Source organism: Lagopus muta, chromosome 3 (assembly GCF_023343835.1).
Source record: "Lagopus muta isolate bLagMut1 chromosome 3, bLagMut1 primary, whole genome shotgun sequence".
NCBI lineage: Eukaryota > Metazoa > Chordata > Aves > Galliformes > Phasianidae > Lagopus > Lagopus muta.
In genome coordinates this window covers 90,209,140-90,326,592 of record NC_064435.1, presented here as the reverse complement: position 1 = coordinate 90,326,592, position 117,453 = coordinate 90,209,140, and the positions used below count along the sequence as shown (strand labels likewise).

At 43.3% G+C, this 117,453-nt stretch overlaps 1 protein-coding gene across 7 annotated transcripts; it reads right to left on the bottom strand.

Moving 5' to 3' along the window:
* Positions 1–2,524: 2,524 nt before the first annotated feature.
* NFATC1 (nuclear factor of activated T cells 1) lies at positions 2,525–117,136 on the bottom strand. Of its 7 annotated transcripts, XM_048939062.1 has the most exons (11): positions 116,979–117,136; positions 107,897–108,995; positions 99,550–99,709; positions 72,280–72,482; positions 69,297–69,469; positions 67,258–67,398; positions 51,541–51,596; positions 49,957–50,089; positions 33,718–34,097; positions 33,411–33,606; positions 2,525–5,063 (listed from the first exon to the last, which is right to left on the bottom strand). In XM_048939062.1, the coding sequence occupies exons 1-11, from the start codon at positions 117,112–117,114 to the stop codon at positions 5,014–5,016; spliced, it is 2,727 nt and encodes a 908-aa protein (XP_048795019.1). In that variant the 5' UTR covers positions 117,115–117,136; the 3' UTR covers positions 2,525–5,013. The 7 variants fall into 7 exon arrangements, with proteins under 7 accessions (XP_048795019.1, XP_048795017.1, XP_048795022.1 ...); XM_048939060.1 differs by having other exon boundaries at positions 33,411–34,097; XM_048939065.1 differs by lacking the exon at positions 33,411–33,606.
* Positions 117,137–117,453: the final 317 nt, after the last annotated feature.

Genomic DNA, 117,453 nt, shown 5'->3' with positions numbered 1-117,453 from the left:
ATCTTTTCTGGTGAGGCACAGAGAACTCTACTGTCCCTCGGTACCATGAAACCAGTGTGATTGGGATGTCCCCTGGCTGGACAAGGCCAACACTGTGCTGAGTTCCAGGACTCCACCATGGGCATCCTTTGGTGGGTGAGGTTTCACACTCAGCGCTCAGCCTTTGGCACCATGGGCCAGCTGCCCCAGCACCATATGTAGAGTCATAGAATCACAGAACCATAGGGGGTGGAAGGGACTTGTAGAGATCATCGAGTTCAACCCCTCTGCTAAATCAACCTCCTTATAGTAGGTTGCACAGGAAAGCATCCAGGCAGACATGTAGGACATTCACAGCTGGGCAGACTGAACGACAGCCCTTGGGTTGGCTCAGTCTGAATGCCCTGGAACAGGGCTTGGATGGCTCTATCTCTGGCACTGCTCCCAGCCTGACTTTACGTTATTTCCAGCCCAGAGGCCCTGGGCCAGTGGTGCTGGAAGGAGGCTGGGTACAGGAGCTGTGGGTGTGAGATCAGTTCAGAAGAAGCACTGGAAACTGATGCTGACGGCGTTTTTGAAAACTTTTTCCCTGCATTATTAAAAAAAAAAAAAAGGATATCCTAAAATGACTGAAAATGAATTTGCCACATCTGCAAATAATGGCTCGTGGGTTGCCTGTATCTGCAAGCTGGTAGGAATAGCTACAGTCAGCAACTTTCTGGTTTAAATGACAAAAGCCCATGTGCCCACAGGCTGTGGTAAGTGCCAGGTATACCGCCAGTCCCCTTAAATCCCAAATGCTCAACCATTGAATTGTTTAAGCTCTGGGAGCTTGCACTCTCTTTGGCCAAAAAAGAGTTGTTTTTGGAACTGAGAATGGTTTGTAATTAAAGCCAACAGTATGAGAATCTGTAACTGATCTGCACTGAACAAATTATTTGGCTACCTGAAGAAAATCAAAACCTTCTAATTTTTTTGGAAAGAGGCTCAAAAGATTGAATAAGAAAAATATTAACTTGCTGAGAAAGAGGACACAATGCAGGCAAATTAAAGAAGGAAAATGGCTAAGTGTGTGCAAAAGTGGGGAAAATAGGACTAGCTTCAGTTTGATAAAAAGTCCATTCAGTGATCATGGCATAAAATTAGACCATTGTTAAAAGAAGCAGTTATAGATACTAAGATCTTATGCTGTTGACCTTGACACTCCACAGTCACATGCTTGATGAGAGAGATTTTGTTTTATTTTTACTGAAACAAATTTCACAGATTTACAGTGATGACTGCAATTAAAATACACACATGGTGAAGGAGAGCTCAGGCAATGCTTCAAGGCAGTGCAGTTCTTTCCAAGAAATTTAACTCCTTGAAATTTACCATTTTCAGCTGTAAAGAAAATGTCAGAGGCATGACTCCAGGAAGGGTATTTAGTCAAACAGTACCAGATGGGTGTGTGGGATTCACCTTATGCTTTGGTTATGAATGAAAGGAGTCAGCAAGGGGTTTGCTATAGGCTCTTTTCGCTTGAAGACCTCTGGGCAAGATGTGGTTAATGCAGCAGTGCTTGGGCCTGCTGTGTTTTGACGAGGAGATTTGTTGAAATGAGAGGAAGCTCACAGGAAGCCAGGTAGCACAATGACTGAAGTATGTTGCTCAAATGAATTCAGCATGTGACCAGACATTTTTGCTCTGGTATAAAGGATGCCACTGTCTCTGGAAGATATAAAGAATGTGTGACAGCATTTTCAGTATTTTCCTTTTTCCAGGAACCTCATCAACAACAAGGCTTATGCTGTCCACATGAGGAGTAATATCAGTATTTCCAACCCGCAAACAGGGAAGCAGAGAATTCTGACTGATGTCTAAGGAGTTGGGCTGTGTCTGGGTTCAAAGAGGTTTGGAGCATATGTCTCTCCTTGAGGGAGGAGGGATTCAGCAGTGGACTCACTGAAGCCTGGTGTGATAGTGAGCAACGTGTCACCCGATACAGGAAAACAAATGCAAGGCAGAGGATGGTCCTTGTTCATCAAAGACTTACATACACATCTGTGCCTACTCTCATGGTGTGGAAGGGAATTCAAGGAGTGTCACCCATCACGCTTGTCACACGCACCTCTAAACAAGTCATCCCTCTCTGCCTCTCTGTGAGCAGCCCTCCCTCCAGCCTAACCAAAATGTCTCTTGAATGTGCTGAATTGAAGAATGCAGACCCAAAGCCTACCCTTAGCAACCCACACATTTCAGAAATAGTTCAAGGGAGAGCAAAGGAAATTATTGTACAAGCAGTCTACATAGATGCAAGTAATTTGCTGCATAAGGTAGCTTGTTTTAACACTTAAAATTCAACCAGAGCGCTCTGTTTAATAGTCAGAATTATCCATGGCAAAAGCCTTTTTGAACATGACCGTAAGGGCTGTGCTTATATTCAAAGCGTTGTGGCTTTCTGGTTTTGCTTTGTTTTTGAAAGGGGTCAGTGAAAAGTGTTTTCATAAATTGAGAGCAACAACCATAACACACGTTTGAAAACAAGATAGTCTCATACAGGAAATATTTTTGCTTTCATTTTATTTTATGAATACATATACAAGAGATGCATAATCTTCCATTATCCAGGCTTAAAGGTAACAGGTTTTTTTGTTTTGTTTTGTTTCTTTATATAGGTTAAAGAGGAAAATAAAAATAAGGGTGAAGGAGGTGCAACATATCCAAACCATACAATTGAAAACCTTGCTAAAATTACTGCTGAAATGCAAACATGACGGAGGATGTGTCTGTGTGTTGGCCTGTACCAAAAAAGCCTCACCCACGGTATTTATGCACGTGAAAAAAAAATGCTTTGGCATAGCCAGAGATTCCTCCATGCACACTTTGTCGACAACTTTGAAACACTGAGATAATAAAATCTGATAATTATATCGTATATCGATTTCTTTCCTTGGCAGCAATGTCTTTAAGTGCAGGGGGGAATAAAGAAGAGTCTGTTGACAAGAGACTTTTCTTCCGTACTAAGAGGACTATATTAGCAGGATGCAGAAGGATGCTTCACATAGAAGAGATGGAGTTATATGTTCATATATATGTGTATAACGTAAAAATGCATATTTTATATGAGAAAGGAAGATTTGTCAAGATAACGTAAAATGAACCACTCTAAGACTAGCTTCCAGCAAAACATTTTGCTTTATTGGATCTATTTTCTAGCTACAAGTCAAGCTGACGTCTGTCAAGCTTTTTACTTTTCGTATGGCAGTCTATAAGAAATGTTTCATGCAACGTCTACAGTGGTAAATACAGGGTAAATAACTGGGATTAAACAGGTGAGCAATAACAGACTATTATAAGGACCAATAACAGCATATTATGTACATATAGCCATATTATATTCTCATGTCTTCACAGTAATGTGCAAATATGACAAATATGGCTTTCGTTGTTTGTTTTTTTTTTTAATAAAGAAAGTAAGACATAATTATGCAGAATAATGTTTTAAAATGCTTAATAGGGTTTCACCTTTTTGTGAAACCTGTTCCATCTTTACTGTGTCACGGTTAATGAGCCACCTCAGCACGGAGGTGTAGTTCAGGCCGAGTTCCGGAAGGGGGCACAGATTCCTAAGGCACAATATTCATGTTAAACATTTTTAATTTAAGTCATGCTATTTTATTTACTTTTACTTTTTGGTTATACGCAAGAATAGGTTGTTGCTATTCATATAATAAGCAGCTGATTGTAAAAAATACAATGTTGAAGGCTACACTACATGCCTACCTGTAGCTTCAGGAACATTAGCTAATCTGAAAACACACTATACAGCGCTGCATATTAAACCCTTGTGGTTTTTTGGTAGTATTCTTTTTCGTACATGTAGCAGAGAATTATAAGGCTTCTGCGGAATAATAACATTATAACTGAACAAATATTTTACACTCTTCCGTACTGCTATTTACAGTTACTTTAACTCATAATTTGCCATTTGGTAAATAACACGTGTTTTGTATGCATCCTCCTTGCCTATGTAAAGTGCTTGCTTAACTGCATGAGGAAAGAAAATGCATACCTGCTTTAGGTTCAACAAACCCTCAAAAGAAGGAGCGGAAATATTTGTTGTGGATCTGAAATGCATTATCAGAAATTGAAATTATTGCTAAACTCAGTGCCCTGACCAGGCAATCATCTATATTATCTGTCATATATAAATATATGCATATATACCAGTATGTATGTACATGCATACACATTCATCTATCATGTAATAGATAGATTTCAATTTTTTGTCCATCAACCTTTTTTATTTTGTGCTATTCAACTTGTGCTACGACTGAAGCCAGATTAAAATTAAAACCTTAACATGCTACTACTAACAATCCTATGATTCATTAGCACATAAAGACAATATGCTAAAGAAAGCTGAGATGATGACAAATGAAGAGAATTTGAAATGCACTGAGAATAAGGCAATAAGATATACATTACAACAAAGAAAAGGCAAAGAAATTCTGGAATTCATAACCACATCTTGCTGGACAGGGATTTCGCTCCCTACTTTGCTGCACAGTCCTAAGCGTCTTTACAATGTCACTCTCCAGAATGCAAGCTCTACATCTCTACACCTACCAACACTTTTAATGGTAGTAAATTCAAAGCTTATTTCAAATGCCCCGATGCCACAACCTGGTAAAATAAGGCACTTCCAGGGCTCTATTCCAGTGGAGCCATGCTGAAAAGATCAGCACTGGGAAGAAGCACTCAAGGGTTTGCTGAGTTTTCTAGTTTTGTCCCGTGAAACCAGCAGTCTTGGAGTATACTCCCTCCTTTTTCTTTTGAGATGATTTTCTTTAAAGCTATTTCATCAGTTGAAGTTGAGGAACTACTTCTTTGCAAGCAAGAGGTAAATCTTCAGTTCCTGACATTCAGTAACGTGGAAGATCAGAGTGCTACCAGGTTAACATCTTCAGTATTTTCCGAGTCTCTGCACTCGAGCTGACATGCCAGCTAAGTCAAAAGTGTGTGGATTTCATAGTAGGCCCGTATGGAAAGCTATGAATGGACATTGGTGCTGGAAAGGTCATTCCTTATAATTTCATTTACTGCAAAGAAAGAACACAGGAAAAAAATGACTCAATTAGCATCACGATGCTGCAGGAGCAGAACTGCCCTGCAAACCTGCATCCATTTGATAGTTTCAGTGCAGTTCTGAACATTAAGCAAAACATCACGAGATAGCTAGTAAAGGCTGATCACAGTGCAAAACAGCAAGATTAACCACGGTTATTGACATGCTAAATATTCAGTAACACCAGACATCACAAGAACAGCAGCATCCTAGACCCTCGATTGCATCAAACATATTTAACATTTTCAATCACTTACATTTCCTCTAGAATTGGCTCTGAAAAAATAAAGAGAACCACAGGAAATCACAGAATCATAAGAGCCCTTTGGAACTTAGTCATTGTATGTGCTAATGGTACAAAGCTGCCAGCTGAACTGGGCATTTGAGCAGCAATGCTTAGGTAGGATACGATTTCACGTGCTGATTTCTTTTTTTTTTTACTGTAGGCCAGCATTAAAAAAAGAGAGAAAAGAAACTCATGCTGCCCCATTCCCCATAGCTGATAACATGTGTAAATGCTCCTTCCATAGTGCCCAGCGCACATGGACATACAGTCCTTGCTCCCATCTGCACAGACAGGTAGCAGGAGCGAGCACAGTAAAGCCCTTGGCAAGAGTTAGAGAAGAGATTAAACAAGGTCCACTATCACAGCATCAGACAGTCAAACTGCATCTCTGATAAAGTGATGTTTTCTTTATTCACGAGCCTTCTTTCATTCTTTTCTCCCTCCCCTGTTGTCATCAAGCAATACAGTTTCCCACACTCGCATTATTTCCATTTATCAGCTTGTGATTTTTGGCAGATGGACAGGAAATGACAGAACCTGGCAAAGGTCGTCTACAGTGGACTACACAACATCCCTTTCATTTCCACCCCACCTCCCTGCAGCGACTGCCACCACCTGATTTACATGAAGATAGACCAAATGCCATCAGCTATGCTATCACCGCTTCTGAGTGAGAGATGCTGGGAGTGGGAAACACATGCTCACGTCATGGAAGTGCCACGGAAAAGCCCAAGTTTCCCTTTGCCTGTGGGCTGCTGTTCACAGCCATCCAGATAACTCCATGTGTTTACTGGAAAAGACCAAACCCGCCTAAAACCAACTTCCTGAAACGGATGGTTGGCTTTTATTTTTTATATGCATATGCTTTTTTTTTTTTTTCTTTAGACCTATTGCCTGTTTTGTAATTTCAGCACATGAATCAATCAGGATTAATGTCACAGGTCCTGGCCAATGCAACCACTTCTGCCACTGCCATACTTAAGAAAGAAATATCAGTTGCATTTGTAACTAACTACATATTTATGGCAGCAGACTAAGCAGCATGGAAATGAGATGTGAAGGCAAAGCAGCTCAGGAGAGTGTTGCAGTTTATCTTTAGTATTGCTGAACAGGGGAAGCAAATTTAAGCAACCAGCCATTTTCTGTGACAAAGACTGCCCTGCCATCTGAACACAGCAAGAAATGCTACTCCATTTATGTGCTGCAAGGCGCTGGACAACTTCCTGAACTGAATCTCTACCTTGAATGCAAACAGTGCACATTTTCTGTGGGACAATTCTTCCATGATGCTTTTGCAAAGATAGATTCTTTGATAAAGTTCTCAAACTAGCACTGGGTACAGAGCAAAACTCACAGTGATATCTTTGTGCCGAGTGCAATGATGAAAACAAATCCTCATATGGGTCAGTCAATATTACATTTTTTCCTAACTTTGCACCAAGTTTCTGATTTTGTTTCCACGAAATAAAATTAGAACACTATTCAGGGCAATTATCAGATGTTAGATAGCAAATCTTCACAATGTTTCTATACAGTGTGAAAGTAAGCATCACAACTGTGAGGACAGGGAGGTGGAGAAACAGAGGTGATCACCACCAGAGTGTTTGCATTCAGGTATCTCAAATCTCAGGCTAAATGCTTGGACATAAGCTGAGGTGCTCTATATTTGTTCAATAAAATTCTCACATATAATACCCCCCAGCCCAACAGCACAAGATTCTCCCCATTAAAGTGTTTAGAAAAAGTATTTTGGAAGCAACTTGGTGACACAAACACCTAAGAGCTAGAAGTCCATCACCAAAACCAGCTTAGGCCCTTAGAGGCAGCCTTTCCAGCCCTCCGATGAATCATCTGTCACTCAAGCCCTGTAGACATGACTTACTCTAGAGGTGACATGACTTTTCATTTGGGAGCCCACCTGCTTTGGTTCGTTGCTCATGCTCTCTTCAGCTCTCAGCAACCAGATAAAGCTGTCACCAACTCGTAATTTGGTCATTGACCTCAACAGGATACAGACTGGATCTTTGGCTTTATCGTGCATTTTTATTATATACTTCCTAACAGGTAAATTTTTGCTATCTTGGTGAGTAAGTCAAGTTTGGTATTCTTCACATAACAACATCTGACAACTTTTCAACATCAGTCACTAAAAAATGACAGTGTTGAACTGAAGTGTAGCCATTGCCACCAAATCTCACAGAGTCAAATTAGCTATGAGTATGCTCAACATCAGCTTCATCCACGTTGGCTCACAGACAGCAGGGCTGTCAACAGGTCAACAGGTCACTGCTGTTTCTTCCCCTTTACCCACCATTGCGCTTAAGAGGCAAAAATTCCCGATAGTGAAATGGAAACAAAGTCACAGAGATAGACAAGGTGCAAGCCCCAAGTGGGGGAACAGGTAACTCAGCAAAGCAGCTGATAGCATAGAGGCAGACTGCTCACAGAGAGGGCTGAACACAAGAGCTGAAAGGGGAAGTGTGCCTAGAGCGGGCTTCCCCAAGCTGCCCACCAAGGCACCTGAACTAGAAGGAAATGCCTCCAGAGATGAGGAGCCTACAGAACAGGCAGCAGGCACGCGTGGGCTGTGCACTGGGTGAAGCTCGCTGGGCTCAGCTTGAGACACGAAACCTGTCTCCTCCAGCATTCACATGAAGATGCTCCACTCTCACTCCAGGTCTGACGGACAGAAGATGGGCTGAAAATGCAGTTTAGTCAAAATAACATGCAAATTTGGATTGCATTCCTCAAATGGTTTCCGTTCAGACATAGAAGTGTCTTCAACATTTTTTAATTTTGAATTTCTGGAAAATTTGCTTCCTTTATAGTCCAAATTTTATTAACCCTGCTGGATGTTCAGGAAAATATTTTATTTGGAAATTCTGTTATTGAAAGACTGATTTTTTGAAACATCCTGTATGTCCATCTGGTCTGTATTTGACAACTGCCAGAAGTCCATTATTCTGCAAGAAAGAGCACAGGAACCAGGCATGTCTCCAGTGATTCTTTCTTTAACACCCTTATGCCTCCTGACTGCTGGAGGGCTTCAGGAGCAAGAGGAGCTCTTGGTCCTTGTTTCTTGGGAACCTACATGGACTTTCTTCCATGAAATCCTCTAATAGTCTTCCAAAGCTGTCCTGGCCTTCATGGTTTCCTGCAGCAATGGGTTCAGTGGGTTCCTGCTGAAGGATGTGTTGATGGAAAAAGTACTTCCTCTTGTTTTAAATTTGCTTCTTGATAGTATCATTCATATGCCATCTGAACAAGATGGTCACTTCGTGTTAGGCAGTGCCTTTGCCATCCATCACTTCCCTTCCCATAGTATCCTCAGGGCTCTGCTTGGTCCTGTGGGACCAGGAACTAAGAAAGGTAAAGTATGCTGTTGGTGCAGAGAAAACAATTTATATTTTTCTCTGTGCTCCCGCATTACCAGCAAAATATTTATTAAAAAAATGAAAGGGAGTCTGCTGCTTTGAATGATCTAGTTTTGGCTTACAGACCTGTTACTACAACAGGATTGTGTGTAAGACACAGAACAGCAGCATTCAGTGCAAGCAACGTTTTGGCCTGGGTTTGAGTTTCTTTTCTAAAACAAGTGCCAGTCTTTGATTCAGCAGCTGCTTGGATACATTCATATCTGTAGTACCATTCCAAGAGTAGTTGTGTTTTTCAACAAGCGTAACATTTTTCAAAAAAAAAAAGGTAGCAAAGGTTTTACACTCATTTTTCAAACACAAACTGAGTATTCATAATCCTCAGTGTTATTCTCGGGGGAGAGAATGGGTATTGTTGCTTTTGTCACTACAACCTACAGTTCCCCACAGTGCCTTCCCTCGACTGGTATTTTCCATCATCATGTTCAGCTTTTCCACTGATACGAACTCAAGAAGTAATAGTGCTGAGAAATGCAGGTAACATGTGACCTCTCTACCTGTCAAGCCGTCTGAAAGCGGAACCTTTCCTTTTCTAAACAGCAGATGCCACAGTAGCAGGATGTGGTGAGCTGTTACACCACATTTTAATTTAATAGCGAGGATTTTTTTCTCTTGTGTTTAATTTCTCTTTAGAATGCCCTTGCAATGGAAACTTTTGCTTCACTAGTTAGCAAAATCAGTGCCTTACTGGTGCAACAGTTTGGGTTTCTGCACTAAACAGGACGACCAGATATATCTAAACTTGGATTCTATCAACTAGAGAAACTGCAAATTTCTAGCGACTTCTGCTCTCCTTCTATCTTATGACTAATTTGCCTATAGGTAGCATTATGGCTTTGTGTTTTAGTAACTGCTCCTTTGAGACCCAGTTCTGCCTTCTGTCTCAGATATTGATCCCACTGAAAGCAAAGAAGTTACAAGGTCAGAGGGGCAAGAAGTGGAGAGAAGCTACAACTGGTGAGCTCTTTGGGGGTACACAAAGATGAGAGTCTGGAAGACTTAGCCATGTGTCATTTAATGCTCCTAAAGGTAAATGTTCCCAGGAGTCTGAAAAAAAAATGAAAGGTGAGCTGAGAGACAGGATTGATACCACAATTATAAAGAAATGAACCTCCAGTTTTGGGAGGGAATGTTGGCACTCTGAAAACATATCCTATCTCTGCCCACATTGCTAATGATGATAATGCCCATGGCTGTACTCGTGAGCTTCTGCACTGTGAAGTTACCAATATTCTTACATGGAAATGGATCTACTAGGCAAACACCAGTGAGTGGGCCATGGCACAGTGAGTGGCCCATGCTTTGGAGGACAGCGTGGCAGCACTGGCCTCTGCACAGTCCTGAGTCGTGGTCTACGCTCCAGTCTGACCTTCCTGCAGCTCCTATCTTGCCAGGCAGATTAAAGCCAAATTTAAACAAGAAGCAGGTCCTTTGTTAACTGTTTGAAATACAAATGTGCTCTCTATTCACAGAAGCTTTTCTTGCAAAACCAAAAACCAACCAAACAAAAAAAGTGCACCTTTTAAGTAATCTTGAGAGCCTTCTGAAAGAGAAACTCTGATGCTATTATGGAGCTTCCACTTTCACCCATTATTTTTCTCTCCTTTCTTAATTAAGGCTCTGATGTGTGGTCAGCAGAAGCCTCATACTGCTCACACATCACACCCCAAAGACTCTGGAAATCAGTGACCATCTTTTTGTTAACTTCAGTCCACTTCTGCAATATCCCAGAGAGGTTTGGACAATGAGTATGGGGTAATTGGTGCTGACGCTGTAAATGCACAGAGTTCTTTGCTTTGGGCAAGAAGCATTTTTTTTTCTTTTCAGTGACATCAGTGCACAAGTATAAATTAATGACTGGGATGCAATACAACAAACTAAATGGAGTCCTGGGGTTTTCTTTTGTCTGCTGCAAAAGGAGACACAGACTGATAATTTTAATACAGTCCTGTGTGAAGACACAGCCAGGTTGACTCCTCTCCCGTGGGTATGCAGCACTGCACAGGTGTGAATGTTTCAAGTTGCTGGCATTGCTGCAGGCCATCCTCATGTCTGCCTCCTGCCCGTACTGCACAGGACTCATCCAAACCATTCCCCCTTGTCCTATCACTATCTACCAATTATAGTTTCTCGTTGGGAACAGCCAAGGCACCTCCACAACTGACAGACCAACTTTTCCTTGTTACTTCTTTCCCACCTGTGACCACCTGTGACCACCATCTCCATGATGGTGCAGAACTGAAGCAAAAGGTTCAGAATAATGTAATGCTCTCCCACCAAAAAGGAACAAAAAGTGACCTGCTCTGCTCTGACTGGTGCACTTGTCATGGAAAATACAAATAATACCAGCTGCATCTTTCAAGATACATGTGTGAAAAGCCTGTGTGAATAATACTCTTCACTGCTCAAGTGGGCAGAACTAAGCAGCCAATGCACTGCCATGTTTGAACTCCACGGCCTGGCTCTGATCAAACTGCACATCTATGTCTCACTTTTGAACAATCTTCAGAAAAGAGGTGCAGTCCAGGTAGCAAAACTGTCTAATTTTTGCCTTTCAACAGAATCTATCACTGTTAGTCAAGCCTAACAACTACAGAGGCTCTCAGGCCAGTGATATCTTCATGTACTGCTTTTCACAGTGCAAACACACTCCAAAGTGCTTTGCCTGCAATGGTTCATTGGCCACAAGCATCCTGGAGAAAAAACCTTGTTTTCCTGTCCATTAAGCACAGCTCTGAACATGCCGTCACTGTGCAGCATATGAACGGTGATACAGTGACACAACTCTGGAGGGAGTTTAGGAGTTTGACATTAACATCATGCTACCTGTAGCATAGTATGACATTCACTTTGATGTCTTCAATTACTGCTCTCAGATTTTTCCACAAATGATGACACACCTTGCTTCATCAGGCTTCTGTGCTTCTGCAAGCCCTTTATTTCAGACCAAATGCCAAATATTAGCATCACTCAAGATGAATTCAAATTCACTAAAGAATCCAGATCACATGAGTAAAATCCTGGTTTTTATCTGGGTCCCTACTTTCCCTCTACTAATAAACCTCTCTGATGCACAAAAGTTGCAACAGAGAATACAGACTTATTACTTAAGTCATTGAAAAGAAGCAAGTTGTCTTAGATAATTAATATTTTCAAATCTACTATTATGCTAAGAATTAAAGAAAATTTCAGAAAGGACAAATTCCGAAGACACCAGTTTGAAATGCAAACCTATAGATCGTGTTGAAGCTTACTGAATTAAAAATGAAACAAAACAAGTCCTGTGAAGCTATGGAAAATATAACTTCACACGTTCCATAAGAAGTCAGATCTTGTATTATCTCAGGTGTCCTGGATGTGTTAAAACCATAAACTTATTTTTATCTGTTTAATCATAATAAACTATCACCACAAGCCATGCTATTTTTGGAGACTGAGAATGGGACAGTGGAGCAAGTGAGTGACAACAAGTAGCACGTTTTTTATAAAACATGATCCTCCATACAAATGTAGGCTTGACAGGATGCAGGGTTTTGTGCTTAACAGCCAATAACATGGAGCCATTATCCTACCTGCTCTGTCCTTTGCCTTGTTTATCTCAGTACCTCCAATCTCCCTTAGCTACTATTCTGTAGGGGTAAGGATCCTCACTGCAGTGTGGTGACAGCACTGTGTGGCAGCAGTCTGACTGTGGCTCTTGATTGTGGCTCAGACTAAACGAATCTCATCACACTGCACACTGGGCATGGATTATCCATCCCTCCCATAAGCAACCCTGCCAATGTCCTGCACCTCCTGCTCTGCATACACTCAGGGCTGAATCCCTGGCTGCTGGTAATGTAACACAGGAATCAGCAGAGAGGAAGTGATTCTCAGAACAGTGGGTTCCAAACCTTATATTGTTTTTAAGGCAGTGCTCACCGTTTAGCATTTAAGCCAAAGAATCTGAGTCCACGGGGAATTTTTCAGTAGCTCTCACTGAGGCTATCCTCAACTGGAGCTGCTGGGGTTCGGGCTGCACAGGGGTGCAGGACTAGCCCTGCTATGGTACAAGCCACATTTGACACACACATGTATGTATGAGGGAAGGGCTGGGCAACAGACCGCATTTTAACCAAAATTATGTGTTTACGTTCCTAAAAGCATCTGTAAGGGAAACAAAGCAGACGTGTTTTACATTTCATGCAAAATTTCCACACGACAGAAGAACTATGCAAATACTACCTAAGACAGCCAAAACCTGAGGTCAGTATTGTGGAAGCTTTGTGGATACGAGAGGGGAAGAAGTAAGGAAGAGCAGACACTGTTTTGCTAGAAACAACAGAAATTTGCCCCTCTTGTGTGAAACACAATAATACCAACTCACTGTTATGATCAGTGTTGCTTTCCAGGTTAGTCCCCAGCAGTAAAATAATCCTGTCAGATGCTGGTGCTCAAAACTCACCAATCACGCCCTGAAGCATGACAAGAGTGTATACAAAATCGACTGAAATTGAAAGCAATTCTTCATTTGCCTGTTCTTAGCCTCCAGTCATCTCAGGCAGCATTTGTCAAGCTTCAGACACAGCAAAAGGAAACTTCCTTTTCTTTTTCCTCTCCTATTTCTGATCCCATCCCATGATGGTACCACCCAACTGGCAGACAACTGAGCTGAGGGCAGCACTCAAGACCGTGCAATCAGAGCATACCAGGGCTGGAAGAACAAGGCTGAATCCACCTGGTGGTCCCAGAGATGGCAAATGGAGAGGGGGCAGCAGGTCAGGAGCAAGGCTGTGAAGCCCTGAGCCTGGCGCAGGAGTTGTCTACCAGGGAAGCTCCTTCCAACATGCGTGGATCAGCCCTCAGTGCTGGGCCTGGAACACACTGCTGTGAGTTGCACATGAAGCTTGTGCCACTGGACTTGAGAGGAACAATGAGGCTGCTGATGTACTCAGGCACCTCACTCACCATTTCTGGATCGATTTATCATTTCTAGCATTTCCGTTTTACATCTAAGTTATGCACTGGGAAAAATACTTTCAGTCTAGTTTACAGAGCTTATCAAGAAATCTCCTACCTCAGTGCTACAAAGACAGCTGAGGGCAGTTATGCTAAGAAAAGAATTGATCTTTATTTCTAGGTTTCAGTAGGAAGGGTTTTCTCCAAATTTAGAAGAAATGACAGATTAGCTTTAGAAAAAAAATCTGGAGGTACAGTAGGGCAATGGGGAGCAAAAGAGAATCCAAAATCTCATTTCAGAGTTTTAAAAAGCCAAATAAGACTGAATTTCCATATTGATTATACAATTATAAATCTTTATAGAAGCTTTCCAGCATTGCACATGAGCAATTCATCAAAGCATATTAGGTGCCAGAAAAGCTGCATTCAATATAAAGGGGTCATTAAGTTTCTTGTAATTGCACATTACTGAAACTTTCATTAGTTCTAAATCAAATAAATGGCATTAGCACATATGCTCCTAAATTGACTTCATAGAATAATACTGTGGACCTCTGTGATCATTTGGAATCTTCCAAAGCAAGTCACTTTGCACTACTGTTTGCAAAAGAATCCCCAGCTCATGTTCAAATAAAGCAAAGAAATAAGAACTGGAGGGAAGAATGACACCTTGGGGTTGTGCACGGGCACTTGCTGAGCACCCCTTTCTTTCCACAGCAGAGAATCACCAAAGGAGTCAGTTCTTTTTCCACTGAATCAGCCTCCAAGTCTGATGGACATCAGATGGTGGGAGAAGCATTGAGCCTCAATAGTGGAAATGTCCTGGCAATAGGTTAAAAGATACAGCATAGTCTATCTGGTCTGATTCTGAGTAAGGAGAGTATTGGGTTTGTCAGGAACTGGACTCATCCCATTATCATCACTGTCATCAGGACCTTTTTCCTTTCTAACCCTTTTCATCAGCAAACCTCAAGATGCACGCGGAACAGAGAAGATCAATGTGAAGATGAAAGACCAATGTCAGTATCATTTTTTTTACCTGTTAGCAAGCGGGTACCAATGTAGGGACAATGCTAGGATGCTCTACGATCTGTGATGTGCCTGTGTGCTTCTTTGGGGGCAATGAGAAATGTTATGAGCCCAGACTGGGTCATGTTCCCACGCAGGCCTGCTATAATGGCTGAGCTTTGTTTTATAAGCCCAAGCTCACAGGGCTTTGTGCTCAGAAGATACAATGATGTGATGTGGCTCGCTGAGCAGCCACACTCTGCTGATGGGAGATGAAGGCTGCGTGGGGCTGACAACATTTTTAAGACCCAGATGTGTCTGTCAGCTTTACACCTCACTAGCTACACTAGGAGAAGACCTTTTCTTCATAAATTTTCTAGTTTATCAGGGAGGGTTTGAGCCAACAGTTGATTCCACAGATCTATACTTGAGGTCCTTTGATGCAAGCAGAGCCAAAGAGCAAAACTAAACATTCCTGAGCTGCAGTGGGTAACCACCAGCAAGGTGTTATGAGGTGTTCTGCCCAGCACAGGAGGCACAGCAATGAAAACCACCACATTTAGGCAGCTGCTAAACTCTCATACTGCTTGGATACTAATGCTGCCTATAGCAAGCAGCTTAAATTAGAGCAGCTGGAAGAATACTCTTGTTTACACGTGGTCCCAGTGTGACAGAGCTGCAAATATGGCAAAACATATTTTCTACTCATCCTCTCTCCCACACACTGTGTTAAGCTACAGAATTGTTCTTCAGAATGGATCGACAGAGCAAGGTCAACAGGCAACACCAGGCACAGCTGCAGGAGTCCACTAAGAATCACAGGTGCATTCCCAGGGAAGGAGAAGTTCTTCCCCCTTGCAGCTTGATTCGTGCCACAAAAGCTGCGCTGAGCTCAGTGCTCACCACTAGAGAGGACCTCGGCACTCAGCTGTGGGCCTGCAGATGTGTAATATTTGGCTAAGCATTCAGACACAATGTTGTGACAGGACCCTGCAAGGACACCCTTCAGTCTCCGGGCTTAGGCTGGTGGCCTCACACAGTAAAGGGCACCTGACTGATGTAACCAAAGGAAAACAGTTAACTGCAACAAAGGTTTGGATGAAAGGCTGTGCAAGCTGATTGCTGTTCATTCTGCACAGCAGCCTTTCCAACGCACCACACCTTTTGTAAAACAGTTACATGAAACAAATGATTATCTCCAGTAGCTTCCATCCACACACATTTCTGAAATACTTTCATTCCAAACTGTTTTGAGAGGAAACATTATAAAGAATGGAAACCTGGCATTCAATCGGATGGAAACCTCTGTTTCCATTTTACAGAATAGGAAAAAAACAAAAAAAAACAAAAAAAAAAAACTATAGAAAGAATACCTAACATTAACTGCTAAGTAGGGAGATAAAAGATAACTGGAGGCTGGTGTCGGGGAGCACTCCGAGGCTGCATGCACATACCTGCATTTGGATGAGCTTCTGAAGGGTGGGTCAGAGCTGTGTTTGCCACATAAACTTCTGGTTAGAAGCTGGAGTTTGACAGACAAAAATTCTGTTTTCTTAAAAACTCACAAAATAAATACTTTTTTTTTTTCTTTTTTTCCCCCAAAGCATGGATGAAAGGCTTCTCTGGTCAAGACACAGAGCAAATATTTACAGGTACTGGGGAGACACCATTTCCTCCCTTTAGGCTTCAGCCTAGTGTCTGCCACATAATTTCATCCATTCAATGATTTTTTCTTTCCAGCCATCTGCCAAGAGGAAATAACTTTGCTGTATTGGGAGTCTGGGAATCCTAGAAAACAATCTTAAATCCATAAAATAATAGAAGTGCAGTTTTACTGAGCTGTTCAATTCTATTCTGATTTTTATTACAATGTCAACAAGAGTTTAATTTGTTTTAAAGTTTAGGTTCTTAAATCTGAGTGATATACAGTAGTTTACGGCTTGCTGGCAACAGCTACTGTGGAAAAAAAAAAAAAAAGGAAAGTGCATATAAAGGCAGTTCTAAGTTTGACATTGTGAAAGCAGGGAGCAGTGCCAAGAGCAGCAAACAGCATGGCTTTCCCAATCCTGGCTGGCTTTAGGGACTGCTTGCTATTGACATCAGTCGCTATGGGATACATTTCCCTGCTCTAACAAATTTCATCTGGAGACTGTAATTAAAAAAGAAATGTCTCAAAGTGTAATTTCTTCCCCTAAAACATTTACAGATGTTAACTAGATTGCTAATGGTGTGAGATGTCTGTGGGCAGAAATCTTCCTCCTTATCTGCTGTGTCAGAGAAGCTTTCTTTATTAAAACCAGTCGTGAAGGTAGCGTTGTATCTGTGTGTGTCACTGTGGGTGGGGTGGTGGTGGTACTGGTGGTCGTTTTTTTAAGCCCCCTTCTGAACTGAAAGCTTGGGAGGTGTTTTTTCTTTATCATTTCTTCTTCTTTTTTATGATTTGGAAGGCATTTCCAACGTTAGCCTGATGGAAAAGTGAAGGTACTGAAAGTGGCTAGCCTAGGAGCCGTCTTTGCCTAGCAGTTAAGAATTATCCTATCTGAGCTTTACAATTATAATAATAATAGTAGCTGTAACAATAATAATAGTAGGTGACGTAAGTTTTTCTTGCTCCAGTGACTTTTCATCAGTCCCTTTGGCTGGTGCTCCTTCCTAAGCACTGCTAAAAGCATTTATGGGAGCACAGCAGACAAAGGGGAAACCACAAGCAGGGGAACACAGGGGTGGCCGAGCAACAAGGATGCAGCTCCTTGAGAGCAAGAGGCTTCTCCAGCAGTGAAGGCAGGTGCTGCCCATGTATCAGCTGCACCCCTGTGCAGGCTGTGTGCCTGCTGGGCTGCTCGAGGGACTTGTCCCTCCCCAGCACCTCACAGAAGGTGATGGCTGATGGCTGGCACACGTAGCCCAGGCACGGCTGGTTGCTCAGGCCTTCCTCCTGCACTCCCCGCTTGTTTATTTATTTATTTCTGTAACTGGCTTTGATTGGAGCCAGAGCCTTGGGTAAATCAGAGGAATTTCTAGATTTTTCTGAGTGCTGTGAGCTCTTGCTGTTTTCCGGTACCTACTTCCTGCCATATCTAAAATAACAGCAGCTGCATGGGCCTGATAGAGAAGTGCTCCAGGGGACAAATTCTCACAAATGGGGTGGGAAAGAAAAAAAAAAAGAAAGAAAAAAAAAGAGAGAGAGACAGTTATTAGGGAGCTGATAACATGCACAGCCAGCATCAGATTCGTTGTTAAGAGTCGATAGTGCTGTAGGCTGTGGATGTTGCTGTCAGAACAAAACAATCCCTGTAAAATGGTCATGGGAATGATAAGTCTCCATGTTTACCGGGATAACAGAGGTAGCTTTACACCACTTGTCCTATTGTATGGAGTATCGGGCCTCGATTAGCTAATGTCTCCGAGGGCCAGATAAGCCAGGATGAATGTCCTGTGCTAGAAGCTTTCATGCTTTCTCTTTGTCATGGCTATCTATGGATAGCTGCTATAGAAAGCCTTGCACACATAAAGAAAGCCCCCACGTCAGAGACAAACATTACAGAAAACGGAAAACTGTTGAAATTATCCAGTTTTCCACAGAGAATGCATGGTGCAGCGCTGTCATTGCTTCATGACGGACTGCAGCATGAACAAGTGCAGCAAATCAGGAGACCTCCATCGTGGCACAAATTGACCTGTTCTACAATGCACGGAGCTAAAGAGGACGCCTGGCCTCAGCCACACAGCCAAAGCCTGGGCAGAACTTTGAGACCATCTGCCAGACATTGCTGTGAAACGATTGCTTAGTAACTGCTTACTCCAGGAGAGAAATGTCTCTTTCCTACTGGTATAAAGGGGGACAGAAACAGGTGTGGTGCATTCATCCCAAATATACCCTCTATTACACCCTGCTTAGCATGAGAGCACAGCTCTCTCTGAGATCCCTTCAGCTTAGGCCATGTAACCAACACAAACATTGCTTTAAATATTAGCACACCCAAATAACCAAGAAGAGCCCAGTGAGGGTTTCTGAAACCTCTGCAGGTCAGCCACATTACATACATGATACAAACAGCATTTCATATTGTTGTATCACTGTTAGCCTTTACATTTTAATGTAATAAAATCTTTTATAGTTGCTCTGTGAACTATAATTTGTGTCTGCAACAACTTCGGGGCCCTTACATTTTGACCCAGTGTTAGAATTTTTCATGTATATGTTGGTGGTTTTTTGTGTTGTTTTTTTTTCTTTCTACATAGGACTTTTTAAAGAGCATTCAATGATAGGTTATCTTGTCTGAAAATAGGAGTTTGATCCGAAAAGCACAGAAGAATTTCTACTGACTTAATCGTCTTTGCATCAAACCCTTACTAAACACAGGCAGACATGTGAAGTAGGTCTACAGAAATGCAGGGTACAGGTCTGAAGGCCTGGCAAGAAAGAATCACACACTGCAATGCAAATGTGCCATTTTGCTGATTATCCCTTAACCGTCACTTAAATCACAGAATGGTAGAACCACCAAGGTTGGAAAAGACCTCCAAGATCATCTACCCCTACTGTCCATCTACATTAAATAACTGTTCTCATGCTGATATGAAAAAAAAAAGAAAATAGATTAGTTCTCTTCCTTGTGCAGGAATTTTGAATCACATGCAATTTCTGATGTCAGGAGACCTACTTCTGATTCTCAAGAAGTACTTCTGATTTGCAAGAAGACAGCTTTTCTGTTGTTATTTCACTGTGTTGGCTTTAATGCTGGTGCACGCTGGTGCAATCATAGAGCCCTGCAGGTTCTAAATCATGTCCCTAGGCCTAAAAGTCTTTCTTCCACTTGCTTGAGTGCATAGTTCAACTACCAGTTTTTGTTAAAATAATGTTCTGCTAGGTAGTTCTCCCCTTCCCTACAAGAGGCTCCTTAAAACACAATCTCTGACTCATGTTTTGTTAGTAACAATTAGAATTACACAAAGAGGCCAAGTTTAGACTGAGCAGACAACTCTTTCTAGCCTGAACTCATAAAGCCTAAATCTATTACAAACATTTTTCTTCCAAAGAAACACAGTCAACAATGCAAGAAAGTGAATTTGCATTTCAAACGAAGTACAAGAAGTTAGAAATGATGAGGTTCTGCTCAATTCTGTTTTAAAAATATACATATATGTAGCAGACATGACATTATATATCTATATATATGAGTACATTAATGGCAAAGTTGTTAAGGAATTTGGGAAGAGGATTGACAAATTAGATTAGACTAGGTCACAAAAAGAGATGAATCAATCATGATTTTCAGCTTTTGTTCAAGAAAGGGCAACCACAGAGAAGGTCAGAGACAGACTCAAGAGCAGCACTACAATTATTTACTGACATGAGACTGGAAAGAACAACACATAGCTTCAAGTAATGCAACTTGGACTTCAGACACATAGGAAAGAATGGTTCATTTTATGCAACTGATCATAGCCAAATATTAAAATCTTTTGGAAAAGCCCTACCTTTTCTTATTCTACAAACCAGGAATTCGTTATTGGTATACCATGAAATATATGACATCCATTCATACAAATTAATTTCCTTTAGTGATTTCCAGTGGCATATGAGAAACAAATACAAGCCTGTAATGGAAAGAAAAAAGCTAGACAGAAAAGTCTGCTTGCACTTAGAAGTGAAGTAATCTCAAGTGTGCAGGTAGCTAGAACCATCTCTGCAGCTAGAACATTCCTTCTTAAATAAGTATTAGTTATGAAAGGTGGAAATCAGTGCAGATGCACTGCATCTCAATGAATAAATGCTGATTTACTGTAGTTGTCTCTATCAAGAATAACTTTCCCATGCTAAGAGTTTCACTTTCAGGAGCAATGTGCCATGCGGATATCTTTTCCATTTTCTGAGAACTATTCATACTTAGACAATTGGAAGAATTCTTGCAGTCATTTAAGGTGTGGGGTTTTTTACTTCTTGAGGTGCTTCTCCTCAGCAAGAGCTTTTCATACAAAATTTAATGTCTTTGAATAACTTTCTGGACACTGACAATTCAGAAAAGAGGCACAGGAAGGCAGTGACCAACACTGTTCAGGGGACAATGCACAACAGAAAGCATGATACAGCCTCATTTGAAGTCGTGTTGATCTGTCAGCTGCTCCCTGAAACGAGCTCTTAGCTGACAGCACAAAAATCACATTGATTGTTGCAGAAATTTGGATTTCTTTATCAGGGAAACCATAGATTTTGCCACTGAAACGTGTCCAGCTGGTGATGTCCACCTCCTAGCTGACTAGAAGTTGAGGTCACAGCTCCCAGGATTAGATAAAGACAGTCTTGTCTCTACCACTTTCCTGACTAAAATACAAGAAAGTACGTTTCTGTTTCAAATTTCAAAAGCAGACTTTTTTTTTCTTTTCTTCTGAATGTTCATTTAACAGCCAAACAAATGGTCCATCCATTTGAAGCTTTCTTAAAGGGGAATCCTGCAGCTCTATCAAAAGTCCATTTACTTGTCATACTCTATTTTGTGTTGAGTGCTCTATAGTAATAAAATCTGTCCTGCTACCTGGTCTGTTTTACATGGGCAGGCCCTGCTGCAGTAAACTGGCTGACGAGGACAGAAGGTGCATTTTGCAGCAGCCAGCAGGATGGGACCTCAGACACCAGACCTTAATAATAGACAGAAAACTTCCAGATCAACTGTTGGTTACTGCTCTGCTTTAAAATGGCGATGCTCCCCACAGTGCAACCCAATGGTAGGGATGAGGTGGGAGAGGAATTTTCTCTTTTAGTTGAGTAGATTATTATTATTATTACTTTTTTTTAAGTATACGAGTGATTTTGGTCTGGAAACACAATTTTTTGATGAGATGCCATTCAGTCCAGGTGTTTTTCCCAAGTTAATATTAAATATAGCTCTGGAAAATTCAGCAGATGTATCATTTTTTTTCTAGATCCAAACTTTTACTTTTTATTTTTTGCTACCACTTTGTCTTTATTTAAGTAGTTGACTCTAATTGATTCTTTAATGCAGTAATTCATAACGTGTTTTGAATCTCCTGTTAATTTACTTGCAACTTTGCTATTATTTCCCGTGATTTAACACATCCTGTTTTAGAACATCCATCAAAGTTGATGGAAAATTTTTTCATGGCATTTGGATCACATCCTGACTGTAATTTTAATGCCATCTTTCTGAAGTTCCAAAGTAAGGGGATTTCCTGTTTTATTCTTCAATCATATAACCTTGAAAATGAACTTCTAAAAATCCTTCCCTGCCTTGTCAAAGGCCAATCACTTCTACTCCTTCTAGCAATGTTATTTTCTCTACATAATTTCTATTGGGGAAGAGACAATAAAAAATTCTCTCTAATTTTTTTCTGATTTTTTCAAGAACGCCCTGTTATATTGTAAAGAAGTCTTAATATAAAAGATTCTCACTAAGTTCAGGTGGTGTGACTGTATTTAGTCAGAGTACTCACCATCCCCTCGTTTTTTAACATGTTTTTGAGGATCTGTGGGCTTCCTGCAGGAGCCCTCTCCATTCAGTGGTAATTCTGAAGCTGTCTCCCTGACAGGAAAGCGCAGAGAGAACTCCCATGGAAATGCCCCAGTGGAGCTGCCCCTGTGCAGTGCAATAACCTCACTGCAGATCAGTATCGACATCACACTGCTGCTTCATGAACGTTTTTTTAGGTCTCATTTAACCTGCTTAAGGTTAATGCTTATTTCATCATCTTTCATTTTTCTCTACTGGTAAATTATTTTGGGGCAAAATGGAGCATTCTTTAAATATACTTCCATATGGCACACAAATCCTGGGCTATTACTACTCATTTCTACTATTTCAGTTTTAGACAAACTTCTCTCACACCCACACTCACCATTTCTCCTCTTCTTCCAAAATCCATCTTTTCTCTTTTTTTTTTTCCCTTGAATGAGCATGCTGTATTCAACTTTCCTCTCATTTCTCTTTTTCTCAAGCCTTCTTTTGTTCTAGTTATGTCACCAAGTATTTTCGCAGACAGACTTTACGTCTGAAACTTTCAAATATGTGCTAACCATTTCACAGCATCATGAGAAAGCTTCCCTTTTTTGTGTGTGTTCCCCACGTAAATGTATATACGTTGCCTCTGTTGCAAAAGATGCTTTCACACGACCGTGTCCTTCCAAAACCTTATTCCTCAACATCATCACAGCTGGTTCATCATTAGTACTTTAGTTTACCACATTTGAGACTCTGAATACCACGAATCCAAAGACATACCTCTGTAAGGGGAAGCTGCCTGGACAAGTTGTTTAGGCTTATGCAGATGCATTGAGGTGAAAGCCCTCAAGCAACTAGCTGAGTCCAAGTGCAGCCTGGAATGTGGTGGAACACAGCTAGGACTGGAAAAAAGCCAACTAAGAGACAGGAGCTCATCTTGATCTGTTGCTGCAGTTTACAAAAAGAGTAGCTGAATAACAAACACTTAAATGCCTGAAAATCATTCCTCAATAATGACAACTACAGCTCAGAAGCTTGCAACAGCATGGAGGCAGATTTCAGAGCTGCAAAAGGCAACTTGGTTCAGAAACTGAGCACAATGGAAGTCCCATAGAATGGGCTTCTCCTCTTGACCTCATGTTTCTAAGAAGTCTTACTTGAGAGACACCTGCATGAGCCAACGTGGATCAGAAGGGCAAAAGCTCGCTTGATCTTGATTTTCAGTATGAATACAGACCGTGAAAGTGGGGCCTCACGATCCTTCTGACTTTCCTTATAGTTTAAAATATTAGTGGCTCACAGAACAGAAGCAAGGTGTGTTTATGGCTATTTCTGTGCTTCTGAGTTAAAAGTGGATGGCTACACATTGAAGAAGAGGAAACACTTTAGCTACACATGGATTTGGACAGTAGGTGAAGGGCCTTAACCCTAGTTGTAGTTGAGTTCCATTGACCTCGCCAACTCTTATGGACTCTCAGCCAATACACCTTAAAGTAGGCAAAAGAATTAGTGTACTATGTCTTATATCTCACTACATAACGCACATAGGTTGCTCCAAAAGTAATTTCTCCTATTTATTTCCATGGAAATTACAACAGATATAGGAAGCACAATAACACTATCAGATAGAGCAAACTCTCACCTATAACACACTTTTTCAACACAGTCACCACCATTAGCTACACATTTTCACCAGAGCCTGCATGCTGCACTTGTCAAAAACCTGCACCTGCAGAGGTGACCCACTGTAGCTGTCACCACTGCTGAAATGCACCACCCCCGAGATGGTGCTCATGTCTTCTGTTTGGTCTCCATAAACATTCAGAGGGCGTTGATGAGTGTCCATGGGGGCTATTTTTTCCAGATGGAGGAATTCAGTGACATATATTTGCTTCATACACACTTCCATGTCAGACGCCATTTTGTCAGACTGCCCCTCTGCTGTTGTTTGTCACACAGCAACAAACTGTAATGAAATACTGGCAGGAAGGTTCGACATCTCCTACCTCTCCTACACTGTGGGTCAACCTAAGAAAATAGCAGGCATTACTTTCAGAGAAGCCTGTTGTATATATGCACACACATATGCACATGTGCATACATATGTTTGTTTACAGATTTGCATACACAGGATAGAAATGAACGTTTAAATATTTTGCATTTTCGCATTTTTGGAGGCTTCACTCATGACCCCAAAAGGCTTTTTTTCTACTTCTTAAGTAGTCTGCACAAGAGTTTATTCACAAGATGGCAATGTAATACATATTTTCCCTGAAGCACTAGAAAAAGAGCTGACTGCTGCTCCCAGGATATCAAAATTAGTTAGTTATATCTATTGCAATATCTATTCTGGAACCACAAAGATATCACAGCAGGTATGAAATGGAATAAATCTTTAGCCTTAGCTCCTGCAGAGAGCTAACATCAAGAAAAATCTGGACAGCAAAGACATGAAGAGTAAATTCCCACATGAATGCAGAAGGCTAAAACTAAGTAGAAGAAAATAACATTTGGGCAAAGGAAGATGAGAGGAATGTTCTTCTACAAACATGATGCTTGGAAACACAAGTCATAACTACATAAAGATGAAAGAATTTAGTCCACTAAATGTGGACTTTAACGGTCTGTATAATTGCTTCCCAAGATCATTCACATGCACATATTCATGTGCTTAGGGCCAATACAGTCGAGGATTTTTTATGTACTTTCAGGACCATCTCACTTCCTGATACTTGTCTTGCAGCAAACTTGAAAGTATGGAAAATGTAGAAGGCCAAGCGACCAAGCCAAGCCAGCAGAACAGGGCTGGGCCAGCTTTCTGGTTTGCAGACAAACCCAACCAAACTGGTTAACAAGGAATAAGTCCATAGTTTCCTTATTTCTTACTTACCAATAGTTTCTGAATATTTTCAACATTTAGACTTCACAGGCCTTTTCAGTTACAGAGGAGGAGGAGGGGAACGTTTTGCGGGTCTGTTTTTTTTCATAAGCTTCCTCCCAGTCCAGTGATAAGCCTCATGTGGAAAGCACGTTCCCTCTTTGTTGCAATCAGCACTAGCCCCTCAGAGAGGAGAAAAGATCAGGAGCCAGGTTATCAAACAGCCCATTCTTAACAGTGATGGTCAAGCTATGTGCCCACAGTTGTCCAGCAGATGCAGATGACACAACTGACCATGCTGCACTTGAATCTCCTAGAAAAATTTCCTTCTCTGCATGTCTATCTGCGACCAGATTGCAATGAATGCAGCTATTATGCGTTTTAACTACCAGCCATATGCCTGGTCCTGTTCCCAATAAACCCAAAGGGAACAGTGTTATTGACTTAAGTGGGAGCAGAGGCAGGCCCTCTGCCACTCTGCAGTCTAGCAACATTACAGCTTGCTAACACTCAGCCAAGAGCACTGTACGTGAAGTCAGTGAGTTTGCTCATGAGAGCACTTCCTCTGACACGTATATGTTTTCTGGGCTAAGTAAGAGACTTGCTTCAGCCCAAGTCTTCTATTTGCAGCAGAGGTCTCTATGACACTCTCCACGCAGAAGAGGGATTTTAAAAAGCAACTTCCCCAGCAGTGTTTTGCCAGGAGGGATTCAAGACATGCGAGCACGGAGGCCATCACACAGCCACACAGCCACACCTGGCCAGCTAACACTGCACAGCTCAGCAGAAATGTTTCAAACAAACAACATATTCCTAAAATGAATTGCATTGGAACAAAGCTTTCTCAAGAAGCTTGTGCTTCTGCAAGCCACATATTTTCCTTGGCGCTCCTCCAGGCTTAAAAGCAGATGTAAATGTTACAAAGGCTCAGATACAGCAACTTCTTCTCCCCTGATCGCCAAGGAAAACTTGCAGAAAATAACCCACGAAACCTTTACCATTTGAAACAGCAATGCCAACAGCCATTACGATTGAAATAGGAGAATGAAACAGACATGGAAGTCGGGGGCAGTTTTTTCCCCAATTAATTGCACTATGACTACAAGTGTGAAGTTGGCATTCAGAGGCAGTGTAATGCTTCATGATCTGTACACTAAACAATATGAAACGCTTGATGTGAAGGTGTGCATGCAGATGCACATCAACCAGAGGCTGGCTGAACTTTGTGCACTACAAATCCTCTGGGGTATCAAAACAATGCAAAGCACAGCCTACGGATTTCTACAGCTTTCCCATCACTTTACCACCCTCCTGGTCCCAACTTCTGTGCCTCCTTAAGTGTCTACAATCACCGAATGAAGGTGGAGGCACTCAGGACTTCCCTGAAGAAGCTAGATCTGTCTTGAAAGCCCAAGAATCAAGGGCCTCCCTGGGTATCTAAGCGCTGGTGATAGAAGAAAAAGTTCAGTGGTAGATTGCACAGGTGCTGCAATTAGAGGCAGTCAGATCTGCTCTGAGAGCACCCACGCAGCCAGGGCTGGAGGGAATCAGGATGTGACACCTAGTCTGATCACCTGCTCCTCCGGGGACTTCCTTTTGGCGAGCCTCTAGGGAGACTCAATTCATTTAAACTCACTGGGGGCAGCGAAACTTCCTCCCTAGTCCAGGAGCGTGGTTTTGTGTAACAGAACACCCCTCAAATTCAGATGTGCAAGTCCAACAGAGACCTGACACTAACAAATTACTTCAGTCCTCCCTTACTCATCGCGCACAACCCAAGCCCCGAACGTTAACAACTCAGCATGTTTTATCACAGTAGCATGTACACTTTCAATCATCATTAGAAGTGAGGAGGGTCTTGGGGCAGGCACTGGGCCAGATTAAGTAAAACTTTCCATGAGGACAGCTATTTGTTTTTTTCCCAGAACTGCTACTCCAGGCCAAGAAGGAGGGAGGGAAAAGCTCACACAAGCCAGACTGAAGTGTAGACAGTGTTACTGGACTTTGCAGACTACCTGCATGTTGCTCTAATGACATCTGGACTACTGAAAATCACAGAGTGCGCTCAGGAGTTTTCAAAAGCATAATTGTGGCAGCAGCAGACTAAACTTAATGCCTTAAGAGCCAATCACTTTAATCATGACGCTGAGATGTATGAAAAAGGATACATTTCAGCAAAAGAATAATTCTGTCTGCTATAGTTCCTGTTCAAATAAACTATATCACCAAACCACGCGCATTTGAAGAATACAGAGGAATAATAAGGAAAAGAAAAAGAAGAACATATGGTCTAGAGGCAAAAAAATTTCATATATACAGTATAGGAGATATATGGACTTGTCAGACATCTAACAGTTCAACACTCTGTAAGCAATTCATGGGAATGACATTAGCAATAGCTCATATTACGTCCAGGAGTTACAGCTTTTACTGCAAAAGTTATTTTTAAAAGAGTCATGTTTAAAATGAAATGACTGGCAGGGCTGCAGCTTTCAGTAACACTTTACCTGTGGTTTTGCCACTTTTACATACTTATTGGGGGCTTAATGCTCCCAATTTACCTTTTCAGAGTAAAATAAAAGTTGCAATGAGTGCATTCATTGGCACAGCACTATAAAACTCACAGCTGTGCAAAGACAATCACAAGAACAAAAGCCTCCTTGTTTTAAAAAAGAGGATGATATGGTTTTGATACTTTCTGTTAGCCGTGTATATAAACATCAGATATCTTCGTTTATGGTTTATGTATATCCATCTATCTACATGAAGATTTATAGTTCAGATCAAGTGAAGATCAGGATAGCGACTGTTACGAATGTGTCTGTGTGGAGTGGAGGAGGCTGACTTAATAAACAAAACTTCAGACAAGCGATCTGTCTTTCAGATATTGTTATTCCAGCTCTGGCATTTACATGGGACCTGGGGCATTCTGGAAAAGAGTTTTTAAACTGAGAGTGAAATTCTGGTCCCAGTACAGTCAGTGGTAGCTTGCTGCTGCCTTCAAATGGCTGGGACTTCATCTCAAAATTGGGTAGAAGTTGAAGAAGCCGAGGCCTTCTTCAGCTTCTTAACTCAAATGTACCTTCATTAAAGAATCCTCCAGGTTGCTGTTTCACTTTTCATTAAAAATTGCCTTTGTAAAGTTTTATGCACTCATATAGCAAGTTCAGATCAAAGCACGTACCTTGATATCTGCTGAGAACATAAATAATACACCTTTTTCCTGTTGGTACCAATGTGTTTCCCACTAGCTTTTTAGAAATAGCTTCATTTTCATCTGTAATGAAAATGAATTTCTTTGATGTTTCTAATGGCAGGAAATAATTTCACAATTGAGTATCATTCTGCTGCAGGTAAAAATGCCATAGCTTTTGGGAGTGCCAGTTACAACCTGAAAAATGTTTCTTGGCATTAACATACCTAATTGAACTCTCCATCCTGGTGAAATAAAAAGATTTGGAGATTCTGTGTTACACCCAGACTACACTAGATCCAGGAAAGGGAAATGGGGATAAGGTAGATGATTTCAAGTCACCTTTAGCATCCCCTGTTGTGAGGCTGGCTGGTCCCCAAGCTGCCTGAACATCCTGAAAGCTGTGTGAACACAGCTCCACCACTTTTGGCTTGGAATTTCTTCTACCACTAAGAAAAGTAATCAAAATTTGGGAAAATTATTTGAGTTTCCCCAGACAACAGAAAAGAAGTAGTGTTATTTCAGAAACAGACTGTCACAGCTTTTGACCCAGGTCCCTGTTAGAGGGCTAGTGAGAGGAGCTACTCAAAAGTGAGATACAAATTAAGGTAAATCTTTAATATTTAAAGATACAAATTGAGATAATGATGGTTCCAGGGACTAGGGAGAGCTCTCATCAGCTCACACTTTCCCCAAACTGACTGTCTCTTTTGGCAGTGTGAATTCTGCTTTGTCCCTCCAAAGGCTGTACAGCACTTTAGACTCATTGATTCCCTCCCACCCAAAATGTTGAGTCTTAAAAGCAATTATCTGCATGTATCTGTACTGAAGATGTCCTGCAGGTAGACAAGTCTGACTGCCTGTCTGCCTAAGGATTTTCCATGGGCTCTACCACCCTACACACCCAGCACTGCTCCTGGGTTGGATTTGTAAGGGGAAAATCATGTAATCTGTGCTGCCTAGAGCAAGGACAACATAGGCACGTGGAGACAGTGTTAGCACTGGAGTGGTCTGCCAGGGTGCTGCAGTGTGCTGCAGGCTGCTGTGAGAACTCCTGGCAGGGAGGACAGGAGACAACATCTCTTCTATTGCAAAGAACCAGAAGAGGAACAGCACAAGGCATAAATGTCACATTTCAGCTCCTTCATCAGACCATGCTTTTAAACAGCACATCAAATCTTGCTGTGAATGCAGCAGCAGAAGTCAGCCATAATCTTTGTTTGGAGGTTGAACTCATAATTATTTGAAATGAGTGCTGGTATACAAGCCAGATAGTTTTCAATATCAAGAGCGTAGCCATAATATATCAGGTATCACTTTATGGGGTGAGTTTGAAATCTGTTATACATTTTGAATCATATATGCACATATTGAAATGGACAGCACATTTAATGAGTAACCCAGGTGGCTACTGTGGATTTTGATTTAAAACAAGATTGCCAAGACCAAAGCTTACTTGCCAAAATGGAAATCTCTTTGGGTGCTCCCTTTATATCAGTTCAGCTGCCCACCATTACAGAAGCAGAGAAGTGTTATGTACAGGATATATATTATACATATACTCACTGACTGCTTTTTTCCATCTTTACACTCCAGTATAGATGGTCTATATTTGGAGTTACTCCAGACCACAAAGAATGAGTATTGCTTTGATCCCATAAACTGAAACCAAAAAATTTCTGTTTATACCTGTTCCAAAATTGCTACATATATATTAGTTACATAAATTAAACCTCTCCAGATTTTTTTTTTCTAGGAAAACAAGCAACCAAAACTTTACCAAATATCACCTGGCATAGCCAGTTAGATTTCATTTGTCCAGTAGTCCCATAAGTATGTCAGATGTCTGTATCTCACACTTTTCATAAGTACCTTCAAGTAAAACTGGAGGTATGAAGTAGTTACAAGACACTACGAATGTTTATTTATTTATGGAATTAAGCTTTGCAAATTTAATTTTTAGTGTCACCTCAACACTGCATTACTTTTAACCTACCTTAAGGTTGAGGGAAAGAGTTGATAGAGTAATATGGAAGGAAAGGAAAGCAGTGAAGTACATCTGACATCGCTCTAGCTCTCATATTGACATCAGGTACAAATATTTAGAAAAACTAAAAGTAATTTAAATTAGGCTATGTAATTTAAAGATGAATACAATTGAACAACAAACAAATGGTGATGCTTTAAAAAAAAATCAGGCACATGTAAAATCCATTCTCCCTCTGAACAGTGCCTTATTCCACAATTAGTACCAGAGGTCTGAATGAGACAGCCCCAGGCACAAAGGCACTGCACACATGGGGTGCATATCTCACTGAACATCAGCTACTGGGACACCAAGTGCAATCACATAAGTTTCTAGGCAGTCCCCACAGTGGCCAAACTGAGACTGTGTCAGGAAGGCAAGACATCAGCCTTTCATAAGTAGGGGGTGAGCATGATATGGGGATTTTTTTGCTGAGACAGGATGAGCCGATTAGATAGATATTTGCTGGGGAAGATAAAATGACATCAGATGTGGCTGCAAGTCTTGCACACTCTAGACTACCACCCAGTCTGCCACCCAGTGTGGTCCTACTGCAAAAGGCTTCCTGCACATCTGATGGACTGCACCCACCAAACGCAGTTCAGTGAGCTGATCCAATGGAAAACTGTGTAGATTTTGCTATTCTTGTAGAGATAATTTTCTATTAGCCTGTTCTGCTGCTACATAATTAATTGATATTACTCAAAGGAAGCAGCAAGAGCATGTGGCCTAGATGGACTGATGCAACCCTGACCATGGAGAGCCTATAAGTTAATCACATCAATTGTAATGTGAAAACAGTATCTGCACAGGTTGTTCTTAGGTTGCCTCCATGAATGCATAGATGTAAACCGGCTTTGAGCCTGACATACAGTTTTGTGCTTCTGTGCTGTGTCTGAGGTATGTCAGTGTCCTGACCAGCACGTATCCCACAGGATGTGGTTCCAGCCTCCAGCTCCTCTGCTGCACAGTTCCTGTCTCAGACCCAATGATGAACAAGAAGACAGTAGTACTCTTTTCCTGACATCATCAAAGGCAAGGCACAGAGCAGATGGCCTTTTCTTTACGCAGTGAGATAGGGCACAGACGAGTAACAGTAAGCTCATGTGGACAAGGCTGCACTAATCTGTGACAGACCTAAACATCAGTTTAGTCACAGAAAAGGTAGGTCCTCTAGTTACCATTTCTGCTTACCCATAGAGCGAACTGCTGTTGCTTGATTTTTTGAAATAACATACATTATTCTACCTTCTATTATACATCGTTGCCCTGTTACATCTACACATTATTTTCTTGGCTTACAGTTCTTGTGGTCAGCCATGGAATGATTTTGGTAACCTGATGGATGCCAAAGGGCAGTGTATCTGAATTTAGTGAGCTGAATAGATCCTCAAAGCCAGCTTTAAGTATCAGTGCAGATGTGCATGGTGGTTTCTACAATTACTTCTGTCTGTCAGATGACTGGTATGCATGTGTGTCCGGAAGAGAGAACGGAACAGAAATGGGTAAAGATTAAGCCACTTATGCTTTGTCAGAAAGAACGAATGTTGCTAAAAAAATTAATGCTTCCATTCCAGATCAAAGCTCCTTGATCCTTCAGGAGAGACCTGAAGTAGATAGGGTTGATAAGCTCTGCTCTCCACATCTGAGCTGCAGTCCAGTTCCTCTGCAGAGATGAGACAAAGGCGGACTTGGTAATGCTGTGACAAAAGTGCTTGCTGGATTTTGGAGAGGTAAGGCAGAAAGACTATCCATTCTTTGTGCTCTTCTAGAAAGACAGCTGTAGACTAGCTTTACCGAAATAACTTCCAGTTTCTCTCAAAACCAAAATCTGGGCACGATTTTCTGTTCTGGTTTGTGTCCACTTCTTGTTTGGTTTGTTGAAAATTTTACTCCTCACTGTGCAGATATGTGGTGAAAAATGTACAGTACATGAAGATAACACTGTGTCAAATAAGTGTTGGGCAAAACTTCAGCGAACTGAATTCCTAATTAGGGAAATTCCTCACAGCTGTCTATCATGTAATCAATAACAACTTCTGTTGCAAAAAATGATTTTCCCAGAGTCAAAAATCAAAAGACTGCTCCTCAAGCTCCAAAACAATCATTTATAATCCTAATTCAGTGAGTATCATGCTGTTTAAAATAATTTTTTTTGTTTGTTTGTTTGCTTTTGCAATGAACTGTCTTTAAATTCTCCCTGAAAGACAGTTGCATTCAGAGGTTCCTTGGCACTAATTGGTTCCAATGCAGCCATTTCAAAGGCATTTCTTTTTCAAATAGCATGGCATGGCATGTTATATAAAGTTATATGGCTATTGGAAGGGAACTCACGTACTGCATTAAGGTGAGGGTTCAGAATACTTCTGGGATACTTAGCAGCATGTGCTAAATCACAGTTCAGTGAGGTCACATAATCAAATTCCAGATTACCCCTTTTATTATGCTCAGCTAATAAATCTTCGGAAGCTGGAGTCTGACAAGTTCATCGCAGCATTTTAATATTTCAGTGGTGCATGTAGAATATATATGCATAGAAAATCTTACAAGAAAAGAAAAAGGAAAAAGCAGCAGCAAGTCCTCAACAAGAATAAGAATGGAAGAAAAAGAAGTAATATCAGATGCCACCAGACTGAAAAGTTATGCTGAAAGATGTGTCACTATTTTTTATTTAAATTTTCACAACTGAAGGAGAGCAGTTTATCATTTAGTTCCAGTGAGAAGATTTGTGTATCAGAAATTTTACTTCATTATGGACAGAACAATGTTAAATATGTTTTCGCTGCAGTTTCATGAGTCACTGACATAGGCATAAGCCAAGACCATATAGTTAAGATTATTGCAGTGTAGCTGTTGGTCATGCAGCCAGCTCTATGGTAACTGATAGCATTAAAGGCTTAGATAATATGGTTTCATTATTACAAGTGAAACTGAGAACCTTTTTCCATATAGAAACAAACCGAGCAAACTCAGCATAATTCCACCAGGCTGTTAATTATACTTTTTTTTTCCACCCGAATTCAAAAGGAGGAGGAAGTTAAGGGAACTCACTGATAGAGCAACATGGTTGAATGCAAACCTCTACGCTCTGGAAGACTTACCATCATCCAGGTACATCTGGTCCAATTCCTCAGGTTCTCGCTTGATCGTTACAGGAATAGGGGCCAAATTATGATTACTTTCCTCATGCAACTCTGGCAATGACAGTGGTTGGGTTGTTGGAGACTCATTTCTGTGAACCTTCGGCAGTTGCTGCTGCTGTTGACCCATTATGGATGAGTGAGTTGGACTGCAGGACTGCAAATAGGTTGGCTCTTGGGTAACAGATGGAACTGGAGAAGAGGGACTGTTGGGATAGAGTGTTTGTTGATAACCAAGGGGACAGCTACTGCTCAGATGTTGACTCACCTGCGGCTGCAGCATGATGTGAGATGACTGCTCGGGGGAGCTTGGGTGCACAACTATAGACCTTGGCACTTCCTGTATGGTGGGGACACCTCCAGCGGGCTGCTGAAGTCCGAGGTGACTGTGGCCTGGGTTGGGGATGCACTTGTAAGGAGAGGATGAAAGGTCGTGCAGCTTGGGGCTTGCGCTGGGAGAGGGTGACATCACCGTGTTCCTCTGCTGACAGGAGGCGAAGCCAGCCATGAGGCACGAACCAGGATCAGGGGGCATCATGATCTGCTGGTTGTAGTATGGTTTAGAGAGAGGGCTTAAGCCTTGGTTCATTGGTCCACAGGTTTGAGCAGGCTCATAGTCATCTGTGGGTTCTGTTTTTATAATTGGAACTGTTAAAAGAAAAAAGTTTTAAATAAACATGAGCTGCATATTGGTATGATCAAGTTGGCTTGTGGCTAGGATACCCTTTGCAAAACAAACAACGTCTTGAATAAGACTCTGTGTGTCTTTTGCCTAGTTCTCCCACCCTATAAAAAAAAAATGAATGAGTCATCAGCACAAGAAAGTCACAGCTGGTTCTAATATTGAAAAGGACTATTTTCTTTGGACTCTCCTCCAGCACTAATGTGCTATAAAAATCTATTTGCAAATAGCTGTGCTTCAGTGGAAGCTTTGGACCCAAGGGCTCCATGTATTTGTAGTAATCAAAGCAAGAATTTTAACTTGGACATACTACTGCATTTCTACGGCTACCGATGGCCCATTTGACAAATGTCTGCCCATTTGGTAAACTGGTGCATAATAAGGTAGAAATGGAGCTTCAGAGTTTAGCAAAAGCAAAACTGCAAAGTTAAAAGACAAAGTACTACGTACAGTAAATTTTCAATTATAAAGATATTTTTGAAGGAGTAGAATTTGACTTGTTTAGTTTTTACACTATTGTACGCAATCTTGCTAAACAACAAATGAGTGTAAAATACTCAAGAAGTCACATCCAACTTTTTGTGATTCTAAGTTGGATCCAAGTCCCTAATGCCAGCTCCTAAAAGGTGTTAACTCAGTCTCTGGATACCAAGAAATACTGATTCCTGTTCTACATCTCTGCTTGCTCTATCTGCAGTCTCAAAAGAGGTCCTAATTGAGCTGTTAAACCACGTCTTGAAATGGCACCAGCTCATGGACAGAATGACTCAGTGAGTATCAATCCAGTCATGAAAAATACAGAGCTGCTTTCTCAAGTCAGAGGAAAGATCTTCCTTAAATCAACGTGCCTTTTTCACATCAGCTATCTGTCTCAAACCAGAGAGGTGCATTTCCTGCTTCTCCCATAACAGATGCAGTTCATAGGTAAAAGATGCCTACTTTCTCTGTCAGGAAAATTATAAACAATAGGGCCAAGTCAGTATGTAGATGCATTTCTTCTAGTCAGATGAAACTACAACTGACTTTGGATGCCTCATGGCATTTAATCTTCTTTCTCAAGAGATTCATGGAACAGCCATAGCTTAAGTGGATGTTGGAAATGTATGGTGACACCAGAGAATGTCTGTTAGAATACTAGGATAACAAACCTGTTGTGGCACAAAGTTACTAATGAAACATGTTTCTACACCTCAGCTCAGAGCACATGCTTGTCATGAGTGTTTCTGTGTCTTTATATGCATGTTTTTTACTAACATCCTTGTCCGTAGGTCACTCTGAAAGCAATGCCTCCTATTTATTTCCATGGATCTACAGCAGGTACAAAAAGCACAATAACAATATTTGATAGAGCAAATTCTCTGCTACAAAATGCTTTTTAAACATAGTCATCACTGTTAGCTGTGCATTTTCACTAGTCATAACACGATCCTGTGTGCTGTGCTCATAAAAATCTGCACCAGCAGAGGTGACCCACTGTTGCTGTCACCACTGCCGAAATGCATCACCCCCCACCTCATTGTTTTTGCATCTATTGCTTGGTCTCTATAAACATACAGCAAGTGTTGATGAACGTCAAAGGGTGCAAATTTTTTCCTCATGGAGGACTTCAGTGACACACCTTTGCTTCATGTGCACTTCCAGGTCAAATGCCATTTTGTCAGACCGACCCTCTGCTGCCATCTGTCACACGGCAACAAAATGCAATGGAATACTGTCAGGAAGGTTCACCCTGTGCTGCCATACCACCATCCACCTCTGACGTCATAAGCCAACCTAATAAAATAGGAGGCATTGCTTTCAGAGCCGCCCTTATATTCTCCAATCATTTGTTTCTGTATTCGTGTATTAGTCTTTTCAACCCATCAAAATGTATGTGTGAGCATGTGTACCTAAAATATCTTTTCTAACACTCACAAATTTTGCTGCTGGTGGATGCAGTTCACTACCCTTGTTTTACAGCCCCCCAGGCTCTTGTTAAGTTTTGTCCTTTTATGTTCTTTTATATACAAACGCTTGCAACAGTTGTTTCAAGATTTCCATCACCCCTAGTAAAAACATGTCTCTATATGTCTCAAATGCAAAGGTGCCACTCAGGATGAACGTACTAAGGATAATGGACTGTCATTGGATTCCTCATAATCTTGTTTTCATCTGCTTGCATGCTGTACACTGGCTAGCACCACTACTAATACACTTGGTTACAGAGAAGCAGAATCCAGGCTTGGAGACAGCTTTATGAAACCAGTATCACACCCTTTATGAAAACGCGAGACCAAAGAAACGCACCTAGATAAATATAGCAGCACAGATATTGTAAGAAAATACCTTTAACAAGTTCCTGAGCTAGCAAATATTCTCATATGTTTTATATTAGGTTCACTGTACTAGCACTAACCACAGCACAGCTGGAAATATGATGGTTGTTGAACACTGAATTTTCCCAATATATCACTGTTATAGAAACACCTGTGCTAAATAATTCCGAGCTCAACCACTGGCAATTCAACTGCAATAAACCCTGGTGCTGTCTGACTTGTTATAACCCAGGGAAGGATTATAGCCCTGGTGGCACACAGGGCTGGAGGGAGGAGGCTTTATGGTTCCTGATCTCAGGCTGGTTTTCGTTGTAGCCCTTCACATCTCTGGCACTTGGCTCACCAGACACTTTTTGTCACTGCACTTTTGGTATTTTTCTATATGAAAAACCAGTGCCATGGAGTCAAATGAATGATTGTGAACACCAAAATTCTGTACATCGTTTTCTTATCTCACTACTCTGAATACAGCTGCCACAAGCAATGGTCCACAACCGCTAAGTCCTACTCTGCACAAGGCAATTATGTGCAACAGGGGCTATTCCAGACCTATTAGTCCCCAAACTCCTGAAGGTGGTGACAGTAACCAAAAGTAAGTTGTGTAAGTTCAGAGGCAAAACAGAGACTGGCATTGATTACAGGCACTGGCCACAGTAAGTCACAATAGCTTGGTCTCTGACAGTACTTTGGTAGGGGGAACAAAGGGGAACATTTCATTTGACATCAGTTTACCTTGTCCTCTTGTATTGCTCTGAACAGATAATCTTGAACTCAGTTATTTCATGCACCTTGAAGTAAGTGTCTGTAAACAGATACTGCCTGCAGCTAGGCTTAGAGCAGTGTGAGCCAACTCAGTCAAACTGTCTCCATTACCCTTTTTTGTGTTTTTCAGGATTGGTTTCTTTTGCTAGACTAAGTACTGCTCTGAAAAACAACAACAACAAAAGTATTAATTCTGAAATGGCAAACGGGTTTGTATCTGGCTTTTCATTGCTTTGAAGTTTGTGTAGACAACACTTTAGAGTGAACGTAGGGATCATACCATGCTGGCACAGCAGCAACTCACTACGCTTCAGAAGAGTGCAAACGTCTTTATGAGGTACCAGTTAGCAAAAGAAGGCTCTGCAGGACATTTTTTCCCTGTAGAAACCATTACTAATGACACAGATGATCTGGAATCAAGCATTCAAAGCTGTGTACATTAGCAGAAATGTAAGATCCTAACACTTTCCCTTCTGAGCAGACTTTATCTACTGTATTTCACATGAATAACTATTACTTAACTTACGGGCAACAGAAATGCCACTGTTCCCCACCTCACTCCCTTTGTGGAGGCTGAGAACCTTAGCTGGGGGAATAGTTGGAGCAAATGTGGATACAGCCCTCACAAGTCCACCTGAGCTATCACAGCATCTTCCCCTAGGTGGAATTGGGTGGGTTCCTTCCAAGCAGGCAGGAACAATTACAGCCATCATTGGCTTAGCGTTACCACTTTCCTACTGACTCATGTTTGACTGACTGCACACCTTTACAGATCTGAGCTAGAAGTGTTTTCATTCTCAAACACATCCCTTTGGAAGCACAGTACACTAAGTGCCACAAAGCACATGTCACTCACATTTGCACTGTCACTCACCTGCAGAAGTGATGCACTTCACACATGATGTGATGTGATACACAGAGCACCATTAATTTTCTCAGAATTAATATGGAACAGACAACATTAGTAGCGTGACTAACATATAGCTCAAAGACTTCAAATTAGTCATCATCTTAAATGACTTGGTAAGAAACTGCCAGCTCAAAGAGCCGCTGTAGTCACACGGCAGGCCTGGGCTGGCACTTAAGTGAGAGCCCCACAGCTGCTCAGGATCTGCAAGCACTTTTAGAAGAAACTCAACTATTTCTACGATTCAGTAGAGCCATAACAAACGACCATAAGCTTTCTGTCTTAAAGCTATGCTGTGGTGCAGAGATAACACCCAGTTTCGCAGACTCTCAGCTGACTAGAATGAAGAATTGTGACTGAATTCGCCCGAGATTTGCCAATAATAAATTTCAGCGATGATGTCAGAATTGGTGAATATGCAAACAGAAGGACAATGCACAGTTTCTACATAAACTCATACTCAAAAGAATGCCATTCATTTCAGAGACCCAATTGAAGAATCAGGCCCTTGCTATAAACAGGAAAAATGTCTGTAAACTTGGCTGGTACAGTTAATTTTGAAATGCTTCTTACTTCATAATGCATAAGGTCAGATGACAGATGATTTTAAATTTTCCTCAATTTTGAATATTAAAATAAGACAGAGCTCAAAGTTCTAAATTAGTCTCATAAGCGACTTAATCTGTGCTAATTGGTTTTAAATGGTTCAATAATGCCTTCTTAGGCTCTGGACTTGTGTCATTATGTCATCTAATTTAATATGAAGTTCTAAGAACCGCGTGTTGGCAGCAGACCCAGCTATAAATCAAAGCTACCTCCAATTCTTACTCAGAGAGACCAGGGTTATGACATCATACCGGGGCACCAGGCTGAAGACAATGGCCCTCTGTTTGGGTCTGAATGTGAGAAAAATATTTCAGCCAGTTCTTCAAGCTCGTGTTTAAATGAAAGGCTTTTCTAGCAGGTAAAATGCTAATATATCAAGCCTCGAAGAAAAATAATAAATCATGGACATTCAGTAAATGGAGTCAGAAAGTGCTTGAATATAAATTACATATATTTTTGACAATTCTAACAAGCCCATTTGCTTTCATGCTTTGGCAGTCCAGATGGGTTTTTAAATTTTTTTGGGGGGGTGCTATTAAAATATGCGAACTGAGAAAACATAACCATATAAATTAAACAGATGTTTGTCCTGATTAACATTAAACTAACAAATCCCTGTTTCCATGTAGTATTATCAATGCAGGCATTTATGGCACTATAGCACATTTGTTTTGCCCTCGGTTTGACTGAACCTATCAAACAGAGTAGTCACTTTTCACGCTGCAGACTGTGATTATCTCTGAAGGTAAGGATTTCAGTTAGCACACAAAAATCAGAACACTACTTTTTTCATCGTGCATTTCTTCAAATTCTGCAATAAATATCTCATGATTGCTAAGAATTTGGGACAAGGCTTCGAAAGAGCATCAAAGAATTAGATGGTCCAAATCTCTACTATTGAGCTGAGATCTGAACTGCCATTTCTGCCCCCACAAACTTCCTTTGTAAGTCAGTTTTTATGGAGGCAGTACATCCTCTTGACTAACAAGCAGATGTTCCCTCAGAAGAAGCTGCTTCAGTTAACACAAATGCTACTGTTCCTCTGCTACTGGCTGACTGAAGGCATGCACATCTCCACGTGCATCTTAAATGCTCTGGATTTGTGCAAGACAAAATCTTGGCAGTTTTGGCAACATTGGCTTAAGTGGAGAAAAGACCTCACTCCATGTTCTGATTCTGGTCTGCTGCTGGGGAGAGGCAATGGGCTGGGTACCTCAGAAACTATAATCTCCTTGTTCTGCAGCATCAGAGCAGCAGTAGCCCAGCAGAGCCTGCCAACTTGTCTGCAGCCCTGGCAATCTCAGTGATGGAGGACTGGACGTTCAGACTCAGGGATCTTCTGGGGCAGCCCCTGTGAGGGTCTTTGCAGATACTGTCTGTGAACTGGATGTATTTCCCTAGGCATCAATTCAATCAAAATATTTTATGAAGGTCAAGCGAGTATGAGACCTTTGTTTTTTAGTTAATAAAGCCAGTGCACAGTGTGTCAGAAACAAAGAGACCTGTAGGCAGGATGTGTGCATTTTCAGGTTTTTTCTATGTAAGTATCTGAATTCACTCACCCTTCCCTGATCGTACGTTAACAAACATCCCACAGACCTTCACTGAGTTATCACACACTGATCACGCAACTGTGGCCTTATTCCCTGTGTGTGGTTGCAGGGATGGAGCTATAGAAGGTCTCATGGGTGAGATCTCCTGGGCATTTTAGCTCTGTGCTACTCTGGGAGCATGTTCTGCCTCTCCAGAAGAGCATTGGCCAAGCCACACTACTGCTCTTCCTGCTTGAAATACATGAGTTGGATGTCCTGTCTTACTTTGCCTAGACAAAATGGGGTTTTCAATGAGGCCAAATTAAAGATTTTAAAAACTTTACCATCAAAAAAGCACAAATATACATCATTATACCTAACACCGGGAAGTTTATAAAATTATCTGAAGGAAATGTGAGAAATAACAGAAGGAAATCTTTTCTTAGCACAGGTAGTTCATTAAATCTTCTTCTACATTATCTGACAGAAAGATGCACTTTCTCAGTGAGCAAGTGGCACACGGGGAAGCACTGAGCTCTCACCCTGGCTCAACCTGCCTGTGCCCACTCTACCACCTGTTGCTACCTTGCCCCTCACCAAATGCCAGAGTTTAGCTGCTTAGCACCAGTGTTGTGCATCCAGCCAGCCCTGCTGCATGCAAGCACCAGCCCCTCTGCTGCAAGGCAAGCTGGCTCAGCAGTAGAGAGGCTGGTGAGTGAACCACGGTGCTGTGGGAGCACAGAAGGGTGAGGTGTGGGGTGATGTTGCTCTGGGATGCTTCTCCTGTTGTGTTCCCTGCCACACAGTGCTGCTCTCAGACTCACTGGCCTGCTGTAGGGAGGGAGCATGGCTCTGCAGTCTGACAAGCTTTTCTGCTGCTTACTGGGAAAACTGCCTCCTACAGATCTGCCTGTCCTCTTTGGTTTTACATGTGTGTATTTTTATGTGAACAAATGCATGTGTATAGTTTCATACAGTAATAGCATCCAGGTAGATGGGAGCCTTGTGCATGGAAGACTGCCTATGAACTTGGACAGTGCCATTATCTGATCAGAAAGTTCTTTCCTGGTAACTCAATTACCAAATGCTTTTCAACAGCTGTTAAACTATTAGGCTGTTCGATGCATATTTATGAACCAGAAGATTTTGCACACTTGGTGTATACACTGTAAACCAAAGTGGGAGGGGAGGAAGGTAGGTACAGGGCAGTTGATTCTTACATTAGCACAAAAGACAAGAAATGCATTAGATTTCCTTCAAGAGAAAAGGGAGATATTCTTATTCCTTTTCTATTTTTTTATTTAATCCCAAAATGATGAAAAGAATGAATCAAGTAAAATTATCTTTTCTTCCTCTAAAGAAAATGCAAGACCTGTGAAAGAAGTTACAACTTTACTTGCTATTTGTTTTTTAAAGGCAAAGTACTGCTGTTCTTGAATCTCTTTGGACTCCTTGCCTGTATGAAACTGCTGCAGTTGAGATATTATGGCTTGACCTGTTGGGATGCTGCTTGAAAAACAGGGTTTTAATCCAGATGCCCGACTGATTTAGATTTCTCTTTTAGATACAAGATGAGATTTCTCAAGATCTCTTAAGATTGTACCTCTTTATGGCAAATATTCCTCTTTGATGCAGGGGTGTAGATGATGAGGGAAGACTAACACCAGAGTTTCTACCTGCTGTATTCCTGCTGACAGGAGTCTCAGCTCTCCCATGCTGTTCCACATGGGCTGACCTACTGCTGTTCCTCCAGCACGATACCTGGCCCCGTGGAACACCTTAAGCTGGAGCTTTTACAGTACACACCTTGACTGCACTGGCAGAAGACTTATATGTCATTTCTGCCAGGCATGTTAAAATTCACTGGAGCGAAATCTTTTCAGCTTGACAACATGGCATGGCGTTACACCACCAGTGCTGGCATTGATTCTGCTCCCCTGACAAGGAGATGAAGCAGGGAGGGCAGGGGCTGTGGGCAGAGTTCTGCAAAGGCAGCAGTGGGACGCAACCAGGCATTTCAACAGCTCCTGTCCCCCAGCAGCTGTGTGGGAGGCACTGTGGGGACATGCTGGCAGGAGGGCATCCTCACTGCCCAAATTCTGGTTAACTGGCTCACAAAACTCACTTTGTATACTATAAATGTTTTTGTGCTTCCAGGCCTCTCCTCAGCTCTCGCAGAACTTGGGGGCCCAGCAGCGAGGGGCTTGAAGGACTTCTGCCCTGCTCAGCTTTCCTCCCGCAGACCATGCTGTGCAGCCTGGTCAGAGGACTGGCTCTTGCCCCATGCTCAGCATTCTTGCTCTCCTGCAGAGTAGTTTGGGCCTGGCTGACCTCAGCCATCTTGGCTCTGACACGCTCCTTGTTTTCAGGGAGTGATGCAGTCCCTCCCGCAGCTGGGAAAACACATCGCTCCCATGTATTTCACCTACAGCGACAGTGTGAACCATACCCTCTTTAGGATCAATCACTGGGCTAGATTAATTATGATGATCAGCCACTTGAGGAGAACAGAAATAGCCATCTCTGGTAATCCTGCCCATGTAATTCTAAACCTAATTCTCCCTTACACCAGTTTTACCTTTTGGCTTTTAAGCTAATTGGAAGATCCTAAAGCCCGATGCTCGCTAACGTGTACATGTAAAATCATTGGGGAGTGAGGGAGGGATCCCCTAAAACACTCCTGCAGAGGGATTTGGCGATCAGAACCATGAATCAGAACGATGGGGAATATTTGAAAAGGGGGGGTCCTGCCTGAAGACGACCTCATGTGCTGGAACTTAACTATTCTGAGTGATTGTTTCGGTTGTGACAAAGTCTGATGTCAGACATACTCAATGGCAGCCCTGCCCTTATCAGGGGTATCACAGCAGGTAAAGCTCCTTCTTGGTCTTCCACAGAGAGGCAAAGTTCATCTTTAGTCAGGGATCAAGATGACTGCATCTGCAGGTCAGATGCACCTGGCTGGGCTCTGCCTGTGACGGTCAGGACAGGCAATCACCCAGACAAAGCATGGGCAGCTTCAAAATGAGCAACTGGAGAAGTATTTGACAGAGTAATGCTGGAGTGAATGAGGGGAACGCAAATGTCTCTCCTCCGCTGCCACCATGGACCTTGCTTTGCTGCTGGAATGGAGTAGCAAGGCTGATGGGCCTGGTGATGATGAATGTAGCTATCCTCTTAAATGGAAACAGGACTCTGACAAAATCTTGCCTGCGTTTTGTTTCTCTGTTAAATGTCAAAAGTAGCAATCAGTCATCTAGCAGCCAAAATGAAATAAACTTAACAGCACATACTGTAAAAATGAGCAACCATGATTCATATTTTCACCTTAAAAAAAATAAAAATAAATCCCTCGTGGCCAACCCCCCCTTTCCTTCCTGCTCTGCGCAGGCTTTGCAGTGATCCAGCTGTTCCCTGGGCTCAACAAAAGGACTTGCAGCAGGTCCAGGGCTTCAGGCCTGGCTCCGCTGCACCGCTCGTCCGGCGCAGATCCAAACCAGGTCTGCGTGTGATGCACACCTCCTCACTTTCACGCCTCCTTTCATGCTCCTCATTTTCACTTCCTCATTTTCATGCTCCAGCCAGTCTGGCTACAAGATGCTAGGAAGGGTCAGTGCCTGTGCTGCTCAGGGTTCTCAGTGGTGGGCATCCACTCCTCCCCACCGCGCTCTGTAGTTCACCTGGCCCCATGGGCCCCACACCTCGGTCAGCAGCATTGCTCCATTCCTTCTCATTCCTCTCCTCATGCTTTCTCCTGCCTCACTGCAGCACAGAAGCACTCCTCCTTGCAGTGGCTGTCCCACATCCCGCAGCTTGTGATCCTCTCACAATCCAGCCCTGCTTCCCCTTCCTTCCCCAGCCACCCCCTTCATATGGCATTTTTGAAGATGCGGCTAATTAAATAATTTTGCCAGCTTTGATATGATAATTGAGCAAATACTCAGAGCTGAGAGGTGTCGGCAAACGATCACTAAAAATGTGTGCTCATTGTCACATTAGAGCAGCAATGCTTTGCATCCTCGTTTTATTGTTTTCTGCTAATGTGACCAACGTGGTGTTGTCACTTAGAAAGTGAGCTGTGGGCGGAAGAAGTGAGGTTAAACAGAGGCACATCTGCTAAATGTAATCACTAGAAAACTGCTGAATATCTCATCTATAACACACTCAAGAGATAATTTTAGAGCCGAGGCAGGAAGTTAGTAAGATGCTGACAAAAATGTGCAGTGGGCACTGCTCACCATTTTCAGAAGCACACTAAGAACTTTCTTTGCTTTCCCACTGCTGGGTGGCAAACAATAACAAGGCACATCCAGTCACCACAAGCAGACTCTTGGCACAGCTCAGCACACATGCATCCAGAGAAGCTCTGCTCCTACCAAGCCCCTAGTCTAAGCAGCCAGACTTTCATACGTAAGATTTCACCCCAGCTTATGGAGCTGCCGGCACAGAAGTAAAGAAGTTTCAGAAAAGCTAGTTGTAAAAGTAAAGGCTATGCTCTTGAAAATGTGGCCCTACAGATGGCAAAACACATATCAAAGTAAAAACTGCAAGCAAAGCAACACCACTGTAATAAATACTAGAAGTAGTGGATTGATTTTTTTTAATAATGATTTGAAAATTAAGAAGCCTGACAGAAACAGAAACTGGAAATACTTTATCTTCTATACTTTGCAAAAGCTAATTTTTCATTCCAGTGAACAAAACACATCAACTCGCTTTTTTGCCCATGTATTAATTTTTTCCTGGACAAACTAGCCTGTCTTTGCTTTGTCAAATACCATCACTATCTGTCTGAATAAAATACAAAGAACACTGTTCTATGTTTGCTCCTCTTTGTAGTATCTGCGTAGTATTTGTCGGATAACAGAATCATAGAGAGCATTAACATCTATCTGCAAAAAATAAGTTTTTGAACAAGTTTCCTCTGTTTTGATGTACCTACTTAAAAGATATCTTAAAAAAAAAACAGCAAACCAACAGAGATTCAACTCTTATCATTCAGTGAATTATTTAAAATCTTCTGCAGTCTTGCATCTGTGCTGGAGAACTCCTTCAGCTTTCTTAGCAGATGAAAGCCCAGGATTTGGAACCACAGCATACATATCAGATTGTGTGCTTCTTCATCTTCTGGTTATACTTCAAATGCTACCACTTAAGCCTAGTGATTTCAGAAGAATATTCCTCCTGTTTGAGAGGCATATATATGCCATTAGCATGATCAGTTCACATAATAAAAATGACACAGTCATAAACATGAGGGAAAAAACAGCATTTTTCTACAAGTTCAGTAATGGCATTCTGAAATGTTCTGCTGTGCATAGTAGAGTCAACAGAACACAGAGCTGCAGCACTGGAGGGATTCTAAGGTAGAATGTCCAAGCATTCGTACTTCGTGCTTTGCACAGGTTTCTGACTGCAGTGCCTGGTTCTGAGCCTTGCTCCTCGTATTCTAATGGGATGAGGCAGTGCAAGACACATTAGTACTTACCAGATGAGCTGTGGGGATTCACCTGTGCCAGAATGGTAAGGAAACAACTTTTATTTCTGTGCCAGGCATGCCTGGGGAGTGGCCTGGGGAACATAAGGCTTGCAGGCGCCAGGACAAAACTGAAACGCAATTGCTCTGTGATGCATAATAGTGAAACACTACTAAAAAAATGATACTGCAGCCACTTATGTACAATACAGGCACATACAGGACTGGGGATAGTTCAAATTCAGCAGAACTGGACCCGTAATTCAAAATTTCAATGAAAAGTGGATTGCAAGCACTCAGGTTTACAGTCTGTCCCCAACCAAAGACTTAAGCTGGCCCCTTCCCCAGACCTAGTCTCTTACTTTTGAAGCCTCTACTATGTTTTGTTCTGGTTTTGAAACTTTTCAGTTATGGAACTTTTCATTTATGGAGCAAGATTTTCATTTATGGAATATTTCTTTTCTCTGATGCAGGAACTTGTTTTCACCAAGTAAGCTCCTGCTCTACAAAACGTTTGAGTGCAGTCCTGCCATATCTCCGCAGCACAGGAGAAGCCTTATGGCAGCGAAACCATAACAGTCTGCTGGAGAGGGCAGTTTGTGCTGCCTGCGTGTCACAGAGCTGTACTCCAAGGAGACACTCCAGGACCATCCACTGGGGGTAGGATGAGTGACGTCACATGTCCCTGGATCCACTGGCTGTTTTCTCCTAGGGAATGAGGAGAAACAGGAGCTACAGGAAAGCAAAACTATCACTCTGCAGTCTGGGTGGCAGCCACACAGTGAGTCCCTAAGCTCTTCACATGTGTTCATCCTGCTGGTTGCAACTGCCTGCATTTGCACAAAGCCACTCCAGGAGTGTGGCCACAGGGTTTGCACAATATCTGGGCTATATGCATCCATACATGGTATTTTGCTTTGGCACAGTTCAATTGGGCTGTAAAATATATCTAATGTGCATCATGCCGTTTTGACAAAATCCCCAATGCAGAAAAACCTGCAGAATTATGGCAGGCAATTAAATGTTAGCACTTGAACTAAAGCACCGAATGAGAAGCTTACAGGGTAACATCTATGTGTTTAAAATCTTTTTGTATGTGTTTATAATCATTTTATACCTGATGATCCGCTTTGACATTTGCTCATCAAAAAACTACATCACCTATATTTGTGGAATTTATTTAAATAAGAGTCAGAGTGTTACCTGAACAAAAACACTGCTTATTTCTCTTCATTTTTTGTACCCAGATCACACAGTGGGGGTTTACTCAAATATCATTTTCTTAATGAGCAGAACTTTGTTTCTTTTATAATGCCTTGAAACTTTAAAATGATATAGCAACTGAAATCAAATAAAGCAGAATAGCCTAAAAATCATTGCTGAAAGCACAACAACTCAAGAGACTGTTTTAGTCATTGTGACTGATTCCTGAATATGCAGTCAAGCCGACTGCATCATCTTTAAGAGGCACAATAGAAACAATTACTACCAACACAGGGCAAAACCAGTCATAATACAGCTAAATAAATAAATAAATAAATAAATATTTACTGATTCTGATGATTACATTCAGTCTTACCACTGTTATGAGAGTTTGTAAAGAATGTAAGATATTTTTCAACTATTTATGTGCACATATGCATATACGGAAAGGGAATGTCAGCGTCAGTGCGCAACCAAACAGGAACAGGGAAAGTTAAATTTGCTATCCAGTACTAGCTTCCATTTCCCCTGCTCTGGCTTTATATTTGTTCCTTCAGGTTTCTCTGCACTGAAATGAAAAGATTTCACAGGAATTCAAATCAGTACAGCAGGCTAAATATGACTCCCCATGTTTTCAACAATTACCATAACTAAAGGTGTCTGCAGAATAAAGCCTAGGCTGGGTCTCTGTTGCCTATCACTAGGTAGCTATTCTCATCACATCAAATGAAATATCAAATGTTTCAACCACGTATTGGTGATACCTTAAACCAACTCTAATAGGCAATACTATTCCTATGGTTTAGAATAAAATGATTAAAGAAGTCTTGTGTAAATGCTGGAGAGGAAAGATGGTGCTTAACTTTCATAGTATCATAGAATCATACACTTGTTTGAGTTAGAAGAGACCTTTAAAAGCCATCTAGTCCAATTCCTCTGCAATGAACAGGGGCATCCACTGCTAGATCAGGTTGCTCAGAGCCTGGTCCAGCCTGACCTCAAATGTCTCCAGAGACCAGACATTCACCACCTCTGTGGGCAACCTGTGCCAGTGCTTCACCACCCTTGCTGTAAAATAACTTATTCACTATATCCAGTCAAAATCTCCCTTCTTCTATTTTGAAACCATTTCCCCTTCTCCTACTACAACAGACCCTGCTACAGAGTTTGTCTCCTTCTTTCTTATAGCCCCCTTTATATCAAAAGGCTGCTTTTAGTTCCCCCAGAGCCTTCTCTTCTCCAAGGCAGAACAGACCCAGTTCTCTTAGCCTGTCCTCACAGGGGAGATGTTCCATCCCTTGGCTCGCTTTTGGGCCCTAGTCTGGACGCATTCCAACAGGTCTATGCCTTTCCTGTATTGATGACTCCACATGTGGACACAGAACTCCAGGTGAGGCCTCACCAGCACAGAGCAGAGGGGCAGGATCACCTCCCTCAACCTGCTGCTCACACATCTTTTGATGCAACCCAGGGTACAGTTGGCTTTCTGGGCTGCGAGGGCATACAGCTGGCTCATGTCCAGCCTGCCATCCACCAGGACTCACAAGTCCTTTCCAACAGGGCTGTGCTCATCTCTTTTGTCCCCACTTTACTGGTAGTGGGGATCAGTGCCTCAGTCCAGGTGCCAGACCTTGCACTTGCATTTGTTGAACCCCATGAGATTCTCCTGAGCCCGCTGCTCAAGCTTGTCTGGGCCTCTCTAGATGGTGTCCTGCCCTTTGTGCATGACAGGTTGATGGCTGGACTTGATGATCTTTAGGTCTTTTCCAGGTGAGAAGCTTCTATGTATTTGAAATACTTATGATGGTAATCTGGGTAGCATTGCAATACCTTCTGGCCTTTGCAACAGATTTTAGTTGTTGAAAAGTGCCGTGCAATAGAATAACAACTCTTTTCAACTTAAGAAATGAGAAGTCTTTAAATATACACAGATGTACCCACTGAGGGTGAAATTTGCATAAGTAGGCTGGTTCGGTGAAGCATAACTACTCAGCACGTATGCAATAAGCAGTCAGCTGCTCATGTCAGGTTTCTTGTATTCTTATTTTAAAGTCCTGATAAAAGTCTGGAGTGTATGAAAACTAACCAGATGAAATTCTAAATATGCATTTTATGGGATTTCATCTGCAAAAAGTTGGCAGGTCTCTTCAAGCCACGTGGCATGACCTAAGGATTGTTTTGTGGGAATTACTCTGACAGAGACTATTTTCATCGTCTACAAAAAGCAAAAACCCAATCATTTTTCTCACTCCACTCACTTCCAGAACAACAAAAACAAAACCATCACCCTTTTCTCAAAAAAAGTGCTCTCAGATAAGAACCATTTCAAATTAAAAGAAATAATCTAAATTTGCTGTAATACAAGCCTACTTAGAATTCAGCTAGCATGAATATTTTATTGTCACTTTGTCGTTACCAATAAAATCTTCCAAAAATAAATTGGCGTACTTGTTTCTAAACATTTCTGCATGAAGCATTTTTATAAAGCACTCTGATCTCCATACACACTACACTTTTCATTGCTGCCCTAGGGTGGGACCAGTGCGTAGCACTACTTCTACCCTGAGAGAAACAGCCGTGTAAAAAATGACTTGTTGAGGAATCCCCACACCACCTCCAGCTCAGCCCAACACACTATGATGGTGTGATGCAAATTCAGATCTAGTACTCAAATCCAGTGTACCATCTGGGGCCAAAAGTCAGACTGAAGGGTGTCAGCATCCCAGCAGAAAACTCAGCAGGTTCATGGTTTGTGGGTACACATCAGTTTGTGCAGGAATTTGTTAGCTCCAAAAAGCAGAAGATTCCTTCTTATACCAATACAAAATAAAATAATCTGCAGAGGCCTCTTGGGCAGGCAGTAGAGAGGAAGGCAACCCTTGTGGTCTCTTCCTCACTCTTAATGTCACGTATGCCTGCAAGTTACTCAGGATACTAAAGAATAATCAGTGCCATGTATTTTTCTAAGCAACCCTTGTTATCTCTTATTTTTACTAATAGATAATAAGGAACATATTTTATTACCATTAGCAGGAAGATAGGTGAAAAGCTGGTACTGGCTTCTCTTTCTCTTTCCATTGCAGACATAGAAGTTGACCTGAACAGGGCTGGTAATTCTCTGATTGCGGAAAGGTGGTATCTCAACCACCAGTGAATTCTGCAAATACAAATAAATCAGAAAGTCAGGGCGTGACTAAAGCAGATGAACTGTACAATAGTATTTATATGTTAAATCTGAGAAGACTGGTCTCCCAAGGAGAAGTGCACTCTCCCCGTGGAACTGGTGGGTTTCATGCACAGGGATTGCCTCCTGCTGCCCACAGTGTCCTTTTGCGGACAATGGCTACAGCGCCTTCCAGCTCTGAGCCATCCAGCATAAGCACCCAGCACTGGTGGGCAGGACAGGCACCCTTGATATGGGGGTGAGATGCTGTGAAGGACTTGGCTTTAGACTGATCTGCACACTAAGGAGGCACAGGTGAGGTCAAGCAGTTCAAAATCACTTGAACAAAACATGACCCAAACAAAAGGGTTTTATAATTGGAAAAATGAAATAGTAGCATGGCTCAGGTCTTTACAGGTTCACTAGCCATCAGCTCTTTCCTTTACACAAAAATTTGGGCCCAAAATCAAGCTATGGTCTCTAATATGGCAGTAGAAAGAACAACCACTCAGCTGGCATAGCAGGCTGTCCTTTGTATATCCTGCTTCCTTTGAACGGAGAATTAGGACAGGGATACAATTATTCTTGTAAATATACTTGTAAATATACGAGTATTTACATTTTTCAAAATGAAATGTATCTGGTGTTTTTTTAACTAATACCTTGGGAAGTTTTAAGCATGCTAATTTCTGGGAGATCTTTCCAGAACATCTTGTTCTACACCAGGGAGCTCTGAAGATCATGCAGATGATCTTCCACTGTCATAAAACAAGTGCTCCAGCATGGGGCTGGGGAGACTTGGCTTCTAGGGCATCAGCTTCCACAAATGCACAGCATAATCTGCTGTGATCATCAAAACCTCTCTTGCACTTTGATGGAATAAAAGGGAATGGTAATCTTAACATTTGGCCTGTTTTCAGATGAGGTCTTTCAAATTGTGTGCCTGCCTGTCTCCAGTAGGTTCACAGCTAACAAACTATAGCATATTGCTACAGAAGTAAAATAGTTGCCATAATTCCCATTTATAGTCACGGCTGAATGAGCCACAGTTCTCCAACCCCGGGTTTGATCTCCTGTGAGAGGACTCAGATTTCGTCTGCTGAAGGTATAGGAAAGCCAGGGAAAATGATCAGAAATTGTTTTGGGAGCAGAGAGGAGAACCAACCCAGCAAGACAGAAGATGAGCAGACAGGGCTGGCCCATCCTGGGCAATGAAAAAATATTTTCCAAATGGTCTCTTCTACTTTTGGGACAGCTTCCAGTAAAGGCTTTTTACTCCATGCTCCCATTAAAGAAAGATTTCCAGAAGGGGAGGCCCAAGTACTTGTTCTGTTTCAGTGGGGAGACACACTGCCAAAGCCTTGGAAATCCCTCTTTAGTAACAGTGCTAGAGAAGGCAATATATGTTTTTCATCTTGATGTTAAAATATTTAAGGCAGACTTACTGGCTTGCACATTTCTTTGTCAGTTTTGGCTTCCATTTCCCACACATGGTGACCATCTAAAAGACAAAAGAAAAAGATATCTAGTTCTGTCCTTTTTTTCTTCTCCCAAGCCTAAAAAAGAAAGACTTTTCAAAAGATCTCTTTGATGGAAGGGGCATTGCATATATGAAAAAAAGCTCTCAGAACACATATCCCAAGCTTTGCCCAACCAGGAAGCCATCTGGGTAACCCGCTACAGAATCCCATTTAGCATTCTCTTAGGAGCATACCATAATCTACAGTACAGCACACTGTCATGTGGGAAAGCCACTGAGATGTTGTTCTGTCACTAATTTGAACAGTATGTGAAACTTTTCTACAAGTTAGTTTCCCAAACATTTTGGCAAAAATACTGTTACCTGTAAGTTCTTTTGACCACTATCTATGCAGTCAGTCGTGTTCAACATTAATATTAAACAAAACAAAAATATAGCATTAAGAAAGCTCCTCAGCCATCCAGTATTTCATTTTATTATAATCCTAGTCTGGCTTGACATATTTTTGCTGCTTGGAACAAACAGCAAGACAATGCACAGGGAGATGTAGCTTCTATGCAACATATAGGTCCTGAAGAGGTCCACCCTATAGTTTGCCATAGCTGTTTTGAGTAGTGTGTTGGGTACTCTTAACTCAATGCATTCATATTTTCAAGCAAAAATGAATTTAAGCCACAACTATCAGTTTCTACTGAGTACCTGCCTATTGGAATAAATTGGTTTCATCTGGTCTCTTTTTCTGTGCTTGACACAGAAGTACTTGGTCCGTAGGAGGTTATTTCCTTCTCCCTCCTGGCTTCAAGATGCAACGGAGAAATTTGAAACAAACAAACAAACAAAAATGTAGGGTTTCCATCTGCAAACCTAGAAAAAAACACGTGTACAAAAGGCCACAAGCAGACTGCTGTCTAAGTTCAGCAGGAGGGACACATACAGCTTAACGAGTCCCACCACTGTCAGATGTTACTGGACTCAATGGAAAATCAGACTTTATGTTATGTTTCGTGCATTTATTGCAGCATCAGGACATACAAATGTAAATATTAGCTACTTTGAACTTCATCGCACAGATGTGCGCCTGCCTTTGAAAAGCAGCTCTCAGCAAGGTAGAAGAGTGAATGCACTTTCTCTTCTCTCTTCACTTTCATGGCCAGGATGGAGGTGACGCATTTAGAACTGTCTGATTTATTACAAATGTCTGTAAATAGTATTTTTGTGTACAGCTGTCCTACTGTGAAAGGAATGTTGCTGAGGAGCTAGCACTGGCGATTGTTTTCACATCCAAAACCGATTCTTTTTAACGTATGGAAAGAAGTGCAACGTGAAAGCTGCAACACAAATAGCACAGTGGATTGGCAGGTATTTCTGTAGGAAACAATTAACAGATCTAACCTTCGTTTCTTCCAACATTTTAAACCATGACACTGGAAAAGGAATCCTTTTAATCGGCACTGCCACGTTTGGGTTGGGAAGAAAAGGCTCAGCCAAACTATGCTCAAATCTCCTTAGCAAAGGCTGTAGGAGTGCCAGCACTGAAGCAGAGTTCTCTGGTAGACGGGTGATCACAATTTATCCAACAGATGCTTCCCCCAAGCTGTCAGTAGAAAAACCTGACCAATATTCCGCAAGCCATGACATACCTGTTGGCTGGGAGTGGGCTCCTCTACCTCCTTCTCCCTCCCTGCAGAGAGCCTGCAGCCCCTCACTTCCTCCCCACCCAGTTAATCAATCGGTTGGAAAGGCGACACAACACGGACACTTATCACACATTCTGCAAAGGCTAGGAACTTTGGCTTTGTAAGGGTTTTTGTGTTGTTGGGTTTTTGTTTTTTTTTCTTTCTTAAATCTAAGGTGTCCAGACTAGTAGTTAATGTGTTCCATTTACCTTCGTAAATGTATTACATTACTTCAGTCTTTTTGCAGTGTTTAATTTCTGCTTTGAGAGACGAATGATCTGATTCAGGTTTCTGGTTTTTATTTCCTGCCAATACTTCAGTAAAATTCAAAATGACTCCAACTATCGCTAATCTTTCAATTACTTCATGCAGCAGTGCCTTTATGTGCTCTTGAAATTTTTATGATGACAAAGAGAGTTTGTTCAGAAATATTTTAAATGCTGTAAGCTAAACTATTAGGAAAATAAAAATCCAGAGCCGTGGTTTGTCTCTGGAAGCTAGTTAAGAACAATACAGTTTTTGCTCCAATAAATTCTCCTGAGACTGTGCAGATCATTGCTGCTTGACGACTGCAGGGAAGGTGAAGAGAGAGAAGGACTGGGGAATAGACAACTCATTAACAGCTAGTGACATTTCATTTAACAAAAACACACGGAGGAAAAATTGTTATGAAGCAGAGACTAAAAAAAAAGAAGAAAAAAAAAAAAAAGACAATTCCTCATATTACGTCTGGTAAACCAAGAGGGAAATCTCAACGCCCACGGACTGGGATCAGCTCCAGGAGGGAAACCTTAGACCACTACGTCAACCTCTTACAGTAAACATGTTTTGCAGGTTTATACAGTTCAGCTGAAATTTTTTAAAAAGAGAAATTAATAGTGGCTCTGGAACGGTTTGTGGGAGCTCAAAGCACCAGGAAAATCTGCCTCCACCAGAGAAAACTGCATTGCCCCCAGTGCCACGTGTGCTGAGGACCCTCAGAGGCAGGCGGGATACCGTCTCCCATCAGTGTGCTTGAGGAGTGAGGACTGCTCAACCACAAAAGTTTCCATTGTACGCCTGCCACATCTGCAGCAGCCTGGTTCAGAGCCCAAGGCAACTCCCTCCTGGCTGCCGGCCAACCAAAGTACACCAGAGCAATTTATACCTTTCCAAAATGCAAATAATTCAAATTACAGACATAACACAAAGCTGAAGCAGACACATTTCAGGCATTCCCGTTAAAGTTTACTCTCTGGAATTACTGTACCCAAATGGGCAGTCGTTATATGGGGAAGGGGGAGGTAGAAGGAGGTAGAAGAGGAAGGAGAGGAGGAGGCAAGTAGGAAAAGAGAGAAGGGAGAAAAAGGCTTTTCCAAAGGTCTTATTTCATTCTCTCTCACTTTGCTATTTACTTTTACCAAGTAATAAGAAGTGTCTTCTCCAAACCAAATGTCTGGCTTTGTTTTGGTGTTTTAGGATTTATATTGCAATGTTTTCAACGGAAAGACTTCCCTTTATATAGCTAAAAAGTCAAGGTATTCTTTCGGGTTGGTTTGTTTGCTTGTTTGTTTAGGTTCTTTTCTTTGTTTGATTTACAGAAGGAAAGGAAAAACAAAACAGCTGCTCACAGAATCACAGGGAAAAAGCCAGCAGAGAGCCCCTCTCCCGTGATGGCCAAAGCAACTGATTTGACAAACCAAGACTCCCACAGGGAGTTCCTGTGCTCATGCCATGGGCTTGGAGGAGCTTTGAATCCCTCTTCTTCTGAAGAGGCAGCACAAGGAGTGCGGCACATGAAGCCCCATCTTACAAGAGCTCTCAGACTGTGCCCACCTGACCCGGGTTTGGCACTGAGCTGTGCTTCATTCACAGGTGGCCATCAGCACTGTTGGCAGCTGGAGACATTGAGTTTTGTTAGAAAGCCTCGTGTTTAAAGACCCATCACTGCACTGTGCTGGTATCTATAGCAGTCTCTGCTTTGGGCGTACTGCACCATGATTCATTTTTTTCAGCACTCAGAGCACCTGGGATTATGAATGATGAAATGCTGTGAACCTACCATGTTACTTGGGGTGGATTTTCAGCTCTGCAAAATACAAACATCCAATTTTGAAACGGAGCAGCTCAACAATGAATGGGTCTTTGTAGGCTGCTCTTATCAAGTGCCCACTCCAATGTTAAAGGAAACTGCGCAAAACTCCACAAGTAAAAATACTCTAATTCATTAGGGAATTCCCTGCAGTATGAGTCACTGAACGGCTTCCCCACCACACCCAGCTAAAAGATTTCCACATAAAAATGCACTGTAGGAGCTTGTTTTAACACAGAAGCAGCATGAAAAAAGTAGTGTAAACTCAGACATAAAACCTAGCAGACTGCAACATATGTACGAGGGCTGCTCTGAAAGTAATGCCTTCTATTTTATTATGTTGGCCCGTAACGTCAGAGGCAGATCTTGGTGGTATGGTAGGAGAGACTGAACCTTCCCGCCAACATTCTGTTCTATTTTGTTGCTGTGTGACAGATGGCAGCAGAGGGGCAGTCTGACAAAATGACGCCTGACGTGGAAATGCGCATGGAGCAAAGATGTGTCATTGAATTCCTCCCTGCGTAAAAAAAATGGCAGCCACTGATATTCATCAATGCTTGCTGAATGTTTTTGGGGATCAAACAATGGGTGTGAGCACAGTGAGGTGATGGGTGGTGTGTTTCAACAGTGGTGACAGCACCCTGAAAGACCACCCATGTTCCAGATGGCCACGCTCAGCTGTCACACCATGAAAAGAAGTGTCTCAATCAGCTCATCTGTGCGAATCATCAAATCATAGAATGGCCCGGGTTGAAAAGGACCTCAAAGATTATCTAGTTTCAACCCCCCTGCCATGAGCAGGGTCACCAACCACCAGACCAGGCTGTCCAGAACCACTAACCAGGCAACTGTGTGCAGAACTGAATATTGACTTCAGTGTATTGCAAACAATGGTGTCAAGTGCTGGAATATCACAAAGTTTGCAAACGCTTACACAGGACCAGAAAGAACAGCGTATGCGAGTTTGTCAGGAACTACTGAACCAGTATGAGGCTGAAAGTGACATTTTCCTGGATCACATTGTTACTGATGATGAGATGTGGTGTCTCCACTGTGAGCTGGAATCAAAATATCAGTCCATGGAGTTGTGACACTTGATTTCCCCATGGAAGAAGAAGTCCAAGCCATCAGCAGGTGAAGTGATGTGCACTGTCTTTTGGAAAAGGGCTCTGACTGCTACATCATGACACTGACTAAGCTGAAGGCTCAATTTTCCAGAATCATTCCAGAGAAGATGACAACCTTTCTCATGCAACATAACACCAGGCTCCATACCAGTTTGAAGACCATGGAGCACTCTGCCAATTGTGGCTGGACTGTCCTACCACACCCACCATATAATCCAGATTTGGCATCTTTTGACTTCCACCTGCTTTGACTCCCATCTGACTTCCATCAGATGGACTGCATGGGCACTTTCCAAGCAGTGACACCATCACAGCAGCTGTGAAACAGTGGGTCACCTCTGCTGGCACAGATTTTTATAAGTATGCCATGCAGGCTCTTGTTCATCACTGGCAAAAATGCATAGCTAGTGCTGGTGATTAAGTTGAAAAACAGCATTTCGTAGGTGAAAATCCGCTCTGACAAATAGTGTAACTGAGCTCTTTGTTGTAGTTTCCATGGAAATAAATAGGAGGCATTACTTTCAGAGCAACCTACAGTACATAGGTTCTTCAAAAACAGCCACACAGTCAAACAGCTGTAAAGATTTTTTCAAAGAAATCTTGTACTGTCTTCTACTTCTCACTGCCCATCAGTTTCCAAGGGTTTCCAAAACTGATTTACCTTCTTTTCTCTTACAGGGAACTGTAAGAATAGTGCCAGAGGTTTGCAAGCTCACAATAGTCAAGTCACCAGTATAACTTTCATCACAGGCTGAGAGATGACAGAAAGGGAAAACGATATACAAAACTGACACAAAACTCCAGGCCCAGAAACCTGGGAGCGTGTAACATGCATATCTGGCAACTAATTATACCCTGGATCAATGAAATGGGCATAAAGGGAAAGTTCTGATGTATTTAAGCTATCTTTCTTTATTACAGTGGGTAAAAACAGTCTATACCCTTTAGCAGCACTGTGTTCTTTTGAGATACAAGAAGAGTAGACATCACCTGGGAGTTCACTGCCTATCCACAGTGTACGTTTTATATTCTTTCAGCCTAAAGCTCAACAGTTTGATTGCGCTGGCTGGACTGTAAATCTGTATTTACATTCATATATTGCAAGCAAGACAGTGAAACTAACTCTATACTCCCAAAGGAATCCACTCCTTGATTAATGTGCTGTGAGACTACCCTAAACAATAGTGCCTATATTACATACCAGATTACTTTAACATGTTCAGAACAGGTAGGACACAGATGCAATGGAAAATGCTCTGCAAAGTCTGTCTACCTTTGTATTCAACTGCATTAGCACATATTCAGCTCCTTTAGCACTGAAGGATTTGTAAAGTTTTAATTTGCTTGCCAACCCCTTCTTCCCTCAGATGTATACTCCTGGTTCTGACACTACTGATCCGTGAGTATGTCCAGAAGGAAAGGATGGGCCTCCAGTGAGAAAAGAGGATGAAAACTAAGGTAAAGACCTGTCATTCAGACAGTCATTCAGCTTTGTGCGAAGATGCAATCAACTTCCACATGAGGCAGGTTAGGCCAGGTCTGTGCTTGGGCTGAGGATTAGAGGCAAAGGCAGCCACTCTGATTTTCATGGATTTTATTTCCCTCCTCCTTGCCAGGAAGATCCCAGTTACTTTTCTTACCTCTCCTCACAGCCTACTGTCTCACTACAGACATTGATCCCATAGTTTGGTTCCCTATCCAGAACCAGTCTGTGCAGCAAGGCTCATGCAGAACTTGCCTAATTGCAAAGCTGCTGTATATGTTTGTGTCCCCTTATAAGCATTTGCAGCATATGCATTTTGTGCATTCCTTCAGCTACACATTTTTGCAGTCTTGAACTTATATATAAATATTATGTATACTTGTGTGAGTCTGTCATGCGTGTGATGTTTTAAGTTCCTTTTTCTCTCTTTTTTACACTACAATTTAATTGCAATTTACATTACAATGAAAGTGTCATGCAGCAACCTGGCGATAAAAACGCAGTACAAACTGTACCTTACAGTGCACTGGTATCTGTGCCACACATGAACTTCCTATCTATCTGGTTCCTATCTATCCCCCCAGAAGTTGAGGGAATCACTTTGCCTAAATAGCACACTTCTTGCTGCTTTTGCCACAGTATGTCTAACAGACTTAATTATTCCAAGCTCAAGCGTTTTGAAAACAAGAGTAATTTTAGTCCAGGTAATTAAAAGGAGGCACTGTGCTGAAAACAGACTGATTAAGGCTCATTTTGAGCCAAAACCATCTGAAATGATCTGCCAGATCCTATTTTCAGCAGAATGGGGACTGGTTACACAATTTGTGCTCTCTGGCACCTCCCTCTATTTAAACTGATCTTAGTCTGAGGGTTTTATTTAAAAACTCTCACTAATTCCAGGTTTAATACACTCAACTTACCAGTAAAACTGCAGCTTGACATGCCTACAAAATTTCTCTAGAGCAAGCACGGAGAACCAAGCCTACCCACCCATCATCAATCCTGCATTCTCCGTTTGGTTACAGTTCTCTTATCTCCTTGTCTTCAGAATTTTATTTCCTCTGGGAACCTCTAGTAGTCAGAACTTGGGTCTCTGCAGCTAATAGTAAATAGAATAATCCTGGCCCATTTTCTTCAGTTTCATCTTCTGTCTTGTATTTTCTCAAAGACTTTCAAACTAAAAAACCTCACAGCCAGTTTCAACCAAATTCTTAATTTTCTCTCCAAGAACAACTATTTTTTTCTACCTCTTCTGTGTTTGATGCCAACACCACCACTTGTACAGGCCATCAGATTTGAAGCTACCTTCCACTACTGCATCCTTCTCATCTTGTCTCATTTGGACATTTGGTCCAAATGTTTTCAATTCTTCCCTCTTGTTTGTTTTTAAGACACAAGCTCTCCATTTTATCTACGTGGCCACAACTTCTCATTTTCCAGAGACACCCCGTTATCAAAACTTATCAAGACTTTGTTTAGCAGAGTTCAAACAGTACACTTCTGAATGGCATTTTCATTTTTCTATCTCACTGTCTCCATTGTGTCCCTTATCTGGTTTCTCCTGTTCAAAAAGACTAGGCTTACTCATAGACGTGTAATAACTGTGGAGAATTTGTGTTGCTGTAACGTGATGACGGGACAAGGTGTAGAGCGTCCAGTTTTGTTGTCGTGATGATATTACATGTTAATCTATGATTCTGTTATTTAATATACATAATAATCCCTGATTATTTGTCTTGATATCAGCTTTCTTGCAACAAGGCACGCTTTGGAAATGTCTTAGCACTATTCCTCTCTAAATATCATTGTACTTCCTTTCATATTGCTCTTGAAGGTGTAATCTTCTTCCTTCAGCAGATCTAAAAGGACAGGCTATTCGTCTTCCATTTCTCTTCCCTTTTCTTTCTGTGATGTCTACTTCAGACATGAACCAACACTTAATGATCAGCTGGGGGAGTAACAGCAGAGAATGAATTGTGCTTTAGCAGAAGATGCAGACAACCAGTGCTGGCTGTGGGGCACTACAGGGTTGACCCCTGTGGGAAAAGGCCAGTGGTTGCCACACGTGGAAACAGCCAATTCAAGCTTGGCTCTGCAGTGGACCCAAAGTTGGTCAAAGCTGAGACAAACATCTGATGGCATCTCTGTGATGACATACTTAAGAAAGGGTAAAAAGCACTGTGCAGCAGCTTTGAGGAGCAAGAAAAATGCAAAAGAAATAATCCTACAGAGAGCAGGTCCAGAAAAGGAGAGGGAGGAAGTGCTCCCAGTGCCAGATCAGAGATTTCCCTGCTGTCCATGGAGAATACCATGCTGAAGCAGCTTGTACTATTGCAGCCCATGCAGAATGATGGCAGAGCAGATGCTCGCAACACAGGCTATGGATTTGCCCTGAAGGAAGCTGCAAGCCCAAGGAGAGCTCATGCAGACTCAGGCTCCTGGCAAGAGCTTCAGCCTGTGAAGGCAAGTGCCCAGGCTGGAGCAGTCTTTTCTTGAAGGACTGTACCCTGTAGAAAGGAACCATCTTAAAGAACTGCAGTTCATGACAAGTCCTGGAGCAGTTCATGAAGGACTGTCTTCTGTGAGAGGGACCCTATGCTGGAGGAAAGGGAAGTGTAAGGAGGAAGGAGCAGAAGAGACGAAGTATTATGTCTTGACAGCAACTCTCATTCCACATCCCTCTGAGCTGCTTAGGTGGGAAAGAGGTAAGAAGAGCCAGCAGAGAAGTTGAATATGGGTGATTTCCCTGTCTTTATCTTGACCCAAGATGTTTGTCATGTTTTCTCCCAGTCCTGCTGAAGAAGAGGAGGGAGGGAGCAGCACAGTGGGAGCCTGGCAGCCAGCCAAGGTAAACACCCCTTTTCTCTCCTATCTTTGGGCACTGATTGCTTCATTAGACTGTGGACTTGAAGGGCTGTGAACTTCTGTATATTTGGAGGGTACTGCTGGAACATTAATGACTAGCTGAAATCTTGTGCTAGTTATAAATGCTCATAGACAAAGCTTTGATTGAACAGATGCAGCTTGAAGCCACTCAGTTTGGCAACGGCACAAAACAATAAACTTCAACCATCCATAGTTTCTGTAGTAATTGAAAATTCACAGAATTGCTCAGACAAACTACTTTGAACTGGAGACTGGATGCTTATTCCTTGTTTCTCTGTTGTGCACAATAAGTATCCCTGATTGATTCATCTTGTTCTTAACTGCAAGAGCAACTCCCAGGATGAGGCTTGCTGCCGCTGATACCATCTCATGCATATGGCTGCTGTCCCACTCTATCTTTGCCATTCCCTATGCTAAACAGCCAGGAAAAACTGAAACGTGCTGACATTTCCTACAAGCTACATCATGGCGTCTGCGTGCGCGTGAAAGGGTTCCACCACCAAATGACTCTGCCATTTGATGATACTACTCACTCAAGGATATCTGTTTCTGAGCAACGGCCAGAAACCCCTTCAGCTATCAATACATCTCCAGGAAGCAGGTTCAAGTGACCTTCACATGAACTCCACGCTTCCAACTCGTATGCCTTTGAAATTTCCAGTTTATCTAGTTTCCAGAATTTTTAACCTCGCTGCACATGAGTCAGAGCATAACTGCTCACTGCCAACTGGAACATGTGTCCCGAACTTGGAAAAACAGATAGATAGAGACCAAATTATGTATTATCTGTCCATCTGACTAGAGGGGAAAGGGAGTTTTGTCACTTGCTTATTTATTATGTGAGCTACAATATGATTACCAGTGGGAAACTTGACCCCTTTTTGGCCAGTTGCCCCCTAAACTGTGACTGCTACTGGCAATGGAAAGAGCAATGGAAAGATTGCTGAGAATGTAAGATCTTTTACCAAATGGAATTCTGCCAAGACTCAGGTCACCCGTCTCCCCATCACATCACATCACGTCAAAACAGACTCCAAGCCCTGAGCTCCAGAGTACAGCTGAGTCAAACCCCAAAGCCCACATGCTTCCCCAACGCATCCGTTCCATCCACATGCTACTCAAGTGTTTTGGAACATACGATTTTCCAGAACTTTCCGTAAGTTCTTTGGAACTTAAAATACTGCACTTGAGTGTCTACCATGCAGTGAAGTAACTTTTTCTCCCACAGTGTACAGGAACTAGAACTGAATTTCTCAGCATCCTTCCGAGACTTTGAACTGACATTTGCACCCTAAAGCAGCAACTGATTGATTACAATCTTTGCTACAGATGGTGAAAATCGAGAGGAACAAAAAACCTGCTACATGCTTCAGTGGACACTTAAATTCATCCAGCTTTCTTCTTTTCCGTATTGCATTTTCTCTGTGCAAACATTTGGCTGACCAAACTTGACCACTCTTTCAACATAAAGGAAGCTTCAGGTTTTCCTATTTGAAATAGTTACAGAAAAGAGAGATTTTCTTTGGCGTATACGCCAAAAACTTGGTGATCTCACCCAGCTATCTCTCATCTGCTCCAGCATAGCTATTATCATGCTACATCAGTGTCTTAATGATCTAAGAGCGCAACCTGTTCCAGCAGCAAAGACAAACAGTTTTGACAGAAAAGAATTCATTTAACATAATAAAAATGACACTACAATGAACAGTTTGAAGCTAAATCTGAGAAACTGTTTAACTCTTTGAAAATGCCCATAAACAGGAGAAAATAATTGGAGGAAATGTTGCTTAGGTGGTGTTTACTTCTCCATCTTCCATGAACTTGAGTTTCAAATGCTTCAGGCACAATAGCTGGGGATATTATGTAATTAGGTTACAGGTGCTAGGATCATTGTTGATTTGAAGGCAGAATAATCAGCAACACGTTCAAAGCCACAGAAATCCATAAGCCTAGAGTTTCTAAGAGATGTAGTGCTACAAATAGTGAACTTTATTATGCCCACTAAAGACAGTGATGCATCTTCAGGGTTGCATACATAAAGGACAAAAAGGCCGTCAAATTTAACAGCACAGAATCAGAATTTCAAAGTCAGTGTTATCTGAAAATCTAATCCTGTGATGAAGCTGGGTGTTACATTTCTGCCTTTCTGTTCTTCAAAACTCTTGCCTTGAGCTCTGGTCACTAAGCACAAAACCAAATAAGTGAGTTTGGTGCTCTAACTTAAAGAGTGGAGACTCAATTGAATGACAACCAGTAATAATACACTAAATGAATATCCAGTTCTTCCTATATATCAAAACCTGTTAATAATGAGGATTTCAGTCATTTTAGCCTGATCTATGAAGTATGTCTCGACTTGGACAAATCAAGGAAGTCCAGAAATACTTGAGCTAGCTCTAGTGCCAAAAGTATTCTAGCTACAGGAGCAAGGAGAGATTTTTGGCCTAACTGGATAAGTTAACTCCTTCAGATCATAGTGCAAGACTTTCCAAAACCCAAAACACCTTGTGCAACTCTACAATATCCTAGAAGGAAGGACATGGATATGTGCCAAGAAGATACACCTCTGTCTTCACTGTGCTTTGGTGCTCGCAATACTACTTGGCTTGTGTCTCATTAGTAAATTTTCATTTGTCAATTACAATAAACATTTTTGTGAACTGAGTTATAGAGAGACTTAAACATCACTAATCGCACTCTGATACACAAGGAGACAGAAGTCCGGTTGTATCTGTTAGGTTCTTTGTGCTTTTTTATGTTCTCATAAAGGTAACTCTTGTTACCTTTCAAAAATGGCTTTGTAGGTAATGTTTGTAGACATTGTTATAAGAGAAAACAAAAAAAGGAAGGTAACTGCCAGATATACAGTCTTTAAAAACTTTTCAAACATCTCTGCATTTTCTTAAGTTCCCTGAAGGTTTTTGCTGCCTGGTACATTCACACAACCTAGAAACTACGTAAAAAGATTAACGCAGGTAAGTCAATAAATCATTGTCTTTTAATATAGATCCAGATCACAATCTAAGCTTTTCCAGATGAGTGTGTTAGGAAGAAAGCATTTTGCTGATCGTAGTTCAAACACCTCCTTGCATAGCTAACATCAACTTCACTTCATCCACTTTCATAACCAAAATGCACACCTTGCCTCCACAGTGAACACCAGCATCAAGTGTCCTTGTTTCTAGGGTGCTGCAGACATCTATATTCATATTTCAGATGAAAACAGATTTCTGCCGTGTCCTAAATCTAGCACCCAACAAGCGTGACGCACAGACTCACAAGACACTTGAAAATCAGGAAGAGAAACCCATGACCCAGGACAGAAACTGAAAGAAGGTAATTATTAGTCAGTTTGCAAGAGAGAAGTATATTGTGAGATCCTTCTGTCATTCTAAATTCAAATGCTGAATTTAAAAGAGCAAATTTCTCAAAGTTCATTCAGCACTTACATCTTAACTATCCCTACGTTTCTGGGATGGTTGCTTTATGCCATCGCTCATCATTGGAAAACATGGTCTGATGTGCAAGCAATAAATCACTGAACAAAATCCTGTGAAATAAAGTCTCATTTCAACACGTGAGAACTTTTTTCAGGTCCTGCAGCAAGCTTGAGCTAACTTCAGTCTGCTTCTGAAAAGGCCCATTGTTTATCCAAAGGGGTGCCCTCTGCCTCAGCACCACGCCGTATCACAAGGGGTTCTTCCAGATGGGGTCCTCACAGCCCTGCTTTCACAGTCCTTTCAGCAAACCTTCACCCTGCAGCTGACTAGTTTCTCCTCTGTGTTGCACTGCTGCAAAGAATCTTTTGCTCCGGTTCATGCACTCCTTGGCTGAAAAGAAGCCAGTGAAGGGTTAAGCTGAAAATACCACGTCCTGCCTCCCCGGCTCAAAGATTGATTTGATCATTCTTCAGGGATTCCCTCTTGTATGAGTCACAGTTAAGACAGACTCCCTACGCAAGGAGGCCAGGATAATGCCATTCCTCCAGAGATTACAACAGCTGAGGGCTAGCCTGAAGACGGAGAGCTTGGGACTCATGCTTGGAAAAACATTCAGCATACCACAATGCACTCAGCAGACTTAAAGAAATTATTCAGACAGAAGGAAAAAAACCACAGAAGCCAAACACAACGTGTTCTCAAACTCTCTGCGTTAACCAATTAAGTATGCAGACTAGCATAAATTAGACAAGCACACAGAGGCTGCCTCCTGGCTTGGGGACTCTGCCTGAATAAAGACTGAAAACATGAACTCATGTAGTATAGTGTTTAAATTTCAAATAAAGGATATTTTCCCTTTATAGAGTGCAATTATTCCTGTGATCTGTTACTTTGTAATAGCTGTATTTGGCTGTTACTCACTAGGAACGTGATTAACATTCTGAATTCAAAAACAAAAACAGCAACAGTGGCAAAACTAATGAATGTCTCCAGCTAATCACAGAAGTTCATAACTAACTTTCTAAGAGAAGAAGAAACTGTGCTGGTGTTCCCTCTCTTGACCTACTTTTATATACATGCAGTAGCTGAGAGGGAAACACTGCTTGCTGATTTTCAAAAGTAAAGGCTGGGAATGCATTTTCATTTCATATTATACACAATGACCTTGCTCAAAAAATGAGTTGGAACAATCTGTCACTAGGACAGTGATGCACTGGACTTGCTTGTTTTAAATGCATCAAGCTGTGTTACACAAAGTAGCACACAACTCAGAGTCCATAGAAATTGCCCTGGATTTGCTGGCAAAATTCTTTTTTTGTGAGCCATTCCTAGTGACACAATTGCCTTACAAATCAGCAGCTGGGCAGCTCAGAGATTAATGCAGGCTAGGTGTTCCAGGAGATGCTTTTAAACCATAAAGGCTCATCCCCATAGTGTCCTCCCATGTGGCAGTACTGCCTTGCAATCGCACCAAATCTCCTGTGATCGCACTAAAATGAAGCAGGCTGTCTCAAATCAGATCTTCTACTACTGACTTAATCATACTGATTACTGTTCAATGGCAACAGCTCACTGACTGACTCCTACAGCGTTTCCATCCGCTTTGCACCCAGGAGTAGAGAGCAGGGGGACCTCTGGTGATGTCTTCAAGTAGAGGAGACACTCCCGCATGGGTCCATCCTACCGATCCATACACCCAAGCAGGGTTTTCCAGAGTGACAGGCCTTTAGATCATTTAATTCCTCACCAGCAGACTCAGTGTGCAACTGTAGACTCCTTCATTTCTCATGATTTTTCAAAAATGTTGCATATATAATTTTTTCTTGATCTCTGTGCTTTGTAAGCTGCCTTTGTGCAGCCTCCAATTCCTTTTGCTTGAGGGAGATACCTGGCTAGACAGAGCAACGCTGGCCTTGTTTTGTACTTTTGTAATTGAAGTCAATATAGTGAGCATCCTGCTTTGTCCAAATCCACCCTGGGGTACCTGCTAGTGAGCAAGGAGCACTCCCATTACAGTACTTTGGTACAGGATAGTTCAGAAATTTTTCGCAGTCAGTAAAGGATGAGGACAGAAAATAAATAGGAAAGAAAGCACAGTTTAACACGTTTTCCTTCCTGTCATGAGAAATATCTGGGACTTAGCTCCTGAAATGTCACACTAACCCAAATCTGTGCAGGGAATGAAGTTTAAATATAAAGTACACAGAACCACTCTTCTATCTCATCCCTCTATACTCAGATTTTTATGCTGCAATACTGCCCTTTTTTTTTTAATTTAAACTTTCTGAAGAAGCCAAAAGGGCATCCTGCTCACTCCCTGAGTGCAGTGTGGCACCTGGGACTGCAGGAAGGGCTCAGGATTGCTCTGCCTCAGCCTGATGCTTACTTTCGGTGACTTGAAGCATGATGGGAACCTTCAGGAAAGCCCCACACTTGTCCCCTGGGAGCCTGCAGGTGCTACAGTGGTGTGGGGGGGAAGGTCTCGTGCCTCCTCAGCCCTCTCCCCACCGGGGCTCCCCTTCCTACTGCTCTGCTGACACCAGCAGGGCTGGCCTGAGGAGTGCCCAAGATGCTTGAAAGTGCAGGGGGGGGTTCAGCCGGCAGCTGAGGAATCCATGGCTTGAGCCAGTGCCACGGAAACCCTTTCCAAAACAAGACTCCAAGCTATCCTTAACTATCTCATTTCAGAGCCTGACTTTGACTCACAGCCCTGCTCCCACTCCACCACACAGGCATTACAAGGAATGCCACGGAGGGCCTCCAGTGCTCTTCCACTGTTGCACTGCTGCAGAAACAGCCTCACTGCTGCCTGCCTGTGTCTACAGCTGCTGCAGCACGAGGCCTCGACACAGACCTCTCTCACAGCTTAACCCAGAAATGTGGAAAACATACTATGCACAGAGGAAAATGTGATTATGGGGATGATGCTATCACCATTTGGCCAGGATTTTGTGACAGGGGGAAGAAGGCAGACACGAGTCTAAATTGAAAAGACATACCTGGAGCTTTCTCCAAAAAGATGACTTTCGAGTCTTGCAGAAAGTTATGGCCAGTCAGAACCATCTTTTTCCCTCCAGTAACAGGAAAGCTGTCAGTACTTTGCTTCTCCACCAGAGGCAGTTCTTGGGCAGATCTCTGAGCTGGAGAGGTATATAAAAGGAAAAAAAAAAAAAAGCAACCACAAACACACAAAAAGAAATAAATATTACATTAGCAAGGGACCTAATGCTTGCAATCCTTACTCTCATAAGATGAGTTTGACACAAAAACAAGAACAGCCAGAAGATTTGTAGGAAGCACGGTTTCTAAGCGCTTTCATCATAAACAATACTCTTATCCAATACAGTGGCACAGATTCAAAAAGCTCACAAAAAAAAAACCAAGATGTTTAAGTTGAAAACTCAGCTTGATCTGTACTGTGCCAAAAAGAGTATTTTTAGAGAAATTTGTTTATGTAGAGTATCTTCTCCGAGAGACAAAATAATAGTTCCTTGCATATACGCCATGCATTTACAAGGCGTACATGAGAACAAGACCATCCACATCCAAACTGCATTTCTGTCACAACAGCCATAGCTGCAAACTGACTTTTATCATTAGCTATGAGCCTCACAATCCAGCTAAAGTTCACAGTTTAGAAAGCATATTTCCACCAACACCTGAGTGCCAAAGCACACGTGGACTCATGCAAACAGAAACTGTATTCTCGTGGCAAATATTTTATCATCTGAACTGCGACATGGAGTGAGCATGGCTGAACTTCAAGGGATGATGTGACATTTTATCCAGATTACATGGTTACTCCTGGTGTCACATGCACTAAGAGATGCATGAAGTTTTTGGCACCAGCTTATTCCACATTCTGCACTGGAAATAACACTAGCACTCTTTTTTCCCTCCTGTTTTCCATTACTTTGAGGAGGCATGTAGCACGCTTTTGCTCATTACACGGTACTTAAAATTGCAAGTCACGGATACAAATCCAAGTGGCTTCATATTTAGTGGCCTCTTGAACTTGGCATATTGGATGGACTCTTCAGGATGCATTAAAACTGTGGCCTTATCATGCTACACAGCAACTGAAAATGTCTCATCAGCTACAGCAAGGAGCAGGATAAAACCATGGCTCCTTTTTTTTCCTTCTTCCTTATTTTCTTGATGTTTATTAATTATTAGAGCATTTTCAAAAAAGAAACGGGGAAAATTCTTCATCTCACACAGATGGCTTTATGTCAGTCTACCTGTTACAGGTATGGAGGCTCTGCTACTCTTCATAATAACATTGGGATAATTTAATATAACTTCCTTCCCACCACCACCACTTGTTTGTTTATTTAAATGGATGGCTATGAAGGAAGAAGGCTATAAACTACTGGTATAACAGCACTGCTCTTTCCTACAAAGCTTGCTTCTCTTGTAGACTCAGACTACCAGAATGGCAGCAGTGCTGCTCTGCAAAAATGGATGTAGTTCTATCACTGGTCTTAAAGTCTGCCACTGATGACACTGCTTTTGCAAGAGGAATGCAGGGATGCTCTTTCCTGGAGCTTTGCTATTAACAATCCCTAGAAAAATACCAATGCCAAGCAACTGGAGCCAGGGTGTCACCTCTAGTGTATTGCTAGCCCTTCATCAAAGCGTTCAGGTCCTGTTTGCTGATTTTTGCTTTATGCTGGGGAGAAAGAGTGACTAGGACACAATAACTGCTTTCCAAAACTATCACAGTTGTCACCTGTATGATAGGAAGTCACCAAAAAAACCCAAGTCTTGCCAATTTCAGGCCTACTGTTAGCTTAGCAGTACTCTATTTTTGTTCTAAGTGCGTTCTTCCTTATAAAGGGAAAAAGGCACAAAGCTACACTTCTTTTTTTCTACAGCAGAAGTATTTTGCCATCAATACAAACCACGCATTTTTGCAAAACAGAGCAAGGTTCACTGGCTAGACAGGTGTGAACAAGTGTTTAGCACACTGATGGACAAACACTGCGTGTTCAGTGACACAAGAGCTAGCAAGAGAAAGACATCTGTTGCTACTTACAGCACTCGATAGGGTTGGAAGCTACTTGCAAAGAGAGGGTCCTCCCGTTGGACTGTGGGATGTGAACTCGGAAGACCAGTCGCACACGTGTGTTCTTCCGCCCAATGTCTGTTTCTCCCTTCCGCAGCTCAATGTCAGAGTTTCTGAGCTTTAATATTCCAGCACAGTCAATGCTACCCAAAAGGGAACACAGAGCAATTCAATTCATTTCAAGCAGAATTCAGAAGGACACAAGAGTGCAGTTTCTTCCCTCTCTCCTGTACATCTTCCATGTCATACATAGTCTCAGAACCAAGCTAAACGCGGTAGCCTTCATCCACAAGTAGCTCAGTTCAGGCTATTGGTAGTAACACATAGCAGCTGAAGTTGAGCACACAAACCTAGGATGTTACTTCAATTGCCAGAGGGAGAAAATGTAAAAGATCCTCCCACCCCACACATCCTGAAAGGATGGAGCTTACAGACCAGCTGAAGTGCAAAGAAATGGACTAAAGGAGTCCAGAGGACAGGTCATTACCTGCACACTATGCTACTAACTTAGAATGCAGGTATACTAACAATCTCACATGTTATGGCTAATTCGGATAAAAATATTCCATGATTTTTATTCTAGAGTCCTGACAATACTCATTATTGAGCACAGTTCTCACAAAGTCAATCCCACTGTCAATGTGCTTCTATCAGTGAATTTCTAAGAGTCGTAAGCTGAAGTGAGCTGAAGTTTTGCAAGAAAAAAAATAAACTCAAGGTTTCCCCTCTACATTAGAGAAAAATGTGCTGTTTGTCCAGAAAGAACTCCTGCTATTTCTGACCTCTCTCACTCCTATTTTTCAATTTTGGTTTTCTTGTGAATGAGTCAGAATTTCTGTCAAAGCAAATTCCGACAGAGAAAGTTCACAGAACAAAAGATAAATAAACATACGTGCTCAAAAACCCACTGCAAAAATACCTCTGCTTTGGTTAAGACTACAAAGTCTGCATTGCAGTTTATTCTGGGTACTGGTCTCTGGCATGCATTTTATTATACTAAATACATATAGTTTAATTTTATTTTGAATTAAAGAGTTTAATTCCTCCTCCAGACCTTTGAAGCTCAGTTCTGAAGCAAACTGCAAACAAAAACTACGGCAGCCTGGTTTTGACCTGCATTTTTTTTTGAAGTATAGATTTCAGAGTAACAAAAATACCTTTGCTGGTATGATCAAAGAAACTAATGAACATATTAATGCTTCTTAACAAAGCATATTAGCAGAGGAAGTCATAAGAATTAAGAAATATTTGTACGCATGTCAAGATTTTATGCAATAATCCATGTGACAGAGAAGAAATGATGCGCATCTCACTATTGCCTCTTCAATAGCAAGAGTTGTAAAACAAAAAAACCCTCAACAATTTGCTCAGACTCTGCAAGGTATGGAGGAGCACAAATCAGGTTGTAAAGTCATAGAAATTAACATTTGAAATCGATAGTAGTAATTATATGTGCAAAGTTAAAATATGCTGATAAGCTTCATTGCTTCATTATACGAAAGCCAAACACACAAAGTGTTTGTGAGAAAAGTCCTTGGCTCTAAATTTCATTTCATTGTTAGCCTACATGACGTTTTAGAGCATTGACATAGAAGGCTTATATAAGCCAAAGCATTGTTTGTGGTTCTTGGGAGAACTCTACTATGATCTGGCATATGTGTCATGAAAATGCTCAGTTTGGTTCCAAAACTGTGTGACTACCTTTATTTTATAGGGAAAGAAACAGTATAATGACAGAAAATGGGGCCGCTGATTTTGCATGCTCATCACAACTTAACACAATGAAGTGACAGAGGTCCTCATATCTTGAGTGATGATCCTAATCCCAGCTGGCAGTGCAGTTAACCACATTCTAGTTCTTCTATTTACATGATGCACTCCAGCACATGTTGCACATGACATTGCAAACCAGCTTCTAATAACTGCTACATACAGTAGTGTTCAAGTGTCCGTTTTTCACTTCATTAAGGTGCAGAAAACAGTGTATGAATAACCAGGAGTAAAATCATGGTTTTTGAAAGTTCCCTGGGATTTCCCATGGTCTTTGTTGTGGTGGGGCCTGCTTTCCTTTTGTCTGTTTATTTACTTGTCCTTTCTGTCTCCCTGTAAATGCACACATCCATGTATACATATATGTTCACATTAATACATCAGCAGATGCACATACAAAATCCTCCCAAGGCAGGTGATTTGGAGAAGGGTTAGCATCATTGAATGAGGGTTGAAGAAGGGAGTGGATTAAATCATACTGAGGGTCTTGCTTATGTCACATACACAGCTTGATACTGGATGCCTTATACACAATCCTGTAATGAAATTTACCACTAACACTCAGATTCCTATTAATTCAGAAGTTCTAAGGTGTGGATGCTTTCTTTCTGCATGGGAAAACTCATTCCAGTTTAGTAACTGCATTCTGTAAGCTTTAACTCCTTCCCTAAAAATTTTGCTTCTAAACAAATGCGGATTTTTATTACATAAGAACTAAGAATGGCTTTGTTTGTCATGAAAAAGGCTAGGTTACTTGGAAATGTCTTCTAGAAGAGGTTCCATTGACATCCAAAGATAAATTTTAATAGGCCCTGTTCCTTGTGCTAGTACATACAGGAGTAAGAGGTGTCATATTTAGAAACTAAATGCAGGAGCTGAGGTAGGAGATATTTAGAGCTTGGTAACCGAGACACTTATTTTAAATGGCAAATAAGCACATTGGCTGAAACTCTAGAATGAAAGCAATCAGTTGTCATAAATATTTGCAAAGTTCATTTTGTTGTTAAGCTGATGAGAGGCAGTTTGTGCTAGTGAAGTTGTGAAAACTTACTACTACTGAGTGGAGTTAAAAAAAAAAGGACAGAATAAGGAAAACAAGGAGAAAAAAATCACAAAACAGAAGAAATGAAGTGGGAAACAAGAGGAAACTGCTAAGCAGTCAGGCATAGTATCTGGGTCTTACGTTGCTCTCATGTTGTTCTCTGGAAGAAGTGGGATTTCCAAGACTTTGGTGTTGGAAAGTATTGTTTCGTGGCTGGTGGTGGAAACAGTCTTCCCAGTGATTCGATGAACCTGGTAGAAAGCATGGGGTCGCAGCAGGCGGTCGTCTGCAGTCCCAATGAACAGCTGTAGCGTCAGGGGCTCGCTTTCTAAGTAACCATGGAGCTGGCAAGAGAACAGAAAACGCCCACTGAGCACCACGGACATAAACTGCTAGGAATCAATTAAATTTTTATAAGCAGGAGAGCCTAATTCAAGGAAAGAACTTGTGACAGGTGCTATGTGTTAAGTTTCCCCCTTCCATTTTTCCTGTAATGTAATATTGGTACAATAAAAAGGTGCACTCAGAAAATGTCTCATTATCCCGGAGGACCTGAGGCATTCTAGATGCGGTGAACTTTAGTGCACTCTTGCTATGTCCACAGAAATCTTTGCATAAATTCTGTCGTGGAGTTTGGCAAAAAAAAAACCCACAAAACAACACAGTCAATGTTTATCTGCAGTACTGAGGATAGCAATTGCAAGGGGGTTTTGCATGTGGAAAAGAGCATAGATTATCTACCCCTAAGCTTCCTGCATTGTTCCACGTGTGGAGGATGTGTAGGACACTTCCTCTCACTGATTTTTCTGCCAATAAAACTGGAACAGAATGGAGACAGATCATGTGTACATAACTTGATGCTCACCATGTGTGCAAATTCTTCTTACAATTGCACAGAAATCTCACTGAAGCTACTTGGCCTGACTCGAGCCTCGTTTGTGTTACAGTGACAACTGTGATGCCAACAAGAGTTATTTCTACTGCATGTCAAAGCAGTAGTGCCTACCCTCAGTACTGTTGCTCTGAAGAGGCCACCTAGGGTTTATGCCAGTGCAAAGCCCAGTCTGCCTTGGGAGAGCAGACAGCACATGAGTGAGCCACATGCATCCCACTCCTCTGTCATCAGCAGCCCTCTGCTCCAAAGCACGAGGCCTCACGTCTCTGTGTGCTGCTCATATTTAAGGTGAGGCCAGCCTAAACTCTGTGAAAAACAAGAATACAAAAGATTCTGCCAAGTAGAGGGTGTCTTTAAGCTGACACAAACTGAGCTCCATACCTGCCATTTTGGCTCACCTGGCTAACTTTTCATCTTCAGACTACAAGGGTCTTCAAGACCTGGCTGCAGAAAAGCCCAGGCTGAGCAAGCTCAGTGAGCCCAACAGCCTGGCAGATGAGGGGTGCACTGAGTAGCAGGGAAATAATTGAATTGAATACATCTGCTCCAATGCCTGGCAAAAACTGGCAGGTAACAGACAAGCCAGAGCTCCTGGCTCATACTGCCATGCCATGCAAAGGGAGCTTGCTGCTGCATGCAGAATGCGTCCCAGGCAGGCAGAGAGGTTTTACAGTTTCCTCTCCTCACGCCTCCTGACTGACCTCAGTGTGCCTGCCACACCATCACTACAGCCAGTCAGCCTAGGCATCTATGCCCTTTGCAGTGAGCCATGGCACAGAGCTCACAGCGCAGTAGCACTCAGAAGCAAGCTCAGGGACTGTGCCGGCCACAGGGCCCAACCACTTCTGTTGCCTTCACCCATGCTGAGTCAATCCCAGCCACACGGGCATAGCAGTCCCACAACCCCCCTGCTATTCCATCTCTCATCACTCTGCCATTTCTTCATGCTACCACCTGATGCTGGGAAGCAAGCCCTCAGAATAGCTCTTCCACCTGAGAGCAGTGAAGCTCTGCACTGTGGGAAGGAAGGATGTGGCAGCTGCAGGAAAGAGGAGCATGAACCAGGTGGGCAGTTACAGGAGATACATAGTGCTGAGAACATGTTCTCGCTGCTATAGATGTACTTTTCTCTGCTAATGATTCAGGTGGGAGAGGCCAGGCTTTCAGGAGGTGTACAGCATCACTACACCATCACTAACTCAGACAGATCTATTTTATACCATTGATGACATCTTGGCGAGCAGGAACAGTTTTAATTTACGGTGTAGGAAAATGCAAACAAAGCTACTTCCCTACAGCTTTCTATTTATTTTTCCACAGAAGATTTGCTGGGTGGGCCTCTCCCACGATCCTAGATCAAGCAGGAGGATCTGCTGCCATTCCTTTAATGTGTGTAGCTCTTTGTGGAGGAGGCTGGAGACTCTGATGCTTTCATTAACTCCTCCACATCTCTTCCCTGTCTCCAATACAGGCATTGTCAGAATGGTAGAAACAGAATAGCAGATCTCAGCCTCAGCTCTCACAGAGGTGCTATGGACTGTGTCTTTCGGTTCAGCTGCTAGCCTCAGAGCCAGGAGCAGCAGGTGACAGGCTACTTCTCTGCCGGGTCACAAGCAAAAAGTGGCAGTAACTTTCTAATTTGCTGCTCAAATAACTTCAAGAAGCTGCATTTTCAAGATTTCAGTAGGAGACTTTAAAAAAAAAAGGTGTTTTTCTCCAGCAGGAGTTTGAAACATGCCTGCCATGAGGCTGAGCTTTGTTATATTGCAGCAGTCCTCAGCTCTCCTGCCTCTGACCCAACTGTCAGCCATCTCTGTAGCCACTGCCTATACCAAAACAGTGTACTTCCCCTTCCAAAACAAGGTAGTTCTCAAAACACATGGCTCCTATGTCTGGCAGCAGAAAGATTCTCAACACCAAGATCTGTGCTATGCTGCAAAAACAGAATTTTCTGGTTTTGACTCCCAGACCATTGAGATGCAGTCTGAGCAGCTCGTGTGCTCCCAGCACAGCTGGCGACCACGGTGAAGCCACCGTCTTACTCAGCACATCTCTGTCCCCGCGTGCCTTGCGGCCATAGCTGTTTACTACTGCCACGGACTTGAGTAGGGCTAGCAGAGTGACCTGGATTCAGCCCGGACTGATCTCACGCTGCGTCAACATCTCCAGAGCCTCAGCACTGAGGCCACGGTGACGGAAGAGACATGGGGTACTGTTGGGTATTTTTGATCGTGAGCGTAACACAGGTTCACAAAGGAAAAAGTAATAAAGCGTGACACAGAAACCGATTAAATTTCTACAGGAAGCTGCTGGAAGAAAAAACTACGTAGCTATGCATTACCAGCAGTGACTTCTCCAGCTTGTTACGGAGGGTGCTTTTTATGGAGTGTGTAAAATTAAAATAAACCTATATTGAATTACAAGGCCGCTTAAAAAGTAAAAATAGACCAGCAAGTAACTTAAACCTCAATTCGTCAAAAGCAAAATCACACAGTGAGATAACCGTGTGTTTTACTAAATCAGGGCGAACGGGTCAAAAAATCTTAAGTCCTGCATTGGGTTTTGCCATTTCAGGTTTTATCTTGAAATCAGAACTTAGCTACTGCTGTACCTCATAACCTACTTGTGAGTCTCACACAGTATTTTTCCCACAGGTTTTATACTAGTAATCAACCTAAAATGCAAAGCCCTCACCTTTCATCATCCTCACCCTCACCTCATCCCTGCCTTCCTACAAGAAGAGTTTAAATGCTAGAAAATAAATATTAAGACATCAGATGCATGCTCTGCATTGTTCTTTAAACTGTGTGATCTTCAAACTAGATTTATGGTTGTATTTCTGTTCCTTTAAGGTCCTGTTGTACAGCTCTGCTGGGCTTCACTAAGCCGTGAGCACTCTCTGGATACATCATGTATTGTTAATCATGCATTCTCTGGGAGCTCTTCCTCATCTGGTAGTTCTGAATCTGAAGAGCAACACTGCTCAGCATGATGAACAAACATGAGATTTCAAGAGAATGGAAGTGTCAGAGACATCCAGGAAGATAAGGTTGCTGGTCCAGTTACTATACAGTTGATTTTGCAGCCAACAACACAGGCAAAATCCTTACTCAACTGTAAGTTTTGTGCTCTGCAGTAGAAGGCTTCGGATCTCAAATATGAATTTCCCTTTGTGTTTTCCTCAATGCATCATATTTGTTACTTTCACATTATGTGACTTATATTCCAATAGAAGCAATAACAGACAACAGCGCAAGGACTAACATTTGAAGGGGCACATACTGTTGACTAAATTTAGGTCATTCTCCCAGCATACAATTTCTGTGACAGATAATATTGAACTTTGGAAGACTTTTTGGCATGCTGTAGATGTCTGGAAAACAGGCAAGATTCTGCACACTTTCAGCAGGTACAGCAAGAATACTCTGTGCCTCCCTCAAAATGTAGAAGTGTGACATTACTGTCACGTCATTCAGAAGAATGAAAAGGGGAGCACTGGCACTACAGGAAGAGCTGTAGTACTCCGGGCTATTACATTTGTCAACAGGTAAAGGAAACAGAAAACAAGGTGAACGTGAAAGGGGAAGGGGTAAAGGGGAACTGAGTATTTCTATTAGTTAGGAAAGATTTCACACATTCACATACACACATATTTTCCATGCATGCTCTGGAATACTGTACTTGGTATAAAGATTCTGTTTCCTGGCATGCAACACGGGATGCGTGCGTCAGACACCCTATTTTTATCTTTTTCTCTGTGTAACACAGTCCCAAAGCTGAAGCTCTTCTCATAATACCTCAGTGGCTGAGTACGGGTGACAAAGGCTGCTCTCAGCTGCAGGGTTCATAAAAAAGGATGTGCCTTTCCTATCAAGCATGCTGTGCTTGGCAGTACCTACATCCAGATGGAAAGAACCATACATTCCCCTGATGTGAAAGTGTAAAGGGACATCACTCCAACTAAGGATCAGATGCACACAGTTACTGAATGAGCTGTTCTTCCCCAGTAAAGGTGAGAATACAGCAGCCACCTGTTTTAATACAAAGTAGAGATGCAGGACAAACTTGAGTATGTAGATAAGACCACTGTGGCCAACGTCACTGGTTTTGAAGTGAAAGTAGGTCATGTTCTCCTGTTCTGACTGACCACTGACTAACCTGCTCTTTTCCTTTTTGAGCAACACTGTAAAAATATTTGAACTAGTCTCCAAAGACATTTGCATATATATTGTCTGAAGCTGCTAAGATCAAAATCAGACTTTAATTGCGGGCCTGTTTTACACTCCTCTCATTCTATCAAAAGCAATGCAGTCACCAGTAATTAACAACCAGAACAGGACTGATCACAGTTAAGCTCTTCATCATCTTACATCATCTTACGCAAGAGTGAGAGAAGACTGCACCGCCTGAGTGACTGCTGCACCACAGCAAGCTTTCTCTGGAATTCCTAAAGCTCTCAGTCATCGTTTTCACAACACCATCTCTCACCAACACCTCTTGGCTCTCATTAGTAAATTGCTGCTCATCTTGATGCATGGTGCCAAAGCAAATCCCAGTCTTTCCCTTGGAGTGCTCAATGTGGAATGGGCTTATTGTTCCAGCACGTCCAGGCAGTGTGGTGCTGAATGCCAGGAGGCGTTCCTCTGACAGCCAGCAAATCCCAAGGAAAACAGAACCATTCCTCCCAAGCAGCAAACATCTGACTGCAAGGTAGCACCTGATTCAGACACACATCAATCATAAGCTGAGGTTTATCACAAACATGAGCATACCCAACCACAGGGTGTTCCTGCTGTATCCGAACAAAGTGCCTGGTACATATCTACAAAATTTGGCAACCAGAATTGAACAGACCTGAAAATGATCAGCAGAAGAAGCTGGAGTGTTTTTAACATAAACATTAGAAAAACAACAAAACCTCTCCAAGCTCACTGAGGCTACTGAATTTTGAGGAATTTTTTCAGATGTTGTGTCCCACATCTCAAATGCTATTTCAGAAACAATGGTTCTCCTAGAGACTGCAAAGAAAACTTCTACTATTTAAGTTAGGACATTTATTTTAAGAAAGGCAGCTGAAATATCCTGCGTGCTTCCGTCAAAGTACTTTGTGCTTTTGGCATGCTGAATTATCTGTTGAAATGCTCAGAAAGCTACCTGTCATAACAATAAGCTCTCTGTGCCTGGAAAGGCTCCCAGAGGCCGCTGAAAGAATGGTCCCATTCTGGTGGGAGCCAAGAAGGCCATCATGGCCAGGCACACCAGCCAGGTGTATATGGAAGACTGTTCAGTGTACTTGCAGGGAGTTCTGCAAAAAGACCACAGGCACACCAGTGCTTCTTTTTTTGCAGGCAACTAAACCAGGACATTCCCCAGACTCTTAACTCTGTAAATGTGTTAAATGAGTGCTGCTGCTGAGTTAGGGCTTAGCCCATTCCAATGTTTTCAGGACTCCCACTAATATCAATGTGGGGCACAACCAGGGACTTCATATCCATCCTCTAAACTAGTCCGGAGCTTGTGCTTGATACTGTCCAGGCTATCAAGTACTGCGTCCTTCACGACAATGATGTGCAAAAATCCATATGTAACACCTGTATCAGCAATAAATTTGTAAATGTGTGTGCCTGTTCTTTGTACATTCAATACATAATCAAGTCTGTGTGAAAACAAACACATCTATGCCTCTAAAAATAATACGAAAAATATCTACCTTTTTTTTATCTCTTCTTGTGCCCCGTCCCCGGAGGCATTCAAGGCCAGGCTGGATGTGGCTCTGGGCAGCCTGGTCTGGTGCTTGATGACCCTGCACACAGCAGGGGGTTGAAACTAGATGATCTTTGAGGTCCTTTTCAACCCAGGCCATTCTATGATTCTATGATTCTTCTCCAGCCATGCCACTGATGGCCATACTGCTTTCACTCAGCAATGCTTTACATACCCGTCTGTCTCACTCTTATTTCAGAACTATTCAAGGAATAATCTGTGCTTGAGTATTAGTCTGGAGAGAATCATTAGCAAGAATAAACACTCAATCTGATGAAGGGGGGCTTCTTTTGCTTATTCTCTCATCAGTGACTTGGAATGTAATTGCTAAACGCTTTCAAAACAGGAAAATGTGATAAAATGTAAAATCTATAGAGCAGTGAAATCTTTGAAGTAATTGCTGCTTGTCTATTCAAGCTAGAGCTTCAAGAACTCCACAAACTAGCTTTATTGCAATCTTTCTCAATCAGTAGGTTTGCTTTTTTTTGTTTTTTTTGTTTTTTTAATGGTAACTGCATATGATGAGTGGTAAAATAAAACAAATTGTCACATTTAAAAAATGTACCTAATACACAGCCTCAAAAACATAACATCAGTGAGTATTCAGCATCTCAATTTTTTGAAAACAAATTGAAGATCAAGCTGTTTAGCTATAAAGAAAGCGCATAAACATTTTGGGTAATGATTTCAGCTGTAAACACCAAGCATGCATAAATATAGAGCCATCACTCTGAATTTTAAGAAAAAAAAAATACTTTCAGCTACCATACAGAAGTATCTGGAGATGTAAGCATCATGGGTTTAAATGGATATAAGGAAAAGTTGGTTTTCCAGGCATTGATTGTCATGTGAAGTAAAGGCACTGAAGCCAAGATCAGGAGACCTGGAGATCTGTTCTTGTGTTCACTGCAGGGATCCTGCCTGACCTTCGCTTGGGCATGTCCCTTAGCTCCCTTGCCTTGCCTTCCCCTCAGCTGAATATGCCCAAGGACCTTTTGCTGAAGGACCAGAAAGCCAGGAAACTCCTGCTCTGCCAAATATATATATATATATATATATATATATACACATATATATGATATACATATATATATATATATATATTATATACAAATATATATATATATATATACACACATATATATATACTCAAAACTGGTTCATGAACTGCTGTGGTCCCAGCCTCACAGTGGGCTCTTCTATCATCCCTGTTTCTTTCCAGCTTTGGCTCCTCAAGTGGACGTGTTTCATCCACTGCTGTACTACTTGAGTGCCCTCTATTCATTTCAGGGCTCCAGCACACCTAGGACCAGAAGTAGCACAACACAAGAAGGAAACTCACTTGTTGACTAACAAGACAGGCTCCCCTTCTCTTTGCTGGGAACCAGGCGAGCGAGAGAGCTTGCCAATTTTTTGATTAGGTGCAAAGCCCAGGTCCAGACCACATGTCAATGTGGATGCAAATCAGAGGTGCTAAACTTGGGCCACTCGGATGCTCTTGTACACTGTGTTCTCTAGTGAGAGCACAAGGCAAAAAAAGGGAGTCTCTTATTTAAAACATTAGAACAGAAGAACTTCAGTAAAACAAGAAGAATAAGAAGAAACACCACAGGAACCAAAACAGCTGAGCTGTTCGCTAAGAGCTCTCTGGTCATAGTAGCTTCTCTGAATTTTATCTGACGTGGTTGGCCAGATTAAGTGTATAATTTATGCCCTGTATGACATAACATCCATGCTACTCTCCACAGTCCCTCACTCACTCCACATAAAAATGTAACAGAAATTCTGACAGTTTTTGTGCTGCTTTCAAGATTTATTTTTCCTTTCTGAAAATCCACTTTCCTTGGATTCACTCAAACTCTGCTTTAAGATCCAAATGTAGTTAAGTGTTGGTTCACAAATAAAAATAAGATGGTTTGTTCCTGCAAAGAGCTAAGCCTAGGCAGAGAGTGAGAGCTGGATGGAAGAAGGAGTGAATGAAAAGCAGCAGGAGAGTGTTTTATGTGGCACTTTCTAGTGCTGCCACTTGGACTTAAATTCAACAGTGCAGCAAAAGAGCAGCTGTTCACATCATGATGAGTAAAGATCTATATAAAACTTCCAGCTGCAAATACGCTGTGAGGAATTATTAATCTTAACATAATAGAGATGCTGTATACTCAGTCACTGGCTCACAAGTCATTTCTGTCTCCATCCAGGGAAAAACAGCCTTCGTGGCTGCTGGCTCCCATAACAGCCATGAGATCTCCTTCTCTAAACAGCCACAAGATGCTGCTCCCTATTTCTAGGAAAGCTACTCCTCAAAAACAGGTGTTCTTCCTAATGATTCTCTCCAGACAAACACTCAAGTACCAACCCAGTTCACCCAGTATCAACCCAGTTATGATCCTTAAAAAATCATAATCATTATATTGATGAGGATGATGTCCATCACAGTAACTAACAGGCACCTCGTGCACTGGACCACTGGACATCATTATTATTCTTATAACCAGCACAGAGCAGGTAGCAAAGCAGAAAGCAATCTTCTACCATGAAATCAAGATGCCGCTTCCCTGATCATAGCTGTTCCGGACCTGCTTTCAGGTGATCAAAGGCAGCCAACCAAGTCTGAGCCATATCACAACCCATCTCCAAGAGAGCATCACCCAACTGTACAGCTGTGATCTCTTAAAACCTCAGCACAGCTCTCTCTGGAGAGGGCTATGAGAGTTGTCCTGTGTGGAGGGAGGGACACCAAGTGCAGGCTGCCCACGTAAATCAACATTTCTTTGTCTTCAACAGCCTTGTGCTTCCCTGTGGTGGCTGCAGCTGGCCCTGTACTCTGCCCTCCTAGGTAGCCTGTGTACAAATTGCAGGGGTAATAGGTTGCCCAGCTACACTGGGCATTATCTGCTGAACAATCAAAGCTTTTTACTGCACACCAAGGTGAATCTTGGTTCACACGGGACAGGGGCAACACACTTCTAGGCAGAATACCTCTGACGTTCACAAACACCAGTGGGACAGTATTAGACTAGAAGTTATTACCTTTCGCCTCTATTTTTACACCTATTCCAATGATATTTATTTAAACTACCACTGAAGGCAGAAAGCTGGGGCTAAGTTTAAAGGCGTTATCTCTGTAAATATTTGGAGAACTATAAATACTGAGCCATATTAATAATATGAATATTGGACTATGTGTTTTGTTGCCATGAAAATTGGCATAAATACTCTTTTGATTTTTAATTTCTCACTGTGTGATCACTGATTTCCAGCAACTCCTTTAAAAAGACAAAATAATTCTTATGTAAGACTTCATACTGTTTAGTTAGCAAATAGAATTAAAGACCACAGCACAGAGCAGGATCTAAAAATGAAAACTCAGTGCCAGAAGCAGACAAAGCATGTTGTGCAACAAGAGTTGCATGTCCCATGTTGGACACAGTATAATTAGGCAGTCCATGAGTTAAGCCCAGACTCTGTTTAGGGAAAGGAAAGAGCTGGAAAGGAGGCTTTGTGATGGTCTGAAATAAACTTTCTTGCTTCTTCTGTGAGTAACATGAATATTGATGGCTTCCCAGTTTCACAGCACCTCCATCCCTTTTATGTATGTACAAGTGAGTTAATGAAGGAAAGCATTTTTAACAAATTATAGAAATGTAGAGTGAGGATGGCTTTGCCAACAAAGAAGCAGAAAGCTGGTCACGTAGTTATGGAATTCTCTGCTAGTTTTTGCTTCATCAGATACAGAAACGTATGAGATTAGAGACAGAAAATTTCATCACAAGTTTTTACATATTTGGAGCCTGCTCTATGTTTACCCAATTTCTGCTTCATCCTTCTTAAAAATCAGCATCTGTGCTATGTGGTAGAGTAACTCCTTCTCCACTGTGAAAGGTACAGCACTTCCCTCTGACTGTAACCCTTGTGCAGAATTTACACTTCCATTCCTTGATAAATAGAACAGAATAATGCAGCTCTCTTGTTCTCTGGAGTCAGAAGAGTGCTGTTTACAAGCACATCCTCTTCAAGACAGGTTCTGCTTCCATTTTTTTAATCCCCCAAAAGGTACAGAAGTGTTGTCACAGCACACACAACATTCATAAAGGTGCTGTTTGTGGCTCCTATCTTAAAGCAGAAATGGCAACATGTTTTGCACTTTTGGTCCTGTTCTCCTTCCACAAGCCACCTTTGATCCAATTGGTCCTAGAGCCCTAATTACTCTGAACTTTTATCTGAGAGCATGCCTTCCACAGAAAGCATCTTAATGGAGCAATAAAAATAGGCCAGGTATATTTTATGTCTCAGCTTCAAGGTTTTGACCTCCAAAACAGTCTGGTTAAAATGTGAAAAATTCTGAGATTGGATTCCACACTGTGAGCTGCTTGAGAGCAATGGTGATACCACAGATTGATGTCACCTGTTTTACAAAAAAAAACCCAACAAACAAAAAAACTTCCAGACATTTGCACCTTTCTTAGAAACAAAGTAGTCTTTAGGTCTTTTAATTTTGATAGGAACGGAATTTTAGAATGGATACAGCAGACCAGATTGCCTAACTAGCACAGCATGAGCATGAGCAGCTCTGCCCAACAGACCACCAGGACTAGAATAAACTGAAAGGTCTGTGATCTGTAACATCAAGTAAATCAAATAGGTAGGAGAAAGTCTTATGACAGACTTTGTCAAGACCTGTGGACAGTTTTCCAGCAGTCATTCTAAATACCCATGTTGACCAGAATTATTTGGCAACAACTGTTGCACTAGAATTTCTCTCAAATACTGACAAGCTTAGACCACAGCCCTGTTCAAAGCTAATAAGATATATAAGATAAATAAAACACTGAAAATATAAATGACCGAATTTGCAAATAAAAGCTTTGCAGAAGAGATTATTTGCTGCCTTAAATGGATGACACTTCAGTTGATGCAGTAGGATGTCCTTACATGAATGGGATTTGAAGAGGACACTGAGGGTACACCATCTTCTCAAAGTGAGTCACAGTGAGTACCAGTGACCAGCACCTGTGTGCTTTTACACCAAACAAGGACAGTATTCAGATCAATTTGTTGAAGTTAAACATGGCTCTGGCATGGCTTAAGTCTCAAGCCTGAGATAGGAACACCAATGTCTCAAAAGCCATCAATCCTCCCCACCATACTCAAACCTAACTTGGGTATCTCAGTTAAGAAGCAAATCTTAGTCCTGGCTAACTGGTAAGGCTATAAAGCCTGCTAGGCCCAGTGATACCTAATTATATATAACACATCAAGCCAGAAATAAACAGGGGAAAGTTGGGTGATTCATGCCACCTAACTAACATCTACAGGCTGGACAACCAGGAGGAGTAAGTAGTTAATCGTGACTGCCTTCACAGCCAGCAAAAAGAAATTTGCACTCTGAAGGCGTGACTTACCTGAGCTACTTCAGATGTTCTCACCAGAATAAAATTAGTAGCTCCCTAAACTCTATAATGACAGGCTTTCCCCTGATGACAGAGAAAAACTAAAGCAATTAGCTCACTTGAAGACATCAACGCTTAGCCAAATAAAACTGAAACACAGAATTGCCCCGCAATCGACCTGGGGCACAGTTCAAAGCATGAGTCTCTCACAAACCCTGGCAATACTGGAAGAAGGATGCACCGCACCTAACCTGAAGAGACATCCAGAATACTTTCTGTGAGAACATTCCCACAGTGGCACAGTCTGCTACAGACATGATGTTTTGTGCTTTACTGTCATGCATTTTGGGCATTCGCTCGTAACTTTTCATGGCAGTGGTACAGGACCATCAACTTGAACCACGGCTAAGGCTGGAAGGAACCTCTGCAGGAAATCTAGTCCAACTCCATGCTCAAGTGCAGACACCCAAAGCAAGTTACCCAGGACCATGTCCAGACAGCCTTTGAACGAGACTCCAGAACTGCTCTGGGATAGCAATTCAGTGCTCAGTCACTGTGCTCAGTAAAAAAAGTGCTTCTTGGCATTCAGGGAGCACCTCCCTTGCACTTCGTGCGCACCACCTCTTGTCCTGTCACTGGGAAACACTGAAATCTATATTTATTGCACCCGCACTTCAAGTATTTGTGAACACTGTTAAGACCCTTCTTAGTCATCTCTTCTCCAGGCTGAATGTCCTAGCTTTCTCAGCCTTTCCTCATAGGTGAGATGCTCCATTCAGTCCCTTCAACATCTTCATGGCCCTCTGCTGGACCCTCTCCAGTTGCTCCATCTTTGTCTTGTACTGTGGAATCCAGAACTGGATACAGTGCTTCATGTGTGGCCTCATTAGAGCTGAGCAGGAGGAGAAGAATCACCTCCCTTGACCTGCTGTCAATACATAAAGTAGACCAGAATACTTCTGCACTGGTCTATGTGGCAAGGTCACCCTGCTGGCTTATGCTCAATTTGGTGTCCACCAGGCCCTACCAAGCTGCTTTCCAGCTGCACAGCAGCCAGAACATCCTGCTGCTTAAGACTGCTCTTCCCCAAGTGCAGGATTCTGTACTTCCCCTTGTTTAACTTCATGAGGTATCAGTCAGTCCCCTTCTTTAGCCTGTCCAGGTCACTCTGTATGGCAACACATCTCTATGATGTATTAGCCACTCAGTTTCACATCATCTGCAGACTTGCTGAAGGTACACTCTGTCCCATCATCCAGATCATTAATGAAGATGCTGAACAAGTCTGAACCCAGTACTGAGTCCTGGTCTTCACCATTAGTTACTGGCCCCTAAATAAACTGCACTACTGTTCACCACCCTCTGGGCCACTCAGACATTTAACTGCCTGCTCATCCAGCCCAATCAGCCCATAACTCAACAGTTTCTCTGAGGATCTTAAGAGTGACACTGTCAATGACCTTACTGAAGTCCAGGTGAACAACATCCACTGCTCTCCTCTCAGCTATCGGGACACTCATTTCATTGTGGAACCTTGTCAAGTTGGTCAAGGATGTCTTCTTGATGAAGTCATGACTACTGCTGATGATTTTCTTCTCGTTCTTGTGCCCACAAATGGTTTCCATCTGTCACTCTCCTCAAGACTGGCATATAAACGCCTTTGACTTTTTTCTTGCTCTCCTTGAAGATAAATCTGATGTGCTTTCCTCCCGTCTTAGGATAATTCTACCTTCTGTCATGATCAATCAAGTCATAGGAGCCATCCTACCATGTCTCCATGACCCCAACAAGACAATCTCCCTGCAACTGTACGCACAGCTCTAACTCATCACATTTATTCCCCATACTGTGTTCATTAACTAGTATACAGGCACTTCAGACAGGCATCATAGCCAGTTGAGTTCCTAGAGAGAGTTAGGTGATTTTGCTGTTATTATGCCTGTAGGCACCTCCTTGATTACATGCAATCTTTGGTAGCCTCTCCACAGCATATATGATGCGTGTTCCTGGAACAGTGGTACTTTGCAGCCCTCTGCACTCCCAGAAGGAAATACCAAAGCCAGCATGATCAGTGCTTCACTATGTTCCTCCGCTCAGATTTCTGCGGGCCTCAGCAGCAACATATGGCTGGCAATAGGTGGTCACATGTACCAGCTTCACCTCAGCCTCACTCTGCTCCTTCCCCACGGGTGAGATGGGACTGACAAAACAGCCCTCCCTCAGATGGGAGGTACTCATCTGCGGAGTATATTCACTCGTCTATGAGGACTGCAGTGGTCCCACTCATTCCAGCAGTGCTCCAGATCTTACATCTGGAGCACAGCAGAAATTCTGGAGCAGCTTCAAGCGCATTTCGCGTGCCTTGCTGTCGCTTTTATTTTGTGTATGATATTATATTAAATTAAAATTTGCATTACATACCTTTCTTATACAACAGGGCAAAAACCATTTGCTAACAACTGAAGAGATAGGAGGCTGAAGGTCAAATTTAATCATATTTTAGTTTATTGTACTCAAGACTGGAGGAACAGAAGAATTCTTTTACTCATTAGATTAATTGGGGTTGGACTGGATGATCTCTGAAGGTCCCTTCCAACCCCTACGATTATGTGAATTCCCTAAAAACATCTGCTCTTAGCTACTCGGATTCTAAGTTAATGCTGGCCTGTGACTAGAGCAACTGTATGTGTAAAATCCATTTGACTGAGAGCTTCAGGAGCTTTATTTACACTAGCAAAATTGCAGAGCCATAGCTTACTGTCAGCATGACCACTGTGCTGTTTGGCTGTTTGGAAAAAGCTCTCAAATGTGCATCCATTTCAGCTACTGTTCTTGTGCTGGCAGTGGGGCTATGCGAGTTCACTTATTTCAAGGTTTTCCTCGCAACTGAGAGGGATTAGGAAATGGGGCTTTGATGTGTTCAGGACATGTGCTTGACATTACGTGTATACCTAGATGCTGGCACATGTGCCTGCAAGTTGTGGTCTGAACTGTTTGTCCCTGTCAGCTCGTATTTTCAGCTATGGGTGGAGTTTGTGTAAAATTCTACTACCACATGCCGTTTCATATTCAGTAATAATCTACAATCTATATTCAGTAACTATATTTGGTTCTACATTCAGGAATATGTTATTATTGTAGAATATGAAATGCAACACACAAGGCCCGTGTGATGAAAACAACATCATCACAGGAGAGGAGGCTGAATACTCAAGTTAAAGCCATTTGGAAATTTGGAATATTTGCAGAATTTTAAAGGATTATTGATCAATAAATGCCAATCCTAAACGTAAAAAAGAATATATACCCATTCCAAGTCATTTTATGATTTCTTGCAAATATGAGGAGGCATTTATGTATTTTATGCAGCTTTTAAAGCATTCTGTGATGACAGGTGCTATCTAAATATCTAAATAGTGTTACACACACAAACAAGCCCGCATGGCGTTGTGTTCTGTTCCAACCAAACAAAATACTCTTCTATGGCATAGGAGATACAAGATGTTAAAACACTGAGCTCTGCAAAGAGTGGCAGCGTTTTGTATGCCTTCCCCCCTCCCCAGTAAGTGTTATCTTCTGGGGACTTATCCAAGGTGGAAAAACTAATCTGACCCATCCCAGTTACCCTTCTTCAGCACTTCATTTGACTTCTAGACATGCTATTCCTCTTCAAGTCAATGAGTTCTACTGTTAAATCTAACCTGAATGCGCTGCCAATTTTCTCTGGTCTTTTTCTTCTAGAAATGAAGGCACTTGATACATATACAGCAGTGAAACTGTATTAAAAGCCACAGCAGGTGGAGAATAATACAACCCAGGGAAATTTTTGTTTTTGACTCTACTCACTATCAAAGCTATGCACAAAGCACACCAAGGCACAGTAAATAAAGACATTTCACACAGACAAGCACGAAATCTTCCAAAACAAAGAAAATTAAATTATCTTTCAACTAAAGAGCACACTGCAATGAAACACTAACTGAGCAATTCTAATTAAAAACACGCTGTGAATCTCCTACTTTCCACCAAGAAAAAAAAAAAAAAATCACACTAGTGCTTATGCATGTATAGCCACTCTCTAAAACCAGTCAAGCAGCTTTCAAGCCAAACAATGCAAGACACAGCATCTCAGAACTACAAAACATATTGAAACTATTTCCAGAGCAATCATAACAACAACATGCTAGGCGAGGATCTCCAGGGAGGGGGTGGCTCCCTGGTGCTGCCCACTGTGTTTGGCACAGTGCTAGCAGCACCCGTGCAGCATCCCATCCCTCACCCATAGCCAGCAACCTCCCAGTATATGCAGCCCTGTGTACCAATGCTTGCCTTGGCAATGGTTAGTCTCATCCAAAACACAGCTTGTAAACAAAGCCTTATGTACCCACATGCATACGCAGGAGAGTTGAAAAGCTGGTAGTCCTGGCCCCAGGCAAGCATGGGCAGCTGCTGCGCAGGCTCTTCCATGCAGCTCTGTTCAAGCCTCCTAATCCCTACATGCTGCAATCATCTCAGGCTCAGATCCCTGTCATGGCAGTGCTAAATCAAGCCACAGCCTCAGATGAACACGCTGAGATGGGAATGAAAAGTCCAGGCTAACTCTTTGCCTCTAAGCAGGGTTAGAGTTTCACGTACAGCTCTCAGTTCTGAGCAGCTCTCCAGAAATGAAACGCAATCCCTCTTCCAACCCATTTCCTTCTATTTATTTACCTTTTCTCAGAGCCACAATACGCTGTGGGCTTCCTAGACACTAGCCACTGTCCTTTCATGGGCAGAGAGCCAACAGGATAGAAATGAATGGCTTGTTATGTACAGCAAAGACGGATAACCTGTGCAGAACATGTATGATATGCTGATACTGCTATTCTGATGCAGGCACAGAAACAGGAACCAGCTAAATATAGCGGGCTTCAGTGACTGATCTAAATTACAGACTTAAACAATATGAAGAAAGGTGAAGCTCTCCCAAAGACAGAGAAAAGTAACAGGAAGATTTTGCTAAGTGAGGAGAAATTTGGTCATAGCACCATTATTCCTGAATTGCTATCAGGACATCCAGTTAAAGCTTCAGAGACACAGAGACCTCATGCAGAAATTAGATGTTCACAGACAGGTGAGAGAGCATAATGATGGAAGAACGAAAGATGAGATCATCCTGGAGAATCTCTAAATCAAAAGGACTGGGGAAAAGGAGGATCCAGGTAACAGCTTTCACCTGAAAACCACCAGAAGGAAACAGGTACACGTGGGGCGAGCCCTGAAACCGATATCCACGGGTTTTTAAGAAGGAAAAACTATTAAACATCCTGAACACCATCAAAGAGGCCTGCAAGGGCAGAGCACAGATGCTGCAGCCTGAACCCTTTTTTCATGCTGTTTCCAGGCAGCTAGCAGTCTCCCATGCTCATGTATGATACCCACCCTCTTGTAGCTCTGGTGCAAACAGTGTAAGTGTCTTAATCCACATTTTGCAGCTGAGTAACATGGGTGACAAGGAATAACAATGCCACTTTATGAACACAGACTTGTTTGGTAGAAAACTCAAGCTCACGTTAAACCTTTAATCCCACTTTATTAAAATTTAAGGATGCACAGCTGTGCTCTGCTGCACTGTAACAGAAAGATCACTTTGCTCAGTCTTGCTTGCCTGTTTTCTCTTACTTTTCACAGAACTGTATTTTTGCACAAGTATGATTTCGAGTGGGAAGGGAGGATGGCTCTCTCCAGTGAGATGGATAGGATTTTTCCTATTAACATCAGTGGGACTAGCTTTTGGTGGTGACACTATATTACCAATGTAACAAAGAACAAAACTTGTTGAAGGGGACTTGGCTGTAGGTAACTGAAATGTTGAGGAACACCCAAAAGTGTAGCACTGCCATGCCTGCAAGTGTTGTTTACTTTTATTGTGGCTCCAGTTGAAACCCATGGAGTAGACTTTTAATCCTTAACGTACATTATGTCTGCATGCAAACCACAAGCAGGAGTTTCTCTGTTTTATTGGGTACTGAAACATTAAAAACAGGTGTTTAAAATCCATATTACAAATCTGTCTGCAACCTGTATTATTTTTACTACGTGCAAGTAAATTGATCACTAGTGTATTTCAATTGTTTTAGTGAAAATATACAACTGCTGAATTGTTCCTTACACATGTGGAGAGAGGGAAAGTTTATTTGATTTTGCTCCACTGACAGCAGACAACATACTTCACTTCTATATATTTATATAGCAGATGTAATGGATCATCTCTTTCATGGCATGTATCAAAGAACATCTCTTGAGCTGTTCTTCATGGGGAAAGTCGAGATAAACCCCTGCTCATCACGAAAGCTGCAATGTACTTCTAGAGAGCAACTGAGTAATCTGACACCATATTTTCCACCGATTCAGTCTGTCAGTTGGAACAATGACTGATTAAAATGGAAAATCTACATTATTACCACATATACCGACACTCCAGATTATAAGGTGTAGTACAGATGTGATTTTACTCTTTTTGCATACAAAAATTAGAGAGTATAAACCAGAAATTATTCCAAAGGAGTTACCCTGATGTGAAAGCGATCTAAAATATGAGCTGGCCCCACAATACTTTCATACAGAATGCACTCAATATAATTTTTGTGGCGTTCTGTGTAATTTGGAGTACTAAGAAGGAAAATAAATTGTTTGCCCAGAGATATTACTTTTAGGAATAGAGGACAGATGTCTAGTTGCTGAAGCAGACTTGTAAAAAATTAATCACTTGCCTCATACAGGTTAGCAGTGTTTGGCAGGTAGGTTAGCACAGCTCATAATGAAGCATCTGGCTTTTGGTAGAGCTGCATTTTAATTTTAACTGTGTTTTGTTTCAGCTTTTGGGCCCATATAAACGTGCAATAATCTGACAAGTCTGGAGCGGATTTGCTGATTGATAACATTGGTGTAGATCTTCTAAATTGCAACCAAAACTGCAGTCAACTGAATTAGTAACTGTGCCTCAAGCTCAGCTCAGTGCCTGGGTGACCACTGCTGAACCTCCCTACAAAGTCATTTTAAACCCAGTCCTCAATCTCTTACCCATTCAAATTATTTTCTTAAAATCAGCTAAATTAACTACAGTAAGCAACTCCTAAGCACATACTTAGATGAGAGAGAAGAATATCCTTTGCTTCACAATCACAACCGACTCAAGCCATCACTTTTGGGCAGCATGCACATTCTAAACACAGCACACAAGAGTAAAATTTCATTGACAGTCTCCAATGAACACCTCGAGCACTAAGAACTGCAGCCCCTTCAGACCCGCTCTGATGTGCTGGGTTCGCACAAACGGGATCAAACACCCTGCTACTCCTATTGGTTCTGTTCCTCTTTTTTTTTTTTAAAAGGTTTTAAACAAAATATTAAAAACTAACTTATTTTTTTTTAAGTTATACATTAACGATATTGTATATTTTATAAGGGCTGCTCCATAAGTAATGCCTCCTGTTTTATTATGTTGGCCCACGAGGCAGATGTTGGTGGTACTGGTATAGCAACAGAGGCTGCACCTTCCCACTGACACTCCGTTACATGTTGCTGCTGTGTGACAGATGGCAGCAGAGTCTGACAAAGTGAGGTCTGACATGGACGTGTGTATGGAGCAAAGACGTGTCACTGAATTCCTCCACACAGAAAAAAGGGCACCGACTGACATTCACTGACACCTGCTGAACATTCATGGAGACCAAAAAGTGGATGTGAGAACAGGGAGGCAGCGGGTGGTGCATTCCAGCAGAGGTGACAGCAACAGTGGGTCGCCTTTTCTGGTGCAGATGTTTATGAGCATGGCATGCAGGCCCTTGTTAATGGCTGGTGAAAATGCACAGCTAATGGTGGTGACTATATAGAAAAATAGTGTTCTGTAAGTGAGAATTTTCTCTGTCAAATAGTGTTATTGTGCTCTTTGCACAATAGTTGTAGTTTCCATGGAAATAAATAGGAGGCATTAGTTTCAGAGCAACTTAGGTACACACAGCCTAAGACATTTCCTCTTCACCCAGTGAAGCCAAAAGGTTGGACGCCCATCTATTAGAGCATGAATTAAACAAGTGCTAATTTTGTTTTTACATCATAACCATTTTTTAAAAGGAACACTTTAAAGGAGGACAGATCACACTGCAGGCTCCTGGGCTCTACTACATCTCAAAAGTGAGCACAAAGAAAGGAATTTGGGAGCACAGTTCTGCAAGCACATTTGCAGCACCCTTAGCAGCAGTAACACAAATGCCCAGTTTGTGTAGGTATTTTCCAAATGCACTGCTGTGAGGAAATTGCCTATGTCAGCCAATTGCCTATGTCAGGAGGTGATTATATTCACCTCCTTTTGTTTCTGTCTTCATTGACCACCACCACTACCACTGGAGGACAGTCCCACACCCACAAAAACACTTTCAGCTTGTTTTGTTATGCAGGGAACAGAGAGGGGACAGATTTTTTTTTGTTGTTGTTTGTTATCTTTACATCTGACCACTTGTGATAAAGGTGAATGGCAGCTTCTAGAAAGAAAATTCAGCAATGGAGCATGAGAAATGGCATTTACAACTTTTAGCAAGGGCTATGCAATATTAAACAGGTGAGAAGGAGGGGAGGAAAGGAAGGACAAGAAAAGCACAGCACTCAAACAAGTCAAGGTTGAGTCCTGATTCTTCCCTGGTGAGCAGCAATACACTTTTTAAAGTAATGCTTCCAAAATCATGATAAATCACCCTTTCAGACAGCATTCCAAAAAAATCTTACATGTTGCAAGCATTTCACTGATGTAGCATGACAGATGAGGACAATGTGAATGAGGCAAAAGAAAATGAAGATACTACTTTTATGCTCACTTCTTCTTGGCCTTACAAAGACTTGCATCACGTTGTTTCCAGACTTTTAGAGTATGCGAGCTGTTCATCACCAAAGCCATCAGACAAGGGGAGCAGAAGAGATGGTTCTATGAGATAAAGTTGACTCCTCCACTTCTTTGCTAGGTCTAACCAGGATGGAAAATATTCACTCATCCATGTAAAAGAGGTACCATGAAACAGCAACGACACAGTTTGCATCTTATCAGTAACTGCCAGAGGACAGATGCCACAGAATGACCGAAACATAGAATATCCTGAATTAGAAGGGACATACAAGGATAACTGAGTCCAACTCCTGGCTCCACAGAGCAGCACATAAATTCAAATCCTACATCTGAGAACACTGTCCAAACATTTCTTGAACTCCTTCAACTTCAGGCCATGTTCCAGGGCTCAATCAGCCTCTCAGTTAAGAACTTTTTCTAGATATCCAACCTGAACCTCCTCTGCTACAGCTCCATGCCATTCCCTCGGGTCCTGTTGCTGTCAGCACAGGGCCAGAATACTAGCAGTGTTTAGCTCTGTGCTAACAGGGACAGTGTGCGTCCCAGGCAACAGCAATCTATGTGGTAAGCAAGAAATGGAGGAGAGGAGCCTACATGAAAAAAAGAAGACTCAAAGGTGCTGAGGTGCAGAGGCCATTCCAAGCACACGACTGGCCTTCAAACACCATCACTAAACTGTGCTTTTGGAGCTGCCAGTGAGTGTGAACTAAAGGCAAACCCAGCAAGCTGTTCTAAATCCTTCAGGCTGGAAAACCAGATTAAATATCTTGTCATCCAAACAGTCAGGATATGTCCTATAGCATCAGCCAGGCTGAGCATGGGTGAGGTATCATTTTAAAAGGAGAGTGGAGTGCATCACCCGAGCGCTGGCTGGTGGAAATTTTGTTTATTCACTTGCAAAGGGCTGATGCTCTAAACAGCAGAAGCCTGTCCCGAAGATCGCTCATAAATCAGAGTTGAAGTTGCATTTTCAGGGTCATTAAATTCTCACTGGCTGACAGCAACACTCTTTCCAGAGTGGCTCCCTTCTGGACTTGGCCCTTCCTAGGTAAGCCATAAGCTACCTATATGGAAGTGCCCTGTGGGACCAAGCTTTATATAAAATGCCAAAAAAGAGAAACTCCCTTCTTCCCAAAATATCATCTTCTAATGATGAAAAGCTGCAGTAAAATACTTTCAGTGGGCTTTCTTCCATTTGTTGGATTTATAGAAGCAATAACAGCCTTAAAACATCTGCCATATCATTCTACTTTTCAGTTTTGATTATCTGTCTGCTAGTTTGAGGTTAGTGTTAACCATACAGATGCAAGAAGTGAGAAAGCAATTCTGCTTAGATTTATTCTTATGAAGAATAAGGCTGTCCAAAGGAAGGCAATAAAACATAGGCTCCTTGTTTGATTTGTTGTATGGTCGCATGGCTTTGTGCTATTAGTTGCAACCTGGCTAACAGGTGCTTGCTAGTGTTTTTATATTCTTCTATAAGAAAGGATTATATTTCCATCTGGATAACAGGGTGACACTCTTCTATAAAGAAGTTAAAAACAGCACAGAACAGAAGTCCATTCTGGTACAACAAACTAAATTTTCTTTTACTAACAAGAATATGGCTTTGCTCTGCTCTGACCAATGAACAGTGGTAAAGGGAAATTGGTTAACACGATTTTTTCCACATTCACTCCTTTTGGTCAGGCATCAGGCTGCCAGGAGCTGAATCAACCACGGACTGTTCTTCCTCCAGCTCCCTTGACTCACCCAGAAATGGTGGTGAACCTGCCTCTAAAAAACAAACTCACAGTGTTTTGGGTCCCCTACCAAGGAAGCACTTATGCACGTACTCCAGGTATGTGAGACATCCCATACTGTGTGCTTAAAAATGAAGCACAAGCTCACTGCATTGCTGGGAAGGACTTGCCCGGTTCTGCCTCGAAGAGCCTTTATCCCTTCATCTCCTTCCTGTCATCAGCTACGAACACCACTTTCCAGTCCTTTCCTTTAGCTGTTTATTTCTCTCTCCCTCCCATACTGTTTGTGTAACTGCACAGCTCTATTACCTCATGCTGTCAACTATTTGTGAAGCATTATGTGTGATGCAGTGGTACATGAGGCTGTGAGGTTCAAACATAATACCCCAATTTGAATACACTTGTAGCTCACTGGACTGACTACAGCCCCCTGAAGTTACAATGGTTTGATATTCTGTAAGGGGTTCATGCAAGATATTCATAGCTCTTGAGTCTTGAAGCTGAAAGGACTCAGATGGGTATCTGTGGTAGCCAGCTGCTGGACTTCTGCAAGGCCTTTGGTAAGGTCCAGCATCGCACTCGTATCTCCAAATTGCAGATATATGGATTTGAAGGGTGAACTACTTGGTGGATAAAGAATTGGTTGGATGATCACAGCAAGAGGCTTCATGTACAGGGGGAGGCCAGTGAAAAAAATCATGGAATCATAGAATCACAAAGTTGGAAAGGGCCTACAAGATCACCTAGTCCAACCATCCTCCCATCACCATTGCTACCACAAGCACTAAACCAGATCTCGCAGGTCCTCATCCAGATGCCTCTTGAACACAGCCAGGACAGCAACTCCACCACCTCCCTGGACAGCCATTCCAGTGCCACTCCAGAGGCAGTGGCTGCCCCTTTTCTGGAGGTGTTCAAGGCCAGGTTGAATGGGGCCCTGGGGAAACTGGTCTAGTGGATGGCAGTCCTGTCCATGGCAGAGGATTGGAACTAGATAATCTTCAAGACCCCTTCCAATAGAAGCCACTCCATGGTTCTGTGATTCTATGTTTTGAGATCTTCTGCAGAAAAGACACAACCCAATTCTTTTGTGCAGGTCTCCTGGCACAGATATTTTGACAGTGCAAATCAGCAGACAAATCTTTCACTTATTTATTTATTTATTTTAACCTATAAAATTAGGGAGTTTAGACTTTTCATCTGTTCACAGGCTCAATCAAAGATCAAATTCTGCACTGGAGCACACAAACCACAGGCAGCATGTAGTGTCCCGCTACAGGGCACATGATACAGCGAAAAGCAAAGCAACATTCACTGTATCTTCAGTGTTAACACATTTTTTCCAATAAGAACACAAATCCAGGCCAATGCTAGGTATCTGGATAACAACAACAACAAAAAAAACAACAGAAATACCCACCCCTACAAATCATTTTCTCCCCCTTTCCTGACTGATTTATCTATCTCATACTGAGATGGAATGAGGAGAAAATTCCTGGCATATTTTATGTAAAAAAAAAAATAATAAATTAAATCATAATCAGAACTTTTGAATGTGCTTATTTGACTATTCTGTGAATTTTTTTCTTTCACCTTTCACTCCACTCTCCTATGGGAGTAATTCATATGCTTTAATTAAACATTCTTGAGCATTTGGACTTTATCTCACAGATATACCACACCCTGCTTGTAAAAATTCCATCTCAAGCAGCCGAAGTACTTGACTTATCCCTAAGAGGAGTTATTAATTAGAGTGACTGCAGACCATATATTTATAATCTGGTGCCATCACTTCCCATGGATCCCAAGCTTTTATCTGCAGATGACTTACCTGCAGCTAAAGCAGAATCATACCTGGCTGGAATGTAACCCCCATCTTGTGCAACTGCTCATCGCCACTTTTAAAATGAAGAATGGAAGACAAGTCCAAATGGAAGAAATATGTAAGATGTTTAAAGAATTTTTTAAACATATTCAGGCTAGCAGGCCTGATTTCACTCCCAGAGTGGTCAGATCCCCAGGTCTAACTAGCCTCACCTGACACTGTGTGATGCTTGCAGCCCAGTGGGGCACTGGCTGGACGCTGACTTAGAGGGGGAGAGTACCCCAGTCTGAAATCACCAGAGGAAATTACAAGCAGCAAAATACTTCCACAAGCCAGCGGATAAAAGCTAGTGCCAGCCATGAGCTCACCACCATTGCTCCCCAGCACCCCTCGTTTGCCAGTGCTCTGCAGCATTTTTAGCTTCCTAGGTGAGCCAGCTCCCCTCACTCTCAAAATGCTTAGCAATCAAGAACACGGTTCAGGGCTGCTGCGGCAGCCAAACGTCCGCACAGGCATGGGGAAAACATGTGAGAGGGGAATATCATGCTACAGGACTCAGCAAAAGCACTCACGGGCAACTTTACGCTCCTAAGCGCAGAAAGGAGGGTGCAGCCATCCCTCAGAGAAACATCCAAAGGAAATCCTGCTGGCACGAAGCAGACTGGGAGACAGCCCGCAGGAGTCCCCTGTAAGCAAGCCCTAAGCAGCTGATGGAGAGATGGCAAAAGCAAGTGTCACTTCCCAGCAGCAGGGACAGGAGTGTGCCTCTTTGGGCAGCCCACAGAGCCTGCCGGGCTTGTTGCTACAGCGGGTCAGCAGTAGTCCTCACCTGAGGGCGAGCTTGGAAGCTTGGACTCCTTTCTGTATAACTGAATTGAGTAAAACCCCTGACACAAACACTTGCTACACCTGGAAATATGTCGGTTCAGAGCTGCATTTTACAGCTTCAGTCAGTCGCAGAATTATCAGAAGTTACTCCCCAGATTATCTCCTCTTCCTTTATTTCTTTGCAAGCATTTTCTTTTTTTTTTCTTTTTTTTTTCTTTTTTTTGACATTCATCCATTTCTGGTCTGAATCAGAAGCTGTTAAGTTTTTCCTAAAACAGATAATTCTGGCTGGGATGACAGTGTCAGTATGGAGCAGCTTTCTCTGGCCCTCTTTTTAACTTTTCTCTTTTCGTAGAAAAAGATGTTCAGGTTGTAGTAAAAGTACAAAAACATACATCAGTCTTTGTTAAACCGGCAGAGTCAATTGACATGGCTCGGACTGGCTGCTTCCTCCCTTTTCCCTTAATGCCCATCCACAGCTTCCTCCCTTCTCCTCTCTTCGGACACTGTGTTTGAAAGCTGCACGCACACTCCCTGCAGGCTGGGACAGAGGATGATAGGGGAAACGTCTGGATGCACTTAGTCCAATTAAGTGTTGGCATCACATTCAGTCTTTCTGAAGAGCACGTAGGAAACTGTAAATGTCAGTCAGGCCACTGTGAATTGATGTGTCCCCATTTACATTTCCTTGCATCAAGCCACGGACAGAGTAGGTATTAATTGTCATCAAGTGCACTGTCACAAAACCCTCTTTAATATAATTCACAAGTGTTGCGCTAAAACCTTTAGTCTTTCAGCAGATCACTTCCATAATCCCATGTCACTGATGGGTTTTGGCAGAGATGAAGAGCAAACTGTGTTTGCTGCTGACAACTCTGCCACACTTTCCGTTTTTAGCTGCCGCACCAGTACACAAAATCTGTAATGGCACTCCCTGCTGAATGTCATTTCGAACTGGCAGCATTCCTCCGAGCTGTGTGCTTGCTAAGAGAGCTTTAACGCAAACAAACAGACACACACGGGCCCTGCAGATCACCCTTGTGCCACCCGGCCTTTCCTAACACCGCTCCTCTGACAGGAACATTTGTGGCATAAAGCCAAGCTGAACGCAGAGCCAGCTTGTGCCTCACTCCCACAGACGGTGCCATGACATCCGTGGGGCCGTGGGGCCAGGTCACTGCGCCAGGGCAGTGGAAATACCTGGGCTCCCCTGCATGGAGACTCACAGCCCAGGCGGGGAGCACTCACAAGTTAACTCTGGGATAAGAAAGCAGCCACGGAGGAGGGACAAGCACAGCTAGCTCTCTCCCACTTCTTTCTTTTTTTTTTCTAAACAACTAAATCTTGTTCTTCCTGCTCCTGAGAAAACTCCTTTAAAAATGAATGAGACTAGTCATGTAACTGAATTAAGGGTCAGCTTACAGTGTTATTAAATTAAACGCTTTTATATACAGTAACTGAAGAGCTTGGTAGCATTCATGAAACTGGATTCAGACTTCCTCAGATATTTTCCAAAGTGGCTAGAAGGGTTTAAGGATCTAAACAGAACAAACTCATGAAACCATGCTTTGCACACTGCAATATCTAAACCAGCGACATACTTCCACATTGCTGCTATGGCTTTGCCCTCCAACATGTGTTCACAGCTCTGATTAGATCCAACCACAAATTCAGGACTAAATGTACTGAGACACGTCCCCAGCTGATTCCAGTATAAACTGCATGTCCGGAATCTGACTGCACAGACAGGTCCATGGTCACAGCATTCCAGCTATGCATCTCCAACTTGTGTACTGATGCACAAAAAAGCAAGAATGCATTTGTGCCACATTCACATTGCTAAGACTGCTGAGTGAACAGTGAGGAGAAGGAAAGGAAGAGAGCAAACAGATGCTATTGCCTTATCTGTAATAAAAGCTTAGTCTGTTAAGTTTAAAATATGTAAAATACACTGCACAGGCATGCTCACACACAGTAATCTCTGAGGATGTGAAAACCTCCTATCACGCTTTTCAGATTTGGAGAATACACGGTGCTAACCACAGAGTGCCATGACAAACAACCTGTGCTTCCACTGCACATTTTGGTACCTGTACAATAGGGTGGCCCCCAGCAGATGCCTTCACAGCCCCTCGACTGCCTTCTGTCTCATAATGAGCTCGGTGGTGGGATTTAGGCTGCACTTCAATACGCAGTTCATAAGGTCCTGAGTGAGATGGCAGCTGCCAATCAAGAGCAGGCAGGGATGGGCTGTAATGGAAAGGCAAAAGTATTAAAAATTAGCATCAAGTACAACATCACAAACCACAAGCGTCCAGCACTATTACTTTAGAGACCATGTTTCACAGTTCATCCTTCACCGTCTTACATTCGAAATTTCATCACAATGGATAATGTCATGACATGAGTAATTTGGGAAGTAATGGCTATTTTATGAAGATTTATGGGTTGAACTTAGTTGATAGCCCAGATGCTTTGTAAATAAAAGATAGTTTGTAAATAAAATGGGAAAACATTAAGAGGCGGCTTACAAACATCTTAATATATTAATTTTTGAATCAAAAGGTAGGCAGAAAGACGGAGAGGAACTTAGGGGAGAGTATTTCAGCTGCGAAAGACAATGCCAAACCAGCTCTGGAGAAGTTACACATTTAACTAATCCAATGGATTTAAAGAAATCTGCATAGTTTACAGGCAATAACAAGAAGGCCATTTCCCAGCTTTCTTGCAAACAAGAGAACATCTCACAGGATCTCAAAGCAAAGCCAGTCTCTCACACACCACAGGGAAGCAAGACCCGAAGTCAAAACGTGGTTACAAATCCCACCAATGATGACGCACGAGCCAGAAGAAAATCCAGCTCACTCTTCCGGCTCTGTATTGACTCAGCAATTACTAAAATATTAAGGACTCATTACTATCACAAAAGCAAGCAGAACTGACTGGATGCAATAGGGAGGGAGCGTCATTCTTAGAAACCCACATCCAGAGTAAAACCACACTTGAAAACATTGGCAGGAGAGCTCAGCTGCAAGAAATGCCACACAGATGCTCCGGGGAAAATGAGAAAGAAATGAACAAATGTCATTCAAAAAGTACACCAACGTATTGATCTTAAAATCAAAGCAGTAAGCTTAATGATCTGGAGCCCAGTCAGAGGCTGGTGGCTGGGATGTACCAGCTCCCTGCCCTGCCCTCAGGCGCTGGTGCCAAAGTGGTATGAGCAGCATGACAATGACCACAGGAAGCTGGCTGGGAGGGAGAGGATGCAGCAGAGCTTCTGTGCTGGGTACATTTGTTACAGGCACGTATCCATTTCATTTCATTTTGTAATGTTTATCCAGTACTTATCACCAGCATATTTCATTTGTATCTGCTGGAGTACAAGTGCGTGTGCACTCATGGGACTTAAGGTGGTGCCAAGATTTTCAACATTATCTTCTTCACTGCCTATAAATTTGCCTGTTTGAGTAACTTGAATGCCTATGGACAAGCACTACATGCATTACAGAAATCCCCAAACAACTTGAATGTCTACTAAACAAGCACTACATGCATTACAGAAATCCCCAACCTCTGTAACTAAATTTCTGTAAACGGTGGCTGCTTTACACTCAGTCAGTCATTATCTCACAGCTAACACTTTCCACATACTCCATCTGTGCCACTGCAGCCAGTCATGCTGCTCTGGCTGGCGAGAGAAAGCTGGAGCCTCTGAGGGCCCACTGGAGACACTACAGCCCAGAGCTACACACACTCCAAGCTTCCTGCTGCTCTGCTCCCCAGCCTTGCCCAGAACAGACAGGGCCCACCTTGGGGACAAGGAGATGGGTGTTTTGACTCAAGTCCATGCTCCTGCACAGCGAGGCACTGCTCAAGGCACTAAGAATGAACAATTTGTGCAGGCAAGCTTTTAGGTAGGCAACAAATGGTGTCCAGGAGAGGCACTAGCACTTCTTGCATGCTCTTCTGCTACTGGACACACAGCAAAAGAGCTAAGAGCCACCTAAAAATTGTAGGCAATTGGCCACTGTTAAAGCCACTCTTCCTTGTCTATGCTCTAGGTACACATTCTTTAGTCTGAAAATCTCTAAAAGAAAATCTGGACAAGCCTTATTTGAGTAATGATGAGTGACAAGGCGTGGAGCAAAACAGCTGTATCTCTCCTGGTGATGATCACCATACATTTTAAAACAGATGTTTCTGATTTTAAGTAAATTCTCACTTCATGGACTTTTTTTTTTCTTTTTTTTTTTTTCTTCTGAAAACACAACATCTATCCAATTAAAAAAAATTAACATAACATTAAAAAGGCCTGCTCTAACTGGCAGCATGTAGCCCACAAGAGCAGACAGATATTTTTTACAATTTAGGGAACCATGTAATAGTTCCATGACTAATTAGACCTTTTAAAATAACCAACGCAACACACTTTCAGATTAGCATCTGAAAATGTCAGTGTAATTAATTTATGAATTTCATGTTTTCAAACAAAGCATGAAAATAAAGATACGTTTGCTGCTGGTCTGCAATCTATCATCAAAATTCCAAACTACCACCTGACCAGTTATAAATTGACAATTAATGACAGTTTTCCTGATAAAGGAAGCAGAGTGATGCATTTGACAGTGCCACTGGCTGGGGCTGTAAGAGCTATTTCCTATGTTAGGTTATCTTCACCACACACTTAATTTCCTGCAGCTAAATGTGGTTAAAGAAAAAAAATCACCTAGCAAACTGTGTGGTGGTAAAGTGAAATCTAGTTGCTGCAAGCAGACTTTATCAATTTGAAAACTACTTCAACTAGCAAGCATCATGTGGAAGGGAGATGAGCCGCTCCACTAGCAAGGGGAGAGAAAGAGAAAGAAAAGATCTTCATATCAAATATACATTGGTGCATTTCCCTCTGATTGAATTTTCCACCAACTGAAAATCTGTCCCATTCCATTCCGTATCATAATAAATCTTACAGCATTCATTCAAAATGTTGTAAAGAGAGATGATTGTTTCGAGGCAGGTTCACAAAACCCGGTGTGAGACTGTAAAGAACTTGCTCAATGTAACTACGTCCTACATAAATCAGATTAGAAAACAGATGAATTGTGATTTATTTTGCATACGCCAGATACACAACGTGATTAAATCATAAACAGATTATCGAGTCTGGCTGACTTCTGCCTTTAGCAGAAAGATTTATCAAGTTACAGGGTAGAAAAAGAAAAGATATTAGGCAGCACACTGGAATATAGGCAGAGAGGAAACAAAGCCAAAAACTTCTATTAAACTCTGCAAAGGTGTTTAAGCCCTATTTTGATGGTTGTGCATTTGGGAATTAAATTGACACTACACTTTCACCACATAAACTACTAAGTGTGCAAGGTCATTTGCAAAACACTCGCAAGCATTTTTGCTCTTGGCTATGCAGCTCTGCAAAGGGCTTTGGAACCACTGCTGGTCTTGAAAAGAGAAGAATCCTGCTCCTTCACCAGGTGTCACAGAACGAAGTCATCTACTGACAGTGACGACAGAAGACAGTGGCATGACAGCAGCAGAAGCTGCTGCCCCAAGGAGCAAAGTGGAAAGTGCTTTCCAGCAGCTCAAGTAAAACAAGTGACGTAGCCGAGTGTGGCTGAGACTTCATGCCTTCCACTGAACTTCAGAAACAAAGGCATAAACCAGAGAAACCACAGGGCTGCTGAACCTTCTAACATGCTGCTAAGTTCGTCCCAGCTTCAACTGTACACCAAATGCAAATATGGTTATGATTTATTGCTTATTATATGTCTCATGTTAAAATGGATGGCTGTTTAAAATCCTTGCACGCTTTTCAGAAGCATAAGAAAACAGCGCAGGTCCCACTGACTTGTGGTCTGAGAAATATACTTGCTTTGTATTTCACTTTATATTTCACCTCTGAGAGGACTTTTTTTTTTTTTTTTTTTTTTTTTAATTTCCTGTCTGACAATTGAGCAACCTGGCTGTGAGCTGTTAAAACAAATGCTGCATCCCACCCCAGACTTGGCTGTGCCTTACTGGCATGCAGAGCAATTTGCTTCACTGTGCAGAGCTTTGGCATTCCTCACACTGAGCTCCAAGAGCACAAGTCATCATCATGCACACGGACAGATAATACACAACATAACCATCCTGAAACATAACATTCAGAGACAGATTTGCATAGGAAATGCTTCATTTGTTGACTTAGGTTTAGAGACAGAACAAGTACCTATTGCCGCAGGAATGGCAGCAGCAAGTGGCTCATGTTGCATCTCTGCTTGTTCTGAATTTAGTATCACATGGTGCTGAAATGAGCTCATGAGGGCAGACCATTAATAAGGAGCTCACAGGGGTGTCTAAACAACTGAGAAGCAGTCAGAAGAAAGTGCTGGGAGGATTTAAATCAAACAAACAAAATGGTTTACAAGTTTCCAAGCAGACCTACACAACTGAAAGTTGGTGCCACATGGTGGCAGACTCAACTTGTTGGAGCTTGAAGATGCCTTTACGCAGCATGAATAGAGCAGGGAAGACGAAAAGCCTGGATAGGTTCTCCCCTGTCCCCTCCCTCTGCCCCCCAAGTTAACACCAGCTAGTCCTGGGAACTGGTTACCAGCACTTGGCCAAAAGTCTCTGTCTTACCGGGCCATGCCCCAACAGTTCAGCATTTGCTTTGTCTGAAGAATTTCCTCTGGTTTGCAATAAACACAAAAGCTTGCCATAAATACACAGTTCAGCAAAAATGGTGTTGCTGCGCTTGTGATGGTGCTTCTCCATCTTCAGAAACACCGATTTTGTGGGAAATTCAAATTCTCCCAAGTAAAGTTATCCTTTCACTTATCAGATAGACCAAAATATCTATTTAAGCAAAAACAAGAATATCCAAAGGTCCATAAATCAAAAGAATAACGAGGAAAAAAAAAAAAAAAAAGCACATTAAGCCCTTTTTTTTTTTTTTAAGTAAATCATATAATTTGGGACCTCAGTGAATCATTTGGAATGCTTGAGTTTAATACTGCCACAGTCACAAAAGTGGAATAAAAAAAATTAACAAATAATGAACAAGCCCAGAGACACAGATAAAAGCAAAATGTGCTTTTGAAATTGGTAGACAGATACCCAGCCACACATTCTCTATACGCAAATCACAGACTCTGTATGTAAAACTACATGTCTCTCTCTGTGGGTTCAAGAACTTCTATGCATTATTTTTCAGGCTGAAAAAAAAAAAGACTGCAGCGAAAAAAGTTGCGGATTTCAGTAAAAAAAATACATACAGTAGGGAGCTTTTATAAGCCACCTGGAACTGCCTGTCTATTCCTGGAAGCTCCTTTTGGTGGTAGACCTCATACATGCCATACATCTGACCAGCAAACCCAAGCGTTTCTCTCCTCCCCTTTCCCCACTACACTACTTCTGAAGAAAATTAAAGTGTTACATGCCAACATGCTTCTTGTTAAACTGATTAAAGCGTATAGAGAAGCTGTTACTTTTCAGTGAATAAGAAGTTGTGTTAGTTAATGAGAGTAGCTGAAGAGGGAGATGTAAAAAGATGTAAGACACTCAAAAATCCAGCATTTTCACGAGTGCCAATCCTTTCTGCTAAAGTAAATAGTCATTTGGGATAGGCAAATGGGCGGGTAAGAAATAAGAAGCAGAATCTTAATTTTGGATAGAGTCCCAAATACAGTGTTGTTGGTTCTGTTCTCATATCCAAAGGGAAGTCAAGCTCTGTAATTCCACGTTGCTTTTGACATTTTTGCCTGTGAGAGGCTCTCAATCGCAGAGTAAGAACTGATATAATGGTATCAGAGAAAAGAAAGCAGTTGTTTCAGGGATGTTGAAAGAAAGTACAGAGTATCGCCTGCCTGTACAACAAATGGCAGATAGAATGCTTCTCATGGTACACAGAGGTCTGGAAGAGGTAGGACTGCTGCTGCCACCTCACAGTTGGCTCCTGAAGCTTCCCATGTAAATCTCTGCTTGGTCTGTCAATGTTTTCTACATCCAAAGCCTTGGACCCAAGACGACGAGTTGCAGCTCACAAATGGAGACAAAGCCCAGTGCCAACTCCATGGCAGCCCTTGGATCTGCCCTCTCAATTCTCCCTCACCAGACTCAGCACCTGCATGCCAACTGCCATGCAGCAATCCGGCTGCATGCTGGTAGCCTTTGGTGGAGGCCTGTCAGCCAAAGCCTGCTCTGAAGAACCCAAAGCTGGCAACCTGGAATGAGCTTCTAAGCTGATGGGTTGCACAGAATCTTCAGAAATCAGAAGAAAGACAGAGCATAGAAAGATTGTATTTCCACTGAGCCAGGCATTACTCTCTACTCTTATTATTCCCTGTTGTTCTAGTACCTGGAAATACAAAAATTGATTGAGTCTTAATTGTGAGAAATAAAAACATACATCAGTTTCAGACATAATATTAAAAAAAACTCTTTTTTAGATTAACGCCTGCCATAAAAACATGGGTAAAGAGACATCCACGTGCTCGGCTGGTGCTGCTGGAGCTCTCAAATACAGGGGAGAGGAAGAGAAGGAGGGAAAGTCATCAGTGATTTTCCAAGGCACGCTTGCTTTTGATGAAAATGTTATGTGTATTCAGGAAGAGACTGAGGAGGTAATCAAATATGGTTATCTCAAAATCATTACAATCGGGTAGATTTTGGAGCCTGAGTTGTTTGTTGGAACCTACCCCTAAAGTCCCAGCAGTTGAAATAGAACAGATGTGTAAAATAACAGGAAAAAAATCCAGATCTGTTGTGACAAATTCTTAACCAATTTTTTTGGAAAGATTTAAAATAACACAGTTTGTGTTGCGTCGGCTGTGATCCTGTTGACGTCTGTGCTCATTGCCCAGCACTTTCATATACATAAAATTAGAGGTATTTTTGGTGGAAGGAAGCATGGTCAGTGTATCTGATTGGTAAAATTACTTAAAATCACATTTCGACAGTAACTTCCAACTGCCCTAGAGCACGAGTTAATGAGATCACATGGAAACATATTGCGAACCAGGAAACATATTTTATACAAGACCAAAACAGTGGAAAAAATGTTAAATACACAACGTAGTGGGGCTCCGTTTTGTACACTTCACCTTTCTTGTTTGTGTTAGCACACAGGAATGCTGGGTGCCTTCTGACTGACTACAACAAAGCGCATAAGGGCGGCTCTCTGCAACAGAAAGATAAAAGCGTGTTTGGTCAAACTCTCGCACTGTTGCCCTTGAAGTCTTTGGCAAAAAATAGCCAGACACAAAAGCCAATGTCCTGTCATTCTGACAAACTCAAATTCCTTTATACCTTTGGAAGAAGAATGCAAAAAAAAAAAACAACACAACTTTTAAAATACGTAGAAGGCTCTGAGAGATTTGCTGGGACTGAAAAGTATCCACCCCAGTGCTCACTTCCAGGTGGCTCCAGCAGACCCAGTGGGATGGCCACATTTCCCAGTTCTGAACTGGGCCAAAGCCCTGCAAGGATCTTAGACAGTGCCGAGAAGAGAAGAGAAGATCAGGAGTGATGAGGAAGGGTAAGGACAGCATTACACAGAATCACAGAGTGAACCTTAGAATGGCTTGGGTTGGAAGGCACCTCAAGGATCGTCTAGTTCCAACTCCTCTGTTGCATACAGGCTTGCCAGCCACTAGATCAAGTACTAGATCAGATTGCCCAGGGTCCCATCCAGCCTGCCCTTGAACATCTCCAGGGACAGGACATCCACAACCTCTCTGGACAGCCTGTTCTCTGGAGAAAAATGTGTCTGGCAATGCTAAGAGCCAAGGACACTGCAGCTGTGTGTCCACTTCTTTAGTGCACAGTCCTCTTATGATGAACAAATATGACAAGAATTATCAGCTTCCAGATGAAGTTTTCTTCTTTAAACAAAAAATGGAAGGGAAGGAAAGATAAAAGAAAACCAGTGTCCAACACAGATTGGCAAGAAGCTTTCAGATAAAGTTTCAGATGAAGTAAATGCTGAAACAATGTGTAGAAGAACCACATTCCTATTCTGTTTGTATTCACAGTCTATAACAAACAAAATAATGGGAACATCTCTTAGTCCTGCAACAAAAATGTGTTTGGACATGATGAACCACTGAAGTAAAACCTCAGTTTGATGGAACCAAATTGACCTAGCGCCTGACAAAATTCTGAATACCCCTGAATATCCTATTTCCACACTGGCTGGACTGGGGACCGTTCTCATTCACAACCACCATACAATCAACTCTTGGAAAGGCCTTTTAATCTTTCAAGGATTTACTCATGGTCGTGCCATACCAACAACAGAGGCAGCATCACGATAAACATCTAAATGGAATGAGTCAGTGGGAAGATTTGACAGGTAGCAGATACAGGAAGGGGAAGGAGGAAAGAAAAGAATACAATAAAGGTATTAGCAGGATTGTCCTCCAAGCTGGGGTTGCTTACCTCATGTAGGATGTAGGAGACAGAGACTTTGGTTTGGCCCACTGGTACGGATGCTGTGGCACAGACAAGTACTGCTCGCAGAAGTTTCCTTTCCTGATATGCTGAAAGCTAGAGAAGTCTTCTGGTGACAAGTCGGCAGTCGGCGATATGGTCCCATGATCCTCGCCAGCCGGTTCAGTTTTGAGAGTCATGGACGGGGTGTGGTCAATGGCAGTCTTCCTTGACTTGATGGGGATCCCATCATTCATATCTATCGTGCTGTCGGTGGTGAGAGCATTTATGGCAGCCACAATGGCAGAGCTGGTGTACTGGTTGGTGTTTCCTAGCCACGTCTCATCCGTAACACTCACTCGCGGTGAGTTCTGTGGCGAAGGCGTGGGGGAGTGATGCGGTGAGTAGGAGGCCTGCCGGCCATTGAGGCTGTACTTTCTCTTGTTGCAGGGAGACGGAGGCCTGGAGCTGCGAGCCCCCAGCCAGTTCTCCTCTGTGATGCTCGTCCTGGGAGATGTCGATGGCGAGTGCCTTGGAGAATTGAGCAAAGTGCAGGCCACCATGCCGCGCTGGTACCCCTCCTCTGTGTCAGTGGTCTTTGGAGAGACGCACGGGGACTGCCACGGAGAGGTCTGGGGTGAAGTGTATGGATACGAGTAGTTGGACTCGTAGGAAGACGCTTCAGAGTTGCAGCTTCTGGAAGACAAGCTACTAGCTGGGCTCAGGCAGGACGGGTCTCTGTATGCCTCAAGGTTTGGTAAGTTCAAAGTGGCAGTGGAAGGTGATCGCTTGGCATTTGGGATGGCCTCTTCCACCTCATCATGGAAAAACTGATTGTTGTTATGATGCAGTCCCATGTAAGAAGTGATTTCGATTCTGGGGCTCTCCAGAGCTGGAGCTCCGTTAGGTCTGATGTTTGGAGGCAGGTAATAGTCGGAGGCCCCGCTGTCAATGTGTCCTCCGTATCCAGAAGGATGATTTGTTGATGGAACAACTGAAATGATGGGATTTGATGTCTGAAGGCCATGACATGGAGTTGACAATGAGGAATGCGCCACATTTAGAGGCAAGCCAGCATTTACGTTTGAAGATGTATAATTATAGTGTTCTGGAAAACAAACAAACAAACAAAAAAGAATGATATGAAGCGCTGTACATAAATACTCACTTAATAACATACCAAGCTGGAATGGAGGGACATGACAAAACACACAAGAGCACAGCACTGCTTGACAACCCAGCAGCAATAAGGGAGAAACTGACAACTGCATCTTTGAATGTCCTACTAATTGAGCAGCACAAGACAAGCTGTCTTGGGAGGAGAATTTACATGGACTGAGGTTGTCTCAAAGACAAATATGTAAACCTTCAGAGCAAAGAAGGGTGCGTCGGCATTCAGGGGCAGCAGTGCTGCCCAAGAGATGTGCTTTTACATAAGCCAGCTTTATTCCCTCACTGAAAAGCTGGAATACACAAAAAGCACAGAAAAAAAAGCAAAAAAAAGAAAAAAAAAGAAAAAAAAGAAAAAAAAAAAAGCAGAGGCGGGTTACAATGAAGTCCGTGATGAAACGCATTCTACTAAAAAAATTATACACAACTGAAATTTCCATTACAGCGAGTTTCCAACCGGTTCCAGTTAACCAGTTTTTGGAACAAGACGGATCTATTGACCTGCTCTGGTTTCTGGGACCACTTATCCTCCCACCCAGCTGACAGAGACCAGGTAAAAGATAAATGTGGATGTCTTGCTACTCTGCGACAGATGAAATTCCACTGAAACTGCTGGTTCTTGCAGATGCCACACTTAAATGCTGCCAGGAGCACGCTCTGGGCCAACTGTCCAACTGTGTAACAGCTCTGAATGCGTTAAAGCGATAGCACCATCGCTGTGGAAAACCTGAAAAGTGAGATCACATCACAGACTTGTGCCAATCCAGCACAGGGGACCAGCCAGATCTCTGCATGCCTCCGTATCTGCTGTGCAGATCAAAGTTGGTCCTTAAGGATCGTCCTTGCTTCAGCCCCCCACCGGCCTGCTGGCAGCCCACCATCAGCATGTGCCAGCTCCTCTCCCCTGCCCTGAGGCCTCATACAGGTCACTCTCTGCTTCCCAGGGACACCAGTAGGCTGTGCCTGGGCAGGTGGGCAGCTCTCAGTATACTCTGACTGATACTTGAGCCAGAGCCCCTCAGGCTGGTATCTCTTGCCATGCCAGCAAACCCTTTCTGTCAAGGATGAGGGCTGCTGAATCTGGGGGTTGGGTAATGCTGTTCTGTAGGTCTGTAGGTAGCAGGCTGGAAATAATCCCAGCTGCAGCTCCCCCTGGGTTAGTCCTGGCAGTGGCACTTCCCCACATGACAGAGGGAAACTCTGTGTCCCCCAGCCAGAGCTGGCCTCCATGAAGAACTGGGCCTTGTCCCCCGTGGGAGGCAAGCTCCTGGTGGAGACCGCTGCCCACCTTCCCTGTGCAGAGGGCAAAGCTCTGCTAATTATCACAGCTGTTATTCCCAACAAGAAATGCTCCCAGGAGCGCTGCGGATGCAAACGAGCCTCCAAGATGGTTATGCCAGCCAGCACAGTCAGCTATTCCCTTTCTTTGTTTATCAGCTCAGCCCTCTCTGGTGTCATCCTCCAGCTATCCTGTGATCGCATTTCCCACTGGCAACGAATCCAAGACAAACAGCACTTACAAAAAATTAATGTGCTTTAGCAGTTTCACAGCTGCTCTGTGATGTTCCAGCTGATTTACACCAGGTCAGGTAATATTTACAAACAATGAGAAACAACATATTTTCAACTCACTTTCTACTCTGCCATCAGAAACCAGTCACTTAGTGAGGAGCCAGAACATGCCACAAATAAAGCTGGAACGTTCAAAACATGATAGAGCTTCACATGTTATTTAAACTATGAAACTATGGAACAAGAGGTGCTCCTTTGACAAGGTTCCTCTGACTGCAGTGGTCAGGTGAGACAGAAGTCCACCTAGGGGACTGGAGACCACTCTTTCTGAAATGAGTCACCTTTTCTTGCCGCCTTACTGCATGGCAGCACCGCTCACAGCCACCACAAACACCACCACCTCCTTGTCATTCTTAATGAGGAAAAAACACTGAAGCAATCAGACCCTTGCTGTTCCAGAAAGGAACTCAGAGAAGGGGTCTAAGCAAGGCAGTTTCAGCCCCTTTCTGCTTTCTCTGGCTTCAGAGGAAGGCACCTCACCAGCTACTGGGATGCTGCCTGGCTCCTCCTGGAAACATCCCTGCATTGCTCTACTGCACAACTGGTCCCCAGCATGCAGTCAGACACAGCAAGCAGATGCTCTGTGCCCACCAGGTGGGCTTCATATATCTGCTGCCTGCAGCATCAGCGTCTTAGTTATTGCAATTAATAAATAAATAGACAGTGATCACTATTACCTGAATGATAGGTATGGCATATCAGAAAATCTAATGCATAGCTAAGGTAAAAATCAGACACTGAAGTCTTCTGGAGATCTGCAGCCCAGGCCAAACAAGCAATGTGTAGAAAGTATGCCCAACAAATATAAAAGCCCAAAAGCAAGATCTAGGAACAAGACCAAGTCCTTGGTTTGTTAGCTAAAAACCACCAGCCACAATTTCTGAAAAAGCATGTTCCCGTCCTCAGTTTATGTTTTCACAAAGCACATGGAGCACACACAGTCAGCAGTCTTAACACACTGATGTTTTTCTCACCACGAAAAACCTCTGCACAAAAGCGAGTAAGACGCACGGAAATGAAATGCCTGTCTCAAGTGGGAAGTGGCCATAAAGGCACAAAGCTGCGGCACATAAAGCAGCAGCCCATGAGCAGCAGGGTGTTTTGGCAGCACCAATAGGGATGAAAAGAAGGTAAAGTTTTAGCACGGATGGTCTCTGCTGTAACCATGACCCTGACCCATGCCGCTCATGGGCATTAACTTGAGCTACTTTCTACAAAGACATTTTCAATAGTTGAGCCTAACATCCCAAGCCAAACACCAGCATCAGGCCGGCTAGTGCAAGTCCACAGTAATTTTGTTGCCACCATGCCCATACTTGCACTAGGTTTAACTAGGACAAGAAACAGGATTCCTCCATTTGTAAGCACATCTTCACGTGTTACATTTCACTTCGTGACAACGTAAAAAAAAAAAAAAAAAAAAAAAAGAAAGGAAAAAAAAAGAAAAAAAAAACAGATTTTTCTCTAGTTAATTCCACAGAGCATAGGCTTTATTCCTTTCTATAATTAACAGGCTGATCCTACAAATCACTGGGCACCATCACAGTTCTTATTTATACTCTTTAAATAGGAGTGCTTAACACCCTCAGTTCTAAGGGGCTTCAGAGAAGCAGAGGGCTGTGTTACACTGCAATACATTGAGTTGCATCTCGTTCTGTGCTGAAATTCATGCTTTCAGCACTGCCTCTTCTCACCAGGACTTTGACACTTCATCTGTCCAGACTCCTGCTCTTTCTAGGTGCATAATTCCTAGGAAATTACATCTGTAATGCCTGGTGTGACGCTTTCAAAACCTCGTTTTCTAAAACTGAGAAGCTCCATACAACAGGAATCTGAAGGCTTGCTGGAGCGCGGAGTGACAGGAGAGCACTGTGCACAGCTGTGTCCTATACACGGGCAAGGATGTGAGAACCTGCCTCGATTTAAAGACAAAAGTTCTGCTGAACTGAGAAACTGAGACGGCATCAAATCGCCTGCTTACACATGAGCTTTTTAGGGTGGCCAGCTAGCACTGCAACTGTGACAGCCGGTCTCGGACCAGGAAACGACGACAGCTTTCTGCGTGCGTCCGTTCTGGGCTCACTCACCTCGTTTCTACTTCAAGTACTGCTGAAAGTCACAGAACAGCAGCCGCGCAGAGGCTTGGCAGCGGCGACCCGCGACAAATCCAGGACCGTTATTTTGGTTTACAGATGACCTTCAGGCAACCCCGAGCCCAACCCGCTCCAGCTCACGGCGGGGAGGCTGTGAGCGGGCCCCGCGCTTCTATCTGCCGCCCCGCATCCGCAAATCCCCGCGCCCGGCAGCCTGCGAGGACAGCTCGGTCGCAACCTCAGAAAAACTCCGGGTGTTTGAAGAGCTCCGAACAACCCCGGAGTTTAAAAAATTCCTCTCCAGCCACCTCCCGCGCGGTTCCCATCCGAGTCACAAGGGCACCGAAAGAGAAAGCGTCAGACGGCCGCGGGCACGATTCAGTTCGGCTCGCTTTCTTCCCGGCTGCGCGGGGCACCCCGCCGCTCCCCCCTCCCCTCCGGCCCGCACACGCAGACTTCGTTCGGGAAGGACCCCCTCGAAGAGCCGCCCCGCCCCGCCCCGTCCCGGCACGTCCCTGCCGGGACCGGCTGCCGCAGCATCCCTCCCTTCGGCGACGCTGCCCTCGCCGCCCCTCGCCGTGACCCACCTCCGCCTCCTCCCTCATCGCTGTGCTTGAACTCGAAGAGAAAATCAAAATCAAACTCCTGCTCGGCCTCCACGCCGGTCATGCCTTCCGCAGCCCGCGACGACACCCGCCCCGTTCCGGCACCCTGCTGCCGTCGCACGGGGACACCTGCTGCTGCGGCTGGGCTCTCGCTCCGCGGCGCTGGGCTGGGCGGCCGGCACGGCGGCCCGAGCTGCGGCAGAGGTAATGTGAGCCCTGCCCGACGGGCGGCCTCGGATCTCGCTATCGCCGCCGCCGCCGCCTCTGATCCGCCTCCCTCGCTTTGTTGATGTTTCCGGGTCGATGCAAACCACCCCCCTCCTACTCCCCCCCCTTCGGCGTCGTGCGCTCCCGGCGCGGTTCGCACGCCGTGGCAACCCCCCCCCCCCTCCCCCCGAGCCCTCCCTGCGCCGGCACCGAGGGCAGCGGGGAGGCGGACAGTTTCACCTGTGGCCGCCCGAAGAAACGGCCATCGCCGCAGGTGCCAAGCCGCGGGGAGCCGCGGAGCAGCTGCCCCGGAGCAGCGGCGGGATACGCTCCGCTGCACGAAGCCCGGCTCCTTCCTCCGAGGGTCCCACCGCTCCTCGTCTGCGAACCGGGAGGCTCCAAGCTTGGCTTATTATTATAATTTTTTAATCTTACTTCGTTGCAGCACCCACTAGTGCCAACTGCGATAAAAAGTGCGGCGTAGCAGTTCCCCACGCGTGCCGCGGACGGACGCGTCTCCGGGCCGAAGGGGACCCGCGGGGCCTTGCAAATGGCCCCCCGCAAATGCCCCCCCCGCAAACGGCCCCCTGTAAATGGCCCCTCGCAAATGGCCCCCGCGGCGGTGCGACGCTGCCCCGACCCTCAGCACTCTGCTGCTCGCGGGGGCTGAGGCCAGCCGGGCAGGAGGACAGGAGGACGCAGCGTCCACTTGTGTTCAGAAACACTCGCCAGTTAGAGCCCGTTCTGAAGGCTCCGATGTACAAACGACCTCCCCGACCTAGCAGCCGGGGCTCGCTGCCGCTGTGGAGCTCGCAGGATTTAAGGCCAAATTTCAAAAGGAATAGTTTTTAAAGCAGTTATGGAAACGGTATTCCCTTAATAAACCGAGGGAATACCATTTTCCAGGCTCATGGCTGAAATCTCCACTACAAAGTGCCAGGAAAACACACTTTTTTTCCATCCGAGCCTCTCGTGCTTTTTCCCCTTCCCGCAGGGCCGGGCCGTACCGCAGCCCAAACGCGCCTCAGGCGGCTCGACGGCAGCCGGAGCTCACCGATGGGCAGCACAGGGACCTCGGGGGAAGGCATATAGGCTGGGACAGAAGCGGGAGGTCGTCGGGCGGGCCGGGCCCAGGCGCCAGGCGCCACTTCCCCACGCGCTCGGTGAGTCACCCGAGTGTGCAAAAGCCTCGGCAGCAGCGGAGCTCCTCCGCGTGGAGCTGCCGGCTCTGCGGGGCCGCGCTCCTTCGGGATGCGGAGCCGGGGAAGGGGGACGTTACGCGCCACCCGCGCACGGCCTCGGCCTGACAGCGCGGACAGCCCGTGCCGCCCTGCCCGCATGTGGTACCTGCACGTCGGTGACTTGTGCCACGCCGTGTACGGACCGTCTGACGGCCGGCACCGTTGCCGTCAGTAAAATGTTTTGATTGGCGCCTTTCCCCTGGGGGAAGATGAAAGGTGCACAGAGAGGTGGAATGAAAGCGATGTGTCGGATGTGGGAACAGAAGGAAAGGTTAAGGCGTCGCTTAAAAAAAAAAACAAACAAAAAACATTAATGCCATTCAAGTGGGCAGAGCGAAAGGAGCGAGCCTGAAACGCAGCCCCCAGGCGTCCCCGTGGTGAACCTGGACGGCCCCAACGCCTCCGGGCGCAGAGCAGCCCCACCCCGCAGGCCCGATGGAGGGCACGCAGCATTAAGCCCCGGCCGTATGCTGGGCTCCGCACCCCGCAGCGTCCTAGGAAAAGAGTGGGGTTTGTGGAGCCGTGCCCGCTCCTTCCGCTGAGACCTTCTGTTTGAGTTCCTTCCCAAACTGATGTCAAATTGCCCGTTTTCTTTGACTGTCATCACTTGGCTACCAAGAGGGACCTCGTTTTGCAAGCAGCGATCTTGACCTGTGGGGTTCCCTGACGCGTTTCCTGCATCGGGACACAGCTTTTGGCCTCATTCTCTCAGTCTCTTACAAAATACATCCACGTGGCAGAAAGTTACCGAGGAGGGCTGCTGACATTTTAACACGGGCATCAGAATTGCCAGAGGACTAAAGAGGGGGAACCTCTTTGACAGAAGACTTCACTACGTGCATAGCGTGAGCTGTGTACTTCCCACACGGGGGGACATTCGCTGCCTAAAATCTCGAGTGCAGCCCTCGGGGTTCCGGGGGAGGCGGGGGGGGGGGGGGGGGGGGGGGGGCAAAGGAGACAACAGCCAACGCCATTGAGTTAAAACAGTCATTAACCTTCTTCTGAAAATGTGCCCGCCTGCTTCAAAATTGGGGCTGCAGCTTCTGCCGCGCTCGTAGCTTTGGCATAGGCAGGGTCCCGAAAGGAACCCCTGCAGTGAAAACTTCCACTTTAAAAAAAATAAAAAAAAAAAAGAAAGAAAAAAAGAAGAAGAAAAAAGAAAAAGTAAAAAATAAAGAAATAAAAAGAGGGGTCGTGAGTGTCTGTGCAGCTCCCTGGGACCAATCCGGGGAAGAGCCGCACTGTCCCCCAGCCAAGCTGTGGGATAAACCCCTCGCGCTTGGACGCTTCCCAGCCCCAACTTCTTCCCAGCTTTCAGTCCCATAGGAGCGGAGGCGGCACCGGGTCGGGTCGGAGGCGGACCCGAGATCCCGGCAGCCCGGGGTGCGGCCCGAACCCTCTGGTGTCGAGGCGATGCGCAGGGAGCGTTTGCAGGATCCCCGGCGGCCTCCCCGCTCTGGCTCGAAAAGGCGACGTGCGAAAGCGTCGCCAGTGCGGTGCTGGGTAACGATGTTCCGGGGAGAGAAAAATGTTCCGACTGGCACAGGAGGTCGCAGCCGGTTCCCGCACCGGCGGAACGCTGCCCCTGGCACCGAGACATCCAGTCCGAACGAGAAACGACCGACAAAACCTTTCCCTAGCCCCACGCCCTCGTCCTTTCTCTCTAAAAACTTTGCCGGCGTGTTTGCAGCGCGCTCTTTGCAGCGGGGTTACAGCGGGGCACCGCGAGTGGCAGCTCGGAGCCAGGGCAGCGAGAACGGCTCTCCGCGGGGCCGGGACAACCGTGTCGGCGGGGCCGGAGAGTGCCGCGGTGAGATGGGGAGGGCTCGGCGCTAGCGCGGCGCTGGCCCGGGCCCCTCTCGTGGGCGGCTACCTACCGATCCCTGAATGAGAGCTGCGGTTACAGAGCACGTTCTGCCCTCCACCAAAGCGATGAGATCCGAGACTGCGGGGTGTTCCCCGGTCGTTCTCCCCCCTCCCCCCGATCGGACTCAGCACTCCCTGCGCCGTCCCCCGAGCCGGGATCGGAGCCGGGTCCCGCGGGAGGCTCGCGGGAGCGGCGGCGCGGCCGAGCCGGCGCCGTGCGAGAGGCGAAGGAGACACCTATTGGCAAGCGGCCGCCGGCGAACCTGCGGCCGGCCGCGGGGAAACACCGGGGGACACCACCGTCCGCCCGCCCGCCCTCCCGCCCGTCGCGCGTTACCTTCCTCCGCCGCCTTCATGGTGCTGCCGAGCAGGCGGGCTCCGTGCTGCGGGGCCGCCGGCGGCCTCTTTCTCCCGCTGGCTGCTGGATCCCGCGACGGCGGCGCGGCGGAGGCCGGCGGGGCAGCGCTTGGCATCCACCCGGCGGGACGGCGGAGCCCCGGCGCCTCGTCCTGGCCGCCCCCGGCCCCTCGGCGCCCGCCCGCGCCCGCGCCCCCCGCCCGCCTTCACGCCCCGGGGGCAGGGGCCGCGCCGCCCCCGACGCGGGAGCCGCAGCCGCGAAGGCACGGGAGCTCACCGCCACCGCCCCCCCGGGGCCGGGGCATGGAGGGGAGGGCGGTGTGCGTGGGGACTGGGAGGCACTGCCCGCGCCGGGGCGGCGGGGCCGGCGGGCGCCGCTCGGCTGCCGGGTGCCGCAGGAGGGGACGGGGCGAGCGGGCGAGCGGAGCGGGGAAGTCTCGCTCTGACGCAGGGCT

Bases quoted from the DNA above. Each gene is read 5' to 3' on its own strand.
- NFATC1 (XM_048939060.1), bottom strand. From the start codon at position 117,114: ATGCCAAGCGCTGCCCCGCCGGCCTCCGCCGCGCCGCCGTCGCGGGAT. The intron at 108,996-116,978 runs GTAACGCGCGAC...TTTGTTTTCCAG, and splicing joins CATGAAGGCGGCGGAGGAAG to AACACTATAATTATACATCT. The intron at 51,597-67,257 runs GTATGTCTTTTC...TTTGTCTTTTAG, and splicing joins CTTTTTGGAGAAAGCTCCAG to ATGGTCACCATGTGTGGGAA.